The 112,974-nt window shown below is 51.1% G+C and overlaps 1 long non-coding RNA gene and 1 pseudogene across 1 annotated transcript; both read right to left on the bottom strand.

The window, feature by feature from the left end:
• Positions 1–38,927: 38,927 nt before the first annotated feature.
• LOC147119023 (uncharacterized) lies at positions 38,928–92,288 on the bottom strand (annotated as a pseudogene).
• On the bottom strand, positions 75,287–79,782 carry LOC147119024 (uncharacterized). The gene is made up of 2 exons (XR_015077979.1): positions 79,560–79,782; positions 75,287–76,647 (listed from the first exon to the last, which is right to left on the bottom strand). It is a non-coding gene; the product is annotated as an uncharacterized LOC147119024 (long non-coding RNA).
• Positions 92,289–112,974: the final 20,686 nt, after the last annotated feature.

The raw sequence follows: 112,974 nt of genomic DNA on the forward strand, positions 1-112,974 counted from the left end.
ACAATACAACATAGCTGATTACCTGACCATGGTAAAGGACAGCAAACTGAGAAAAATCCTGACCATGTACAGCCTTAGTGAACATAGCCTGGCGATCGAATAAGGTAGACACAGGCAGACCCGGCTACCAAGAGAGGACAGAATATGCTCTCACTGCAGTCAGGGAATGGTGGAGACAGAGATGCACTTCCTCACAGCTTGTAGAAAATATCAGGGCATAAGGGAGAATTTCTACCCAAAATTTAGAAAAATATGCCCGGAATTCAGAAAATTGAATGACGACCAAAAACTCCCATACCTACTAGGAGAAGAGAGAAGTTGCATAACACTAGCGGCACACTATGTTACAGCTTGCCGTAAACAGAGGGACAACCACTAAAGATAAGATAAGAGTATATATAAATTATATGAAAGTATATTTATACACTCAGGGATATATCTGTTTATACACTGTATGGATAGATCTGTATTTTTGTGAACAAACATGAATGTTTTCCGATGTTTTGGCAACATAAGATGTAACTTGTCATGCCAATAAAGCGATTTGAATTGAATTGAATTGAAAGAGGAGTTGGGGTGAGGGGGGTTGGAGAGTAGGGGTGAAAGAGGAGTTGGGGTGAGGGGGGTTGGAGAGTAGGGGTGAAAGAGGAGTTGGGGTGAGGGGGGTTGGAGAGTAGGGGTGAAAGAGGAGTTGGGGTGAGGGGGGTTGGAGAGTAGGGGTGAAAGAGGAGTTGGGGTGAGGGAGTTGGAGAGTAGGGGTGAAAGAGGAGTTCGGGTGAGGGGGGTTGGAGAGTAGGGGTGAAAGAGGAGTTGGGGTGAGGGGGTTGGAGAGTAGGGGTGAAAGAGGAGTTGGGGTGAGCGGGGTTGGAGAGTAGGGGTGAAAGAGGAGTTGGGGTGAAGGGGGTTGGAGAGTACGGGTGAAAGAGGAGTTGGGTGAGGGGGGTTTGGAGAGTAGGGGTGAAAGAGGAGTTGGGGTGAGGGGTTTGGGGAGTAGGGGTGAAAGACGAGTTGAGGTGAGGGGTGTTGGAGAGTAGGGGTGAAAGAGGAGTTGGGGTAAGGGGGGTTGGAGAGTAGGGGTGAAAGGGGAGTTCGGTGAGGGGGGTTGGAGAGCAGGTGTGAAAAAGGAGTTGGGGTGAGGGGGTTGGAGTGCAGGAGTGAAAGGAGTTGGGGCGGGGTGAGTTGGAGAGTAGGGGTGAAAGAGCAGTTGGGTTGAGGGGGTTTGGAGAGTAGGGGTGAAAGAGGTGTTGGGGTGAGGGGGTTGGAGAGTAGGGGTGAAAGAGGAGTTGGGGTGAGGGGGGTTGGAGAGTAGGGGTGAAAGAGGAGTTGGGGTGAGGGGGTTGGAGAGTAGGGGTGAAAGAGGAGTTGGGGTGAGGGGGGTTGGAGAGTAGGGGTGAAAGAGGAGTTGGGGTGAGGGGGTTGGAGAGTAGCGGTGAAAGAGGAGTTGGGGTGAGGGGGGTTGGAGAGTAGGGGTGAAAGAGGAGTTGGGGTGAGGGGGGTTGGTGAATAGGGGTGAAAGAGGAGTTGGGGTGAGGGGGGTTGGTGAATAGGGGTGAAAGAGGAGTTGGGGTGAGGGGGGTTGGAGAGTAGGGGTGAAAGAGGAGTTGGAGTGAGGGTGGTTGGAGAGTAGTGGTGAAATAGGATTTGGTGTGAGGGGGGTTAGAGTGTAGGGATGAAAGAGGAGTTGGGGTGAGGGGAGTTGGAGAGCAGGGGTGAAAGAGGAGTTGGGGTGAGGGGGGTTGGAGAGTAGGGGTGAAAGAGGAGTTGGCGTGAAGGGGGTTGGAGAGTAGGGGTGAAAGAGGAGTTGGGGTGAGGGGGGTTGGAGAGTAGGGGTGAAAGAGGAGTTGGGGTGAGGGGTTTGGAGAGTAGGGGTGACAGGAGTTGGGATGAGGGGGGTTGGAGAGTAGGGTTGAAAGAGGAGTTGGGGTGAAAGAGGAGTTGGGGTGAGGGTGGTTTGAGAGTTGGGGTGAAAGAGGAGTTGGGGTGAGGGTGGTTTGAGAGTTGGTGTGAAAGAGGAGTTGGGGTGAGGGGGTTTTGAGAGTAGGGTTGAAAGAGGAGTTGGGGTGAAAGAGGAGTTGGGGTGAGGGTGGTTTTGAGAGTAGGAGTGAAAGAGGAGCTGGGGTGAGGGGTTTGGGGAGTAGGGGTGAAAGAGGAGTTGGGGTGAGGTGGTTGGACAGTAAGGGTGAAAGAGGAGTTGGGGTGAGGGGGGTTGGAGAGTTGGGGTGAAAGAGGAGTTGGGTGAGGGTGGTTGGAGAGTAGGGGTGAAAGAGGAGTTGGGGTGAGGGGTTTTGAGAGTAGGGGTGAAAGAGGAGTTGGGGTGAGTGGGGTTGGAGAGTAGGGTTGAAAGAGGAGTTGGGGTGAGGGTGGTTGGAGAGTAGGGGTGAAAGAGGAGTTGGGGTGAGGGGGTTTTGAGAGTAGGGGTGAAAGAGGAGTTGGGGTGAGGGGGTTGGAGAGTAGGGTTGAAAGAGGAGTTGGGGTGAGGGGGTTGGAGAGGGGGTGAAACATTAGTTGGGGTGAGGGGTTTGGACAGTAGGGGTGAAAGAGGAGTTGGGGTGAGGGGGTTGTGAGATTAGGGGTGAAAGGGGAGTTGGGGTGAGGGGGTTGGAGGGGGTGAAAGATTAGTTGTGGTGAGGGGAGTTGGAGAGTAGGGGTGACAGGAGTTGGGACGAGGGGTGTTGGAGTGTCGGAGTGAAAGAGGAGTTGGGGTGAGGGGGGTTGGAGAGTAGGGGTGAAAGAGGAGTTGGGGTGAAACAGGAGTTGGGGTGAGGAGGGTTGGAGAATGGGGGTGAAAGAGGAGTTGGGGTGAGTGGGGTTGGAGAGTAGGGTTGAAAGAGGAGTTGGGGTGAAACAGGAGTTGGGGTGAGGGGAGTTGGAGAGTAGGGATGAAAGAGGAGTTGGGGTGAGGGGGGTTGGAGAGTAGGGGTGAAAGAGGAGTTGGGGTGAGGGGGTTGGAGTGTAGGGGTGAAGGAGGAGTTGGGGTGAGGGGGGTTGGAGAGTAGGGGTGAAAGAGGAGTTGGGGTGAGGGGGTTGGAGAGTAGGGGTGAAAGAGGAGTTGGGGTGAGGGGAGTTGGAGTGTCGGAGTGAAAGAGGAGTTGGGGTGAGGGGAGTTGGATTGTAGTGGTGAAAGGGGAGTTGGGGTGAGGGGGGTTGGGGAGTAGGGGTGAAAGAGGAGTTGGGGTGGGGGGAGTTGGAGAGTGGGGTGAAATATGAGTTGGGGTGAGGGGGTTGGAGTGTAGGGGTGAAAGAGGAGTTGGGGTGGGGGGAGTTGGAGAGTAGGGGTGAAAGAGGAGTTGGGGTGAGGGGGTTGGAGTGCAGGGGTGAAAGAGGAGTTGGGGTGGGGGGAGTTGGAGAGTAGGGGTGGAAGTGGAGTTGGGGTGAGGGGGTTTAGAGAGTAGGAGTGAAAGAGGAGTTGGGGTGGGGGGAGTTGGAGAGTAGGGGTGAAAGAGGAGCTGGGGTGAGGGGGGTTGGAGAGTAGGGGTGAAAGAGGAGTTGGGGTGAGGGGGGTGGAGTATAGGGGTGAAAGAGGAGTTGGGGTGAGCGGGGTTGGAGAGTAGGGGAGAAAGAGGAGTTGGGGTGAGGGGGGTTTGGAGAGTAGGGGTGAAAGAGGAGTTGGGGTGAGGGGTTTGGGGAGTAGGGGTGAAAGAGGAGCTGGGGTGAGGGGTTTGGAGAGTAGGGGTGAAAGAGGAGTTGGGGTGAGGGGGTTTTGAGAGTCCGCGGGAAAGAGCAGTTGGGGTGAGGTGGTTGGAGAGTAGGGGTGAAAGACGAGTTGAGGTGAGGGGTGTTGGAGAGTAGGGGTGAAAGGGGAGTTCGGTGAGGGGGGTTGGAGAGCAGGTGTGAAAAAGGAGTTGGGGTGAGGGGGTTTGGAGAGTAGGGGTGAAAGAGGTGTTGGGGTGAGGGGGTTGGAGAGTAGGGGTGAAAGAGGAGTTGGGGTGAGGGGGGTTGGAGAGTAGGGGTGAAAGAGGAGTTGGAGTGAGGGCGGTTGGAGAGTAGGGGTGAAATAGGATTTGGTGTGAGGGGGGTTAGAGTGCAGGGATGAAAGAGGAGTTGGGGTGAGGGGAGTTGGAGAGCAGGGGTGAAAGAGGAGTTGGGGTGAGGGGGGTTGGAGAGTAGGGGTGAAAGAGGAGTTGGGGTGAGGGGGGTTGGAGAGTAGGGGTGAAAGAGGAGTTGGGGTGAGGGGGGTTGGAGAGGAGGGGTGAAAGAGGAGTTGGGGTGAGGGGGGTTGGAGAGTTGGGGTGACAGGAGTTGGGATGAGGGGGGTTGGAGAGTAGGGTTGAAAGAGGAGTTGGGGTGAGGGTGGTTTTGAGAGTAGGAGTGAAAGAGGAGCTGGGGTGAGGGGTTTGGGGAGTAGGGGTGAAAGAGGAGTTGGGGTGAGGGTGGTTTGAGAGTTGGTGTGAAAGAGGAGTTGGGGTGAGGGGGTTTTGAGAGTAGGGGTGAAAGACCAGTTGGGGTGAGGGTGGTTTGAGAGTTGGTGTGAAAGAGGAGTTGGGGTCAGGGGGGTTGCAGTGTAGGGGTGAAAGAGGAGTTGGGGTAAGAGGGGTTGGAGAGTAGGAGTGAAAGAGGAGTTCGGTGAGGGGAGTTGGAGCGCAGGTGTGAAAGAGGAGTTGTGGTGAGGGTGTTGGAGAGTAGGGGTGACAGGAGCTGGGATGAGGGGGTTTGGTGAGTAGGGGTGATGGAGGAGTTGGGGTGAGGGGTTGGAGAGTAGGGGTGAAAGAGGAGTTGGGGTGAGAGGGTTGGAGAGTAGGGGTGAAAGAGGAGTTGGGGTGAGGGTGTTTTGAGAGTAGGGGTGAAAGAGGAGTTGGGTAGAGGTGGTTGGAGTGTAGGGGTGAAAGAGGAGTTGGGGTGAGGTGGGTTGGAGAGTAGGGGTGAAAGATGAGTTGGGGTGAGCGGGGTTGGAGAGTAGGGGAGAAAGAGTATGGGTGAAAGACCAGTTGGGGTGAGGGTGGTTTGAGAGTTGGTGTGAAAGAGGAGTTGGGGTCAGGGGGGTTGCAGTGTAGGGGTGAAAGAGGGGTTGGAGAGTAGGAGTGAAAGAGGAGTTCGGTGAGGGGAGTTGGAGCGCAGGTGTGAAAGAGGAGTTGTGGTGAGGGTGTTGGAGAGTAGGGGTGACAGGAGCTGGGATGAGGGGGTTTGGTGAGTAGGGGTGATAGAGGAGTTGGGGTGAGGGGTTGGAGAGTAGGGGTGAAAGAGGAGTTGGGGTGAGAGGGTTGGAGAGTAGGGGTGAAAGAGGAGTTGGGGTGAGGGTGTTTTGAGAGTAGGGGTGAAAGAGGAGTTGGGTAGAGGTGGTTGGAGTGTAGGGGTGAAAGAGGAGTTGGGGTGAGGTGGGTTGGAGAGTAGGGGTGAAAGATGAGTTGGGGTGAGCGGGGTTGGAGAGTAGGGGAGAAAGAGGAGTTGGGGTGAGGGGTTTGGGGAGTAGGGGTGAAAGAGGAGCTGGGGTGAGGGGTTTGGAGAGTCGGGGTGAAAGAGGAGTTGGGGTGAGGGGGTTTTGAGAGTCCGCGGGAAAGAGCAGTTGGGGTGAGGGGTTTGGGGAGTAGGGGTGAAAGACGAGTTGAGGTGAGGGGTGTTGGAGAGTAGGGGTGAAAGAGGAGTTGGGGTAAGGGGGGTTGGAGAGTAGGGGTGAAAGGGGAGTTCGGTGAGGGGGGTTGGAGAGCAGGTGTGAAAAAGGAGTTGGGGTGAGGGGGTTGTGGAGTAGGAGTGAAAGAGGAGTTGGGGTGAGGGGAGTTGGAATGTCGGGGTGAAAGAGGAGTTGGGGCGGGGTGAGTTGGAGAGTAGGGGTGAAAGAGGAGTTGGGGTGAGGGGGTTGGAGAGTAGGGGTGAAAGAGGAGTTGGGGTGAGGGGGGTTGGAGAGTAGGGGTGAAAGAGGAGTTGGGGTGAGGGGGTTGGAGAGTAGCGGTGAAAGAGGAGTTGGGATGAGGGGGGTTGGAGAGTAGGGGTGAAACAGGAGTTGGGGTGAGGGGGTTGGAGAGTAGGGGTGAAAGAGGAGTTGGGTGAGGGGGGTTGGAGACTAGGGGTGACAGAGGAGTTGGAGTGAGGGTGGTTGGAGAGTAGGGGTGAAATAGGATTTGGTGTGAGGGGGTTAGAGTGTAGGGATGAAAGAGGAGTTGGGGTGAGGGGAGTTGGAGAGTAGGGGTGAAAGAGGAGTTGGGGTGAGGGGGGTTGGAGAGTTGGGGTGAAAGAGGAGTTGGGGTGAGGGGTTTGGGGAGTAGGGGTGAAAGAGGAGTTGGGGTGAGGGTGGTTTGAGAGTTGGGGTGAAAGAGGAGTTGGGGTGAGGGGTTTGGGGAGTAGGGGTGAAAGAGGAGTTGGGGTGAGGGTGGTTTGAGAGTTGGTGTGAAAGAGGAGTTGGGGTGAGGGGGTTTTGAGAGTAGGGGTGAAAGACCAGTTGGGGTAAGAGGGGTTGGAGAGTAGGGGTGAAAGAGGAGTTGTGGTAAGGGTGTTGGAGAGTAGGGGTGACAGGAGTTGGGGTGACGGGGGTTGGAGAGTAGGGGTGAAAGAGGAGTTGGGGTGAGGGGATTTTGAGAGTCGGTGTGAAAGAGGAGTTGGTGTGAGGTGGTTGGAGAGTAGGGGTGCAAGAGGAGTTGGGGTGAGGGGGGTTGGAGAGTAGGGGTGAAAGATGAGTTGGGGTGAGGGGAGTTGGAGAGTAGGGGTGAAAGCGGAGTTGGGGTGAGGGGGGTTGGAGATTAGTGGAGAAAGGAGTTGGTGTGAGTGGTTGGAGAGTACAGGTGAAAGAGGAGTTGGGGCGTGGGGGTTGGAGTGTAGGGGTGAAAGAGGAGTTGGGGTGCAAGAGGAGTTGGGGTGAGGGGGGTTGGAGAGTTGGGGTGAAAGGAGTTGGGGTGAGGGGGGTTGGAGAGTAGGGGTGAAAGAGAAGTTGGGGTGAGGGGGGTTGGAGAGTCGGGGTGAAAGAGGAGTTGGGGTGAAGGGGGTTGGAGAGTAGGGGTGAAAGAGGAGTTGGGGTGAGGGGGGTTGGAGAGTAGGGGTGAAAGAGGAATTGGGGTGAGGGGGGTTGGAGAGTAGTGGTGAAAGAGGAGTTGGGGTGAGGGGGGATGGAGAGTAGGGGTGAAAGAGGATTTGGGTGAGGGGGGTTGGAGAGTAGGGGTGAAAGAGGAGTTGGGGTGAAAGAGGAGTTGGGGTGAGGGGGTTTTGAGAGTAGGGATGGAAGAGGAGTTGGGGTGAGGGGTGTTGGAGAGTAGGGGTGAAAGAGGAGTTGGGGTGAGGGGGGTTGGAGAGTAGGGGTGAAAGAGGAGTTGGGGTGAGGGGGGTTGGAGAGTAGGGGTGAAAGAGGGGTTGGGGTGCGGGGGGTTGGAGAGTAGGGGTGAAAGAGGAGTTGGGGTGAGGGGGTTGGAGAGTAGGGGTGAAAGCGGAGTTGGGATGAGGGGGTTGGAGAGTAGGGGTGAAAGAGGAGTTGGGGTGAGGGGGTTGGAGAGCAGGGGTGAAGGAGGAGTTGGGGTGAGGGGGTTGGAGAGTAGGGGTGAAAGAGGAGTTGGGGTGAGGGGGGTTGGAGAGTAGGGGTGAAAGAGGAGTTGGGGTGAGGGGGTTTTGAGAGTCGGGGTGAAAGAGGAGTTGGGGTGAGGGGGTTGGAGAGTAGGGGTGAAAGAGGAGATGGGGTGAGGGGGGTTGGAGAGTAGTGGTGAAAGAGGAGTTGGGGTGAGGGGGGTTGGAGTGTAGGGGTGAAAGAGGAGTTGGGGTGAGGGCGGTTGGAGAGTAGGGGTGAAAGAGGAGTTGGGGTGAGGGCGTTTTGAGAGTCAGGGTGAAAGAGCAGTTGGGGTGAGGGGGGTTTGGAGAGTAGGGGTGAAAGAGGAGTTGGGGTGCGGGGGGTTGGAGAGTAGGGGTGAAAGAGGAGTTGGGGTGAGGGGGTTGGAGAGCAGGGGTGGAAGAGCAGTTGGGGTGAGGGGGGTTGGAGAGCAGGGGTGAAAGAGGAGTTGGGGTGAGGGGGGTTGGAGAGTAGGGCTGAAAGAGGAGTTGGGGTGAGGGGGGTTGGAGAGCAGGGGTGAAAGAGGAGTTGGGGCGAGGGGGGTTGGAGAGTAGGGGTGAAAGAGGAGTTGGGGTCAGGGGGGTTGGAGAGTAGGGGTGAAAGAGGAGTTGGGTGAGGGGGTTGGAGTGTTGGGGTGAAAGAGGAGTTGGGGTGAGGGGAGTTGGAGAGTAGGGGTGAAAGAGGAGTTGGGGTGAGGGGGGTTGGAGAGTAGGGGTGAAAGAGGAGTTGGGGTGAAGGGGGTTGGAGAGTAGGGGTGAAAGAGGAGTTGGGGTGAGGGGTTTGGGGAGAAGGGTTGAAAGAGGAGCTGGGGTGAGGGGTTTGGAGAGTAGGGGTGAAAGAGGAGTTGGGGTGAGGGGGTTTTGAGAGTCAGGGTGAAAGAGCAGTTGGGGTGCGGGGGGTTGGAGAGTAGGGGTGAAAGAGGAGTTGGGGTGAGGGGGTTGGAGAGTTGGGGTGAAAGCGGAGTTGGGATGAGGGGGTTGGAGACTAGGGGTGAAAGAGGAGTTGGGGTGCGGGGGGTTGGAGAGTAGGGGTGAAAGAGGAGTTGGGGTGAGGGAGGTTGGAGAGTAGGGGTGAAAGGAGTTGGGGTGAGGGGGGTTGGAGAGTAGGGGTGAAGGAGGAGTTGGGGTGGGGGGGGTTGGAGAGTCGGGGTGAAGGTGGAGTTGGGGTGAGGGGGGTTGGAGAGTAGGGGTGAAAGAGGAGTTGATGTGAGGGGTTTTGAGAGGAAGGGTGAAAGAGGAATTGGGGTAAGGGGGGTTGGTGAGTAGGGGTGAAAGTGGAGTTCGGTGAGGGGGGTTGGAGAGCAGGTGTGAAAAAGGAGTTGGGGTGAGGGGGGTTGGAGAGTAGGGATGAAAGAGGAGTTGGGGTGAGGGGTGTTGGAGAGTAGGGGTGAAAGAGGAGTTGGGGTGAGGGGGGTTGGAGAGTAGGGGTGAAAGAGGAGTTGGGTTGAGGGGGTTGGTCAGTAGGGGTGAAAGAGGAGTTGGGGTGAGGGGGTTTTGAGAGTAGGGATGAAAGAGGAGTTGGGGTGAGGGGTTTTGGAGAGTAGGGGTGAAAGAGGAGTTGGGGTGAGGGGGGTTGGAGAGTAGGGGTGAAAGAGGAGTTGGGGTGCGGGGGGTTGGAGAGTAGGGGTGAAAGAGGAGTTGGGGTGAGGGGGTTGGAGAGTAGGGGTGAAAGCGGAGTTGGGATGAGGGGGTTGGAGAGTAGGGGTGAAAGAGGAGTTGGGGTGAGGGGGTTGGAGAGCAGGGGTGAAGGAGGAGTTGGGGTGAGGGGGTTGGAGAGTAGGGGTGAAAGAGGAGTTGGGGTGAGGGTGTTTTGAGAGTTGGGTTGAAAGAGGAGTTGGGGTGAGGGGGGTTGGAGAGTAGGGGTGAAAGAGGAGTTGGGGTGAGGGGGTTTTGAGAGTCGGGGTGAAAGAGGAGTTGGGGTGAGGGGGTTGGAGAGTAGGTGTGAAAGAGGAGTTGGGGTGAGGGGGTTTGGAGAGTAGGGGTGAAAGAGGAGTTGGGGTGCGGGGGGTTGGAGAGTAGGGGTGAAAGAGGAGTTGGGGTGAGGGGGTTAGAGAGCAGGGGTGAAAGAGCAGTTGGGGTGAGGGGGGTTGGAGAGCAGGGGTGAAAGAGGAGTTGGGGTGAGGGGGGTTGGAGAGTAGGGCTGAAAGAGGAGTTGGGGTGAGGGGGGTTGGAGAGCAGGGGTGAAAGAGGAGTTGGGGCGAGGGGGGTTGGAGAGTAGGGCTGAAAGAGGAGTTGGGGTGAGGGGGGTTGGAGAGCAGGGGTGAAAGAGGAGTTGGGGTGAGGGGGGTTGGAGAGTAGGGGTGAAAGAGGAGTTGGGGTCAGGGGGGTTGGAGAGTAGGGGTGAAAGAGGTGTTGGGTGAGGGGGGGTTGGAGAGTAGGGGTGAAAGAGGAGTTGGGTGAGGGGGTTGGAGAGTAGGGGTGAAAGATGAGTTGGGGTGAGGGGGGTTGGAGAGTCGGGGTGAAAGAGGAGTTGGAGTGAAGGGGGTTGGAGAGTAGGGGTGAAAGAGGAGTTGGGGTGAGGGGGGTTGGAGAGGGGGGGGGGAAAGAGGAGTTGGGGTGAGGGGGGTTGGAGAGTAGGGGTGAAAGTGTAGATGGGTGATGGGGGTTCGGAGAGTAGGGGTGAAAGAGGAGTTGGGGTGAGGGGTTTGGGGAGAAGGGTTGAAAGAGGAGCTGGGGTGAGGGGTTTGGAGAGTAGGGGTGAAAGAGGAGTTGGGGTGAGGGGGTTCTGAGAGTCAGGGTGAAAGAGCAGTTGGGGTGCGGGGGGTTGGAGAGTCGGGGTGAAAGAGGAGTTGGGGTGAGGGGGTTGGAGAGTAGGGGTGAAAGCGGAGTTGGGATGAGGGGGTTGGAGAGTAGGGGTGAAAGAGGAGTTGGGGTGCGGGGGGTTGGAGAGTAGGGGTGAAATAGGAGTTGGGGTGAGGGGGTTGGAGAGCAGGGGTGAAAGCGGAGTTGGGGTGTGGGGGTTGGAGAGTAGGGGTGAAAGAGGAGTTGGGGTGAGGTTGTTGGAGAGTAGGGGTGAAAGAGGAGTTGGGGTGAGGGGGGTTGGAGAGTAGGGGTGAAAGAGGAGTTGGGGTCAGGGGGGGTTGGAGAGTTGGGGTGAAAGAGGAGTTGGGTGACGGGGAGTTGGAGAGTAGGGGTGAAAGAGGAGTTGGGGTGAGGGGGGTTGGAGAGTAGGGGTGAAAGAGGAGTTGGGGTGAAGGGGGTTGGAGAGTAGGGGTGAAAGAGGAGTTGGGGTGAGGGGTTTGGGGAGAAGGGTTGAAAGAGGAGCTGGGGTGAGGGGGTTGGAGTGTAGGAGTGAAAGAGGAGTTGGGGTGAGGGGAGTTGGAGTGTAGGGGTGAAAGAGGAGTTGGGTTGAGGGGGTTTGGAGAGTAGGGGTGAAAGCGGAGTTGGGATGAGGGGGTTGGAGAGTAGGGGTGAAAGAGGAGTTGGGGGTGAGGGGAGTTGGAGAGTAGGGGTGAAAGAGGAGTTGGGGTGAGGGGGCTTGGAGAGTAGGGGTGAAAGCGGAGTTGGAGAGAGGGTGGCTGGAGAGTAGGGGTGAAAGAGGAGTTGGGGTGAGGGGGGTTGGAGAGTAGGGGTGAAAGAGGAGTTGGGGTGAGCGGGGTTGGAGAGTAGGGGTGAAAGAGGAGTTGAGGTGAGGGGGGTTGGAGAGTAGGGGTGAAAGAGGAGTTGTGGTGAGGGGGGATGGAGAGTAGGGGTGAAAGAGGATTTGGGTGAGGGGGGTTGGAGAGTAGGGGTGAAAGAGGAGTTGGGGTGAGGGGGTTGGAGAGTAGGGGTGACAGGAGTTGGGTTGAGGGGGTTGGACAGTAGGGGTGAAAGAGGAGTTGGGGTGAGGCGGTTTTGAGAGTCGGGGTGAAAGAGGAGTTGGGGTGAGGGGGTTGGAGAGTAGGGGTGAAAGAGGAGTTGGGGTGAGGGGGTTGGAGAGTAGGGGTGAAAGAGGAGATGGGGTGAGGGGGGTTGGAGAGTAGTGGTGAAAGAGGAGTTGGGGTGAGGGGTTGGAGTGCAGGGGTGAAAGAGTAGTTGGGGTGAGGGCGGTTGGAGAGTAGGGGTGAAAGAGGAGTTGGGGTGAGGGGGTTTTGAGAGTCAGGGTGAAAGAGCAGTTGGGGTGAGGGGGGTTGGAGAGTAGGGGTGAAAGAGGAGTTGGGGTGCGGGGGGTTGGAGAGTAGGGGTGAAAGCGGAGTTGGGGTGAGGGGGTTGGAGAGTAGGGGTGAAAGCGGAGTTGGGATGAGGGGGTTGGAGAGTAGGGGTGAAAGAGGAGTTGGGGTGCGGGGGGTTGGAGAGTAGGGGTGAAATAGGAGTTGGGGTGAGGGGGTTGGAGAGCAGGGGTGAAAGCGGAGTTGGGGTGAGGGGGTTGGAGAGTAGGGGTGAAAGAGGAGTTGGGGTGAGGGGGTTGGAGAGTAGGGGTGAAAGAGGAGTTGGGATGAGGTTGTTGGAGAGTAGGGGTGAAAGAGGAGTTTGGGTGAGGGGGGTTGGAGAGTAGGGGTGAAAGAGGAGTTGGGGTCAGGGGGGTTGGAGAGTTGGGGTGAAAGAGGAGTTGGGTGAGGGGGGTTGGAGAGTAGGGGTGAAAGAGGAGTTGGGTAGTAGGGGTGAAAGAGGAGTTGGGGTGAGGGGGGTTGGAGAGTAGGGGTGAAAGAGGAGTTGGGGTGAAGGGGGTTGGAGAGTAGGGGGTGAAAGAGGAGTTGGGGTGAGGGGGGTTGGAGAGTAGGGGGTGAAAGAGGAGTTGGGGTGAGGGGGGGTTGGAGAGTAGGGGTGAAAGAGGAGTTGGGGTGAAGGGGGTTGGAGAGTAGGGGTGAAAGAGGAGTTGGGGTGAGGGGGGTTGGAGAGTAGGAGTGAAAGAGTAGTTGGGTGAGGGGGGTTTGGAGAGCAGGGGTGAAAGAGGAGTTGGGGGTGAGGGGGTTGGGGAGAAGGGTTGAAAGAGGAGCTGGGGTGAGGGGGTTGGAGTGTAGGAGTGAAAGAGAGAGTTGGGGTGAGGGGAGTTGGAGTGTAGGGGTGAAAGAGGAGTTGGGGCGGGGGGAGTTGGAGAGTAGGGGGTGAAAGAGGAGTTGGGTTGAGGGGGTTGGAGAGTAGGGGTGAAAGAGGTGTTGGGGTGAGGGGGGTTGGAGAGTAGGGGTGAAAGGAGTTGGGGTGAGGGGAGTTGGAGTGTAGGGGTGACAGAGGAGTTGGGGTGAGGGGGGTTGGAGAGTAGGGGTGACAGAGGAGTTGGGGGTGAGGGGGGTTGGAGAGTAGCGGTGAAAGAGGAGTTGGGTGTGAGGGGGGTTGGTGAATAGGGGTGAAAGAGGAGTTGGGGTGAGGGGGTATTGAGAGTCGGGGTGAAAGAGCAGTTGGGGTGAAGGGGTTGGAGAGTCGAGGTGAAAGAGGAGTTGGGGTAAGGGGGTTTTGAGAGTCGGGGTGAAAGAGCAGTTGGGGTGAGGGGGGTTGGAGAGTAGGGGTGAAAGAGGAGTTGGGGTGAGGGGGTTTGGAGAGTAGGGGTGAAAGAGGAGTTGGGGTGCGGGGGGTTGGAGAGTAGGTGTGAAAGAGGAGTTGGGGTGAGGGGGGGGTTGGAGAGTAGGTGTGAAAGAGGAGTTGGGGTGAGGGGGGTTGGAGAGTAGGGGTGAAAGAGGAGTTGGGGTGAGGGGGGTTGGAGAGTAGGGGTGAAAGAGGAGTTGGGGTGAGGGGGGTTGGAGAGTACGGGTGAAAGAGGAGTTGGGGTGAGGGGGGTTGGAGAGTAGGGGTGAAAGAGGAGTTGGGGTGAGGGGGGTTGGAGAGTACGGGTGAAAGAGGAGTTGGGGTGAGGGGGTTGGATAGTAGGTGTGAAAGAGGAGTTGGGTGAGGGGGTATTGAGAGTTGGGGTGAAAGAGGAGTTGGGGTGAGGGGGGTTGGAGAGTAGGGCTGAAAGAGGAGTTGGGGTGAGGGGGGTTGGAGAGCAGGTGTGAAAGAGGAGTTGGGGTGAGGGGGTTGGAGAGTAGGGGTGAGGGGGGTTGGAGAGTAGGGGTGAAAGAGGCGTTGGGTTGAGGGGAGTTGGAGAGTAGGGGTGAAAGAGGAGTTGGAGTGAAGGGGGTTGGAGAGTACGGGTGAAAGAGGAGTTGGGGTGAGGGGGGTTGGATAGTAGGTGTGAAAGAGGAGTTGGGTGAGGGGGTTTTGAGAGTAGGGGTGAAAGAGGAGTTGGGGTGAGGGGGGTTGGAGAGTAGGGCTGAAAGAGGAGTTGGGGTGAGGGGGGTTGGAGAGCAGGGGTGAAAGAGGAGTTGGGGTGAGGGGGTTGGAGAGTAGGGGTGAAAGAGGAGTTGGGGTGAGGGGGGTTGGAGAGTAGAGGTGAAAGAGAAGTTGGGGTGAGGGGGGTTGGAGAGTAGGGGTGAAAGAGGAGTTGGGGTGAGAGGGGTTGGAGAGTAGGGGTGAAAGTGTAGATGGGTGAGGGGTGTTCGGAGAGTAGGGGTGAAAGAGGAGTTGGGGTGCGGGGGGTTGGAGAGAAGGGTTGAAAGAGGAGCTGGGGTGAGGGGGTTGGAGAGCAGGGGTGAAGGAGGAGTTGGGGTGAGGGGGTTGGAGAGTAGGGGTGAAAGAGGAGTTGGGGTGAGGGTGTTTTGAGAGTTGGGTTGAAAGAGGAGTTGGGGTGAGGGGGGTTGGAGAGTAGGGGTGAAAGAGGAGTTGGGGTGAGGGGGTTTTGAGAGTCGGGGTGAAAGAGGAGTTGGGGTGAGGGGGTTGGAGAGTAGGGGTGAAAGAGGAGTTGGGGTGAGGGGGTTTGGAGAGTAGGGGTGAAAGAGGAGTTGGGGTGCGGGGGGTTGGAGAGTAGGGGTGAAAGAGGAGTTGGGGTGAGGGGGTTGGAGAGCAGGGGTGAAAGAGCAGTTGGGGTGAGGGGGGTTGGAGAGCAGGGGTGAAAGAGGAGTTGGGGTGAGGGGGGTTGGAGAGTAGGGCTGAAAGAGGAGTTGGGGTGAGGGGGGTTGGAGAGCAGGGGTGAAAGAGGAGTTGGGGCGAGGGGGGTTGGAGAGTAGGGCTGAAAGAGGAGTTGGGGTGAGGGGGGTTGGAGAGCAGGGGTGAAAGAGGAGTTGGGGTGAGGGGGGTTGGAGAGTAGGGGTGAAAGAGGAGTTGGGGTCAGGGGGGTTGGAGAGTAGGGGTGAAAGAGGTGTTGGGTGAGGGGGGGTTGGAGAGTAGGGGTGAAAGAGGAGTTGGGTGAGGGGGTTGGAGTGTTGGGGTGAAAGAGGAGTTGGGGTGAGGGGAGTTGGAGAGTAGGGGTGAAAGATGAGTTGGGGTGAGGGGGGTTGGAGAGTCGGGGTGAAAGAGGAGTTGGAGTGAAGGGGGTTGGAGAGTAGGGGTGAAAGAGGAGTTGGGGTGAGGGGGGTTGGAGAGGGGGGGGGAAAGAGGAGTTGGGGTGAGGGGGGTTGGAGAGTAGGGGTGAAAGTGTAGATGGGTGATGGGGGTTCGGAGAGTAGGGGTGAAAGAGGAGTTGGGGTGAGGGGTTTGGGGAGAAGGGTTGAAAGAGGAGCTGGGGTGAGGGGTTTGGAGAGTAGGGGTGAAAGAGGAGTTGGGGTGAGGGGGTTCTGAGAGTCAGGGTGAAAGAGCAGTTGGGGTGCGGGGGGTTGGAGAGTCGGGGTGAAAGCGGAGTTGGGATGAGGGGGTTGGAGAGTAGGGGTGAAAGAGGAGTTGGGGTGCGGGGGGTTGGAGAGTAGGGGTGAAATAGGAGTTGGGGTGAGGGGGTTGGAGAGCAGGGGTGAAAGCGGAGTTGGGGTGTGGGGGTTGGAGAGTAGGGGTGAAAGAGGAGTTGGGGTGAGGTTGGAGAGTAGGGGTGAAAGAGGAGTTGGGGTGAGGGGGGTTGGAGAGTAGGGGTGAAAGAGGAGTTGGGGTCAGGGGGGGTTGGAGAGTTGGGGTGAAAGAGGAGTTGGGTGACGGGGAGTTGGAGAGTAGGGGTGAAAGAGGAGTTGGGGTGAGGGGGGTTGGAGAGTAGGGGTGAAAGAGGAGTTGGGGTGAGGGGTTTGGGGAGAAGGGTTGAAAGAGGAGCTGGGGTGAGGGGGTTGGAGTGTAGGAGTGAAAGAGGGGTTGGGGTGAGGGGAGTTGGAGTGTAGGGGTGAAAGAGGAGTTGGGTTGAGGGGGTTTGGAGAGTAGGGGTGAAAGCGGAGTTGGGATGAGGGGGTTGGAGAGTAGGGGTGAAAGAGGAGTTGGGGTGAGGGGAGTTGGAGAGTAGGGTTGAAAGAGGAGTTGGGGTGAGGGGGCTTGGAGAGTAGGGGTGAAAGCGGAGTTGGAGAGAGGGTGGCTGGAGAGTAGGGGTGAAAGAGGAGTTGGGGTGAGGGGGGTTGGAGAGTAGGGGTGAAAGAGGAGTTGGGGTGAGCGGGGTTGGAGAGTAGGGGTGAAAGAGGAGTTGAGGTGAGGGGGGTTGGAGAGTAGGGGTGAAAGAGGAGTTGTGGTGAGGGGGGATGGAGAGTAGGGGTGAAAGAGGATTTGGGTGAGGGGGGTTGGAGAGTAGGGGTGAAAGAGGAGTTGGGGTGAGGGGGTTGGAGAGTAGGGGTGACAGGAGTTGGGTTGAGGGGGTTGGACAGTAGGGGTGAAAGAGGAGTTGGGGTGAGGCGGTTTTGAGAGTCGGGGTGAAAGAGGAGTTGGGGTGAGGGGGTTGGAGAGTAGGGGTGAAAGAGGAGTTGGGGTGAGGGGGTTGGAGAGTAGGGGTGAAAGAGGAGATGGGGTGAGGGGGGTTGGAGAGTAGTGGTGAAAGAGGAGTTGGGGTGAGGGGTTGGAGTGCAGGGGTGAAAGAGTAGTTGGGGTGAGGGCGGTTGGAGAGTAGGGGTGAAAGAGGAGTTGGGGTGAGGGGGGTTGGAGAGTAGTGGTGAAAGAGGAGTTGGGGTGAGGGGTTGGAGTGCAGGGGTGAAAGAGCAGTTGGGGTGAGGGCGGTTGGAGAGTAGGGGTGAAAGAGGAGATGGGGTGAGGGGGGTTGGAGAGTAGTGGTGAAAGAGGAGTTGGGGTGAGGGGTTGGAGTGCAGGGGTGAAAGAGCAGTTGGGGTGAGGGGGGTTGGAGAGTAGGGGTGAAAGAGGAGTTGGGGTGCGGGGGGTTGGAGAGTAGGGGTGAAAGCGGAGTTGGGGTGAGGGGGTTGGAGAGTAGGGGTGAAAGCGGAGTTGGGATGAGGGGGTTGGAGAGTAGGGGTGAAAGAGGAGTTGGGGTGCGGGGGGTTGGAGAGTAGGGGTGAAATAGGAGTTGGGGTGAGGGGGTTGGAGAGCAGGGGTGAAAGCGGAGTTGGGGTGAGGGGGTTGGAGAGTAGGGGTGAAAGAGGAGTTGGGGTGAGGGGGGTTGGAGAGTAGGGGTGAAAGAGGAGTTGGGGTGAGGTTGTTGGAGAGTAGGGGTGAAAGAGGAGTTTGGGTGAGGGGGGTTGGAGAGTAGGGGTGAAAGAGGAGTTGGGGTCAGGGGGGTTGGAGAGTTGGGGTGAAAGAGGAGTTGGGTGAGGGGGGTTGGAGAGTAGGGGTGAAAGAGGAGTTGGGTAGTAGGGGTGAAAGAGGAGTTGGGGTGAGGGGGGTTGGAGAGTAGGGGTGAAAGAGGAGTTGGGGTGAAGGGGGTTGGAGAGTAGGGGTGAAAGAGGAGTTGGGGTGAGGGGGGTTGGAGAGTAGGGGTGAAAGAGGAGTTGGGGTGAGGGGGTTGGGGAGAAGGGTTGAAAGAGGAGCTGGGGTGAGGGGGTTGGAGTGTAGGAGTGAAAGAGGAGTTGGGGTGAGGGGAGTTGGAGTGTAGGGGTGAAAGAGGAGTTGGGGCGGGGGGAGTTGGAGAGTAGGGGTGAAAGAGGAGTTGGGTTGAGGGGGTTTGGAGAGTAGGGGTGAAAGAGGTGTTGGGGTGAGGGGGTTGGAGAGTAGGGGTGAAAGGAGTTGGGGTGAGGGGAGTTGGAGTGTAGGGGTGAAAGAGGTGTTGGGGTGAGGGGGTTGGAGAGTAGGGGTGAAAGAGGAGTTGGGGTGAGGGGGGTTGGAGAGTAGGGGTGACAGAGGAGTTGGGGTGAGGGGGGTTGGCGAGTAGCGGTGAAAGAGGAGTTGGGGTGAGGGGGGTTGGTGAATAGGGGTGAAAGAGGAGTTGGGGTGAGGGGGTATTGAGAGTCGGGGTGAAAGAGCAGTTGGGGTGAAGGGGTTGGAGAGTCGAGGTGAAAGAGGAGTTGGGGTGAGGGGGTTTTGAGAGTCGGGGTGAAAGAGCAGTTGGGGTGAGGGGGGTTGGAGAGTAGGGGTGAAAGAGGAGTTGGGGTGAGGGGGTTTGGAGAGTAGGGGTGAAAGAGGAGTTGGGGTGCGGGGGGTTGGAGAGTAGGTGTGAAAGAGGAGTTGGGGTGAGGGGGGTTGGAGAGTAGGGGTGAAAGAGGAGTTGGGGTCAGGGGGGTTGGAGAGTAGGGGTGAAAGAGGAGTTGGGGTGAGGGGGGTTGGAGAGTACGGGTGAAAGAGGAGTTGGGGTGAGGGGTGTTGGAGAATAGGGGTGAAAGAGGAGTTGGGGTGAGGGGGGTTGGAGAGTATGGGTGAAAGAGGAGTTGGGGTGAGGGGGGTTGGATAGTAGGTGTGAAAGAGGAGTTGGGTGAGGGGGTATTGAGAGTTGGGGTGAAAGAGGAGTTGGGGTGAGGGGGGTTGGAGAGTAGGGCTGAAAGAGGAGTTGGGGTGAGGGGGGTTGGAGAGCAGGGGTGAAAGAGGAGTTGGGGTGAGGGGGTTGGAGAGTAGGGGTGAAAGAGGAGTTGGGGTGAGGGGGGTTGGAGAGTAGGGGTGAAAGAGGAGTTGGGGTGAGGGGGGTTGGATAGTAGGTGTGAAAGAGGAGTTGGGTGAGGGGGTTTTGAGAGTAGGGGTGAAAGAGGAGTTGGGGTGAGGGGGGTTGGAGAGTAGGGCTGAAAGAGGAGTTGGGGTGAGGGGGGGTTGGAGAGCAGGGGTGAAAGAGGAGTTGGGGTGAGGGGGTTGGAGAGTAGGGGTGAAAGAGGAGTTGGGGTGAGGGGGGTTGGAGAGTAGAGGTGAAAGAGAAGTTGGGGTGAGGGGGGTAGAGGAGTTGGGGTGAAGGGTGTTGGAGAGTAGGGGTGAAAGAGGAGTTGGGGTGAGGGGGGTTGGAGAGTAGGGGTGAAAGTGTAGATGGGTGAGGGGTGTTCGGAGAGTAGGGGTGAAAGAGGAGTTGGGGTGAGGGGTTTGGGGAGAAGGGTTGAAAGAGGAGCTGGGGTGAGGGGTTTGGAGAGTAGGGGTGAAAGAGGAGTTGGGGTGAGGGGGTTTTGAGAGTCAGGGTGAAAGAGCAGTTGGGGTGAGGGGTTTGGAGAGTAGGGGTGAAAGAGGAGTTGGGGTGAGGGGGTTTTGAGAGTCAGGGTGAAAGAGCAGTCGGGGTGAGGCGGGTTGGAGAGTAGGGGTGAAAGAGGAGTTGGGGTGCGGGGGGTTGGAGAGTAGGGGTGAAAGAGGAGTTGGGGTGCGGGGGGTTGGAGAGAAGGGTTGAAAGAGGAGCTGGGGTGAGGGGGTTGGAGTGTAGGAGTGAAAGAGGAGTTGGGGTGATGGGAGTTGGAGTGTAGGGGTGAAAGAGGAGTTGGGGCGGGGGGAGTTGGAGAGTAGGGGTGAAAGAGGAGTTGGGTTGAGGGGGTTTGGAGAGTAGGGGTGAAAGAGGTGTTGGGGTGAGGGGAGTTGGAGTGTAGGGGTGAAAGAGGAGTTGGGGCGGGGGGAGTTGGAGAGTAGGGGTGAAAGAGGAGTTGGGTGAGGGGGGTTGGAGAGTAGGGGTGAAAGACGAGTTGGGGTGAGGGGGTTGGAGAGTAGGGGTGAAAGAGGAGTTGGGGTGAGGGGGGTTGGAGAGTAGGGGTGAAAGCGGAGTTGGGGTGAGGGGGTTGGAGAGTAGGGGTGAAAGAGGAGTTGGGGGTGAAAGAGGAGTTGGGGTGAGGGTGGTTTGGAGAGTCGTCGTGAAAGAGGAGTTGGGGTGAGGGGGTTTTGAGAGTAGGGGTGAAAGAGGAGTTGGGGTGAGGGGGTTGGAGGGTAGGGGGGAAAGAGGAGTTGGGGTGAGGGGTTGGAGAGTAGGGGTGAAAGAGGAGTTGGAGTGAGGCGGTTGGAGAGTAGGGGTGAAAGAGGATTTTGGGTGAGGGGGGATGGAGAGTAGGGGTGAAAGAGGAGTTGGGGTGAGGGGGGTTGGAGAGTAGGGGTGAAAGAGGATTTGGGGTGAGGGGGGATGGAGAGTAGGGGTGAAAGAGGATTTGGGGTGAGGGGGGTTGGAGAGTAGCGGTGAAAGAGGAGTTGTGGTGAGGGGGGTGGGAGAGTAGGGGTGAAAGAGGAGTTGGGGTGAGGGGGCTTGGAGAGTAGGGGTGAAAGAGGAGTTGGGGTGAGGGGGTTGGAGAGTAGGGGTGAAAGAGGAGTTGGGGTGAGGGGGGTTGGAGAGTAGGGGTGAAAGAGGATTTGGGGTGAGGGGGGTTGGAGAGTAGGGGTGAAAGAGTAGTTGGGGGAGGGGTTTGGAGAGCAGGTGTGAAAGAGGAGTTGGAGTGAGGGGGTTGGAGAGTAGGGGTAAAAGAGGAGTTGGGGTGTGGGGGTTGGAGAGTAGGGGTGAAAGAGGAGTTGGGGTGAGGGGTTGGAGAGTAGGGGTGAAAGAGGAGTTGGGGTGAGGGGGGTTGGAGAGTGGGGGTGAAAGAGGAGCTGAGGTGAGGGGATTTGGAGAGTATGGGTGAAAGAGGAGTTGGGGTGAGGGCTTTGGAGAGTAGGGGTGAAAGGGGAGTTGGGGTTAAGGGGGTTGGAGAGTAGGGGTGAAAGAGGAGATGGGGTGAGGGGGTTGGAGAGTAGGGGTAAAAGAGGAGTTGGTGTGAGGGGGGTTGGAGAGCAGGGGTGAAAGAGGAGTTGGGGTGAGGGGGTTGGAGAGTAGGGGTGAAAGAGGAGATGGGGCGAGGGGGTTTTGAGAGTAGGGGTGAAAGAGGAGTTGGGGTGAGGAGGGTTGGAGAGCAGGGGTGAAAGAGGAGCTGGGGTGAGGGGTTGGAGAGGAGGGGTGAAAGAAAAGTTGGGGTGAGGGGGTTGGAGTGTAGGGGTGAAAGAGGAGTTGGGGTGAGGGGGGTTGGAGAGTAGGGTTGAAGGAGGAGTTGGGGTGAGGGGGGTTGGAGATTAGGGGGTGAAAGAGGAGTTGGGGTGAGGGGGGTTGGAGAGTAGGGGTGAAAGAGGAGTTGGGGTGAGGGAGGTTGGAGAGTAGGGGTGAAAGAGGAGTTGGGGTGAGGGGTTTGGAGAGTAGGGGTGAAAGAGGAGTTGGGGTGAGGGGTTTGGAGAGTAGGGGTGAAAGAGGAGTTGGGGTGAGGGGGTGGAGAGTAGGGGTGAAAGAGGAGTTGGGGTGAGGGGGTTGGAGAGTAGGGGTGAAAGAGGAGTTGGGGTGAGGGGGTTGGAGAGTAGGGGTGAAAGAGGATTTGGGGTGAGGGGGTTGGAGAGTAGGGGTGAAAGACAAGTTGGGGTCAGGGGGGTTGGAGAGCAGGGGTGAAAGAGGATTTGGGGTGAGGGGGGTTGGAGAGTAGGGGTGAAAGAGGATTTGGGGTGAGGGGGGATGGAGAGTAGGGGTGAAAGAGGATTTGGGGTGAGGGGGGTTGGAGAGTAGGGGTGAAAGAGGATTTGGGGTGAGGGGGGTTGGAGAGCAGGGGTGAAAGTGGAGTTGGGGTGAGGGGGGTTGGAGAGTAGGGGTGAAAGAGGAGTTGGGGTGAGGGGGGTTGGAGAGTAGGGGTGAAAGAGGAGTTGGGGTGAGGGGGGTTGGAGAGTAGGGGTGAAAGAGGAGTTGGGGTGAGGGGGGTTGGAGAGTAGGGGTGAAAGAGGAGTTGGGGTGAGGGGGTTGGAGAGTAGGGGTGAAAGAGGAGTTGGGGTGAGGGGGTTGGTGAATAGGGGTGAAAGAAGAGTTGGGGTGATGGTTGGAGAGTAGGTGTGAAAGAGGAGTTGGGGTGAGGGGTTGGAGAGTAGGGGTGAAAGAGGAGTTGGGGTGAGGGGGTTGGAGAGTAGAGGTGAAAGAGGAGTTGGGGTGAGGGGGTTGGAGAGTAGGGGTGAAAGAGCAGTTGGGGTGAGGGGGTTGGAGAGTAGGGGTGAAAGAGCAGTTGGGGTGAGGGGGTTGGAGCGTAGGGGTGAAAGAGGAGTTGGGGTGAGGGGGTTGGAGAGTAGGGGTGAAAGAGGAGTTGGGGTGAGGGGGGTTGGAGAGTAGGGGTGATAGAGGAGTTGGGGTGAGGGGGTTGGAGAGTAGGGGTGAAAGGGGAGTTGGGGTGAGGGGGTTGGTGAATAGGGGTGAAAGAGGAGTTGGGGTGAGGGGGTTGGAGAGTAGGGGTGAAAGGGGAGTTGGGGTGAGGGGGTTGGTGAATAGGGGTGAAAGAGGAGTTGGTGGTGAGGGGGTTGGAGAGTAGGGGGTGAAAGGGGAGTTGGGGTGAGGGGGTTGGTGAATAGGGGTGAAAGAGGAGTTGGGGTGAGGGGGTTGGAGAGTAGGGGTGAAAGGGGAGTTGGGGTGAGGGGGTTGGTGAATAGGGGTGAAAGAGGAGTTGGGGTGAGGGGGTTGGAGAGTAGGGGTGAAAGAGGAGTTGGGGTGAGGGGGTTGGTGAACAGGGGTGAAAGAAGAGTTGGGGTGATGGTTGGAGAGTAGGTGTGAAAGAGGAGTTGGGGTGAGGGGTTGGAGAGTAGGGGTGAAAGAGGAGTTGGGGTGAGGGGGTTGGAGAGTAGAGGTGAAAGAGGAGTTGGGGTGAGGGGGTTGGAGAGTAGGGGTGAAAGAGCAGTTGGGGTGAGGGGGTTGGAGAGTAGGGGTGAAAGAGCAGTTGGGGTGAGGGGGTTGGAGAGTAGGGGTGAAAGAGCAGTTGGGGTGAGGGTTGGAGTGTAGGGTGTAAGGGGAGTTGGGGTGAGGGAGTTGGAGAGTAGGGGTGAAAGAGGAGTTGAGGTGAGCACTGAGCCCCTCACACCCCGCTCGTGCTCGCTGATCCTCCAATCACAGCCTGACTCTTTCCCCGTGGGGTTTGAGTGCTCAGTTTCTGTGGTGACAAGTGATCCTCATGTTTTTATCCAGGACAGGCCTCAGCCCAGTCACTTGCTCCAAATGTTGGTGCAATGGTTCAAGCCGAGAGGTGCCAGGGATCGGGAGCAGCAGCAGCAGCTGTAAATAAAATGTAACTGTAAATAATCACCGATATAGTTTATCTTCATTTATTCCTGTTTTAATAATAACTTATGCTGAATGTGGCCCACAACAAGTGCCAGGATGTCGGATCAGACCCGCCATAGAAAATGAGTTTGACACCCGAGGTCGACAATGTCAACCGGATTCCCCTCATCCACCAACCGAGTGTCAGGGTCCCAGCTGCACATTTCTCTGCTGGCCACCAGAGGGCGGTTTAGGATGCCTCAGTACACTGCTGCCATGTCTCTGTACCTCTCTCCTCACCTGTGTCTCATTAGAGTAATTGTCTCACCAGAGTAATCAGGCCTGTTATTTAAGCTGACTATTTCCAGCCCCAGTCACTCAGTCTTGAGTTCTCATGCCTGCAAGTCACAGGTTAGTTTATAGTCCTTGCCCTGCGTTTGGTATACTCGTTTTTGTTTCTTTGAATTGTTACTTTGATCTTTTGTTTGAAGAATTCTCTGTACGTCCTGTATTTGAAGAGCCTTCTTGTAAAGCAGCTTTTGAGTTTTACTCCATCTCAAGTCTCTGGCTGTCTGTCTGCATTTGGCTCCACTACCACACCTGTAACACCGGCCAACTTCTTCACAAAACTCCATCTAGTTTGTAGATGTGACCTTGTTTACCGGAAGCCGTGTTGAATCTCTCTAATGGCCCCTTCCCTTTCCCTGGTGATCATAAACAGCATCTCTCAGGATCCCTTCAAGCATCTTCCCTGTAATCGAGGTCGCACTGATGGGCCTTTAGTTCCCCGGCTCTGATCTCTCCCCGATTTGGAAAATGGGAGCGAGGTGAGCTACCTTCCAATCTCAGGGAACAATCCCTGACTCTATGGAGCTGTTGATGATACGGGCAAGGGGCTCAGAGAGCACCGTCCCATCTCATTAAACACCCTTCAGAAGGGTCAGTGGTGGAGTTCCGAAGTTGGAGTGATCCCAGAGTAACTGTTGGGATCGCACCCCCATGGATGTTCCGGGTCGTGTATTTTTAGTTATCCCGGTGTCTAACACACACACATCAATAAAACCGGGAATTCCTGGAAACACGCTGCAGGTTTATCTGGAGTTCAAATGCCTGTTGTATGATTGTACCAGCAGTTAACAGGCTCCTGTGAACTCCTCCATCTGCTATTTCAATACAGACTTTAACCTACTTACTTTAATCGAGTTGATGCCTGCCTTAAAATGGTAGACTCAGGACTGTCAGATAAACACTTTAAACCTTCACAGAATAATTCCATATTTAGACTGGAAACTTAAACCTGCTGTTTCTCTTTCAGTCAGGAGCAGATCGCAGTTTTACACCACTCTCTGATTTGACAACACGTTTCCAGCATTCACCGTTGTTCTTCCTGACTCTAAACATAGTTGTAAAGGAGCTTTCTGTTCAGTGTCTGGGAGCTCTGAACCATGGAAGAGCGCGGTTGGGACACATTTCTTACATACCTCAAGATTAACCTACATGGAGACTTTGCTGTCAGTGAAGAGAGACGAGAAAGACCAAAGTGCCGTTTGCCCCTCTCAGTGTGGCCCTGAAGGACTGTGTCCAGTGTTTGGTTCACTGCCACTTCTCTTCCAGGAATGCCCACCTTGAAGAAGTTCTGCTCTTCTCTTCGACGGGATTTCCATTTGTCTCTTCAACCTTGTTCATCTTCATTGCTTTCAGTTTCCCTTCTCGCGTTTGATCAGGTATCTGCCAAGACTCGGTTTCACAGCCACATCTCTTTCCTCAGCAACTGTCTCCGGTTCCGACTTATTCCACGTGGATTCCAACTAAACTTCCACCCTTCGTGTTTCGGATCCACCCAGGATTACAAATATCTCAAAAGATATTAATCGTTCCTCGAACTACTGCTCTCGCCGCATCTTGAGATCCACCCTCAACGCCATGCGGTGCCACATGAACACTCTCGACCTCTCTCTTCAGCAGCACCCACGCACTCTATCTCAAAGCTGTCCGGGTCCACAGTTCCATTTCGTTCTTCTAATCATCTGACGCTTCAGCAAAAACTTTTTTTCTTCCTTTCTGATGTCAAGGATCGCAAGCTTCATCAACTCTTGAACACCAATGCCCCTCCGGAACCTTCTTCCCGTTCACGTTCCTCTGACCCCCCCTTCTCCCAATCTCACCCCCTGCTGTGTTTTCACTATCCCCTCTGACCTTCCCCTCTCTGACCCCGAACGATCAGTCCTCAGCAAAGGCCTGAGCTTCATCCCCTTACGCCCCCACCTCAATGAATTTTGAGCTCGGCACGATGCTGAACTCTTTTTTCACTGCCTTCATCTCCATGCCCACTTCTTTGGCCAGGAGTCTTCCCCCCGCACGGCTGACCCTTTCTCCCACTTTCAGAATTCTCGTTCTACCTGGACCCCTCCCCCTGGCCTCTTACCCTCTCTAGATCTTTTCATCGCTGCGACATCAGCCGTCTCCATTTCTCTGCTCCCCTCACTCACTCCAACCTACCTCCCTCTGAACTTGCAGCACTCCATTCTCTCAGATCCAACCCCAACATTGTCAGTAAACCTGCTGACAAGGGTGGTGCTGTTGTTGTTTGGCGAACCGACCTCTACCTAGCGGAAGCTGAACGTCAACTCTCCGACACCTCCTCCTACCTTCACCTGGACCATGACCCCACTACCGAACATCAAGCCACCATTTCCAAGACTGTCACTGACCAGGGGGCAAGCAACCTTAGATCTGGTCCTGTGTAATGAGTCAGGATTAATTAATAATGTCCTAGTAAAGGATCCCCTTGGAATGAGTGACCATAACATGGTTGAATTCCATATTCAATTAGAGGGTGAGAAGGTTGGATCTCAAACAAGTGTACTGAGCTTGAATAAAGGAGACTATGAAGGTATGAGAGCGGAATTGATTAGACTGGACTGGGAAAATAGATTAAAGGGTAAGACGGTACATGAGCAGTGGTGTACATTTAAGGAGTTATTTTACAACATTCAAAAAATATATATTCCACTGAGGAAAAAAGGGTGTAAAAGAAATGACAGCCATCCGTGGCTAAGTAAAGTAATTAAGGATAGTATCCGACTAAAAACAAGGGCATATAAGGTAGCCAAATCTAGTGGGAGGATAGAAGATTGGGAAGTCTTCAAAAGACAGCAAAAGATACCTAAAAGATTGATTAAGAAAGGGAAGATAGATTATGAAAGTAAATTAGCAAAAAATATAAAAACAGATAGCAAGAGTTTCTATAGTTATATAAAAAGAAAAAGGGTGGCTAAAGTAAATGTTGGTCCCTTAGAGGATGAGACCGGGAAATTAATGGTGGGAAACATGGAGATGGCAAAAACGCTGAACAAATATTTTGTTTCAGTCTTTACGGTAGAGGACACTAAGAATATCCCAACACTGGACAAACAGGGGGCTCTAGGGGGGGAGGAGCTAAATACGATTAAAATCACTAAGGAATTGGTACTCGGTAAAATAATGGGACTCAAGGCGGATAAATCCCCTGGACCTGATGGCTTACATCCTAGGGTCTTGAGGGAAGTGGCAGTAGGGATTGTGGATGCATTGGTAATTTTCCAAAACTCCCTGGACTCAGCAAAGGTCCCGGCAGATTGGAAAACTGCTAATGTAACACCCTTATTTAAAAAGGGTAGTAGGCAGAAGGCTGGAAACTATAGACCAGTTAGCCTAACATCTGTGGTTGGTAAAATTTTGGAGTCCATTATTAAGGAGACAGTAACAGGACATTTAGATAAACATAATTCAATAGGACAAAGTCAGCATGGTTTTATGAAGGGGAAGTCATGTTTGACAAATTTGCTTGAGTTCTTTGAGGACGTAACATACAGGGTGGATAAAGGGGAACCAGTGGATGTAGTGTATTTAGACTTCCAAAAGGCATTTGACAAGGTGCCACACAAAAGATTATTGCTCAAGATAAAAAATCACAGGATTGGGGGTAATATTCTGGCATGGGTGGAGGATTGGCTCTCTAACAGAAAGCAGAGAGCTGGGATAAATGGTTCATTCTCAGACTGGCAATCAGTAACTAGTGTTCCGCAGGGGTCAGTGCTGGGTCCCCAACTCTTTACAATCTATATTAACGATTTGGAGGAGGGGACCAAGTGTAACATATCAAAGTTTGCAGATTATACAAAGGTGGGAGGGAAAGTAGTGAGTGAGGAGGACATAAAAAACCTGCACATAGACAGGCTAAGTAAGTGGGCAGAGATTTGGCAGATGCAATACAATACTGGAAAGTGTGAGGTTATGCACTTTGGCAGGAAAAATCATAGAGCAAGTTATTATCTTAATGACAAGAAACTGGAAAGTACTGCAGTACAAAGGGATCTTGGGGTCCTGGTGCACGAAACTCAAAAAGTTAGTATGCAGGTGCAGCAGGTGATCAAGAAGGCCAATGGAATGTTGGCTTTTATTGCTAGGGGGGTAGAATATAAAAACAGGGAGGTATTGCTGCAGTTATACAAGGTATTGGTGAGACCACACCTAGAATACTGCGTACAGTTTTGGTGTCCATACTTAAGAAAAGACATACTTGCTCTCGAGTCAGTACAAAGAAGGTTCACTCGGTTAATCCCGGGGATGAGGGGGTGGTCATATGAGGAAAGGTTGAGTAGATTGGGACTCTACTCATTGGAGTTCAGAAGAATGAGAGGCGATCTTATTGAAACATATAAGATTGTGAAGGGGCTTGATCGGGTGGATGCGGTGAGGATGTTCCCAATGATGGGTGAAACTAGAACTAGGGGGCCTAATCTTAGAATAAGGGGCTGCTCTTTCAAAACTGAGATGAGGAGAAACTTCTTCACTCAGAGGGCAGTAGGTCTGTGGAACTTGCTGCCCCAGAGCTGTGGAAGCTGCATCATTAAATAAATTTAAAACAGAAATAGACAGTTTCCTAGAAGTAAAGGGAATTAGGGGTTACGGGCAGGAAATTGGACATGAGTCTAGGTTCGGAATGGTCATGGCCCTGTGGGTGGCGGAGCGGGCCCAGGGGCTGTGTAGCCTGGTCCTGCTTCTACTTCTTGTGTTCTAATTCTGTTAGATTTTAGGAGATGGCTCTATTCACAGGGATTAGTGGAGACCTCGGGAACAGGCTGCCTGCTAGGAGTCCTTCGAGAGTAAATTGGGCCTGTTTCTGGCTGGGGTGGAGATCACCTTTTACAGAAGGTAAGTACTGCTGGAAATACAGGGACAGAGTGATCTCCTGGACGAGTTTCGATCGCCTAGATGGGTCGGAGAGGAATTTCTCAGATTTTTTCTCCCAAATTGGCCATTGGGTTTTTTATCTGGTTTTTTGCCTCTCCCGGGAGATCACATGGGTTCGGGTGGGATGGAGAGTGAAAGTAGATTTGAGGTTAGGATCAGATCAGCCATGATCTTATTGAATGGCGGAGCAGGCTCGAGGGGCCGATTGGCCAACTCCTGCTCCTATTTCTTACATTCTTATCTCCTCTGGAGATCTTCCCCCCCACGGCCGCCAACCTTATAGTTCCCCAACCCCGCACAGCCCGCTTCTACCTCCTTCCCCAGATCCACAAACAGGACTGCCCTGGTACACCCATCGTTTCAGCCTGTTCTTGCCCCACCGAACTTATCTCTTCCCATCTCGACTATTTTTTCCTCCCCTTGTCCAGTCTCTTCCCACCTACATCCGCGACTCTTCTGACGCCCTCCGCCACTTTAACAGTTTCCAGTTTCCTGGCCCCAAACGCCTCCTTTTCACCATGGACGCACAATCCCTCTACACCTCCATCCCCCACCAGGATGGCCTGAGGGCGCTCCGCTTCTTCCTTGAACAGAGGCCCGACCAGTCCCCATCCACCACCACCCTCCTCCGCCTGGCTGAACTTGTTCTCACATTGAACAACTTCTCTTTTGACTCCACTTATTTCCTCCAAATCAAAGGTGTTGCTATGTGTACCCGCATGGGCCCTAGCTATGCCTGCCTTTTCGTGGGATATGTGGAACACTCTTTGTTCCAGTCCTACTTGGGTCCCCTCCCTCACCTCTTTTTCCGGTACATTGATGACTGTATCAGTGCCGTTTCCTGCTCTCGCCCTGAACTAGGCAATTTCATTCAATTTGCCTCCAATTTCCACCCTTCCCTCACCTTCACATGGTTCATCTCCGACTCTTCCCTTCCCTTCCTCGACTTCTCTGTCTCCATCTCTGGGGATAGGTTATGGACCAACATTCACTACAAGCCCACTGACTCCCACAGCTACCTGGAGGACTACACTTCCTCCCACCCCGCCTCCTGTAAGGACTCTATTCCATTCTCCCAGTTTCTCCATCTCCGCCGCATCTGCTCCGACGATGCCAGCTTCCACACCAGTGCTTCCGACATGCCTTCCTTTTTCCTCAACCGAGGATTCCCCTCTACCGTGGTTGACATGGCCCTCGACCGGGTCCGTTCTATCTCCCGTACTTCTGCCCTCACCCCTGCCCCTCCCTCCCGGAACCACGATAAGGTTCCCATTGTCCTCACCTTTCACCCCACCAGCCTCCACATTCAACGGATCACCCTCTGCCATTTCCGCCACCTCCAACGTGATCCCCCACCAAACGCATCTTCCCCTCCCCTCTCCTTTCAGCATTCCGTAGGGACCGCTCCCTCCGAGACACCCTAGTCCACTCCTCTATCACCCCCAGCACCCCTTCCCATTGCCTGGCACCTTCCCGTGCAAGCGCAGGAGATGCAACACCTGCCCTTATACTTCCCCCCCTTCCCACTGTCCAGGGCCCCAAACACCCCTTCCAGGTGAAACAGCGATTTACTTGTACTTCTTGCAATCTAGTATACTGTATTCGCTGCTCACGATGCGGTCTCCCCTACATTGGAGAGACCAAATGCAGATTGGGTGACCGCTTTGCAGAACACCTCCGTTCAGTCCGTAAGGGTGACCCTGAGCTTCCGGTCACCTGTCATTTTAATTCACCGCCCCATTCCCACTCAAACCTCACCGCACTCGGGCTCTTGTATTGTTCCACAGAAGCTCACCGTAAGCTCGAGGAACAGCACCTCATCTTCCGATTAGGCACTTTATGGCCTTCCGGACTCAATATCGAGTTCAACAATTTCAGATCATAACCTCGGCCCCTATTACATTTACATATATTTTTTAACCTTCCTTTGTTTTGTGCCCTTCCGCCTTGTTCTCTCTCCCACATGGCAGCTGTCCCTCATTCTGCCAGCGCATTTCACACCTAATCTAGAGCCGTCTTTTGTCTCCACTAGTCCGATCACCATCTCGTCTCGGTTTGAATACCTCTTAATGTCTCTTCACTTCTCCTTTGTTCTTTCATCCCCATTTCCCAGCCCCCAAACTGGCCTTTTAATCGGTTTCATTTCCTGTGTTTTTTCAGTCCTGACGAAGGGTTTCGACCTGAAATCACAGAAATCACAGAAACCCCACAGTGCAGATAGAGGCCATTTCGGCCCATCGAGCCTGCACCGACACATATCCCACCCTATCCCCGTAACCCCTACATCAACACATATCCCACCCTATCCCCGTAACCCCACGTATTTAATCCCCCTAACACTAAGGATCAATTTATCATAGCCAATCAACCTAACCCGCACATCTTTGGACTGTGGGAGGAAACCGGAGCACCCGGAGAAAACCCACGCAAACACGGGGAGAATGTGCAAACTCCACACAGTCACCCGAGGCCGGATTCGAACCCGAAATGTTGACTCTCTTTCTCTCTCCACGGATGTTGCCTGGCCTGCTGAGTTTTTCCAGCATTTTCTGTTGTTTCTCCAGTCCCTTGTTCAGGGCCCGGGGCCAGGGGAGGCTGTGGGCCTTTATTCCCCTTATTGGACACAAGGCTCTTTGTCTCACAACACACTGGCTCAGGTTTTAATATAAGCTTTTAAAATTCATGAATAAAAGCAGATAAACCTGGATGCTTCTGTAGAACAAACTTTTTAATATGTGGGAGTAAAAGTACAAGTTTTTTTCCCTCTGAGGAATTTATTATTAGTTTCAGGAAACAACAACAACCACTTGTATTTATAAATCACCTTTAATGTTGTAAAACATCCCAAGGCTCTTCACAGGATCGTTACAAAACAAAATTTGACACCGAGCCACATAAGGAGATATTCGGGCAGATGGTCAAAGAGGTAGGTTTTAAGGAGCATCTTAAAGAAGGAGAGAGAGGTAGAGAGATGGAGAGGTTTAGGGAAGGAATTCCAGAGCTTAGGGCCCAGGCAACTGAAGGCACGGCCGCCAATGGTGGAGCGATTAAAATCGGGGATGCTCAAGAGGCCAGAATTAGAGAAGCGCTAATATCTCGGAAGGTTGTAGGGGCTGGAAGAGATTCCAGAGATAGGGAGGGGCGAGGCCACGGAGGGATTTGAAAACAAGGCTGAGAATTTTAAGAATGAGACACTTGAGGAAAAGCAGGGAGTGGGGGAAGGTCAAGCCCTTATGGGACAGGGTCGCTAATTCTGTTCTGCGACAGTGTGGTAAACCACTGTTTGTATTCCACTGTGTACATGCCTGGACATGCCACGGCTGACTCCTCCCACAAGTCCTAGTATAAAGGTGACTGCTCCCCAGCCCTTTGTATTTCTGGACCGGTCGACCACTCGAGGCAGACCTTCATTCTTTTGTTAATAAAAGCCTTTAGTTACTCTCTTAACTCTCAGTCTTTTATGAGTAATTGATAGCGCATCAATTTTATTAACAACATTTTTATAATGGAGAAGATCCTCACACCAGCATGCCTGGACTTAGATCATCGGGAGGCGGACTCATCCACCAAGTTTACTCACTGGCTTAAGTGTTTCGAAAAATTCCTGACCGCCTCCGCAGCAATCAAATCGGACGAGGACAAACTGGATGTCCTGACCTCCAAAGTGAACCACCGAGTGTACTCGGTCATCCAAGACGCGACCTCGTACGCGGACGCAATCAAGCTCCTCAAGGACCAGTACACGCGCCCAGTGAACGAAGTGTACGCCAGGCACCTTCTGGGGAGTCGTAAACAACAACCTGGGGAATCGACCGTGGAATACCTTCAGGCACTGTCTGTGCTTGGCCGGGCCTGTGGTTGTAAGGATGTAAAGGCCGCCGTGTACACAGAGGAACTTATCCGGGACGCTTTTGTAGCGGGCCACAGATCCAATTACACCCGACAGCGACTGTTGGAGCAGAGTGACCTCGACCTCAACAAGGCCTCTGAACTCGCACTATCATTGGATGCAGCCTACCGGGGCATGGATGCCTACTCCTCTGCATCGTGGACGCCGCGGGGAATGACAGCCTGGGACACGGTAGGACCGCCTCATAGCGCCGTGCCACCCCAGCCACACCCCAGCAACGGCCCAACTACCGCAGCAGTGTCCCAAGGCCAGACAGCAGTGCCCCAAGGCCAGAAATGCTACTTCTGTGGCCAGGCAAAACACCCCAGAGCGCGCTGCCCGGTGAAAAACGCGATCTGCTCGGGCTGTGGGAAGAAGGGACACTATGCTAACGTCTGCAGGGCCAAAGCCACCCCGAGCCCCAGCAGCGCCGCATGTGGGCCATGCGGGCCGCCATCTTGGGCCTCCCCGGCCATGTGCGAACCACCGGTACAGCAGCCATTTTGGACGCCTCCAGCCACATGGGGATCATGGACGCCGCCATCTTGGACGACAGCCGGAACGCAGCAGGCCCCCAACACCGCCTCATCTGATACCCGCAGTGACACACCGACCCCTACGCTGGCATCCGTTACACTGGACCAAGCGAGACCGCACCAGCTGGCCAGTTCCACAATGGACATTAAGGTAAATGGCCACGATACAATCTGCCTTTTTGACTCTGGGAGCACGGAGAGCTTCATCCACCCCGACACGGTGCGGCGTTGCTCTCTCCCAGTCCTGCCTGCGCACCAGCGGATTTCTATGGCCTCCGAGTCCCAGTCGGCGGACATCGGCGGCTACTGCGTAGTGACACTCGTAGTAGACGGGACCGTGTACGATCATTTTAAACTTCTGGTCCTGCCCGACCTCTGCGCTGCCGTCCTGCTGGGGTTAGATTTTCAGTGCCACCTTAAAAGTGTTACGATGGCGTACGGTGGACCCCTACCCCCACTCACAGTCCGCAGCCAGCAGCTCCCAAATTGCCCGCCGCGCACCAGGTGCAACCTCTCCACACTCAGAGTCACCCCCCCCCCCCCCACTGTTTGCTAACCTCACCCCCGACTGTAAGCCCATCGCCACAAAGAGCAGGCGATACAGTGCCGGGGACAGGGTTTTCATTAAAACCGAAGTGGAGCGGCTCCTGAAGGAAGGGATTATTGAGGGCAGCACCAGCCCCTGGCGAGCCCAGGTTGTGGTCGTTAAGACCGGCGAGATGCAGCGCCTGGTCATCGACTACAGCCAGACAATAAATCGCTACACCCCGCTGGACGCCTACCCACTCCCCGGCATAGCTGATATGGTCAACCAGATCGCGCAGTACCACGTCTTCTCGACCATTGACCTGAAATCAGCGTACCACCAGCTCCCTATCCGCCCTGAGGACCGCCAGTATACTGCCTTTGAGGCAAACGGCCGCCTCTACCACTTCCTTTGGGTTCCCTTTGGCGTCACCAACGGGGTCTCCGTCTTCCAAAGGGAGATGGACCGGATGGTAGATCAAAATGCGTTGCAGGCCACTTTCCCATATCTGGACAATGTGACCATCTGTGGCCGTGACTTGCAGGACCATGACGCAAACCTCGAAAAATTCCTCCGCACCGCCCAACTCCTGAACCTGACATATAACAAGGAGAAGTGCATATTCCGCACAAACTGCCTCGCCATCCTTGGCTGTGTTGTGGAACACGGAGTCATCGGCCCCGACCCCGACCGCATGCGTCCCCTTATGGAACTCCCACTGCCCCACTGCCTCAAGGCCCTGAAGAGGTGCCTAGGGTTTTTCTCCTATTATGCCCAGTAGGTCCCCTACTATGCGGACAAGGCCCATCCGCTGATCAAGTCCACCTCTTTTCCCTTGACGGCAGAGGCCCGCTTAGCCTTCCACCGTATCAAGGAAGACATTGCCAAAGCCACCATGCACGCAGTGGACAAATCCATCCCCTTCCAGGTGGAAAGCGACGCGTCCGACTTTGCCCTGACCGCTACCCTCAATCAGGCGGGGAGACCCGTGGCCTTCTTTTCACGAACCCTCCAAGGCCCGGAGACCAGACACTCCGCTGTTGAGAAGGAGGCCCAGGCGATTGTGGAGGCTGTGCGTCATTGGAGGCACTACCTGGCTGGAAAACGATTTACCCTGCTCACTGACCAACGTTCAGTTGCTTTCATGTTTAACAACAAGCAGAGGGGCAAAATCAAAAATGACAAGATCTTGAGGTGGAGAATCGAACTTTCCACCTACAATTACGAGATCTTGTACCGGCCCGGGAAGCTCAATGAACCCCCGGATGCGCTATCGCGTGGCACCTGCGCCAGCGCGCAGATCGATAGACTGCGGGCCCTCCACAATGACCTCTGCCACCCGGGGGTCACCAGGTTCTTCCACTTCATCAAGGCCCTCAACCTGCCTTACTCTATTGAGGAGGTCAGGACCATGACCAGGAACTGCCAAGTCTGCGCTGAGTGCAAACCGCACTTTTATAGACCAGACAGGGCCCACCTGATAAAAGCCACTCGCCCCTTCGAGCGCCCGAGCGTTGATTTTAAAGGGCCTCTCCCCTCCTCCGACCGCAATGTGTACTTCCTCAATATTATTGATGAGTACTCCCGTTTCCCATTCGCCATCCCCTGCCCGGACATGACCAGTGCCACGGTCATTAAATGTCTGAACGACCTCTTCACCCTGTTCGGTTTCCCCAGCTATATCCATAGCGACTGGGGCTCATCGTTTATGAGCGACGAACTCCGTCAGTACCTGCTAACTAGGGGTATTGCCACAAGCAGGACCACCAGTTACAACCCCCGGGGGAACGGACAGGTGGAAAGAGAAAATGCGACAGTTTGGAAGGCCGCCCTGCTAGCCTTAAAGTCTAGGGGCCTTCCAACCTCCCGCTGGCAGGATGTGCTCCCCGATGCGCTCCACTCTATTCGATCACTGCTCTGCACTGCCACTAACGCCACCCCTCATGAGAAAATGTTTGTCTTCCCAAGGAAGTCCACATCGGGGACATCGCTACCGCTCTGGCTGACGTCCCCAGGGCCGGTCCTACTGAGAAGGCACGTGAGGACCCATAAAACGGACCCCCTGGTCGAGAGGGTCGACCTCCTCCACGCCAACCCCCAGTATGCTTACATTGCATACCCGGACGGGCGGGAGGACACAGTCTCCATAAGAGACCTTGCACCCTCGGGGGCCGCAGTAACCCACTACTCACTACCACCCCCCCCCCACGATCCGATATCCAGCCCCAGCAGACGGCAGGCCTGGGCCCCGCGACCCGCTCGACATCTACGAGGACGACACGCCTGTGCCACAGCCTACGCAGGACTCGACGCCGGAAGCTCCACTACCCCTGCCGTCGCCACGCCGATCACAGCGGCAGACAAGACCTCCGGAGAGACTCCAATACACTAACTTTTAATACACTTCACCCCGCCGGACTCAATTTTAAACAAGGGGTGAATGTGGTAAACCACTGTTTGTATTCCACTGTGTACATGCCTCGGCTGACTCCTCCCACAATTCCTAGTATAAAGGTGACTGCTCCCCAGCCCTTTGTATTTCTGGACCGGTCGACCACTCGAGGCAGACCTTCATTCTTTTGTTAATAAAAGCCTTGAGTTACTCTCTTAACTCTCAGTCTTTTATGAGTAATTAAAATCGGGGATGCTCAAGAGGCCATCCGGGATGCTCAAGAGGCCAGAATTAGAGAAGTGCAAATATCTCGGAAGGTTGTAGGGGCTGGAAGAGATTCCAGAGATAGGGAGGGGCGAGGCCACGGAGGGATTTGAAAACAAGGCTGAGAATTTTAAGAATGAGACACTTGAGGAAAAGCAGGGAGTGGGGGAAGGTCAAGCCCTTATGGGACAGGGTCGCTAATTCTGTTCTGCGACAGTTACTGGGACAGACTGTATCTCCCCCTCTCCTCCACAGGGATTTGTGGTAGTTAAAGGGACAGCGACTCTCCTTGTTCCGTGAGATTGTAATTAAAGGGACACTACTCTGAGATGGCTGCGAACTTTTAGTGCCGCCAGCCTTTCTAAAACATCTTCCTTTGAGGATCTGTGTGAACTCGCTGGTGACTCAGTAGGTTGGATGAACTCTGAAACCTCTTTACACAGTCAGAACATTTAAAGGGTCTGTCACTGGTTCTGGGGCAGGAGGGATCTGGTTAACAGTGATCACAATATCATTAGGTTTAAAGTAGTTGAGGAAAGGGACAAAGAAAAATCAACGGTGAAAATACCCAGCTGGAAGAGAGCCAATTTCAGTGATTTGAGAAGGGATCGAGCACAGGTGGACTGGAAACAAAGATTGTCCAGGAAAACAGTGAATGACCAATGGCAGGCCTTCAAGGCTGAGATAGTTCGGGTAAACATAGAAGATAGGAGCAGGAGTAGGCCATTCGGCCCCTCGAGCCTGCTCCGCCATTCAATGAGATCATGGCTGATCATCCAAACTCAGTACCCTGTCCCTGCCTTCTCCATATATCCCTTGATCCCTTTAGCCTTAAGAAATATATCCAACTCCTTCTTGAATATATTTAATGAATTGGCCTCTACTGCCTTCTGTGGTAGAGAATTCCACAGGTTCACCACTCTCTGGGTGAAGAAATTCCTCCTCATCTCTGTCCTAAATGGCTTACCCCTTATCCTTAGGCTGTGACCCCTGGTTCTGGACTCCCCGACCATCAGGAACATCCGATGGTGTTCAATCCAAGCATATTCCCATAAGGAGGAAAGATGGGGCATCCAAAGCTAGAGCTCCCTGGATGAGAAAGGATATTGATGTTAGAATAAAACAGAAAAAGGTTTACGACAAATGTCAGGTACAGAATACAGTCAAAAACCAGGCAGGATACAGAGAGTGCGGGGGAAATTGAAACAGGATATAAGAAGGGTAAAGAGACAATATGAGAAAAGATTAGCGGGTAACATAAAAGAGAACCCAAAAATCTTCTATAAATATATGAAAAGTAAAAGGATAGTTAAAGGAATGGTGGGGCCGATTAGGGACCAAATAGGAGCTCATCATACGGAGGCAGAGGGTGTGGCTGAGGTACTGAATGAGTACTTAGCATCTGTCTCCACAAAACAGGATGAAGTTAATGTCGCAGTAGAGGAGGGGGGAGTAGAGAAATTGGAAAGAAATAGATGGAAACGAGGTGCTAAATAGGTTGTTATCACTCAACGTTAACAAGTCACCCGGTCCAGATGCGATGCATCCTAGATTGCTGAGGGAAGCTAGGGTGGAGACAGCAGAAGCTCCGACCACAATCTTTCAATCTCCCTCAGATATATGGGAGTGGTGCCAGAAGACTGGAGGATTGCAAATGTTACACCCTGTTTAAAAAAGGGGAGAGGGATAAACCTGGTAACTACAGGCCAATCAGTCTAATGTCAGTGATGGGTAAACGACTAGAGACCATTGTCAAGGACAAAATGAATTCTCACTTGGAGAAGCATGGGTTAATAAGGGGCAGCCAGTATGGATTTGTTAAAAGTAAATCATGTCTGACTAACCTGATTGAGTTCTTTGATGAAGTAACAGAGGATTGATGAAGGTAGTGCAGTAGATGTTGTATATATGGACTTTTAAAAGGCATTTGATAAAGTACCACACAAGAGACTTACTCGGGGAATAGAAGCAGAGGGAATTAAAGGGCTGATGGTAATTTGGGTATAATTGGCTAAGGGATAGGAGACAGTGAGCAGTGCTGAGCGATGTTTTTCTGACTGGAGGGAAGTATGCAGTGGGTTCCCCCAGGGGTCGGGATTAGGACCATTGTTTTTCTTGTTATATATAACTGACCTGGACTTGGGTATAGGTGTACAATTTCGAAATTTACGGATGAGACAAAACTTGGCAACGTAGTAAATAGTGAGCATAGTAGTAGCAGACTTCAGGAGGACAGAGACAGACTGTGAAATGAGCAGACACAAGGCAGATGAAATTAAATGAGGATAAGGGTGAAGTGATGCACTTTGGGAGGAACACCAGGGAGAGGCCGTATAATCTAAATGGGACTATTTTGAGGGGGTGCAAGAGCAGAGGGACCTGGGGGTCCATATTCACAAATCCTTGAAAGTGCCACGGCAAGTTGGTGAGGCAGTTCAGAAAGTGTATGGGATACTTGGCTTTGTAAATAGGGCCATTGAATACAAAAACAAGGAAGTTACACTAAACCTTTACAAATCACTAGTTAGGAACATAGGAACAGGAGGAGGCCATTCAGCCCCTCGAGCCTGTTCCGCCATTCAATGAGATCATGGCTGATCTGTGACCTAACTCCACACACCCGCCTTTGGCCCATATCCCTTAATACCTTTGGGTAACAAAAACCTATCAATCTCAGATTTAAAATTAACAACTGATCTCGCATCAATTGCCGTTTGCGGAAGAGAGTTCCAAACTTCTACCACCCTTTGTGTGTAGAAGTGTTTCCTAATTTCACTCCTGAAAGGTCTGGCTCTAATTTTTAGACTATGTCCCCAGTTCTAGAAACCCCAACCAGCGGAAATAGTTTCTCTCTGTCTACCCTATCTGTTCCCCTTAATATCCTGAAAACTTCGATCAGATCACACCTTAACCTTCTAAATTCCAGGGAATACAACCCTAATTTGTGTAATCCCTCCCTGTAACTTAACCCTTGGAGTCCGGGTATCATTCTGGTAAACCTACGCTGCACTCCCTCCAAGGCCAATATATCCTTCCTAAGGTGTGGTGCCCAGAACTGCTCACAGTACTCCAGGTGTGGTCTAACCAGGGTTTTGTACAGCTGCAGGGTTTTGGCCTCAGCTGGAGTCTTGTGTACAGTTCTGGGCACCACACTTTAGGAAGGATGTTAAGGCCTTGGAGAGGGTACAGAGGAGGTTGACCAGGATGGTACCAGGGATGAGGGACTTCAGTTATGTGGAGAGATTGGAGAAGCTGGGATTGTTCCCCTTAGAGCAGAGAAGGTTAAGAGGAGACCTAATAGAGGTGTTCAAAATGATGAGGGGTTTTGATCGAGCAAGTAGGGAGAAACTGTTCACCCTGGCAAGTGGTTCGGTAACCAAAGGTCACAGATTTACAATAGTTGCTAAAAGAACTAGAGGGGAAATGAGGAGAATTGTTTTCACACAGAGGGTTGTTAAGATCTGGAACGCACCATCTGAAAGGATGCTGGAATCAGGTTCCACAGGAACTTTCAAACAGTAATTGGTCGTACCTGAAGAGGACTAGTTTGCACAGTTCTGGGGATAAAGTTGGGGTTTGGGACTAAATTGGGCAGCTCTTTCAAAGAGCCGGCACAGACACGATGGGCCGAATCACCTCCTTCTGTGCTGTTAGATTCTATGATCAGTGTGAACACGCTGGTGTCCCTTAAGGTTCTTAGAGCTTTTAAAGCTGTTCCCACAGTTAGGACACTGAAATGGTCTCTCGTTAGTGTGAACAAGCTGGTGTCCCTTCAGTTCCTGGGCGCTTTTAAAGCTCTTCCCACAGTCAGAACACTGAAATGGTCTCTCATCAGTGTGAACAAGCTGGTGTACCTTCAGTTCCCCGGGGCTTTTAAAGCTTTTCCCACAGTTAGGACACTGAAATGGTCTCTCATCAGTGTGAACAAGCTGGTGTACCTTCAGTTCCCCGGGGCTTTTAAAGCTCTTCCCACAATTAGGACACTGAAATGGTCTCTCGTTAGTGTGAACAAGCTGGTGTTCCTTCAGTTTCCTGGTGCTTTTAACGCTCTTCCCACAGTCAGAACATTTAAAGGGTCTCTCGTCAGTGTGAACTCGCTGATGTGCCAGCAGGTTGGAGGACTGAGTGAATCCCTTCCCACACAAGGAGCAGGTGAACGGCCTCTCCCCAGTGTGAACTCGCTGGTGTTGCTTGAGCTCCCAGGGGATTTTAAAGCTCTTCCCACACTCAGAACATTTATAGGGTCTCTCGTTAGTGTGAAATCGCTGGTGTCCCTTCAGCTCCCCGGAGCTTTTAAAGCTCTTACCACAGTCAGGACATTTAAACGGCCTCTCATCAGTGTGAGCTCGCTGGTGTTGCGTCAGATACTGGGGGCTTTTAAAGCTCTTCCCACAGTCAGAACATTGAAATGGTCTCTCCCCAGTGTGAACAAGCTGGTGTCCCTTCAGTTCCTGGGGGCTTTTAAAGCTCTTCCCACACTCAGAACATTTAAATGGTCTCTTGTTAGTGTGAACTCGCTGGTGTCCCTTCAGCTCCCCGGAGCTTTTAAAGCTCTTCCCACAGTCAGAACAGTTAAATGGTCTCTCATCAGTGTGAACAAGCTGGTGTCGCTTCAGCTCCCCGGGGCTTTTAAAGCTCTTCCCACAGTCAGAACACTGAAATGGTCTCTCGTCAGTGTGAGCTCGCTGGTGTTGCTTCAGATCCTGGGGGCTTTTAAAGCATTTCCCACAGTCAGAACAGTGAAATGGTCTCTTGTCAGTGTGAACTCGCTGGTGTGTTTCCAGGTGGGATGAACAAACAAATTCCTTTCCACACACGGAGCAGGTGAACGGACTGTCCCTGGTGCGACTGCGCTGTTGAATCTCTATTGCAGACGGGGAACTGAATCCCTTCCCGCCGTCCCCACCTTTACCCGGTTTCTCCCCGGTGTGATGGTGCACGTGTCTCACCAGGTCAGGCAATTGGCTGAATCTGCGTCCACACACTGAACACGTGTGCGGCTTGTAATCGCTGCGATCACTGCTTTCTCCTTCCATGTGCAAAAGCTGATGATATTCAGGTCCTGATGAATCGAGTGACTCTGTCAGATCTTGACGTGATGTTTGGTCTGAGCTTCCCGCCTGTAACTGATCCACTTCTATAACCCTGTAAATTGAGTTCAGAAAAGGATCAGAAGCAAATTGTTGTTTAATTATCCCCTTTCCGAACCTAGGGGCAGTGAAGTTGATTTTCAGGCTCCAGCTGCTGCACAGGTTGGTTGAAAGGATCAGCAGTAATGGCGGCTGTAATACCCACAAGCCCCCGCGCTGCAGACAGCGCTCTGTTGACTCTGAGTCCCGCCCATGTGCTCATGGCCCCCGCGCTCTCCCTCCTGCTCCACAATCGCCACAAAACTCCGCGGTTGGAACACCGGGCGCGCATGCGGAGCCACAACATCTGGTACGCATGCGCGGTTCAGGTGGGGGCGAGTCGGTGTTTTGCCTTAGCCGCCAGGGAGGTGCGCATGCGCAGGACGACCCAACATTCTGTACGGTCCGGTGCTGAGAGTGCTTTCCCTGCTTCGGGCGGCCAGCTCTTGCTGCTCGCTCCCGCAACCGGAGCGAGGTGCTCGGCGAGTCGGGCAGAGGCAGCGCAGCCACGTCGACCCAGTGGAGCACATCGGCCGGCAGCTCCTCGGCGGGAAGGAATTCCGACTGGGAGGAGGGGAGCCGAGCATGGTGGCCAGAGGCCGACCCGTGAGAGGGAGAAGCAGGCCCCGGGCCGTGGAGCGTGGAGCCGGCAACGGTGAGGAGGAGCCGCAGCGATTGGAGCATTCACATCCCGACGATGTGTTCGGCGAGTCGGGCGGAGGAGCGCAGCGCAACGAGCAGCAGCAGCAGACTCGACGACACGCTGCAGCATGTCGGCCAGCAGCTCCATGGCGGGTAACTCGCCGTCCGGCTGGGGGGAGGGGAGCCGGGCATGGCGGCCAGAGGTCAGATCATGAGCGGGAGAAGCAGGCCACCACACGTGGAGCCGGCAACAGTGAGGAGGAGCCCGTGGTGAAGAGGAGGACGGAGCGGCTGAGTGACATCGTGCTCCCACTGCCACTGTATTGACTCTGAACGTGGCGCTGTATGAATAGCTGACGTGTCCCTACGGGGAATAAGCATTCCATTGTACTTGTACTTGTACTGGTTACATATATGGCAAATAAAGCTGAACTGAACTGAACAATCATTCCCTCGTTTCTTTAATAAAAACAGAAAATGCTGGAAATACTCAGCAGGTCAGGCAGTGGAGAGAGAAACAGAGTTAACGTTTCAGGTCGATGACCTTTCGTCAGAACTGCTTGTTCTTTCCTGTCAGCCAGTGACTCAGTGGGTAGCACTCTCGCCTCTGAGTCAGAAAGTTGTGGGTTCAAGTTCCACTCCAGAGACTTGAGCACAAAAATCCAGACTGACGCTCCAGTGCAGTGCTGAGGGAGTGCTGCACTGTTGGAGGTGCCCTTTTTTGGATGAGATGTTAAACTGAGGCCCTGTCTGCTCTCTCAGGTGGATGTAAAAGATCCTATGACACTATTTCGAGAAAGATAGGCTTGCATTTATATAGCGCCTTTCATGACCAGCAGACATCTTGAAGTGCTTTACAACCAACGAGGTACTTTTGGAGTGTAGTCACTGTTATAATGTGGGAAAGAGCAGGGGAGTTAACCCTGGTGTCCTAGCCAATGTGTATCCCTCAATTATCATAACAGAAAGATAGATTATCTGGTCATTATCACATTGCTGTTTGTGGGAACTTGCTGTGCGATTATTGACTTCTGCGTTTCCTACATTGCAACAGTGACTACATTTCAAGAGTACTTCATTGGCCGTAAAGCGGTTTGGGACGTCCGGTGGTGGTGAAAGGCGCTATATAAATGCAAGTCTTTCTTTCTTCACTGGTCTCACCAGCGACCTCTTCTGGCTGTTGGTTGATTGACAGCCAAGAGCCCGCGCATGCGCACGCGGGACGGCAGTTTGGGCCGAGTCCGGCACTGCGCCCCCTCCCGGTCACCAAGGGTAATAACCGCGCATGCCCAGAGGAGACCAACCCCCCTGCCCCACTCGGACTGCGCCTGCGCACTCGGATTCTGCCGGACGGAGTCGGCGCGGGACATTCCGGGCAAGGCCTTGGTGTCGGTTACAGAGTTGCGATCGGTGACGCAAAGTGAGTTTTTTCCGCTCCGATTGGGTGGAGAATCGCGCGGGGTGGGGGGGGAGGGGTGGATCGGGAGAGAATAAAGAGAAATAGAAAAACCTGAGAGTCCGCGAGGCTCCGGACCGAGCGGCGTCAGTTGGACGGGGCACGTAATTTCCTCGGTGACACGTGACCCGCGGCCTGATTGACGGGAGGTTCGGACCAATAGGAAGCGAGCGGGGCGGGGCTGGAGGAGCGAACGGGACGGGTCCTCCAACCAATCGGGGAGCCCGAGGGGCGGGACTAGCGCCGGCTGATTGTCTGATCCGCAGGGCAGCGAGTTCCGGGGCCAGGGGAGACTGGGCCTTTATTTCCCTTATTGGACACAAGGCTCTTTGTCTCACAACACACTGGCTCAGGTTTTAATAGAGACTTTTTAAATTCATCAATAAAAGCAGATAAACCTCCTGGAACAAAATATTTAATATTTGGGAGTAAAAATACTGTTATTTTTCCTCTGTGCAATTTGTTAGTTTCAGACAATAACAACAACTTCTATTTATATAACATCTTTAATGTAGTAAAATGTCCCAACGCGCTTCACGGGAGCGTTATAAAACAACATTTGACACCAGGTACAAACCAAGCATATCCTCATAAGGAGGAAAGATGGGGCGTCCAAAACGCGAGCTCCCTGGATGACAAAGGACGTAGAGGTTAGAATAAAACAGAAAAAGGAGGTTTACGACAAATGCCAGGTACAGAATACAGTCAAAAACCAGGAGAATACAGAGAGTGCGGGGGATAATGAAACAGGATATATGAAAGAAAGACTTGCATTTATATAGTGCCTTTCACGACCACCAGACATCTCAAAGCTTTACAGCCAATGAAGTACTTTTGAAGTGGAGTCACTGTTGTAATGTGGGAAACACGGCAGCCAATTTGTGCTCAGCAAGCTCCCACCAACAGCACTGTGATAATAACCAGATTATCTGTTTTTGTTATGTTGGTTGAGGGATAAATATTGGCCAGCACACCGGGGATAACTCCCCTACTCTTCTTCAAAATAGTGGCATGGGATCTTTTACATCCACCTGAGAGAGCAGATGGGGCCTCAGTTTAAAGTCTCATCAGAAAGACGGCACCTCCGACAGTGCAGCACTCCCTCAGCACTGCACTGGAGTGTCAGCCTAGCTTTATGTGCTCAAGTCCCTGGAGTGGGACTAGAACCCACAACCTTCTGACTCAGAGGCAAGTGTGCTACCCACTTTTTTTTAAATTATACTTTATTGAACATTAAGAACATTTACAACATCGTGATCATTACATTGTATGATACAAATCAATTCCACCGCTCTGCACAGCCATTCCGCCACCACATTTTAACATCAAAACCTGAAGCTTAATTTGTCACCTGTAACATATATTAATCGATTGTACTTTAAAAATTGGTTGTAAAATACTGTCCTTAAATTCCTTTCTGAATAAAACATCCACAGAGCCTTATAATGATCTTTTAGCTTATATTTAAAATACTCTTTTAGATTGATTCTCCTCCCCTTAAAAAACAGCATTCCTTCTTTGCACAATCACGAATCTAGCCAAACTGAACATTAAATTAATTGCCGCTCCGCTAGACTCTGGCAGACTCTCCTGCAATCCCCATCTCAAAATTGAGTCCCACGGGATTCCCATTCTCGCTCTTCGGTCCCCACCCAGCAAAAAAGCTTCACACAACTGTCGAACATAGTACTTAAAGTCATTTAACTGCGGACATAAACCAGTAAATGGGACAGAGTCTCATCCTGTGTCCCACACATTGGGCAAGTTGCCGCCTCCACTCGTCCAATCTTGCACAAGACCGTCATGGTAAAAATCCGGTTATGAGCTAATTTGAAATCCAGTTCAATCCATTCTGGGCATTTAAAATTCGCCCACACTCCCTTCCAAATCCTGTTGAAGTCCAGCTGTGGGTATATACTCTGCCAAAACTCCTGACCAGCAGGTGTCTTGAATCTCCATTCTCTGAATACCTCATAGAAATCTCGAGTATTACAGTTGTCAAATTGGACCAACTCTCCCACTTTCTCCAGTACAAAGCTTGGAAAAGCGGGATGCATTTTACTTCCTTTGGAGAATTCCGCATTTATTTCTTCCATCCAATCCTGTGGCATTGCCCTCACAATCTTCTCATACATGACTCCTATTGCTTTTCCTTCTACCTCCTGATCCTCCTCCCACACCATGTCCCTCACTATCGCTTCCGGCAACCAACCTGGAATCACCTCGTATAATACATCTTTCACAGATATAATCCCAGCTTTTATAAAAGCTTGATTAAATAAAACCTCTCCTTCGATGTTGACCCACCTATTCAAAAATAAGGGCTGTTCTAAAAATTCCTCAGCCCCCTTGAGCATAAACTGCACACTGTAACGTCCGTGTGTAATTGAGACACGGACTGCAGAAGCTGGTTATAACAGGTGTTTACTGAATGGAGACAAAACTGGAACTACTATACAAAGTTACTGCACAGGCTTATATACAGGGGTGGTCACTACTGGTACTGCAGTATACAGGGGCTGCAGAATATAGTTTCTTCTTCAAGGTACATACACTACAATGCCTCCCCTTTTAGCTAAACAGTACATAACATTCGATTAATAATTAAATAACATATTTACAATTACAGTTGCTATATACATTAGCTGAAGTTAATCAATTATAAATTCAGTCTTTGAGGAGGCTTCCTGATTCTGTCCGGATAACGCCTCTTTGGGGTATCAGGTTCTTCTGGCAAAGTTGATTCGGGATCAACGTCGTTGTTTGGTTCGTCTGCTTCCAATATCACCGATTCTGAGGTAGATGCAATTGGTACTTCGGTTTCATCACCAGGTGTATAGGATCGTGGTGTAGATTTGACGTTTTCCAGTGACTCTAGAATCTGGTCAGCATGGCGTCTTACAATGCTCTCTCCAACGTCCACGGTATACATTAGAGGTCCTTGCCATGTTTAGATCGTTCCTGGCTGCCATTTCTCTGTGCGGTAGTCCCGGGCCAAAACTGGTTGACCTATCTTAAAACTCCTGGTTGGCCTTTCATTCATATTCTGAAACTGCCTGTTCTCCACATCTCTTCTGATGTCTGGCTTAACCAAATCCAAGCGGCATCTTAGTCTTCAATTGAAGAACATCATGGCTGGAGTTTGATTGGTAACCGCATGTGTCGCATTCCGGTAGGCAAACAAGAAGTTATCCACCTTGTGTTGTAGGGGTATGTCTTCATTACACATTGCCTTGATAGCCTTCTTGAATGTTTGAACGAACCTCTCAGCCAATCCATTGGTGGTTGGATGATATGGGGCAGATGTGTAATGCTTAACACCATTGTTCTTTAAGAACCTCCGGAACTCTTCAGACACAAACTGTGGTCCATTGTCGGAGCAAATCTGTTCAGGCAGCCCATTTCTGGCGAATATGGTTCGTAAGACTGTGATAGTTTTTTCTGTGGTGGTTGAGGACATTTTTATTACCTCTGGCCACTTTGAATGTGCATCCACCGCAATTAAAAACATCGAGTCCATAAATGGACCAGCAAAATCAATGTGCACCCTTTGCCATGGAGATGAGGGCCACTCCCATGGATGTAGAGGGGCTTGTGGTGGGGCGTTTTGGACTTTCTGGCATCCTGTACAGCTCTTGGTCATCTCTTCGATTTCTCTATCGATTCCCAGCCACCACACAAACGCTCTGGCTAAGTTCTTCATTTTTACCCCTCCCAGATGACCCTCATGAAGCTCATTGAGCACTCTATCCTTCAATTTGGGTGGAATTACTACTCTGGATCCACACATCAAGGTTCCTCGGCACACTGACAGCTGTTCTCTTCTCGGCGAGAATGCTGGCAACAGTGGTTCGCCATGTGCTGGCCATCCCTTCACCGTTAAATCATAGACCCTGGAGAGTGTCGGGTCATTTCGTGTTTCCTTTTCTATGTTTGCATTCGTCACAGGTAGACATTCGACTATGGTCGAGTGGAATATCTCCACAGGATCCACTGCAGGTGCTTCTTCCACCATCGGCAACGGTAGGCACAACAATCCATCAGCATTCCCATGCTGTTTAGTTCCTTTGTACTCGATGTCATATTGGTGTGCCCCTAGGAAAAGGGACCACCTCTGTAGCCGTTGTGCTGTCATTATCGGGACGCCCTTCTTAGGGTTGAAAATGGAGACAAGAGGTTGATGATCAGTTAGTAGAGTAAATTTCTGACCGTGCAGGTAGTGATTGAACTTCTTCACCCCCCACACCAGGCTGAGGGCCTCTCTGTCAATCTGGGCGTAGTTACGCTCGGCTGCAGTTAACGAGCGTGACGCAAAAGCTATCGGCCTCTCTGAACCATCAAGGGATTTATGTGACAGTACCGCTCCAACGCCGTAGGGAGACGCATCACACGCCAGTCTTATCGGTAGTGATGGTTTGTAGTGAGCCAATACTTCTCTTGAAGTGATTAGGCCTTTACACTCCTGAAAGGCCCGCTTACATTCATCGCTCCATTTCCATGCTACTCCAGTTTGTAGCAGGGCGTTCAGTGGGTGCAGAATTGTGGACAAATTCGGCAAAAACTTATAGTAGTAATTCACCAATCCGACGAATGACCTCAGTTGCGACACATCTTCAGGCGCTGGAGCCTTAACTACCGCTTCAGTTTTGTCAGGGGACTTATGTAACCCCTCTTCATCAATCACGTGGCCACAATACGATATTTGTTTCTTAAAAAACTTGCACTTGGGGCGATTGGCTCGTAGCCCATGTTCTCTTAGTCTAGCGAGCACCTGCTCTAGGTTGGCAAGGTGTTCACTGTCATTTTCACCCGTCACTAAGATGTCGTCCAAGTAACACTGAGTCCCCGGAATCCCTTGCAGGACTTGTTCCATCGCTCTTTGCCATATAGCCGGAGATGATGCAACTCCGAATACCAGTCGATTATACTGGTAAAGACCTTTGTGAGTGTTTATCGTGAGATATTTCCTAGAGGATTCTTCAACCTCCATCTGCAAATATGCTTGCGCTAGGTCAATTTTTGTAAAACATTTCCCTCCAGATAGTGAAGTGAAAATATCTTCTATCCTCGGAAGAGGATACTGTACTGTGTGAAGGACTGGGTTCACAGTCACCTTGAAGTCCCCACAGATGCGAACCTTCCTTGGCTCCTCAGACTTATTGTTTAACGTTTTCTTCATGACAGGAACGATGGGTGTCGCCCACTCGCTCCAGTCTACCTTAGTTAACATGCCTGCATTCTTCAGATTCTCCAGCTCTGCCTCGACGGCTGGGCGAATTGCATACGGTACCGGTCTTGCTTTGAAAAACTTGGGAATTGCATTCTCTTCTATTTTTATCGAGGCGGTTATGCCTTTAAGAGTTCCCAGTTCTTGTTGAAATACCTCTTTAACGTTAGCCAAGATTTTTGACAATCGTCCAGGTGTGACGTCGTCATCCTTTTTACCAGCCACCGTCAGTGCCTGAATGGAGTGCCAGTCTAAACTTATCTTTCTGATCCATTCACGTCCCAATAACGGTGGTCCACCATCTTGCAGTATGTACAGATACAATTTCTGTATTTCCTTGCCGTTGTATTCGACAGGCACCCTTATTTTCCCTCTGGGGTATACTTTCTGCCCCGTATATGTCTTCAAGACAATGGATGTGTCTTTCAAGGGTATGTGTGAGAATAGCCGCTCGTAGTCTCGTCGATTCATGACGGTCAGGGCTGATCCTGTATCCAATTCCATTTTGACTTGGGACCCTGCTATCGTGAGGGTGACCCAAATGGTTCGGTGATCCTCTTTTGTGATTACGTTGTGTAGTTTGAGACAGCTTAGTCTCTTGTTCCCGGATTCACTATCGCTCTTCTGGTCTTCGGAACTACTGTCTGTCATCTTTTGTACTTTCCTGTACTTTTCCTTAGTAGTCTTTTTGTTGTCGTTAGTCTTCTTCCCGGACTTGCAAACTCGTGCAATGTGTCCCATCTTTCCGCATTGCCTGCATGTTTTGTCCTTGGACCAGCAGTCCTTCTGGTCATGGGTTGTTCTGCCGCAGCGATAACATTTTTCAAACCCCCATGTCATTTCGTGGGTGCCGTATTCCTGTGGCTTTTGCTGTATTTCCGCAGCTCCCCTTGCTGCTGCTTCGTACGACACTGCCACGCTGAAAGCCTTATCTAGCGTCAGCTCTTTCTCTGAGAGTAACCTCTTCTGGGTTCCTTCACTCAGGAGTCCACAGACAAATTTGTCCCATAGGGTATCTGCCAGTCCTGCTCCGAACTGGCAGTGCTTTGATAGCTTGCGTAGTTCCGTAAGGTAATCAGCATTGCTCTCACCTTTATGCTGATTTCGCTTGTGGAATTTAAATCTTTCTGCGATCAGCAGCGGTGTAGGATTTAGGTGTTCCTGTAGGATATCAACAATTTCGTTAAAACTCTTCGCCATCGGTTTGACTGGAGTGATCAGGTTCCGCAATAGGCCGTACGTTCTTGTGCCCATTAAGTTTAGTAGTACCGATGCCTTTTTCTCATCGGCTACTTCATTTGCCTTGCAATATACTTCGACTCTTTCCACATACGTGGTCCAGTCTTCTATATCATTATCGAAGGCAGTGATATTGCCAGTCTTCGGCATCTTGGAGATCTAAGATGGCGCCTCCCGCGCTTTGCCTTCTTCCCCGATTGAACAAAATGGCGCCTCCTGCGCTTTGCCTTCTTCCCCGCTGGATTAAGATGGCGCCTCCCGCGCTTTCTGTCTTCTCCGCTGCTGCTAGCGCTGTTGCTGGCGTTTTTATGCCTTGATGGCGACGCCCTATGGTCTTCACGCACTTCCCCCCCCCCCCGCGTTGCTGCCAATGCCGCTCTCCGCGGTCCCCGTGGCAAACTGCAGCTCCTCGCGGCTTTCTGCGCTTCTAATTTCTTTTATTTTAATTACCGTTCCCGTCGTCAGAGCAGACCCTATGGGACACTTTCCTCCCTCTTCTCGGGTCTGTACGCTGCCCGGCTTCGTAGCACCGGCCGCGCCCTGTGTGCTCCACCCTCTCTCGCTCCTCTTCCCAACAACGCTGCTCGGCCCCGTTGAAAAGCCACCCGATCGAGCTCTAGCCCGCCGCAGCCCAGGAAGGATCAGTGTAGTACCTGCCACCAGCCCGATTAGCTGGAACACCATAGACTGGATAACCAAGCCCAGCTCTCGACAGCCTCTCCTGCAAATCTTCGAATTCGATGAATCAGAGGGCGGTTACCCACGGTCGACGCCCGTTTCTTCTGTTTGTTTTTTTTTTCTTTTTGGATTTCTTCCTTCTGGCCTCGACCTCTAACAACTTCGCTTCAGGGATGGATCCCCATGAGGTGGTGCAGAACTGTAGGTAAGTTCGGATCTGTTCATCGCCAGTGTAACGTCCGTGTGTAATTGAGACACGGACTGCAGGAGTTGGTTATAACAGGTGTTTACTGAATGGAGACAAAACTGGAACTACTATACAAAGTTACTGCACAGGCTTATATACAGGGGTGGTCACTGCTGGTACTGCAGTATACAGGGGCTGCAGAATATAGTTCCTTCTTCAAGGTACATACACTACACACACTTTTTAAAAATTGAGCCCAAGTCTCTACAACCCCCTTATAAAACCTAGGGAGAAGTTTAATCGATTTCAAAAACATATTATTGTATTCCATATACAATATCCCCTGCCCTCCTATCCCACTTCGTTTTAAAAAATGCTCAAAAGAACTTTTCCAAAAACTTGTATTTGACTTCTGAAGAAATCTCTTCACCCATTTGATTCTAAAGGATTTTTTCTTCAAATCAATATCTGGGAAATTGAGTCCTCCCTGATTTCTCCGTCCAATGATGGTATTGTAAGCCATCAAAGCTGGTTTCCCTTCCCATAAAAACCTCACACAAGCCTCTCGGATGGACTTTCCTGCCCACTCAGGAATATCCTCCACCGTCAATAAGTACCATAGCTTAGATAGCAGGAGAGCAGACACCACTGTCGCTCTTCCTTGCACTTTCAACCACCTTCTTGCCCATCTTCCCAAAATCTTTTTAATTTTCATAACCTTCGTTCCCAATTTAATCGATCCACTTCTTCCCTGTCTGTCTTGCACTCCATATGCACCCCCAGAACTTCCAAAACCTCCACCACCTTAAAGGGACATTCCCCCAACCATTCCCCCCTACCCCTCCCTGCAACCAGGCATTGGGACTTACTATAATTCACTCTGGCACCTGAAGCTCTACAATATTCCTCCACTACATCCATAGCTTTCCTCACTGACTCCCCATTTCTCAATGTTAAGGTTGTGTCATCTGCATATTGGTGTATCACCGACACCAGCCCAGAACAGGGTACCACAATCCCAACTACACCTTGTTTCTTTCACATCATGTAACCTAATGGTTCTGCTACCAATGTGTACAGCAATGGGGACAGGGGACAACCCTGTCTCACTGATCTCTGTATCGGAAAATACTTGGATAAAAAACCATTACATTTAACATGTTTGAATAAAAAATCCTTATCCACTGAATGAAATTTTCCTTGAAACCAAGTGCTTCCAAAACCTTCAATAAAAACTCATGAGAGACCCTATCAAAGGCTTTTTCTTGCTCTATCTTTAATACATAACCCTCCCTCCCACTCTCTTCCATGAGCTCTATCGCATCTCGGATTGAGACCACAGAGTCTGCGATGTCCCGGCCTATGACTCCATAGGACTGAGAGGGCCACATTACCTCCGGTAACACCTCCTTCAAACGATTTGCCATAACCCTCGCCAAGATCTTATAATCCACATTTAATAGTGTGATGGGCCTCCAATTCTTCAGATCCTGCCTATCCCCTTTATTTTTATATAAGCTAAGCTTATGATACCTTTCCTCATAGATGGGGCCAGGCTTCCCTCAATTTTAATTTCCTTAAAAACTTCTAAGAGCAATGGACTTAAAATCTCAAAAAATTCCTTATAAAATTCTGCACTTAGTCCATGGGACCCTGGGCTTTTCCCCCCCTTCATTCCACTTATTGCTACTTTTATTTCCGCTAATCCTACTTCTTTATCACACATGCTTCTCTCATCCTCCTTTAAACCCTCTTCAATAAAAGCAGTAACCTTCTCCATCTCCAAATTGGAAATGTCTTCTTTTGTATATAGCTCTTGATAGAAGCTGCTAGCCGCCTCCAAAATCTCCTCACTTTCATGAATGATCTTCTCCCCAACCTTCAACTCCTCAATTAACGATAATCTCTGTCATAGAAACATAGAAGATAGGAGCAGGAGTAGGCCATTCGGCCCTACGAGCCTGCTTCGCCATTCAATGAGATCATGGCTGATCATCCAAATTCAGTACCCTGTCCCTGCCTTCTCCCCATATCCCTTGATCCCTTTAGCCTTAAGAAATATATCCAACTCTTTCTTGAATATATTTAATGAACTGGCCTCCACCGCCCTCTGTGGCAGAGAATTCCACAGGTTCACCACTCTCTGGGTGAAGAAATTCCTCCTCATTTCAGTCCTAAATGGCTTACCCCTTATCCTTAGACTGTGACCCCTGGTTCTGGACTCCCCGGCCATCAGAAACATCCTTCCTGCATCTAGTCTGTCCAGGCCTGACAGAATTTTATAGGTTTTGATGAGATCCCCTCTCAATCTTCTAAACTCCAGTGAGTATAAGCCCAATCGACACAATCTCTCCTCATACGTCATTCCTGCCATCCCAGGTATCAGCCTGGTGCAGCTTCTCTTGCTCTAGAAAATATCTAGTGCATCTTTCGCCCTCCAATGCATCTCTAACCTTTGCACGGAGAATGGCCCCCTTACATTTTTCAGCTTGCAATAATTCCCACTCTTCCTTTAGCACCCGGAACTTAGTCTCAGCTCCCTTATCCCCTCTGTCAACTGCTTTACAGACATCCGTAAACCTTTTGTTTATATTCTCTTCTCAATGCCGGTTAGCTGCCACCCTCTTTTTCCCATAACAACCTCATATTTGAAATTGTCCCACCAAACTCTTCTTTCTTTCAAGAACAAAAGTTCCTTCCGAGCATTCTTTATTATATTTATAATCCCTTCTTTATAAGCAATTTCTTTCAGGTATTGATTGTTTAAAATCCACACCCCTGAACCGATCTTAACTCTGCTGTTCCTAATTCTAAGAACCAAAGCCGAGTGATCACTAAAAAATACTTTTTTATAATAAATCTCCATCACCTCCGAACTTAACCCTTCCTGCATTAACACAAAATCTATTCGGCTCTGTTTTAAAACATCACCCACCCAACCTGCTCTGGAGAACTCCCTTTTTATGGGGTTCCGGTCCCTCCATAAGTCTCTCAAATTTAAATTTGCCATCATTTTTACAGTCATCCCTCTGGAGTTATCATCTTTAAAGGTCATCTGGGCTGAAATGTCCATCCAAGATAAAAATACATTAAAATCCCCCACTATACAAGGATTTTCCACCTCTGCCGCTTCAGTGAATAACCCCTGAAAAAACTCGCGACGCTTGCAATGGTCGTTCGGTGCATAGATATTAAAGAGATCACAATTAAATCCCTCCATTTTTACCCTTAGCCATAAAAATCTCCCCTCAGGGTCCTTGTCCACCAAGGCAACGTTCTCTACTATGGACAGACTCACCAAAACAGCCACCCCTCTACGGTTATTGTTTGCACAACTTGCAAACACCTCTCCCTTCCAAACCTTCTGAACTCTTTCTAGAATATCCTCATCCCAAAAGGTTTCTTGCAAACACAACAAGTCCGTGCCTTTTAAACCCTGCAACAACTGCTGCAATTTCTGCTCACCCCTCAGTCCGTTCACATTAATCGAGACCAATGTAATCATGGCTCCAAAGAAGGGAAGTATGCCTGATAATCTCCCCATCATTTAATCTCTGGCTCTTCCCCACCCGCTCATGCTCCCTCTCAACTTTTTGGACAGCTGTTGCTTTTTCCTGCAGCCTCCGGCTCTTTTTCACCTCCTGTTTGACCCCTCCCTGCTGTTTCAGCCTCTTCCTTGCCTTAAGTTTGGACCCAGGAGCTGCCCTTTCTCCCTCCTTCTGCCCCTCACTAACCTTTCCCTTTCCCATCCCCGACTTCCATGTCTCTGTCCCCCTCTAATTCCTCACTCTCAAGCTCTTCTGCAACCCCCTGTGCCTGCTCCCCATCAGATACATAATCCTGCTCCCCGTCAGATGTGCTGCTCCCTTCGACCACATCACCTCTGACCCTTGCACCTTGTTCCCTCACTCCATGGGACAATGGCGCACCTAAGTTGTTCCCTTCTGACGTCTCTATCTCGCCGATCCCATTCTGCTGTCCCTTTAAGGCTCCTGCTTCTTGCACCCTCTGCCCGCCCTGTCCCCTCCCGCTCACCAAACTATCCGACTCCCCGCCTTTCCCCGGAGCTCTCACTTCCACCACACACCCCGCTCCTGCCTCCTCTCCCCCCGCAGACACCAGACTCCCCAGGGGGAGCCGAACTGCACGAAGGCTCGAGTCTGCACTTGACCCTTGCTGCCCGTTGCTGTCTTTGTTCTCCTCCATAGCACTCGCCGTGTTTTCCGCCATCTCCATCTCAATCTCCGCTCCGCCATCCTCTGCCTCTTCCTGTGCTCCTTTTTCCTTCATTTTACCAGCTGTGTCCTCTGACTGCACCGCACCTCCGGCCGTTCCACACTCCTCTCCTGCTCCTTCTCCCATCTCCTCATCACTCATTTCGCTCCCTTCTGCCACACACTCACAGCGGGTGGGGCCTTTGTGACACACCCCACAGCTCTCCGCCTTGCAGCTCCGCGCGATATGTCCCGACTCACCGCAATTGTAACAATACAAATCAGGACAGTTTCTTACGAGATGGTCATGTCCCAGACAATAGTAACACACCTTTACTTGGCTATTGAGCAGCACACGAAAGTACTGCACTCCTTCCAGTGTCTCGAACTTCATACTGTACGGCAAAGACCTCACCCCCTCTGGGAACCGCACCTTTACATACCGGTTTCCATCTGCTACCCGTGTTCCCGGATAGTACCTCCTCTTTATTTCAGAACAGATTTTAATGTCCCACGACTCCAACTTTTTGCTCAGCACTTCATCCTCGATGTACACAGGTAAGTTCAAAAATGAAACCACCACCTCCTCTGAATATAGCAGAGCCACCTCCAAAAATTTCTCCCCAACTTTCAGACTGAGCAGCAGTTTTTCCACCTCCTCGCGGCCATTGACCGTCACCTCAAATCCCACATTTGGTTTTGGTCGGCAGGCAAAACAGCTTCCTTCACCACAGTCCTCATGAACCGCCTGGATTATATCCCAGGCTCGAATCTTCTTATCTTCACATTGCACCACCACCACCGTATTTTCTTTATCAAACCTCCTGAGGTCCCGGCCCAAATCTTTGGGCCTTTTTTTTCCCTTTCCCACCACAGTTTCTTCCCTAATTAAATTCCTCTCGGGAATATTGTCCCCTGAGGGGCCCGGCACTCCGGACCCCTCAGCAGCCATCTGGCTGTTTTTTATGGGCCAAAAAGGCCCTAAAACCTGAAAACAACACAACAAAACCCTCCACCAACTTTTTACAAAACTCCCTCCAACACCCAGCTGCAATTAGGCAACCAGTCACACCTGGCTCACTCCTAGCCCCTCCCACCTAGAGAGTGCTGCCCACTGAGACACAGCTGACACAAGGGAGAGAATACGAGAACAGATTAGTGGGTAACGGAAAAGGGAACCCAAAAATCTTTTATAAACATATGAAAAGTAAAAGGATAGTTAAAGGAATGGTGGGGCCGATTAGGGACCAAATAGGAGCTCATCATACGGAGGCAGAGGGTGTGGCTGAGGTACTGAATGAGTACTTAGCATCTGTCTTCACAAAATAAGAGGGTGAAGTTAATGTCGCAGTAGAGGAGGGGGGAGTAGAGAAATTGGATAAAAATGGATAGAAAGGAGGTGCTAAATAGGTTGTCATCACTCAAAGTTAACAAGTCACCCGGTCCAGATGCGATGCATCCTAGATTGCTGAGGGAAGCTAGAGTGGAGATAGCAGAAGCTCCGACCACAATCTTTCAATCTCCCTCAGATATATGGGAGTGGTGTCAGAAGACTGAAGGATTGCAAATGTTACACCCTGTTAGAAAAGGGGAGAGGGAAACATTGTCAAGGACAAAATTAATTCTCACTTGGAGAAGCATGGGTTAATAAGGGGCAGCCAGTATGGATTTGTTAAAGGTAAATCGTGTCTGACTAACCTGATTGAGTTCTTTGATGAAGTAACAGAGGATTGATGAAGGTAGTGCAGTAGATGTTATATATGTGGACTTTCAAAAGGCATTTGATAAAGTACCACACAAGAGACTTACTCGGAAAATAGAAGCACAGGGAATTAAAGGGCTGATGGTAATTTGGGTATAATTGGCTAAGGGAGAGGAGGCAGTGAGCAGTGCTGAGGGATGTTTTTCTGACTGGAAGGAAGTATGCAGTGGGTTCCCCCAGGGGTCGGGATTAGGACCACTGCTTTTCTTGTTACAGGAAACTTTGTGCTATCCGGAGGTGAGCTATCCGGCAATCTGGAGCCACCGACAAAAATCAGCAGCCGTTTTTTATTCTTTTTGTTTGTTTTTTTTGCTTTGTTTGAACAGTCAAGCTGTGCAAGGTCTGTAGCTATAGCAACAGCTTCAGCTACAGAGCTTTAGGGCCACACCCGAGTGTTTAGAAGCTGTTGCTAAGCAACAGTGTTTGTTGTCAAATACGGAGATAAGAATCTCCGTATCTCTCAACATTAACTCTGGAGAGTACGGCACTTTTTAGGCAATGGCAGCAGCTCGGTCCCGTGGGTGCCGGATGGCACAAAGTTTCCTGTATATATAAATCACCTGGATTGGGTATAGGTGTACAAGTTTGAAGTTTACAGATGATACAAAACTTGGCAACGTTGTAAATAGTGAGCATAGTAGTAGCAGACTTCAGAAGGACAGAGACAGACTGTGAAATGAGCAGACACAAGGCAGATGAAATTAAATGAGGATAAGTGTGAAGTGATGCACTTTGGGAGAAACAACAGGGAGAGGCCGTATAATCTAAATGGGACTATTTTGAGAGGGTGCAAGAGCAGAGGGACCTGGGGGTCCATATTCACAAATCTTTGAAAGTGCCGTGGCAAGTTGGAGAGGCGGTTCAGAAAGCGTATGAGATATTTGGCTTTGTAAATAGGGCCATTGAATAAAAAAACAAGGAAGTTACACTAAACCTTTACAAATCACTAGTGAGGAACATAGGACAGGAGGAGACCAGGGAATACAACACAATTTGCGTAATCTCTCCCCGTAACTTAACCCTTGGAGCCCGGGTATCATTCTGGCAAACCTACGCTGCACTCCCTCCAAGGCCAATATACCCTTCCTAAGGTGTGGTGCCCAGAACTGTTCACAGTACTCCAGGTGTGGTCTAACCAGGGTTTTGTACAGCTGCAGGGTTTTGGCCTCAGCTGGAGTCTTGTGTACAGTTCTGGGCACCACACTTTAGGAAGGATGTCAAGGCCTTGGAGAGGGTGCAGAGGAGGTTGACCAGGATGGTACCATGGATGAGGGACTTCAGTTATGTGGAGAGATTGGAGAAGCTGGGATTGTTCCCCTTAGAGCAGAGAAGGTTAAGAGGAGACCTAATAGAGGTGTTGAAAATGATGAGGGGTTTTGATCGAGCAAGTAGGGAGAAACTGTTCACTCTGGCAAGTGGGTCAGTAACCAAAGGTCACAGATTTAAAATAGTTGCTAAAAGAACTAGAGGGAAATGAGGAGAATTGTTTTCACACAGAGGGTTGTTCAGATCTGGAACGCACCATCTGAAAGGATGCTGGAATCAGGTTCCACAGGAACTTTGAAACGGTAATTGGACATGTACTTGAAGAGGACTAGTTTGCAGAGTTCTGGGGATAAAGCTGGGGTTTGGGACTAAATTGGGCAGCTCTTTCAAAGAGCCGGCACAGACACGATGGGCCGAATCACCTCCTTCTGTGCTGTTAGATTCTATGATCAGTGTGAACACGCTGGTGTCTCTTAAGGATGTTACAGCTTTTAAAGCTCTTCCCACAGTCAGAACATTTAAAGGGTCTCTCGTCAGTGTGAACAAGCTGATGTTCCAGCAGGTGGGATGACTGAGTGAATCCCGTCCCACACACAGAGCAGGTGAACGGTCTCTCTCCAGTGTGTAGGTGTTGGTGTTTCTTCAGCTCCCCGGAGCTTTTAAATCTCTTCCCACAGTCAGAACATTTAAAGGGTCTCTCGTCAGTGTGAACTCGCTTATGTACCAGCAGGTTGGATGACTGAGTGAATGCCTTCCCACACATGGAGCAGGTGAATGGTCTCTCTCCAGTGTGAACTCGCTGATGTAACAGCAGGTGGGATGACAGAGTGAATCCCTTCCCACACACGGAGCAGGTGAATGCCCTCTCCCCAGTGTGAACTCGCTGGTGTTGCTTGAGCTCCCGGGGGCTTTTAAAACTCTTCCCACACTCAGAACATTTAAAGGGTCTCTCGTCAGTGTGAACAAGCTGGTGTGTCTGCAGGGTGGATGACTGAGTGAATCCCTTCCCACACATGGAGCAGGTGAACGGCCTTTCCCCAGTGTGAACTCGCTGGTGTTGCTTGAGCTCCCGGGGGCTTTTAAAACTCTTCCCACACTCAGAACTTTTAAAGGGTCTCTCGTCAGTGTGAACTCGCTGGTGTATCAGCAGGTTGGAGGGCTGAGCGAATCCCTTCCCACACACGGAGCAGGTGAACGGCCTCTCCCCAGTGTGTAGGTGTTGGTGTCGCTTCAGCTCCCCGGAGCTTTTAAAGCTCTTCCCACAGTCAGAACATTTAAAAGGTCTCTCGTCAGTGTGAACTCGCTGGTGTACCAGCAGGTTGGAGGGCCGAGTGAATCCCTTCCCACACACGGAGCAGATGAATGGCCTCCCCGCAGTGTGAACAAGCTGGTGTCCCTTCAGCTCCTGGGGGCTTTTAAAGCTCTTACCACAGTCAGGACAGTTAAAAGGCCTCTCATCAGTGTGAGCTCGTTGGTGTTCCTTCAGATCCCGGGGGCTTTTAAAGCTCTTCCCACAGTCAGGACAGTTAAACGGCCTCTCATCAGTGTGAACAAGCTGGTGTCGCTTCAGTTCCCCGGGGCTTTTAAAGCTCTTCCCACAGTTAGAACACTGAAATGGTCTCTCGTCAGTGTGAACTCGCTGGTGTGTTTGCAGGTGGGATGAACGAACAAACCCCTTTCCACACACGGAGCAGGTGAACGGAATGTCCCTGGTGTGACTGCGCCGTTGAACATCCAATGCAGACGGGGAACTGAATCCCTTCCCGCCGTCCCCACCTTTACCCGGTTTCTCCCCGGTGTGACGGTGCACGTGTCTCACCAGGTCAGGCAATCGGCTGAATCCTCGTCCACACACTGAACATGTGTGCGGTTTGTCATCGCTGCAATCGCTGCTTTCTCCTTCCATGTGCAAAGGCCGATGATATTCAGGTCCGGATGAATCTAGCGACTCTGTCAGATCTTGACGTGATGTTTGGTCTGAGCTTCCCGCCTGTAACTGCTCCACTTCTATAACCCTGTAAATTGAGATCAGAAAAGGATCAGAGGCAAACTGTTGTTTAATTTTCCTCTTTCCGAACCCAGGGGAAGTGAAGCTGATTTTCAGGCTCCAGCTGCTGCACAGGTTGGTTGAAAGGATCAGCAGTAATGGCGGCTGTAATACCCACAAGCCCCCGCGCTCCAGAAAGCGCTCTGTTGACGCTGAGTCCCGCGCATATGCTCATGGCCCCCGCGCTCTCCCTCCTGCTCCACAATCGCCCGTCCCAATCGGTCCACAATGCGCATGCTCAGCGCACAAACCCCGCGGTTGGAACATCGGGCGCGCATGCAGAGCCGCAACATCTGTGGAGACAGAAACAGAGTAAGTGTTTCAGGTCGATGGCCTTTCGTCAGAACTGCTTGTCCTTTAGTGTCAGCCAGTGACTCAGTTGGTAGCGCTCTCGCCTCTGAGTCAGAAAGTTGTGGGTTCAAGTCCCATTCCAGAGACTTGAGCACAAAAATCCAGGCTGACACTCCAGTGCAGTGCAGAGAGAGTGCGGCACTGTCGGAGGTGCCGTCTTTCGGATGGGACGTTAAACTGAGGCCCCGTCTGCTCTCTCAGGTGGATGTAAAAGATCCCATGGCACAATTTCAAGAAAGAAAGACTTGCATTTATACAGGTAGACTACCCTTTATCCGGACTTCCGAAAACCGAAACCCTCTAAAAACCGAAGGTTTTTTCGTTCAGCGTAAGTCGTGCGTACGACTTACGCTGGACGAAAAAAACGAAGGTTTTTAGAGGGTTCCGGTTGCGGAAGTTAGGATAAAGGGTAAGTCGTGCGCACGACCCCCCGCCGACCCCCCCGACAACCGCCGACCCCGCCAGCCCCGACAACCGCCGACCCCGCCAGCCGCCGACAACCGCCGACCCCCCCGCGGACCCCGCCGGCCCCGACAACCGCTGACCCCCCCGCGGCCCCCGCCAGCCGCCGACCCCCCCGCGGACCCGCCGACAACCGCCGACCCCGCCAGCCCCGACAACCGCCGACCCCCCCGCGGACCCCGCCGGCCCCGACAACCGCCGACCCCGCCAGCCCCGACAACCGCCGACCCCCCCGCGGACCCCGCCAGCCCCGACAACCGCCGACCCCCCCGCGGACCCCGCCGGCCCCGACAACCGCCGACCCCGCCAGCCCCGACAACCGCCGACCCCCCCGCGGACCCCGCCAGCCCCGACAACCGCCGACCCCCCCACGGACCCCGCCGGCCCCGACAACCGCCGACCCCCCCGCGGACCCCGCCAGCCCCGACAACCGCCGACCCCCCCACGGACCCCGCCGGCCCCGACAACCGCCGACCCCCCCGCCGGCCCCGACCTCCGCCGACCCCGACTGACTTACGCTGAGCGTCAGCGTAAGTCGTGCGCACGACCCCCCGCCGACCCCCCCCCCCGCGGACCCCCGCCGACCCACCTTCCGAAATCCGAAATTCTCCTTTATCCGAAACTCGGCTGGTCCCGAGGTTTTCGGATAAAGGATAGTCTACCTGTATAGTGCCTTTCATGACCACCAGATGTCTTGAAGTGCTTTACAGCCAATGAAGTACTACAATGAAGTAGTCACTGTTGTAATGTGGGAAAGAGCAGGGCAGTTATCCCCAGTCTCCGAGCCAATGTTTATCTCTCAATCAACATAAAAAGATAGATTATCTGGTCATTATCACATTGCTGTTTGTGGGAGCTTGCTGTGCGGTAATTGACTGCTGCGTTTCCTACATTATAACAGTGACTACACTTCAAAAGTACTTCATTGGCTGTAAAACACTTTGGGACGTCCGGTAGTGGTGAAAGGTGCTATAGAAATGCAACTCTTTCTTTCTTCACTGGTCTCACCAGCGACCTCTTCTAGCTGATGGTTGATTGACATTACAAGAGGATTTGAGTACAGGACAAAAGAAGGCTTACTCCAATTATATAGGGCCCTGGTGAGACCACACCTGGAGTACTGTGTACAATTTTGGTCTCCTTACCTAAGGAAGGATATACTTGCCATAGAGGGAGTGCAACAAAGGTTCACAAGATTGATTCCTGGGATGGCGGGACTGTCATAGGAGAAGAGATTGAGTAAACTAGGCCTGTACTCTCTTGAATTCAGAAGAATGAGAGGGGATCTCATTGAAGCATACAAAATTATTACAGGGCTTGATCGGGTGGATGCTGGGAGAATGTTTCCCTTGGCTGGGGAGTCTAGAACCAGGGGCCACAGCCTCAGGATAAAGGGTCGGCCATTCAGGACTGAGATGAGAAGACATTTCTTAACACAGAGGGTGGTGAATCTTTGGAATTCTCTACCCCAGAGGGCTGTGGAGGCTCAGTCATTGGGTATATTCACAACAGAAGTCGATAGATTTCTGACCAGTAAGGGCATCAAGGGATGTGGTGATAGGGCCGTTGAATGGAGTTGAGGTAGAAGATCAGCCATGATCTCATTGAATGGTGGAGCAGGCTCGAAGGGCCGAATGGCCACTCCTGCTCCTATTTCTTATGTTCTTATGCTCCTAAATGGAGAAAAATCCGAGCCTGCGATAAATGGGGATTTCAAACAGCGAGGATGATGCGATGAGAGAGTGTGTGGGACGAGGGTTTTATAGCTTAGGAGCGGCAAAAGAGGAAAGAATGTTCCAGGGAAACGAGTACTGTCTGTTCAGAATTTGGGACGTCCGGTGGTGGTGAAAGGCGCAATATATATGCAAGTGTTTCTTTCTTCACTGGTCTCACCAGCGATCCCTTCTGGCTGTTGGTTGATTGACAGCCGAGAGTCCGCGCATGCGCACACGGAATGGCGGTTTGGCCAAGTCCGGCACAGCGACCCCTCCCGGTCACCAAGGGTAACAACCGTGCATGCCCAGAGGACACCAACCCCCCTCCCCCACTCGGAGCTGCGCCTGCGCACTTGGATCCCGTCGGACGGAGTCAGCGCGGGGCATTCCGGGGAAAGGTCTTGGTGTCGGTTACAGAGTCGCGATCGGTGATGCAAAGTGAGTTTTCTCCACTCCGATTGGGTGGAGAATCGCGCGGGGTGGGGGGGAGGGGTGGATCGGGAGAGAATAAAGAGATATAAAAAAACCTGAGAGTCCACGAGGCTCTGGACCGAGCGCAGTCAGTTGTACGGAGCGCGTGATCTACTCGGGGACACGTGACCCGGGCCCACGGCCTGATTGACAGGAGCTTCCGACCAATAGGGAGCGAGCGGGGCGGGGCTGGAGGAGCGAGCCGGCGGCGGGTCCTCCAACCAATTGGGGAGCCCGAGGGGCGAGACTAGCGCTGGCTGATTGTCTGATCCGCAGGACAGCGAGTTTCTCCAGTCCCTTGTTCAGGGCCCGGGGCCAGGGGAGGCTGTGGGCCTTTATTCCCCTTATTGGACACAAGGCTCTTTGGCTCACAACACACTGGCTCAGGTTTTAATAGAGACTTTTTAAATTCATCAATAAAAGCAGATAAACCCTGTGCTTCTGTGGCACAAACTTTCTAATATTTTATAGAATCATAGAATGGTTACAGCACAGAAGGAGGCCATTCGGCCCATCGAGCCCGTGCCGGCTCTCTGCAAGATCACTTCAGCTAGTCCCACTCCCCGCCCTTTCCCTGTAACCCTGCAAATTTCTTTACTTCAGGAACTTATCCAATTTCCTTTTGAAAGCTGTGATTGAATCTGCCTCCACCACCCTTTCAGGCAGTGCATTCCAGATCCTAACCACTCGCTGCATAAAAAAGTTTTTCCTCATGTCGCCTTTGGTTCTTCTGCCAATCACCTTAAATCTGTGTCCTCTGGTTCTCGACCCTTCCGCCAATGGGAACAGTTTCTCTCTATCTGCTCTGTCCAGACCCCTCATGATTTTGAACACCTCTATCAAATCTCCTCTCAACCTTCTCTGCTCTAAGGAGAACCACCCCAGCTTCTCGAGTCTATCCACGTAACTGAAGTCCCTCATCCCTTATCCCTGGAACCATTCTTGTAAATCTTTTCTGCACCATCTCTAAGGCCTTGACATCCTTCATAAAGTGCGGTGCCCAGAATTGGACACAATACTCCAGTTGAGGCCGAACCAGTGTTTTATAAAGGTTCATCATAACTTCCTTGCTTTTGGACTCTATGCCTCTATTTATAAAGCCCAGGATCCGGTATGCTTTTTTAACCACTTTCTCAACCTGCCCTGCCACCTTCAACGATTTGTGCACACATACCCCCAGGTCTCTCTGTTCATGCACCCACTTTAGGATTGTACCCTTTAGTTTATATTGCCTCTCCTTGTTCTTCCTAACGAAATGTATCACTTCGCACTTTTCTGCGTTAAATTTGGCTTACAAGGGGAAGGCAGCAGCAGCCAACTTCCTGGCACAGGACGGGAGGAAAAAGAGGGGGAGAGCTATAGTGATAGGGGATTCTATTGTAAGCGGAATAGATAGGCGTCTCCGCGGCTGCAAACGAGGTTCCAGGATGGTACGTTGCCTCCCTGGTGCAATGGTCAAGGATGTCTCAGAGCGGCTGCGGAACATTTTGGAAGGGGAGGGTGAACAGCCAGTTGTCGTGGTACATATAGTTACCAATGATATAGGCAAAAACCGGGATGAGGTCCTAAAAGCTGAATATAGGGAGTTAGGAGGTAAATTAAAAAATAGGACCTCAAAGGTAGTAATCTCAGGATTGCTACCAGTGCCACGTGCTAGTCAGAGTAGAAATAGAAGGATATTTCAGATGAATACGTGGCTAGAGGAATGGTGCAAGGGGGAGGGATTCAAATTCCTGGGACATTGGAACCGGTTCTGGGGGAGGTGGGACCAGTACAAAACAGACGGTTTGCACCTGGGCAGGGCCGGGACCGATGTCCTAGGGGGAGTGTTTGCTAATGCTCTGGGGGAGGGTTTAAACTTAAATGGCAGGGGGTTGGGAACCTGAGCGGGGAGACAGAGGAAAGGGAAACAAGGATAAAAGAAAAAGACAGGAAGGAGAAAAACAAAAGTGGCAGGCAGAGAAATCAAGGGTTTAAATCAAACATGGCCACAGTAAATAATAATTCTAAAAGATCTAAGAGCATTAAAAAAACAAGCCTCAAGGCTTTGTGTCTTAATGCGAGGAGCATTCGTAATAAGGTGGATGAATTAGCTGCACAAATAGAGGTAAACGAATATGATATGATTGGGATTACGGAAACATGGCTCCAGGGTGGCCAAGGCTGGGAACTCAACATCCAGGGGTATTCAATATTCAGGAAAGATAGGCAAAAATGAAAAGGAGGTGGGGTAGCATTGCTGGTTAAAGAGGGGATTAACACAATTGAAAGGAAGGATATTAGCTCTGATGATGTGGAATCTGTATGGGTAGAACTGAGAAATACCAAGGGGCAGAAAACATTAGTGGGCGTGGAATATAGACCTCCAAACAATAATGCGGAGGTCGGGGATGGTATTAAACGGGAAGTTAGAGAAGCGTGCAATAAGGGCACAGCAGTTATCATGGGTGACTTTACTCTACATATAGATTGGGCTAACCAAATTAGTAATAATACTATGGAGGAGGAATTCCTGGAGTGTATACGGGATGGTTTCCTGGACCAATATGTCGAGGAACCAACCAGATAGCAGGCCATCTTAGACTGGGTATTATGTAATGAGAAAGGATTAATTAGCAATCTTGTTGTGCGAGGCCCCTTGGGTCGGAGCGATCATAATATGATAGAATTCTTCATTAAGATGGAGAGTGAAATAGTTGACTCAGAGACTAGGGTCCTGAATTTAAATAAAGGAGACTACGATGGTATGAGGTGCGAGTTGGGTAGGATTGATGGGGGAATGTCACTCAAAGGGTTGACGGTGGATGGGCAATGGCAACCATTCAAAGATCGCATGGATGAACTACAGAATTTGTTCATCCCAGTTTGGCATAAAAGTAAAACAAAAAAGTGACTCAACCGTGGCTAACAAGGGAAATTAGGCATAGCATAAGATCCCAGGAGAGGACATATAAATTGGCCAGAAAAAGCAGTAAACCTGAGGATTGGGAGCAGTTTAGGATTCAACAAAGGAGGACAAAGGGATTAATTAAGAAAGGGAAAATTGAGTATGAGAGTAAGCTTGCAGGGAACATAAAAACTGATTGTAAAAGCTTTTATAGATATGTGAAGAGAAAAAGATTGGTGAAGTCAAGCGTAGGTCCCTTGCAGTCAGAATCAGGGGAATTTATAATGGGGAACAAAGAAATGGCAGGCCAATTAAATACATACTTTGGTTCTGCCTTCACAAAGGAGGACACAAATAGCCTCCCAAAGATGTCGGGGAACATAGGGTCAAATGAAAGGGAGGAACTGATAGAAATCAGTATTTGTAGGGAAATGGTGTTAGGGAAATTGATGGTATTGAGGGCCGATAAATCCCCAGGGCCTGATAATCTACATCCTAGGGTACTTAAGGAAGTGGCCCTAGAAATAGTAGATGCATTGCTGGTCATCTTCCAAAATTCGATAGACTCTGCAACAGTACCCATGGATTGGCGGGTAGCTAATGTTACCCCACTGTTCAAAAAGGGTGGTAGAGAGAAAACAGGGAATTACAGACCGGTAAGCCTGACATCGGTAGTGGGGAAAATGCTAGAGTCCATTATAAAGGATGTAATAGCAGAGCACTTGGAAAAAAGTGACAGGATCGGACAAAGTCAACATGGATTTACAAAAGGTAAATCGTGCTTTACTAATCTACTGGAATTTTTTGAGGATGTAACTGGTAGAATAGAGAAGGGAGAACCAGTGGATGTGGTGTATTTGGACTTTCAAAAGGCTTTCGATAAGGTCCCGCATAAGAGATTAGTGTGTAAAATTAAGGCACATGGGATTGGGGGCAAGGTATTGGCTTGGATAGAGAACTGGTTGGCAGACAGAAAGCAAAGAGTTGGAATAAACGGCTCTTTTTCTGAGTGACAGGCAGTGACTAGTGGGGTACCGCAGTGATCGGTCCTTGGACCCCAGCTATTCACAATATATATTAATGATCTGGACGAGGGAACTAGATGTAATATCTCCAAGTTTGCAGATGACACAAAGCAGGGTGGACGTGTGTGCTGTGAGGAGGATGCCGAGAAACTCCAGAATGATTTGGACAGGTTGGGTGATTGGGCAGAAGCATGGCAGATGCAATATAACGTGGATAAATGCGAGGTTATCCACTTTAGTGTCAAAAACAGGAAGGCAGATTATTATCTGAATGGCAATAGATTGGGCGAAGGTGAAGTGCAACGAGACCTGGGTGTCCTTGTGCACCAGTCACTGAAAGTAATATATTCCACTGAGAAGAAAAGGGTGTAAAAGAAAAGGCAGCCATCCGTGGCGAAGTAAAGAAATTAAGGATAGTATTCGACTAAAAACAAGGGCATATAAGGTAGCCAAATCTAGTGGGAGGATAGAGGATTGGGAAAACTTTAAAAGACAGCAAAAAATAACAAAAGATTGATTAAGAAAGGGAAGATAGATTATGAAAGTAAATTTGCAAAAAATATAAAAACAGATAGTAAGAGTTTTTATAGTTATATAAAAAGAAAAAGGGTGGCTAAAGTAAATGTTGGTCCCTTAGAGGATGAGACCGGGAAATTAATGGTGGGAAATATGAAGATGGCAAAAACACTGAATGAATATTTTATATCAGTCTTTACAGGAGAAGACACTAAGGCCTAGAAATTGAGTGCCCTTAGCGCCGATTTTGCGGCGCTAGAGGGCCTAGCGCTGCATTTGGCGCCGGCGCCGAAATTGCCTGGGGCCCTTACGCCGCGGTAGACCGGTAGCGCTGCGCCGGCACCGATGACGTCATCGGTGTGCGCAGCGTCCCGGTTGCCATGCCGACGGGCCCCAGCGCCGAAATTCAGTTGCGGCCGCCTCGCCCGTGACAGCCGCAACTAAGACTCTGGCAACAGAGTCTTACGAATCTTTGCGCCGGCGCATTAAAGGCCCCGCGGCGGCCGGCCGCTTTCCCGCCGGCCGCCTGGCCGCAGCTCCCTCCCCGGACTTCCCCCCCCCCCCCCCGGAACAGAAGCAAGCCCGGCACTTGTCCGAGGTGCCGGGCTCATTTTTTAAAAGATTTTCGCGGGCCGCGATCGGGTGCAGGCAGCTCCTCCTTAAGGGAAGGAGGAGGCCTGCACTTCCCGAGCCTGCCGCACCGCATCGGGTGCCGCAGCGCCGGAATTGCGGCGCGAAACGGCAGTTAGCGCCGATTTACCGCCGCAAAGACCCTTCAGTAGCGCCGGCAGCCGTTTGGGCGCGGCCCTGCTGAATTTTTGGCGCGCGCAGGGGGACTTAGCGCCGGCACTAACTTCCGGCGCTAAAGCCCTGGCTAAGCCAAAACTCAATTTCTAGGCCTAAGAATATCCCAACACTGGACAAACAGGGGGCTAAAGGGGGGGAGGAGCTAAACACGATCAAAATCACTAAGGAAGTGGTACTCGGTAAAATAATGGGACTCAAGGCGGATAAATCACCTGGACCTGATGCCTTACATCCTAGGGTCTTGAGGGAAGTGGCGGTAGGGATTGTGGATGCATTGGTAATAATTTTCCAAAACTCCCTGGACTCGGCAATGGTCCCGGCAGACTGGAAAACTGCTAATGTAACACCCTTATTTAAAAAGGGCAGTAGACAGAAGGCTGGAAACTATAGACCGGTTAGCCTAACATCTGTGGTAGGTAAAATTTTGGAGTCCATTATTAAGGAGACAGTAACAGGACATTTGGATAATCATAATTTAATAGGACAAAGTCAGCATGGTTTTATGAAGGGGAAGTCATGTTTGACAAATTTGCTGGAGTTCTTTGAGGAAGTAACATATAGGGTGGATAAAGGGGAACCAGTGGACGTAGTGTATTTAGACTTCCAAAAGGCATTTGACAAGGTGCCACACAAAAGATTATTGCTTAAGATAAAAAATCACGGGATTGGGGGTAATATTCTGGCATGGATAGAGGATTGGCTATCTAACAGAAGGCAGAGAGTTGGGATAAATGGTTCATTCTCAGACTGGCAATCAGTAACTAGTGGTGTTCCGCAGGGGTCAGTGCTGGGTCCCCAACTCTTTACAATCTATATTAACGATTTGGAGGAGGGGACCGAGTGTAACATATCAAAGTTTGCAGATGATACTAAGATGGGAGGGAAAGTAGTGAGTGAGGAGGGCATAAAAAACCTGCAAGGGGACATAGACAGGCTAAGTAAGTGGGCAGAGATTTGGCAGATGGAATACAATACTGGAAAGTGTGAGGTTATGCACTTTGGCAGGAAGAATCGTAGAGCAAGTTATTATCTTAATGGCAAGAAACTGGAAAGTACTGAAGTACAAAGGGATCTGGGGGTCCTGGTGCACGAAACTCAAAAGGTTAGTATGCAGGCGCAGCAAGTGATTAAGAAGGCCAATGGAATGTTGGCTTTCATTGCTAGGGGGATAGAATATAAAAATAGGGAGGTATTGCTTCAGTTGTACAAGGTATTGGTGAGACCGCACCTGGAATACTGCGTACAGTTTTGGTGTCCATACTTAAGAAAGGACATACTTGCTCTCGAGTCAGTACAAAGAAGGTTCACTCGGTTAATCCCGGGGATGAGGGGATGGACATATGAGGAGAGGTTGAGTAGATTGGGACTCTACTCATTGGAGTTCAGAAGAATGAGAGGCGATCTTATTGAAACATATAAGATTGTGAAGGGGTTGGATCGGGTGGATGCAGGGAAGATGTTCCCGATGATGGGTGAAACTAGAACTAGGGGGCATAGTCTTAGAATAAGGGGCTGCTCTTTCAAAACTGAGATGAGCAGGAACTACTTCACTCAGAGGGTGGTAGGTCCATGGAATATGCTGCCCCAAAAAGCTGTAGAAGCTACATCATTACATAAATTTAAAACAGAAATAGACAGTTTCCTAGAGGTAAAGGGAATTAAGGGTTACGGGGAGCGGGCAGAAATTTGGACATGAGTCTAGGTTCGGATCGGTCATGGCCCTGTGGGTAGCGGAGTGGGCCCAGGGGTCGTGTAGCCTGATCCTGCTCCTATTTCGTGTGTCTAATTCTGTTAGATTCAGGAGATGGTTCTGTGATAGTGGATTGGCAGTTAGGATCAGATCAACCATGATCTTATTGAATGGCGGAGCAGGCTCGAGGGGCCGATTGGCCTACTCCTGCTCCTATTTCTTATGTTCTTATGTTAAGCATGCAGTTGCAGCAGGCGGTTAAGATGGCAAATGGTATGTTGGCCTTCATAGCGAGAGTGTTTGAGTACAGGAGCAAGGATGTCTTGCTGCAGTTGTACAGGGCCTTGGTGAGACCACATCTTGATTATTGTGTGCAGTGTTGGTCACCTTATCTGAGGTAGAATGTTCTTGCCATGGAAGGAGTGCAGTGAAGATTCACCAGGCTGATACCTGGGATGGCAGGAATGGCGTATGAGGAGAGATTGGGTCGATTGGGCTTGTACTCGCTGGAGTTTAGAAGAATGAGAGGGGATCTCATCGAAACTTATAAAATTCTAACATGACTAGACACACTAGATGCTGGAAGGACGGTCCCGATGGTCGGGGAGTCCAGAACCAGAGGTCACAGTCTAAGGATAAAGGGTAAGCCATTTAGGACAGAGATGAGGAGAAATTTCTTTACCCAGAGAGTGGTGAACCTGTGGAATTCTCTACCAAAGAAGGCAGTTGAAGCCAATTCATTAAATATTTTCAAGAAGGAGTTGAATATATTTCTTAAGGCTAAAGGGATCAAGGGATATGGAGAGAAGGCAGGAACAGGGTACTGAATTTGGATGATCAGCTATGATCTCATTGAATGGTGGTGCAGGCTCGAGGAGCCGAATGGCCTACTCCTGCTCCTATCTTCTATGTTTCTATATGCAGCCTTTACCTGTGGTGTGACCAACTCATTAAACGTGCTTTCCACGATGTCCTCAGCATCGCGAATGCTCCAGTATGTATCCATTCGCAGCTCCAGCACCGCAATGCGGTCTGCCAGTAGCTGCAGCTGGATACACTTCCCGCACACATGGTCGTCAGGGACACATGAAGTGTCCCTGATTTCCCACATAGTGTAGGAGGAGCATACCACGGCGCCGAGCTGTACTGCCATGACTTACCCTTTAATTAATTCAAATTAAATTAAATCAAATCAATCCCACCAATTACTCTATAATTAAATGATATACTCAAGGGCCCTTGTTTACAAGCAGTCCCAGCTACACAACAGAGACCTTAGAAACTATAATCCAAAAAATTTAAGTTTGGAAAAAAGCAAGAAAGAGAGAAATACTCACCAACCAATCACTTACCTGCTTTCTGGTGATGTCACACTTAGATTACTTTTTACTTCTCTCTCTCCTCTCGCAGGTCCGCCTCTCCCGCTCTCGGAGCTCGGTTTAATTCAGCCTCTCCCGCCTCTCCTCTCGCAGGTCCGCCTCTCCCGCTCTCGGAGCTCGGTTTAAATCTTGGGATGTGGGCGTCGTTCGCAAGAGCACCATATATTGCCAATCCCCAGTTTCCCGTTGAGAAGGGGGCGGTGAGTCGCCTTCTTGAACTGCTGCAGTCCATGTGGTGAAGGTACTCCCACAATGTTGTTCGGTAAGGAGTTCCAGGATTTTGACCCAGCAACAATGAATATGTCTCAGTCAGGATGGTGTGTGACTTGGAGGGGAACTTGGAGATGATGGTGCTCCCATGCACCTTCTGCCCTTGTCCTTCTAGGTGGTGGAGGTTGCGAGTTTTGGAGGTTCTGTCAAAGTTCTGGTCGAGTTGCAGATGTATAAAGTTCCTTTCCTTCGACCCCTCCCACTCCCACCTCTCTCTCACTCCTCCCATTGAGGCCAGAGTCGTGTGTAGGCCCAGACCAGGTGGCGAATTCCCTTCCCTGAGGGACATTAGTGAACCAGTTGGATTTTTATGACAATCCAGCAGCTTTCATGGCCACTTTTTTTTCATGCCGGCCCCACAAATGACCAGGTTCATTGAGCTCAATTTCACAACCTCCCTTTGTTTTCTTGTGGGTTCTCTCTCATGCTCCCTATTTTAAATTAATTTTACAGGGCATTAGAAGGGGAGGATTTACAGACTGTAAGCTCAAACCAAACATCACATCAAGATCTGACAGAGTCACTCGACTCATCGGATCTGAATATCACCGGCCTCAGAACATGGAAGCAAAAAGCACCATTCGCAGCAGAGAGAAACTGTACACGTGTTCTGTGTGTGGACGAGGCTTCAGCCGATCCTCTGGCCTATCGAGACACAAGCACAGTCACACCGGGGAGAGGCCGTTCACCTGCTCTGAGTGTGGGAAGGGTTTCGCTTATTCATCTCACCTACTGAAACACCAGCGAGTTCACACTGGAGAGCGGCCGTTCACCTGATCGTGTGTGGGAAGGGATTCACTCAGTCATCCACCCTGCTGAAACACCAGCGAGTTCACACTGTGGCGAGTCCATTCACCTGCTCTGAGCTTGGTAAGGGATTCACTCAGTCATCCGACCTTCAGACACACCAGCGAGTTCACACTGGGGAGAGGCCGTTCACCTGCTCTGGGTGTGGGATTGGATTCAGTCGTTCATCCAACCTGCTGACACACCAACTTGTTCACACTGATAAGAGACCTTTTAAATGTTCTGACTGTGAGAAGAGATTTAAAAGCAAAACGCATCTGCTGAGACACCAGCGAGTTCACACTGGGGAGAGATCGTTCTCCTGCCCTGTGTGTGGGAAGAGATTCACTCAGTCATCCAACCTGCTGAATCACCAGCGAGTTCACCCTGATGAGAGACCTTTTAAATGCTCGGACTGTTAGAAGTGCTATAAAAGTTCTGGGGAACTGACATGCCATCAACGTGTTCACACTGACGAGAGACCGTTCAGATGCTCTCACTGCGGGACTGGGTTCAGGCGATCATCTGAACTCACTGTACACCAGCGAGTTCACACTGGGGAGAGGTCGTTCACCTGCTCCATGTGTGGGAAGGGATTCACTCAGTCATCCCACCTGCTGAAACACCAGCGAGTTCACAAGTGACTGCAGGGGTTGGATTCTGCTGTTACTGCTGCTGTTAATCATATCTAGGACTGAACCATGTTCATTCTGACAGTTGGGGTTTGTTTCTGCTGATGTTAATAGCTCCTGTAACTGGGCTGGAGTTTAATATTCTGGATAGATGTCAAATAAACCAGCTTTGCTTTAAACACATTGTTGTAGATTTATGTCTTTCCCACCTGAGTGTTTAGCATCACCTGGCTGGAGCTCAGGAAGGACAATCTGGGGGAGGATCGTACGGCGGGAACAGAACTTCAGCCTGGACACAGTCCTTCAGGGCCACACTGAGAGGGGCAAACGGCACTTTGGTCTTTCTCGTCTCTCTTCACTGACAGCAAAGTCGCCGTGTGGGTTAATATCGAGGCGTGTGAGAAATGTGTCCCAGCCGCTCTCTGCCATGGTTCAGAGCTATGTATGGAACAGAAGGCTCCTTTAAGAATGTACCCCAGTGCTTTTTTTTAATGGCCTTATTAATGTGTGTCGCTACTTTTAGTGATTTGTGTATCTGTATCCCGGGATCTCTCTGCTCCTCCAGCCCATTTAGACTCGGGGAAAATTTCAGTGATGCCCCCTTTGGGTTGCTAACGTCGCCGGGCTAATTTTAGCGCCCCAAAAAAGTCCGCCCCTGTGCATTAAATTCAGTGATAGCGCCCCAAGCAGGGAATAGATAGGCATTTCTGCGGCCGCAAACGAGACTCCAGGATGGTATGTTGCCTCCTTGGTGCAAGGGTCAAGGATGTCTCAGAGCAGCTGCAGAACATTTTGGAAGGGGAGGGTGTACAGCCAGTTGTCGTGGTGCATATAGGTACCAACGATATAGGTAAAAACCGGGATGCTGCCAAGGTCCGCGCATGCTCAGCTCACCTTCCATTGTTAAAGGTCAGGCCCCGCCCCTCACACACTCCGATTGCTTGGAGGACCCGCCGCCCGCTCGCTGCTCCAGCCCCGCCCCGCTCTTCCTATTGGTCCGGAGCTCCCACCAATCACCCGGACAGATAGTGAGCTGAGCATGCGCGGACCTTGGCAGCAGCTGGTGACACATCAGGTGAGAGAGCTCAGGGAGCGGGTTAATGAACCCCAGGGGAGGCTGCGAGATTCTCAGGAGCTCAGCTCTGCTCGGTGCTGTGTGAACGGGCTGCTCCACACCCCGGCTGCTCACGGGGAATGCCAGTGTGGAGGGCCCAGTGCAGAAGGCCCAGGGTGGAAGACCCAGAGGAGAGTGTCCTAGGCGGGAGGCCCAGCACGGAGGACCCCAGGCGGGGGGCCTAGGGCGGAGCGGCTGGTCGACAGAGGCGGAGTCGGGAGATGCTGTGGGTGAGCATGCTGCATGGTTTCTAAAGTTGAAGAACGGTCTCCGACCTGAATGAGTTCCAGCGGCCCCGTCTGTGCTCCGTTTCGTGGCAGCTGTGAGGCTTTTTCTCGGTGAAGGGGGCCGGTTTGTGCACTGCCATTTTGGTGGAGGAAAGACAGACTGTTCCTATCTATAGTATGGTGCTTGAGCGGCCATAAGATGCAAAAAGAGAACGGAATAATAGTAAAAAAGGAAAAAAGGAAAATAAAAGGACGACAAAAGGCAAAACAAAGTAGTATCGGCAAGGAATAATGAATGTCTGGATGGCTGGGTCCTGTGAGTGATAACAGCAAGAAGAAGGAAATTTGAGTAGTGGTTTTCTTCTTTTACGGGATTTGAGAAAGTGGTCGGCTTCTTTTCTGTGGAAAGGTTGAAGATCCTGGACAAGGATCATGACATTATATGGTTGGATAATATTAAGTGAAAGCGAGGAGTTATTAGAGTGCCAATAGGACTGGCGTAGAACTGGTATTGACTTGTTTTGTTGAAGAAGTTTCAGGTTCTGGTTAAAAGTATTTACTTGAAGTTTTAATTGATTTCTGATATGGTTATGGGACTTTGTATATTGTGGTGTTATTTAGTGTTAAAGCCTTCCACAATGTACGAATGAACGAACGCTCTCGTGAATGCACGCATGCGGACACAAATAATATGCAAGCACACACGCATACACAATGGAACTTACGTTCGACCGAATGACGTGCCCTCGCTCCCCAGGATGAAGGCCGGCTTGGTGAGCGTGAGGCCTGCCAGGACGGATGGACGAACGCACGCATGCACGCAGGTAGACAAATGACACGCACGCACGCAGACATGCACAATGGAATTTACGCTTGAGCGAACGAACGAACGAACGGAGGAATGAATGACTGAATGATTGAGCGATGCCAGTAGGACTGGCGTATACGGGTTCTTTCATTTCTTGGTTTATTAAATAGTGGCAGTTTGTACTGTAAACATTATTGATTTACCTGTAAAAATGTATTATTGTATTTATATTGTTGACCATAAAGCTGTTTTTGAGGTTTTTTTATGTGGTCAATGAATGTAATGGATTTATTATGTAATTGATGAGTTGTAACAAGTACTACCATATTTAAATAAATATGTTTGACTCAAAAAAAAAACCCCGGGGGGGACGCGGGCTACACACACACCGAGTGCGGCCCCAGGCCCCATTATTAAAACACTCAACATTACCCGCCTCCCCACAACTACCCGCCAGTTTAAGACACAAACTCCGGGACAACCAGGAAATGCTGGGAAATCCCCAGCGAGTCAGGGAGCGTCTGTAAATGGAGGAGAAATGGTGATTGGTCAGGGAGTGTCTGTAAATGGAGGAGAAATGCTGACTGGTCAGGGAGCGTCAGTAAATGGAGGAGAAATGCTGACTGGTCAGGGAGCGCCTGTAAATGCAGGAGAAATGGTGACAAGTCAGGGAGCGTCTGTAAATGGAGGAGAAATGGAGACAGGTCAGGGAGCATCTGTAAATAAAGGAGAAATTATTCATTATTTTGGGGTTTGGTTTGTGTGAATAAATATATCACTAGTTTCAATTAGATTCTTTTCTGTGTCCAGCTCCTGTAAATACTGGCTGGAAAGGGGCCGGACTCTCAGGAGGCTCCACACCGCTGGCTGCTTGTGTGTCAGTGATCTCCCATCAGATTAATGTGCTTCTGTTGTGTGTGTGTTTAATAAAGTGCCCGAAGCAGTTCATAAGGTGGGGAACCAGTGAGTGTAAGCGAGGAAAATCTGGATGGTAAAACAGAACCAGCAGACTCAGGCGTTAATCCCAGATCAATAGTTTATTACGAGTGCACACAGGAGAACCACCTCAGCCAACCCCAGCTGGAGGCTCCGTTCTCAGAGGAAAAGTGACAATACAGATTAGTTTATACAGTTTATTAGACAACACCCACTTATTACTAATGGGAATATTGATACTTCATTGGTTTACATGGTTAATCAATCAACTACTAAGCCTGTCCTTCGAACTCGAGTACCCCCTGAATACGTCAGTAAGAAGCTTGTCGACTGTAGGAGGCTTCATATTCATGAGCTATCTCTTTTGTTATCAGTATGGGAAAGTATTTTCCAGCAGAGACATGGCTAGCTGGATACAAAGCCACATTGAATTATGCAGCTGGCTGACTACTTCTTCAAGGCCTTATTTGCTGCTGCTTCTTAATCGTGCCTTTGTATTCTTATCTCTTCCAAGAAGAGGCTCTTTCTAAACAGTTACCAGGTTGTAATTACAAGCAACATTTCAGAATGTCAGCTAATTTCTATTTATGTTAGTTTAAAAGGGTTAATATAGCCAAGTATCCCATGGTGCTTTGCGTTTGTTTTCCAGCTAACAAGACTAAATGGTGCCTTTCAGATAGTTTTATACCGGTCGAATATTGAGGACCCCTTTATATCCCTTAAACCAAATTTTATCCTAACAATCCCCCCTTTTGGCTCTTGGCTAAGCCATATCCGTCACCTATATGCAGGATGCTGTACCTCATCTTAACCAGGTTCCCTTCGGGGTGGCCACCAGTCCGGGTGGAAGAGAGGCAGAACATCTGATAGTCCTATCAAACTATGATTGTCTCCCCTTTTATATGCACCTTACCCCGGTATATACTACTCCCGGTACCTCTCAGACGTGTCCTTTGTTGAGGTCAAAGAGGCACTGGGGACATTCTCACCCAGTCTCTGCTTTACTGCCTTAGCCAACTTTTTCATCCTCTGCCTACGACATTTATTACAGGCCATGAAAATCAAGAAGCACATTACAACAAACTGCACTACTACTAATATATGTGAAATTAATCTAATCCAAGAATGGATCTGTATATTCAATCCCCAACTCCAAAGGTCATCCCACCAAGTGGTGACTTTAATTTGATCAATGTCATGCTTAATGTTTTTATTGTTCTGTTGTAGGTTATAATAAACCTTCTGGGAGAGGCATATCTCCATTTGCAATACTTTCAAGTGTTCAGGCAACGGGGGTATCGGATACCCAAACGTTTCCTGATAGTCTTTTAAGTCTTTCCTGATATCTTCAGAAACTTGTAAGGTGGTGAAGTTATGCTGGTGTATCTCCACCAATTCCTCGTGTCCAATCCGTACCGGGATTTCAGGAGTGAAGCAGAACTCTGAACTTGGAATATCACAAGTTAGATTGGCATATTTAAAAATTTTCAAATTAGTTGTAACACAATATTCACCCTTTCCGGCGTATGCCACTTGAGTGGGTTTTAAATCCGCCTCTAGGGCTTCCATGGTACAATTAATATCCTGATTGGTACCAGGAGTGGGGTAATATTAACTTAACATTAAGAAACTTAAATTTAATAATGTCCAGTATCTTCAAATTTCATACTAAAGTTGTTGCTTGGTGAACGTAAACAGCTGTCAGTGGAAAGGGTTAACTCCTTTGCAGGCTTTTGAAGGTGGAGCAAAACATTATCAGCCTTGCGCAATTGCATCACTTCACGTAAATAAAAAAAAAACATTCCCGATCGAAAAAGACAGTTCTGTTTTCACACTTTAAATAAACACAAACACTTGGGCTTCATTGGTCAGATTCCCTTTCTCAGCTGCCCGCTTGGCTGCCTCGTCTGCCCATGCATTGCCCTGTTTCTTGGATTGCTTTAATTCATGGTCGGGGCCCCAGTCCACCAGCTCCTGGGATGGTTTCCCCCCTTTGATCAGCTAGCTTTCCCCTTGGTCCTAGTGCTTCTCACATCTGTCTTTGGGCATTTGTCTCTTCCCTTGTGTTATTATGTATCCTAGGTAGATTTCTTCGCCCTTCCCTACCTGTACCTTTCTAGGGTTTAACTTTAGTCTCACGTTTTGTAGGGCTCCCAGTACCATAGTCAATCAAATATTGTAGAGGGACCTGCCACTATCGGATGTTCTCACGGAGCGGAGTTATCTTATTCAATTCGGACTACACCAATCCACACCCCGTGGCCACAATGAAAGTCCAGCTTCAATAGGTTAACCCACCTCACAACTCCAATTCAATCCAAACCAATCCCCCTTTCAACCGATCAGTATCACTTGGAAAAGAAAGAAGGAAGCCATTTCAACAAAGAAACAATCACTCATGCCCTGCAAACATTCACATTCAAATTCATTTTCTTCCAGGCACACCGGCAACTGTAACGTCAAGGCCGAAGCCCATCCTCTGCATCAACAATGAACAGACAAAACAAAACAAAATAGCACATTCTTGCAGAAAACAGTAAATTATGTCATATTTCTTATTGTCCTTTCTTCAGATGTCTTTCCAAAATACTATAAAATCATTGAATATAACTGGAGAAAAATTAGTTTTTCAACATTTACACAAATCAAATCAAACTGCTTTGGAAGATTTCACCATAGCAACCACAACTCCAAGATTAAATCTTAGACTGGAACTTAATCTTTTGTCAAACAAATTGTTTTTGTTCTTCTCAGTTTTTTACACACCAGCTTAACTTAAATTAGTTCAAAGTTTTTTTTTTCAATTCTGGGGGCACAATCTTATTCGCACATTCTTAAAACTTCCAAAATCCAAGACAAGACAAAAGGGTTAAATGCTTTTAACACAGAGAAGTGGGAGGAGCTAAAACACACAACAGACATTTTTCTTTTTTTTTAAGGACAGATTTTTAGACAAAGGAATATTGTAACTTCTTAAACATTCACAGCCAGGAAAACGTTCACACTCCAACACACACCTTCACACACACTGAAATTCCAGCATATTCTCAAGGTTCCTTTCACTCAGCAAATCCTGTATCTCATTTGCCCCGGCACAGACGTCAATAACCTCCATGTCGGCAAAACCCTAAAAAAAAAAATTTTTTAATCGGTGACTCAGCAGCTTTGCCTGGCTTTCCAAATATCTGGTTTTTTTCTTGCTGAGTTTTCAAATTGGTTAGCCTGCAAATGAGATCTTTTCCCTTCTTTATCTCTGCATCCTTTTTAGGCATTCTATATAACTTCTGACTTACTTCTCAATAGTTCTTATGTTACCCTATCATTCACTCACACACACTTATTTTGCGCACACTCACTCGTCACGGGATCGCGATTCTGGTTCTTATGTTACCCTATCATTCACTCACACACACTTATTTTGCGCACACTCACTCGTCACGGGATCACGATCCTGTGGTGTTTAGTTCCCTACACCTACTTGATCCTGGCCGTCACGTGGGACTACATCCTCTTAATTCAGGCTCAGGCTAGGTGTTTGAGATAGTGCACCACCCTTGTCCGTGTCGATCACCCCGTGACTCTCAAGGATCCAATCTTATGTTTCATCGGAACGACGACACAAAACTTATACTCTGGACAGACAAACACTTATGCTCTAAGCAGACAAACACTTATACTCTGGACAGACAAACACTTATGCTCTAAGCAGACAAACACTTATACTCTGGACAGACAAACACTTATGCTCTAAGCAGACAAACACTTATACTCTGGACAGACAAGCACTTATGCTCTAAGCAGACAAACACTTATACTCTAGACAGACAAGCACTTATGCTCTAAGCAGACAAACACTTATACTCTAGACAGACAAGCACTTATGCTCTAAGCAGACAAACACTTATACTCTAGACAGACAAACACTTATGCTCTAAGCAGACAAACACTTATGCTCTAACTACCCTTTAATCCCGCCAGATCATCACCCGGTATTTAGTGTCGCGAGGACTCTCTATCCACAGAGAAACACCCTTTAAGCTCTTCTCCCCCGGCCCCTCCTGACTGTCGGCGATTTTTAACCTAGCGCTTCCCCCCCCCCGGCACTTTTCCCACCCAGCGCTTTCCCAACTACCGCTTTTCCCCTTAGCGCTCTTCCTGGCGCTTTTCCCCTTAGCACTCTTCCCGGCGCTTTCCAACCCGAGAGTTTCTAAACTCCTCGGGTCTGTTTGTACCCTAAAACGCGTCCTATTGATCCACACCTGGAGCCTGTTGCTCCTTCACTCGCTGTTCTTTGTACCACCGCTACCCCGATCCGCCTCGCGGTCTTCCACGTTAAGGGTGAATCTTATTGCTACTCACCCCTCCGTGTAGGTCATTGTGGAGGATTGATCAGCAGTCCGGTGGTATCCCACTTCTGACACCAAGCTGTAAGCGAGGAAAATCTGGATGGTAAAACAGAACTAACAGACTCAAGTGTTAATCCCAGATCAATAGTTTATTACGAGTGCACACAGGAGAACCACCTCAGCCAACCCCAGCTGGAGGCTCCATTCTCAGAGGAAAAGTGACAATACAGCTTAGTTTATACAGTTTATTAGACAACACCAACTTCTTACTAATGGGGTGTATACATGGGAATATTGATACTTCATTGGTTTACATGGTTAATCAATCAACTACTAAGCCTGTCCTTCGAACTCGAGTACCCCCTGAATACGTCAGTAAGAAGCTTGTCGACTGTAGGAGGCTTCATATTCATGAGCTATCTCTTACTCTTGTTATCGGTGTGGGAAAGTATTTTCCAGCAGAGACATGGCTAGCTGGATACAAAGCCACATTGAATTATGCAGCCGGCTGACTACTTCTTCAAGGCCTTATTTGCTGCTGCTTCTTAATCGTGCCTTTGTATTCTTATCTCTTCCAAGAACAGGCTCTTTCTAAACAGTTACCAGGTTGTAATTACAAGCAACATTTCAGAATGCCTTTGGTCAGCTAATTTCTATTTATGTTAGTCTAAAAGGGTTAATATAGCCAAGTATCCCATGGTGCTTTGCATTTGTTTTCCAGCTAACAAGACCAAATGGTACCTTTCAGATAGTTTTATACCGGTCGAATATTGAGGACCCCTTTACATCCCTTAAACCAAATTTTATCCTAACAGTGAGTGTAGAACTGAACCCATTCAGATTTAGCACCTTCAGGGGAGAGAGGGAGGGGAACCAGTGATTGTAGAATTGAAACCAGCCAGAGTCAGCACCTTCAGGGGAGGGGAGAGAGGGGAACCAGTGAGTGTAGAACTGAACCCAGCCAGAGTCAGCACCTTCAGGGGAGGAGAGGGAGGGGAACCAGTGAGTGTAGAACTGAACCCAGCCAGAGTCAGCACCTTCAGGGGAGTAGAGGGAGGGGAACCAGTGAGTGTAGAACTGAACCCAGCCAGAGTCAGCACCTTCAGGGGAGGAGAGAGAGGGGAACCAGTGAGTGTAGAACTGAACCCAGCCAGAGTCAGCACCTTCAGGGGAGGAGAGGGAGGGGAACCAGTGAGTGTAGAACTGAACCCAGCCAGAGTCAGCACCTTCAGGGGAGGAGAGGGAGGGAAACCAGTGAGTGTAGAACTGAACCCAGCCAGAGTCAGCACCTTCAGGGGAGGAAGAAAACTGGGAGCAGAGGAAAACATTTGGAGATTGTGCGATGGGTTTGGATTTCAACAGAGGGAGGAGGGAGAGTGTGTTGGACGGGGATTTACAGCTTTCGGGGAACAAGAAAGGAAAGAATGTTCCATAGAAACTAGAATTGTCTGTTCTGAATTTCTATCCTGCACTTACAGTGATGACTTTTGTAAACTCATTTTACAGGGTGTTAGAAGGGGAGGATTTGCAGATGGGAAACTCAAACCAAACATCATGTCAAGATCTGACAGAGTCACTCAATTCATCGGGACCCGAATATCATCGGCCTTTGAATGTGGAAAGAGAAATGTTTGTCTGTTCTGTCTGTGGGAAAAGATTTCAAACATCAGTGTGACTGGAAAAGCACCGAGACACACACACCCGAGTGAGAGTGATCCAGTGCACTGACTGTGGAAAGAGCTTTAACCAGTTACACAGCCTGAAAAAACATCACACCATTCACAGCGAGGAGAAACTGTACGCGTGTTGTGTGTGTGGACGAGGCTTCAACCGATCGTCCAACCTGAAGAGACACAAGGACACCCGCACCACAGAGAAACCGTGGAAATGTGGGGACTGTGGGAAGGGATTCAATTACCCATCCCAGCTGGAAACTCATTGACACAGTCACACCGGGGAGAGACTGTTCACCCTCTCCGTGTGTGAAAAGGAATTCACTCACTCATCTGCCCTCTGATCACACCAGCGAGTTCACAGTGATGAGAGACCTTTTAAATGCGCTGATTGTGGGAACTGCTTTAAAAGTTATGAGGGACTAATTCAACATCAGCGAGTTCACACTGACGAGAGACCGTTCAGTTGCTCTCTCTGTGGGAAGAGGTTCAGGCATTCATGCAACCTCATTGTACACCAGTGAGTTCACACTGGGGAGAGGCCGTTCACCTGCTCCGTGCGTGGGAGGGGATTCATTTGTTCTTCCCAACTTCTGAGACACCAGCAAGTTCACACTGGGGAGAGGCCATTCACCTGCTCTGTGTGTGGAAAGGGATTCACTCAGTCATCCCACCTCACTGAACACAAGCGAGTTCACACTGGAGAGGGCTCGTTCACCTGCTCCATGTGTGGGAAGGGATTCCCTAGGTCATCCAACCTGCTGACACACCAGCGAATTCACGATCAACTGCAGGGGTTGGATGCTGCTGTTATTGCTGCTGTTAATATCATCCAGGACTGAACCATGTTCATTCTCACAGTTCGGGTTTGTTTCTGCTGATGTTAATAACCCCTATAACTGGGCTGGAGTTTAATATTTTGATATGTCAAATAAATCAGCTTTGTATCAAACACACAGTGTATCAAGTCCTTCATTTCTCCAAGTTAAGAGGAGACTAATAGAGGTCCTGTTACATTTTTGGGCCTTTTCTCCTTTCTAACTCATTTCAGTTCTCATACCTTTGGTTATTCACATGGACAAGTCCCAGCTCGCCATACATTCCAGAGTGCCTCTCCTAGCCTTGGTATCCAGGGAAGGTATCGGTAACACACCCGGGATCACTAAATACAAAACCCAGTCTGTTAATCACTTTCAGCTACTGGGCTTAGCGTGTGTCCCACAGCATCTCTCTCACCTTCGATGTGTGAATAGAGCATCACGCCTCAGAACCTGGTTTTAAATTTGAATCCACTCAGCAAATGTATGTAACAAGTAAACACGTCACATCAGATAATGGACAAAAAGCCAGAGGGGAGATGAGACATTTTTCACTCAGTGAGTTGTTGTGATCTGGAATGCACTGTCTGAAAGGGGGTGGACGCAGATTCAATAGTAACTTTCAAAAGGGAATTGGATCTACTTAAAGGAAAAGTTTGTGGGGCTGTGGGGAAAGGGCCGGGGAATGGGATTAATTGGCAGCTCTTTCAAAGATGATCACGGCCCTATAAGGCAGGTCGATATTCACAGGAGAAAGGCTGATATCTAACTCCCCGAGAACAGAGAAAGATCCCAACTCTCTGGAAACACCTTGAATTCTTTCTAAAAGCCTTTCAAATGCTGACAGATTCCTTCCTTCTTTTGAAATTCCACTTCCGTGCGCCAGGGGGTGCAGGCAGTGCTGGGCACAGAGGGAGCAGCAAACCGGGTTCAGAGAGGTTTACCCTGAGATTTCTGATTGAACAGGTTAATAAGGCCGTTAAAAAAACAATCCAAGCGCTGGGCTTCATTTCTAGAGGGATAGAATTGAACAGCGGAGAAGTTCTGTTAAACTTGTATCGAACCTTGGTTAGACCACACTTGGAGCACTCTGCACAGTTCTGGTCTCCATGTTATCAAAGGATACAGAGGCACTGGATAGGGTGCAAAAAAGATTCACAGGGATGATTCCAGAACTGAGGGGATATACTTATCAGGAAAAACTGATCAGTCTGGGGCTGCTTTCTTGAGACCTAAGTAGCATGGATAGAGGATTGGTTAACGTGCAGAAAACAGAGGGTAGGGATAAACGGACCTTTTTCAGGTTGGCAGGCTGTAACTAGTGGGGTGCCGCAAGGATCAGTGTTGGGGCCTCAGCTATTTACAATCTACATTAATGACCCAGATGAAGGGACCGAGTGTAGTATCCAAGTTTGCTGATGATACAAAGCTAGGTGGGACAGTAAGCTGTGAGGAGAACACAGAGTCTGCAAAGGGAGATAGATAGACTAAGTGAGTGGGCAGTAAGGTGGCAGATGGAGTATAATGTGGGGAAATGTGAGGTTATTCACTTTGGTAGGAGGAATAGAAAAACTGAATACTTTTTAAATGGTGAGAAACTTTCAGATGTTGGTGTCCAGAGAGATTTGGGTGTCCTCGTGCAAGAAACACAGAAAGCTAGCATGCAGGTACAGCAAGCAATAAGGAAGGCAAATGGCATGTTGGCCTTTATTGCAAGGGGGTTGGAGTATAAGAGTAAGGAGGTCTTGCTCCAATTGTACAGGGCCTTGGTGAGACCACACCTGGAGTACTGTGCACAGTTTTGGTCTCCTTATCTAAGGAAGGATATACTTGCCTTGGAGGCGGTGCAACAAAGGTTCACTAGATTGATTCCTGGGATGAGAGGGCTGTCCTATGATGAGAGATTGTGTAGAATGGGCCGATACTCTCTGGAGTTTAGAAGAGTGAGAGGTGATCTCATTGAAACATACAAGATTCTGAGGGGGATTGACAGGGTAGATGCTGAGAGGTTGTTTCCCCTGGCTGGAGAGTCTAGAACTGGGGGCATAGTCTGAGGATAAGGGGTCGGCCATTTAGGACTGAGATGAGGAGGAATTTCTTCACTCAGAGGGTTGTGAATCTTTGGAATTCTCTGCCCCAGAGGGCTGTGAATGCTGAGTCTTTGAGTATATTCAAGGCTGAGATCGATAGATTGTTGGACTCGAGGGGAATCGAGGGATATGGAGATCAGGCGGGAAAGTGGAGTTGAGGTCAAAGATCAGCCATGATCTTATTGAATGGTGGAGCAGGCTCGAGGGGCCGTATGGCCCACTCCTGCTCCTATTTCTTATGTTTCTTATGATAGAGGTCTTTAAAATTATGAAGAGGTTTGATAGGGTGGTCGTAGAGCTGTTTCCTTCCGAGGGGGTGTCCAAAACTAGGGGCCATAAATATAAGAGAGTCACCAATAAATCCAATGTGGAATTCTTTACCCAGAGAGTGGTGAGAATGTGGGACTTGCTACCACATGGAGTGGTTGAGGTGAATAGCACGGATACATTTCAGGGGAAGCTCGGTCAGTACACGAGGGAGAAAGGAATAGAAGGATCTGCTGATAGGTTTGGATGAAGAGGAGAACATAAGAACATAAGAAATAGGAGCAGGAGTAGGCCAATCGGCCCCTCGAGCCTGCTCCACCATTGAATAAGATCATGGCTGATCTGATCCTAACCTCCAATCTACTATCACTCTACATCCCTCCCGAACCCATGTGATCTCCCGGGAGAGGAGCAGGAGGAGGCTCATGTGGAGCAGAAACACCGGCACGGACCAGTTGGGCCGAATGGCCTGTTTCTGTGCTGCAGACTCTCTGTAACTCTGTGAATTCCTCATCCCTGTGGGAGCTGATATTAGTCAAAAACTGCTTCTTGGGTATTTCTGACAGTCAATATTAGTGGAGACTGAACCAATCACACAGCTTGGTGTCAGATTGAATGATTCCTCTCTCCAGCCTGAAACCGATGAAACTTGTAACACTGAGGCTGAAATTCCACTGCCGTGTGCCGGGGGTGCAGGCAGTGCTGGGCACAGAGGGAGCAGCAAACCGGGTTCAGAGAGGGCGCGCTGGCTTTGCCCTTGACCTGGGCTTTCATTTGAGCATGTGTTGGGGCCCAGTGGGATTTCACTGCTCCGGGGCATTTCTGAGTGTGTCACAGGAACATTAGGAACAGGAGGAGGCCATTCAGCCCCTCGAGCCTGCTCCACCATTCAATTAGATCAGGGCTGATCCGTATCTTAACTCCATTTACCCGCCTTTATTCCATATCCCTTGGAACAATTACCTCACAAAAATCGATCATCTCAGTCTTGAAAGCTCCAATCGACCCCCTGCATCCACAGCCTTTTGGGGGAGAGAGTTCCACATTTCTACTACCCTGTGTGTGAAAAAGTGCTGCCTCATTTCACCCCTGAATGGCCGAGCTCTAATTTTAAGATTCTGGCCTCTTGTTCTTGATTCCAGCACCAGAGGAATCCTCCATGGCCTCCCCTCTCCTTATCTCTGTAAACTCCTCCAGCCCTACAACCTCTGAGATCTCTGCCCTCCTCCAATTCTGGCCTCTTGCACATCCCCGATTTTAATCGCTCCACCATTGGCGGCCGTGCCTTCAGCTGTCGAGGCGCCAAGCTCTGGAATTCCCTCCCTAAACCTCTCTGCCTCTCGTTCCTCCCTTAAGACATTCCTTAAAACCTACCTCTTTGAACAAGCTTTTGGTCATCTGCCCGAATATCTCCTCATGTGGCTCAGAGTCAAATTTGGTTGCTAACGTTACAGTGAAGCACCTTGGGATGTTTTACTGCGTTAAAGGCGTTATCTAAATGCAAGTTGTTGTTGTTACTCTCCAACCCCCTCACCCCAACTCCTCTTTCACCCCTACTCTCCAACCCCCCTCACCCCAACTCCTCTTTCACCCCTACTCTCCAACCCCCCTCACCCCAACTCCTCTTTCACCCCTACTCTCCAACCCCCCTCGCCCCAACTCCTCTTTCACCCCTACTCTCCAACCCCCCTCGCCCCAACTCCTCTTTCACCCCTACTCTCCAACCCCCCTCGCCCCAACTCCTCTTTCACCCCTACTCTCCAACCCCCCTCGCCCCAACTCCTCTTTCACCCCTACTCTCCAACCCCCCTCCCCCCAACTCCTCTTTCACCCCTACTCTCCAACCCCCCTCACCCCAACTCCTCTTTCACCCCTACTCTCCAACCCCCCTCGCCCCAACTCCTCTTTCGCCCCTACTCTCCAACCCCCCTCGCCCCAACTCCTCTTTCGCCCCTACTCTCCAACCCCCCTCACCCCAACTCCTCTTTCACCCCTACTCTCCAACCCCCTCACCCCAACTCCTCTTTCACCCCTACCCTCCAACCCCCCTCACCTCAACTCCTCTTTCACCCCTACTCTCCAACCCCCCTCACCTCAACTCCTCTTTCACCCCTACTCTCCAACCCCCTCACCCCAACTCCTCTTTCACCCCTACCCTCCAACCCCCCTCACCTCAACTCCTCTTTCACCCCTACTCTCCAACCCCCCTCACCTCAACTCCTCTTTCACCCCTACTCTCCAACCCCCTCACCCCAACTCCTCTTTCACCCCTACTCTCCAACCCCCCTCACCCCAACTCCTCTTTCACCCCTACTCTCCAACCCCCCTCACCCCAACTCCTCTTTCACCCCTACTCTCCAACCCCCTCACCCCAACTCCACTTTCACCCCTACTCTCCAACCCCCTCACCCCAACTCCTCTTTCACCCCTACTCTCCAACACCCCCTCACCCCAACTCCTCTTTCACCCCTACTCTCCAACACCCCTCACCCCAACTCCTCTTTCACCCCTACTCTCCAACCCGCCTCACCCCAACTCCTCTTTCACCCCTACTCTCCAACACCCCCTCACCCCAACTCCTCTTTCACCCCTACTCTCCATCCCCCTCACCCCAACTCCTCTTTCACCCCTACTCTCCAACCCGCCTCACCCCAACTCCTCTTTCACCCCTCCTCTCCAACCCCCCTCACCCCAACTCCTCTTTCACCCCTACTCTCCAACCCCCCTCACCCCAACTCCTCTTTCACCCCTACTCTCCAACCCCCCTCACCCCAACTCCTCTTTCACCCCTTCTCTCCAACCCCCCTCACCCCAACTCCTCTTTCACCCCTCCTCTCCAACCCCCCTCACCCCAACTCCTCTTTCAGCCCTACTCTCCAACCCCCCTCACCCCAACTCCTTTCACCCCTACTCTCCAACCCCCCTCACCCCAACTCCTCTTTCACCCCTACTCTCCAACCCCCCTCACCCCAACTCCTCTTTCACCCCTACTCTCCAACCCCCCTCACCCCAACGCCTCTTTCACCCCTACTCTCCAACCCCCCTCACCCCAACTCCTCTTTCACCCCTACTCTCCAACCCCCCTCGCCCCAACTCCTCTTTCACCCCTACTCTCCAACCCCCCTCACCCCAACTCCTCTTTCACCCCTACTCTCCAACCCCCTCACCCCAACGCCTCTTTCACCCCTACTCTCCAACCCCCCTCACCCCAACGCCTCTTTCACCCCTACTCTCCAACCCCCCTCACCCCAACTCCTCTTTCACCCCTACTCTCCAACCCCCCTCGCCCCAACTCCTCTTTCGCCCCTACTCTCCAACCCCCCTCACCCCAACGCCTCTTTCACCCCTACTCTCCAACCCCCTCACCCCAACTCCTCTTTCACCCCTACTCTCCAACCCCCCTCGCCCCAACTCCTCTTTCGCCCCTACTCTCCAACCCCCCTCACCCCAACTCCTCTTTCACCCCTACTCTCCAACCCCCTCACCCCAACTCCTCTTTCACCCCTACCCTCCAACCCCCCTCACCTCAACTCCTCTTTCACCCTACTCTCCAACCCCCCTCACCTCAACTCCTCTTTCACCCCTACTCTCCAACCCCCTCACCCCAACTCCTCTTTCACCCCTACCCTCCAACCCCCCTCACCTCAACTCCTCTTTCACCCCTACTCTCCAACCCCCCTCACCTCAACTCCTCTTTCACCCCTACTCTCCAACCCCCTCACCCCAACTCCTCTTTCACCCCTACCCTCCAACCCCCCTCACCTCAACTCCTCTTTCACCCCTACTCTCCAACCCCCCTCACCTCAACTCCTCTTTCACCCCTACTCTCCAACCCCCTCACCCCAACTCCTCTTTCACCCCTACTCTCCAACCCCCCTCACCCCAACTCCTCTTTCACCCCTACTCTCCAACCCCCCTCACCCCAACTCCTCTTTCACCCCTACTCTCCAACCCCCTCACCCCAACTCCACTTTCACCCCTACTCTCCAACCCCCTCACCCCAACTCCTCTTTCACCCCTACTCTCCAACACCCCCTCACCCCAACTCCTCTTTCACCCCTACTCTCCAACACCCCTCACCCCAACTCCTCTTTCACCCCTACTCTCCAACCCGCCTCACCCCAACTCCTCTTTCACCCCTACTCTCCAACACCCCCTCACCCCAACTCCTCTTTCACCCCTACTCTCCATCCCCCTCACCCCAACTCCTCTTTCACCCCTACTCTCCAACCCGCCTCACCCCAACTCCTCTTTCACCCCTCCTCTCCAACCCCCCTCACCCCAACTCCTCTTTCACCCCTACTCTCCAACCCCCCTCACCCCAACTCCTCTTTCACCCCTACTCTCCAACCCCCCTCACCCCAACTCCTCTTTCACCCCTTCTCTCCAACCCCCCTCACCCCAACTCCTCTTTCACCCCTCCTCTCCAACCCCCCTCACCCCAACTCCTCTTTCAGCCCTACTCTCCAACCCCCTCACCCCAACTCCTCCTTCACCCCTACTCTCCAACCCCCCTCACCCCAACTCCTCTTTCACCCCTACTCTCCAACCCACTCACCCCAACTCCTCTTTCACGCCTACTCTCCAACCCCCCTCACCCCAACTCCTCTTTCAGCCCTACTCTCCAACCCCCTCACCCCAACTCCTCTTTCACCCCTACTCTCCAACCCCCTCACCCCAACTCCTCTTTCACCCCTACTCTCCAACCCACTCACCCCAACTCCTCTTTCACCCCTACTCTCCAACCCACCTCACCCCAACTCCTCTTTCACCCCTACTCTCCAACCCCCCTCACCCCAACACCTCTTTCGTCACTACTCTCCAACTTCCCTCACCCCAACTCCTCTTTCACCCCTACTCTCCAACACCCTCACCCCAACTCCTTTCACCCCTACTCTCCAACCCCCCTCACCCCATATGCTCTTTCACCCCTACTCTCCAACCCCCTCACCCCAACTCCTTTCACCCCTACTCTCCAACCCCCCTCACCCCAACTCCTCTTTCACCCCTACTCTCCAACCCCCTCACCCCAACTCCTTTCACCCTGCTCTCCAACCCCCCTCACCCCAACTCCTCTGTCACCCCTACTCTCCAACCCCCCTCACCCGAACTCCTCTTGCACCCCTACTCTCCAACTCCCCTCACCCCAACTCCTCTTTCACCCCTACTCTCCAATCCCCCTCACCCCAACTCCTCTTTCACCCCTACTCTATAACCCCCTCACCCCAACTCCTCTTTCACTCCTACTCTCCAATCCCCTCAACCCAACTCCTCTTTCACCCTACTCTCCAACCCCCTGATCCCAACTCCTCTTTCACCACTACTCTCCAACCCCCTCACCCCAACTCCTTTCACCCCTACACTTCCACCCCCTCACCCCAACTCCTCTTTCACCCCTACACTCCAACCCCCTCACCCCAACTCCTCTTTCACCCCTGCTCCCCAGCCCCTGTCTCATCTTCCATTGACATCAATGGAACATACAATGACAATTGATCTGTCAGAATTTGACAGATATTTACAATGATTCTAGAGGCTTTCTTTATTCTCTCCACTCGAGGAGTGTGATAACAGACTTTCTCCTGTTAATATAGAGCTGGAGTATTGGGCAGTGATGTGTTTACTTATTCATCTTGTTGACTCTAAAGATTGAGTCTTGTGGTTTCAGACACCTGATAATCAAGCTCATAACAACAGATCGTCTTTCACTGACTTTATTAACAGCACTGCAAAAATACAGACAGAGTATAGTTACCCGATCCGGAGAACAGAGATAATACAGTGGATTCAGAGCTCTCTTCTCCCCAGGTCTGTTCTAACAAGCTGCGACTACACTGGCGATATTTATATTTAACTTGTTTACTACATTATTGACCTGGCCCTGCCCAAACCATAACCACAAGGATATCTGTCATTGTTCTGACTGTGACCACAAGGCTGTGTCACTAACACACACACACCCCGTTTCCTTGTTTCACATCTCCATACACAGACCATCTCTTTACACATCCCCTTTCTACACAATTGCAGCCGACATGAGCAAGGACGTGAGGCTCATTAAAAGACACACTCATTTCATGACAGCAAAGGTTACACTGGGACAAATCTTCAGTTATTTTCCATTACAGACAAAATGCAGAGCAGTCCAGCAGCACATGGCACCTTAACAGAGTCTCATCGGCCTACAATATAGAGCTGGAGGATTGGGCCCTGATCTGTTTACTTGTTCATCTCTTGTTCAATACATTTGCTGAGTGCATTTAAATTGAAAACCAGGTTCTGAGGCATGATTCTCTATTCACACATCGAAGGAGAGAGAGATGCTGTGGGTCACACACTAAGTCCAGTAGCTGAAAGTGATTAACAGACTGGGTTTTGTGTTTAGTGATCCCGGGCGTGTTACCGATACCTTCCCTGGATACCAAGGCTAGGAGAGGCACTCTGGAATGTATGGGGAGCTGGGACTTGTCCATGAGAGTAACCGAAGTTATGAGAACTTAAATAATCTATATTTAGACAGGAGAAAAGGCCCAAAAATGGAGCAGTCAGTATCAGGATATCAATTAATCTCTTATCTTGGAGGAAACAAATACTCGACACACTGTGTGTTTGAAACAAAGCCAACTTATTTGGCATTGATCCAGAATATTAATCTCCAGCCCAGTTATAGGGGTCATTAACATCAACAGAAACAAACCCCAACTGTCAAAATGAACAGGGTTCAGTCCTGGATGTGATTATCAGCAGCAATAACAGCAGAATCCAATTTTGGCAGTAACGTGTGAACTCGCTGGTGTGTCCACAGGTTGGATGCCTGAATGAATCCCTTCCCACACACTGAGCAGGTGAACGGCATCTCCCCGGTGTGAACTCACTGGTGTCTCTTTAGGTTGGATGAATCGCTGAATCTCTTCCGACACACAGAGCAGGTGAATGGCCTTGCCCCAGTGTGAACTCGCTGATGTCTCAGTAGGTGGGATGAACAAGTGAATCCCTTCTGATACACAGAGCAGTTGAACGGATTCTCCGCAGTGTGAGTGCGTTGGTGTGTCAGCAGATCATTGCTGCTTTTAAAGGTCTTCTCACAGTCAGAACATTTAAAAGGTCTCTTATCAGAGTGAAATTGCTGGTGTCTCAGCGGGGTTGATGACAGAGCGAATCTCTTCCCACACACGGAGCAGGTGAACATAATCTCACCAGTGTGAACTCACTGGTGCATAGTGAGGTTGAATGAACAAGTGAATCCCTTCCCACACACGGAGCAGGTGAATGGCTTCTCACCGGTGTGAACTCGCTAGTGTACCAAAAGTTGGGATGAACGAAGTAAACTCTTCCCACACACAGAGCAGGTGAATGGCCTCTCCCCAGTGTGAACTCGCTGGTGTTTAGTGAGGCCGGATGACTGAGTGTATCCCTTCCCACACTCTGAGCAGGTGAACGGCCTCTCCCCAGTATGAACTCGCTGGTGCGTAGTGAGGTTGGATGAACAAATGAATCCCTTCCCACACTCGGAGCAGGTGAATGGTCTCTCCCCAGTATGAACTCGCTGGTGCGTAGTGAGGTGGGATGACGCAGTGAATCCCTTCCCACACTCGGAGCAGGTGAATGGCCTCGCCCCAGTGTGAGTGCGCTGGTGTCTCAGTAGGTGGAATGATTCAGTGAATCTCTTGCCACACACAGTGCAGATGAATGGCCTCTCCCTGGTGTGAACTCGCTGGTGTCTCAGCAGGTAGAATGAATTAGTGAATCCCCTCTGACACATGGAGCAGATGAACAGATTCTCCCCAGTGAGAGTGCGTTGGTGTGTCAGCAGATCATTTCTTCTTTTAAAGCTCTTCTCACAGTCAGAACATTTAAAAGGTCTCTTATCAGAGTGAAGTTGCTGGTGTGTCATCAGGGTTGATGACTGAGCCAATCTCTTCCCACACACGGAGCAGGTAAATGGCCTCTCCCCTGTGTGAATTCGCTGGTGTACCAAGAGGTGGGATGAACGAGGGAACATAAGAACATAAGAACATAAGAAATAGGAGCAGGAGTAGGCCAATCGGCCCCTCGAGCCTGCTCCGCCATTCAATAAGATCATGGCTGATCTGATCCTAACCGCCAATCTACTATCACAGAACCATCTCCTGAATCTAACAGAATTAGACACACAAAATAGGAGCAGGATCAGGCTTCACGGCCCCTGGGCCCGCTCCGCTACCCACAGGGCCATGACCGATCCGAACCTAGACTCATGTCCAAATTCCTGCCCGCTCCCCGTAACCCTTAATTCCCTTTACTTCTAGGAAACTGTCTAATTCTGTTTTAAATTTATGTAATGATGTAGCTTCTACAGCTTTTTGGGGCAGCATATTCCATGGACCTACCACCCTCTGAGTGAAGTAGTTCCTCCTCATCTCAGTTTTGAAAGAGCAGCCCCTTATTCTAAGACTATGCCCCCTAGTTCTAGTTTCACCCATCATCGGGAGCATCTTCCCCACATCCACCTGATCCAACCCCTTCACAATCTTATATGTTTCAATAAGATCGCCTCTCATTCTTCTGAACTCCAATGAGTAGAGTCCCAATCTACTCAACCTCTCCTCATATGTCCATCCCCTCACCCCCGGGATTAACCGAGTGAACCTTCTTTGTACTGACTCGAGAGCAAGTATGTCTTTTCTTAAGTATGGACACCAAAACTGTATGCAGTATTCCAGGTGCGGTCTCACCAATACCTTGCACAACTGAAGCAATACCTCCCTATTTTTATATTCTATCCCCCTAGCAATGAAAGCCAACATTCCATTGGCCTTCTTAATCACCTGCTGCACCTGCATACTAGACTTTTGAGTTTCGTGCACCAGGACCCCCAGATCCCTTTGTACTTCAGTACTTTCCAGTTTCTTGCCATTAAGATAATAACTTGCTCTACGATTTTTCCTGCCAAAGTGCATAATCTCACACTTTCCAGTATTGTATTCCATCTGCCAAATCTCTGCCCACTTACTTAGCCTGTCTATGTCCCCTTGCAGGTTTTTTATGTCCTCCTCACTCACTACTTTCCCTCCCATCTTAGTATCATCTGCAAACTTTGATATGTTACACTCGGTCCCCTCCTCCAAATCGTTAATATAGATTGTAAAGAGTTGGGGACCCAGCACTGACCCCTGCGGAACACCACTAGTTACTGATTGCCAGTCTGAGAATGAACCATTTATCCCAACTCTCTGCCTTCTGTTAGATAGCCAATCCTCTATCCATGCCAGAATATTACCCCCAATCCCATGATTTTTTATCTTAAGCAATAATCTTTTGTGTGGCACCTTGTCAAATGCCTTTTGGAAGTCTAAATACACTACGTCCACTTGTTCCCCTTTATCCACCCTATATGTTACTTCCTCAAAGAACTCCAGCAAATTTGTCAAACATGACTTCCCCTTCATAAAACCATGCTGACTTTGTCCTATTAAATTATGATTATCCAAATGTCCTGTTACTGTCTCCTTAATAATGGACTCCAAAATTTTACCTACCACAGATGTTAGGCTAACCGGTCTATAGTTTCCAGCCTTCTGTCTACTGCCCTTTTTAAATAAGGGTGTTACATTAGCAGTTTTCCAGTCTGCCGGGACCTTTGCTGAGTCCAGGGAGTTTTAGAAAATTATTACCAATGCATCCACAATCCCTACCGCCACTTCCCTCAAGACCCTAAGATGTAAGCCATCAGGTCCAGGTGATTTATCCGCCTTGAGTCCCATTATTTTACCGAGTACCACTTCCTTAGTGATTTTGATCGTGTTTAGCTCCTCCTCCCCTATAGCCCCCTGTTTGTCCAGTGTTGGGATATTCTTAGTGTCCTCTACTGTAAAGACTGATACAAAATATTCATTCAGTGTTTTGCCATCTCCATATTTCCCACCATTAATTTCCCGGTCTCATCCTCTAAGGGACCAACATTTACTTTAGCCACCCTTTTTCTTTTTATATAAGTATAAAAACTCTTTCTATCTGTTTTTATATTTTTTGCTAATTTACTTTCATAATCTATCTTCCCTTTCTTAATCAATCTTTTTGTTATTTTTTGCTGTCTTTTAAAGTTTTCCCAATCCTCTATCCTCCCACTAGATTTGGCTACCTTATATGCCCTTGTTTTTAGTCGAATACTATCCTTAATTTCTTTACTTAGCCACGGATGGCTGTCTTTTCTTTTACACCCTTTTCTTCTCAGTGGAATATATATTTTTTGGAAGTTGTAAAATAACTCCTTAAATGTACACCACTGATCATGTATTGTCTTACCCTTTAATCTATTTTCCCAATCCACTCGACTCAATTCCACTCTCATACCTTCATAGTCTCCTTTATTCAAGCTTAGAATGCTTGTTTGAGATCCAACCTTCTCACCCTCTAATTGAATATGAATTCAACCATGTTATGGTCACTCATTCCAAGGGGATCCTTTACTAGGACATTTTTAATTAATCCTGTCTCGTTACTCAGGACCAGATCTAAGGTTGCTTGCCCACTGGTCGGTTCAGTTACATACTGCTCAAGAAACCCATCCCTAATACACTCAATGAACTCATCCTCAAGGCAGCCCTGCCCAATTTGATTTGTCCAATTAATATGATAGTTAAAATCCCCCATAATTATAGATGTTCCCTTATTACAAGCCTCAACTATTTCCTGATTGATACTCCGTCCAACAGAGTTGCAACTGTTCAGAGGCCTATAGACTATGCACACTAGTGTTTTTTTCCCCTTATTATTCCTTACCTCCACCCAAACTGTTTCATTATCCTGATCTTTTGACCCAATATCATTTCTCTGTATTACAGTGATTCCTTCCTTTATTAACATAGCCACCCCACCTCCCCTTCCTTCCTGCCTGTCCTTCCTGATCGTTAAATAACCTGGTATGTTTAATTCCCAGGCATTGTCACCCTGCAGCCATGTTTCTGTAATGGCCACAAGATCATACCCAAATGTAGTTATTTGTGCCATTAACTCGTCTATTTTGTTACGAATGCTACGTGCATTCAGATAGAGAACTTTCAAATATGTTTTGTGACACTTAGTTCCTGCTCTTCCCACACACGGAGCAGGTAAATGGCCTCTCCCCTGTGTGAATTCGCTGGTGCATCAAAAGGTGGGATGAATAAGGGAAACTCTTCCCACACATGGAGCAGTTGAACAGTCTCTCCTTGGTGTGAACCTGCTGGTATTCAGCGAGTTGCAATGACTGGCTGAACTTCTCCCACAGTGAGAGCAACTGAATGGACTATCAGAGTGTGAAGGAGCTGGTGTTCAGCCAGACGGAATGACTGCCGGAACCTCTTCACGCAGTGAGAGCAACAGAACGGTCTCTCATCAGTGTGAACTCGCTGGTGTTCAATCAGCTCCTCGGAGGTTTTAAAGCTGTTCCCACAGTCAGAGCATTTAAAAGGTCTCTCAACAGCGTGATCAAGTTGGTGTGCAGTGAGGTGGGATGAACAAGTGAATCCCTTCCCACACACGGAGCAGAACGGCCTCTCCCTATTGTGAGCTCGCTGGTGTGTCAGCATGCTAGACAATTGAGTAAATCACTTCCGAGAGAGAGCAGGTGAACGGTCTATTACCGGTCTCCAGCTGGGACAGTTAATTGACTCCCTTCCCACAGTCACCACATTTTCATGGTTTCTCCATGGTGCGGGTGTCCTTGTGTCTCTCCAGATTGGACGATCAGTTGAAGTCTCGTCCACACACCGAACACGTGTACGGTTTCTCCCCGCTGTGAACGGTGCGATGTTTTTTCAGGCTGTGTAACTGGTTAAAGCTCTTTCCACAGTCAGTGCACTTGAACACTCTCACTCGGGTGTATGCGTCTCGGTGCTTTTCCAGTCACACTGATGTTTGAAATCTTTTCCCACACACAGAACAAACATTTCTCCTTCCACATTCAAAGCACGATGATATTCAGATCTTGATGAATTGAATGAATCTGTCATCTCTTCACATGATGTTTGGTTTGAGTTTCTCGTTTGCATATTTTCCCCTTCTAATACCATGTAAAAGGAATTTACAAAAGTCATCAGTGTAAGTACAGGATTGAAATTCAGAACAGACAATTCTAGTTTCTATGGAACATTCTCTCCTCTCTTGCTCCCCAAAAGCTGTAAATCCCCGTCCCACACACTCTCCCTCCTCCCTCACACTCTCCCTCCTCCCTGTGCTGAAATCCAAACCCATCGCACCATCTCCAATATTTCTTTCCTCCACTCCCAGTTTTCCCCCTCCCTCTACTCTGGTTGGGTTCAGTTCTACACCCGCTGTTTGCAGGGTGAGAATAAAATCAATGAACTGCTGATTTTCTCTGCGGGTCACTGGGCCTTTTTGGATGGACCAATAGGGTGAGACTGGGTTGGCCCAGGATCACATGTGTTCGGCCGGGAGGTTCCGCTCGGCGATGCAGATAGCTCTGTGGATGGAGAAGAATGTCGGTCAGAGTCTGCTGGATCTGCACAAACTCAACACTGGGAGCGCCGACCCTCATTTGTTTGAATTCCTGGAGACCCGCTATCTGGATGAACAAGTGAAGATGATCAAGAAGCTTGGAGATCACATCATCAACTTGAAGAGACTGGGACCCCTGCCTTGCAGGGAATGATGGCTTGTGACTTTGTGCAAAGAGCCGAGACCTGAGCTCTGTAATGTCATTAACTGTAAATAAAATGTTCAGACTTAAATAAAAAAAAGATTATTTAAAAAAAACAAGAATCAGCCAAATTCAGGGGCCACTAATATGGGAGATACATGTGGACCAATCAAACTGCCCGAGACCCTGAAGCCCCGCCCACTCTTTGTTCCAGCCCAAAGTACCGCGCATGCGCCGTGAGACCCACATTTCCAAGATGGCGGCCAGTGACCCGGATCACACGGGCGGTTACTGACCGGGCCTGTAACCGGGGAAACACGGGGCCTGTGGCTCTTATTCGCGGCCTCAGGCCTACACCAGGTATTTATAAAGCTTTTAAACTCACCCGTGGGTCGAAACGATCCCCTGCAACAACAATCTCCTTCCGGATCCCGGACGCTGACCCACCTGTTCTGTTCAGATCATCACCACCACTCGCACTGCGCATGCCCAGAGCAAATACACACTGCGCCGGCGCACTCGGCTCCTGTCGTCATTGATAGGGCTCCTTCCACCGCGCGGGGGATTCTGGGTTAATGCACCGCCATTGTTGTCATCGACGTAAACACCATGTCTCCCCTCTACACTGTCCCATCAAACGCTCCCAGGGCAGGTACAGCACAGGTTAGATACAGAATAAAGCTCAAAGCACCCTCTACAATGTCCCATAGAAACATAGAAGATAGGAGGAGGAGTAGGCCATTCGGCCCCTCGAGCCTGCTCCGCCATTCAATGTGATCATGGCTGATCATCCAAATTCAGTATCCGGTCCCTGCTTTCTCCCCATACCTCTTGATCCCTTTAGCCTTAAGAAATATATCCAACGCCTTCTTGAATATATTTAATGAATTGGCTTCTACTGCCTTCTGTGGCAGAGAATTCCACAGGTTCACCACTCTCTGGGTGAAGAAATTCCTCCTCATCTCTGTCCTAAATAGCTTACCCCTTATCCTTAGACTATGACCCCTGGTTCTGGACTCCCCGGCCATCCGAAACATCCTTCCTGCATCTAGTCTGTCCAGTCCTGTCAGAATTTTATAAGTTTCAATGAGATCCCCTCTCATTCTTTGAAACTCCAGTGAGTACAAGCCCAATCGACCCAACCTCTCCTCATATGTCATTCCTGCCATCCCAGGTATCAGCCTGGTGAATCTTCGCTGTACTCCTTCCATGGCAAGAATATCCTTCCTCAGATAAGGCGACCAAAACTGCACACAATACTCAAGATGTGGTCTCACCAAGGCCCTGTACAACTGCAGCAAGACGTCCTTGTTCCTGTACTCAAAGCCTCTCGCTACGAAGGCCAACATACCATTTGCCTTCCTAACCACCTGCTGCACCTGCATGCTTACCTTCAGCGACTGGTGTACAAGGACACCCAGGTCTCGTTGCAGTTCCCCTTCGCCCAATCTATTGCCATTCAGATAATAATCTGTCTTCCTGTTTTTGCCACCTCACATTTATCCACGTTATATTGCATCTGCCATGCTTCTGCCCAATCACCCAACCTGTCCAAATCATCCTGGAGTTTCTCGGCATCCTCCTCACAGCACACACACCCACCCAGCTTTATGTCGTCTGCAAATTTGGAGATATTACATCTAGTTCCCTTGTCTAGATCATTAATATATATTGTGAATAGCTGGGGTCCAAGGACTGATCCCTGCGGTACCCCACTAGTCACTGCCTGCCACTCGGAAAAAGACCCATTTATTCCAACTCTTTGCTTTCTGTCTGCCAACCAGTTTTCTATCCAAGTCAATACCTTGCCCCCAATCCCATGTGCCTTAACTTTACACGCTAATCTCTTATGCGGGACCTTATCGAAAGTCTTCTGAAAGTCCAAATATACCACATCCACTGGTTCTCCCTTATCTATTTTACCAGTTACATCCTCAAAAAGTTCCAGTAGATTAGTCAAGCACGATTTACCTTTTGTAAATCCATGTTGACTTTGTCCGATCCTGTCACTGCTTTCCAAGTGCTCTGCTATTACATCTTTTATAATGGACTCTAGCATTTTCCCCACTACTGATGTCAGGCTTACCGGTCTGTAATTCCCCGCTTTCTCCCTACCACCTTTTTTGAATAGTGGGGCAATATTAGCTATCCTCCAATCCATGGGCACTGTTCCAGATTCCATCGAATGTTGGAAGATGATCAGCAATGCACCTACTATTTCTAGGGCCACTTCCTTAATTACCCTAGGATGTAGATTATCAGGCCCTGGGGATTTCTCGGCCTTCAGTCCCATCAATTTCCTTAACACCATTTCCTTAGAAATACTGATTTCTTTCAGTTCCTCCCCTTCATCAGACCCTATGATCCCCGACATCTCTGGGAGGTTATTTGTGTCCACCTTTGTGAAGACAGACCAAAATATGTATTTAATTGGTCTGCCATTTCTTTCTTCCCCATTATAAATTCCCCATATTCTGACTGCAAGGGACCTACACTTGACTTCACCAATCTTTTTCTCTTCGCATATCCATAAAAGCTTCTACAGTCAGTTTTTATGTTCCCTGAAAGCTTACTCTCATATTCTATTTTCCCCTTCTTAATTAATCCCTTTGTCCTCCTTTGTTGAATCCTAAACTGCTCCCAATCTTCAGGTTTACTGCTTTTTCTGGCCAATTTATATGTCCTCTCCTTGGATCTTATGCTATCCCTAATTTCCCTTGTTAGCCACGGTAGAGTCACCTTTTTTGTTTTATTTTTATGCCAAACTGGGATGAACAAATTCTGTAGTTCATCCATGCGATCTTTGAATGTTTGCCATTGCCTATCCAACGTCAACCCTTTGAGTGACATTCCCCAATCAATCCTACCCAACTTGCGCCTCAGACCATCATAGTTTCCTTTATTTAAATTGAGGACCCTAGTCTCTGAGTCAACTACTTCATTCTCCATCTTAATGAAGAATTCTGTCATATTCTGATTGCTCTGACCCAAGGGGCCTTGTACAACAAGATAGCTAATTAATTCTTTCTCATTACATAACACCCAGTCTAAGATGGCCTGATCTCTGGTTGGTTCCTCGACATATTGGTCCAGGAAACCATCCCGTAAACACTCCAGGAATTCCTCCTCCATAGTATTGTTACTGATTTGGTTAGCCCAATCTGTCACCCCTGATCCTCTCTAACTTTTACCGCTGCACGATAGAGAGCATCCTGACAAACTGTATCACAGTATGGTATGGCAGCTGTACCGGAAAGCCCTGCAGCGGGTAGTCAAAACTGCCCAACGCATTACCGGCACCCGGCTACCGACCATAGAGCACGTATACCAGAAACGCTGTCTACGGAGGTCACGGTCCATCATCAAAGACCCTACCCACCCCAGCCACAGTCTGTTCGCCCTCCTGCCATCTGGGAGACGCTACAGATGCATTCACACCCGTACGACCAGATTTAGGAACAGCTTCTTTCCCAGGGCTGTCATCCTACTGAACTCCACAAATAAACTCTAAAGCCTGCACATCTGCCAATGCACTTTATTATGGTTATATTTATGTTAATATTCTACAAGCCAAATGTATGTTGAGTGTTTAAATGTCTTCATCCAAATGTACACTCTCGGGAGCCGCAAGCCTACATTTCCTTGTACTGCACTTGTGCACTAACAATGACAATAAAAGTTGATTTGATTTGATATAGATTAAAGTCACCCATGATGACTGCTGTGTCCTTATTGCACGCTTCTCTAATTTCCCTTTTAATGCCATCCCCAACCTCTGCATTACTGTTTGGAGGTCTATATACCACTCCCACTAACGTTTTCTGCCCCTTAGTATTTCTCAATTCTACCCATACAGATTCCACATCATCAGAGCTAATATCCTTCCTTACAAGTGTGTTAATCCCTTCTTTAACCAGCAATGCTACCCCACCTCCCTTTCCTTTTTGCCTATCTTTCCTGAATATTGAATACCCTGGATGTTGAGTTCCCAGCCTTGGCCACCCTGGAGCCACGTTTCTGTAATCCCAATCAAATCATATTCGTTTACCTCTATTTGTGCAGCTAATTCATCCACCTTATTACGAATGCTCCTCGCATTAAGACACAAAGTCTTCAGGCTTGTTTTTTTAATGCTCTTAGACCTATTAGAATTATTATTTACTGTGGCCATGTTTGATTTAAACCGTTGATTTCTCTGACTGCCACTTTTGTTTTTCTCCTTCCTATCTTTTGCTTTTATCCTTGTTTCCCTTTCCTCTGTCCTCCTGTTCAGGTTCCCAACCCCCTGCCATTTTAGTTTAAACCCTCCTCCAGAGCACTAGCAAACACTCCCCCTAGGACATTGGTCCCGGCCCTGCCCAGGTGCAAACCGTCCGGTTTGAACTGGTCCCACCTCCCCCAGAACCGGTTCCAATGCCCCAGGAATTTGAATCCCTCCTGCCCGCACCATTCCTCTAGCCACATATTCATCTGAAAGATCCTTCTATTTCTACTCTGACTAGCACGTGGCACTGGTAGCAATCCTGAGATTACTACCTTTGAGGTCCTAATTTTTAATTTACCTCCTAACTCCCTATATTCAGCTTTTAGGACCTCATACTGTTTTTTACCTATATCGTTAGTGCCTATATGCACCACGACAACTGGCTGTTCACCCTCCCCCTCGAGTTAGATACAGAACATAAGAACATAAGAAATAGGAGCAGGAGTACGCCAATCGGCCCCTCGAGCCTGCTCCGCCACTTAATAAGATCATGGCTGATCTGATCCTAACCGCCAATCTACTATCACAGAACCATCTCCTGAATCTAACAGAATTAGACAACGAAATAGGAGCAGGATCAGGCTACACGGCCCCTGGGCCCGCTCCGCTACCCACAGGGCCAGGACCGATCCGAACCTAGACTCATGTCCAAATTCCTGCCCACTCCCCATAACCCTTAATTCCCTTTACTTCTAGGAAACTGTCTATTTCTGTTTTAAATTTATGTAATGATGAAGCTTCTACAGCTTTTTGGGGCAGCATATTCCATGGACCTACCACCCTCTGAGTGAAGTAGTTCCTCCTCATCTCAGTTTTGAAAGAGCAGTCTCTTATTCTAAGACTATGCCCCCTAGTTCTAGTTTCACCCATCATCGGGAACATCCTCCCCACATCCACCTGATCCAACCCCTTCACAATCTTATATGTTTCAATAAGATCGCCTCTCATTCTTCTGAACTCCAATGAGTAGAGTCCCAATCTACTCAACCTCTCCTCATATGTCCATCCCCTCATCCCCGGGATTAACCGAGTGAACCTTCTTTGTACTGACTTGAGAGCAAGTATGTCCTTTCTTAATTATGGACACCAAAATTGTACGCAGTATTCCAGGTGCGGTCCCACCAATACCTTGTACAACTGAAGCAATACCTCCCTATTTTTATATTCTATCCCCCTAGCAATGAAAGCCAACATTCCATTGGCCTTCTTAATCACTTGCTACACCTGCATACTAACCTTTTGAGTTTCGTGCACCAGGACCCCCAGATCCCTTTGTACTTCAGTACTTTCCAGTTTCTTGCCATTAAGATAATAACTTGCTCTACGATTTTTCCTGCCAAAGTGCATAACCTCACACTTTCCAGTATTGTATTCCATCTGCCAAATCTCTGCCCACTTACTTAGCCTGTCTATGTCCCCTTGCAGGTTTTTTATGTCCTCCTCACTCACTACTTTCCCTCCCATCTTAGCATCATCTGCAAACTTTGATATGTTACACTCGGTCCCCTCCTCCAAATCATTAATATAGATTGTAAAGAGTTGGGGACCCAGCACTGACCCCTGCGGAACACCACTAGTTACTGATTGCCAGTCTGAGAATGAACCATTTATCCCAACTCTCTGCCTTCTGTTAGATAGCCAATCCTCTATCCATGCCAGAATACTACCCCGAATCCCATGATTTTTTATCTTAAGCAATAATCTTCTGTGTGGCACCTTGTCAAATGCCTTTTGGAAGTCTAAATACACTACGTCCACTGGTTCCCCTTTATCCACCCTATATGTTACTTCCTCAAAGAACGCCAGCAAATTTGTCAAACATGACTTCCCCTTCATAAAACCATGCTGACTTTGTCCTATTAAATTATGATTATCCAAATGTCCTGTTACTGTCTCCTTAATAATGGACTCCAAAATTTTACATACCACAGATGTTAGGCTAACCGGTCTATAGTTTCCAGCCTTCTGTCTACTGCCCTTTTTAAATAAGGGTGTTACATTAGCAGTTTTCCAGTCTGCCGGGACCTTTGCCGAGTCCAGGGAGTTTTGGAAAATTATCACCAATGCATCCACAACCCCTACCGCCACTTCCCTCAAGACCCTAGGATGTAAGCCATCAGGTCCAGGTGATTTATCCGCCTTGAGTCCCATTATTTTACCGAGTACCACTTCCTTCGTGATTTTGATCATGTTTAGCTCCTCCCCCCCCCTTTAGCCCCCTGTTTGTCCAGTGTTGGGATATTCTTAGTGTCTTCTACTGTAAAGACTGATACAAAATATTCATTCAGTGTTTTTGCCATCTCCATATTTCCCACCATTAATTTCCCGGTCTCATCCTCTAAGGGACCAACATTTACTTTAGCCACCCTTTTTCTTTTTATATAACTATAAAAACTCTTACTATCTGTTTTTATATTTTTTGCTAATTTACTTTCATAATCTATCTTCCCTTTCTTAATCAATCTTTTTTTTATTTTTTGCTGTCTTTTAAAGTTTTCCCAATCCTCTATCCTCCCACTAGATTTGGCTACCTTATATGCCCTTGTTTTCAGTCGATTTTAGAAGAAAGTAATTTCTTTACTTAGCCATGGATGGCTGTCTTTTCTTTTACACCCTTTTCTTCTCAGTGGAATATATATTTTTTGGAAGTTGTAAAATAACTCCTTAAATGTACACCACTGATCATGTATCGTCTTACCCTTTAATCTATTTTCCCAATCCACTCTACTCAATTCCGCTCTCATACCTTCATAGTCTCCTTTATTCAAGCTTAGCACGCTTGTTTGACATTCAACCTTCTCACCCTCTAATTGAATATGAATTCAACCATGTTATGGTCACTCATTCCAAGGGGATCCTTTACGAGGACATTTTTAATTAATCCTGTGATTACACAGGACCAGATCTAAGGTTGCTTGCCCCCTGGTCGGTTCAGTTACATCCTGCTCAAGAAACCCATCCCTAATACACTCAATGAACTCATCCTCAAGGCAGCCCTGCCCAATTTGATTTGTCCAATTAATATGATAGTTAAAATCCCACATAATTGTAGATGTTCCCTGATTACAAGCCTCAACTATTTCCTGATTGATACTCCGCCCAACAGTGTTGCCACTGTTCGGAGGCCTATAGACTACGCCCACTAGTGTTTTTTCCCCCTTATTATTCCTTACCTCCACCCAAGCTGTTTCATTATCCTGATCTTTTGGCCCAATATCATTTCTCTCTTTACAGTGATTCCTTCCTTTATTAACATAGTCACCCCACCTCCCCTTCCTTCCTGCCTGTCCTTCCTGATCGTTAAATAACCTGGTATGTTTAATTCCCAGGCATTGTCACCCTGCAGCCATGTTTCTGTAATGGTCACAAGATCATACCCATATGTAGTTATTTGTGTCATTAACTCGTCTATTTTGTTATGAATGCTACGTGCATTCAGATAGAGAACTTTCAAAGATGTTTTGTGACACTTAGTTCCTGCTTTTGCCCTTTTTATTACTTTCCCGTTTACTCCATACCTTCTGCCCCTTCCTGACACGCTCTGGTTTTCAATTTCTCCACTGCTACCCTAAGTCTATGACCTTCTATGTTGTCATTTTTATTACTTGCTCTCTCGGAACCTCCCCCCCACTAGTTAGTTTAAAGACCTCTCTACAGCCCGAAGTCGAGGATAGAAGGCACTAGTCCTCACTCAAGAATCCTCCTCCGCACACGCAAGACTCCCTACACACACAAGACTACACATCACTCCCGTCCCTCACACACACACTCCCCCCTCCCTCACACACTCACTCCCTCCCAACTCAGCACACTCCCTCACTCACACACGCCCCTCCCTCACACACACACTCACACACACCCTCCCTCCTCACACACACACTCCCCCCTCTCCCTCACACACACACTCCCCCCCTCACACACACTCACACACACACTCCCACCCCACTCCCTCACACACACACTCCCCCTCCTCACACACACACACTCCCCCTCACACACACACTCCCCTCCCTCACACACACACTCTCACTCACACACTCCCTCACACACACACTCACCCTCCCTCCCTCACACACACACACTCCCCCCTCACACACACACTCCCCCCTCTCCTCACACACACTCCCCCTCCTCACACACACACTCCCCCCTACTCTCACACACACTCACTGCACACACTCCCCCTCCCTCACACACACTCCCCTCTCACACACACTCCCCTCCTCACACACACACTCCCCCTCCCTCACACACACACACACTCCCCCCTCCCTCACACACACACACCCACCCTCACACACACTCCCCCTCACACACACACTCCCACACACCTCACACACACACTCCTCCTCCCTCACACACACACTCACCCTCCCTCACACACACACTCCCCCCTCCCTCACACACACTCACCCCCTCCCTCACACACACACTCCCTCACCACACACACACTCCCCCCCTCCCTCACACACACACTCCCCCCTCCCTCACACACACACTCCCCCCTCCCTCACACACACACTCCCCCCTCCCTCACACACACTCCCCCCTCCCTCACACACACACTCCCCCCTCCCTCACACACACACTCCCCCCCTCCCTCACACACACACTCCCCCCTCCCTCACACACACACTCCCCCCTCCCTCACACACACTCCCCCTCCCTCACACACACACTCCCCCCTCCCTCACACACACTCCCCCTCCCTCACACACACACTCCCCCCTCCCTCACACACACACTCCCCCCTCCCTCACACACACACTCCCCCCCTCCCTCACACACACACTCCCCCCTCCTCACACACACACTCCCCCCTCCCTCACACACACACTCCCCCCTCCCTCACACACACACCCCCCCTCCCACACACTCCACCTCCCCCACTCACACTCCCCCCTCCCTCACACACACACTCCCCACCCTCACACACACACTCCCCCTCCCACACACACACTCCCCCCTCCCTCACCACACACTCCCCCCTCCCTCACACACACACTCCCCTCCTCACCCACTCCCTCACACACACACTCCCCCTCCCTCACACACACACTCCCCCCTCCCTCACACACACACTCCCCCCTCCCTCACACACACACTCCCCCCTCCCTCACACACACACTCCCCCCTCCCTCACACACACACACTCCCCCCTCCCTCACACACACACTCCCCCCTCCCTCACACACACACTCCCCCCCTCACACACACACTCCCCCCTCCCTCACACACACACTCCCCCCTCCCTCACACACACACACTCCCCCCTCCCTCACACACACACTCCCCCCTCCCTCACACACACTCCCCCCCTCCCTCACACACACACTCCCCCCTCCCTCACACACACTCCCCCCCTCCCCCCTCACACACCACCACTCCCCCCTCCCTCACACAACACCTCCCCCCTCACACACACACTCCCCCCTCCCTCACACACACACTCCCCCCTCCCTCACACACACACTCCCCCCCTCCCTCACACACACTCCCCCCTCCCTCACACACACACTCCCCCCTCCCTCACACACACACTCCCCCCTCCCTCACACACACACTCCCCCCTCCCTCACACACACACTCCCCCCTCCCTCACACACACACTCCTCTCCCCCCTCCCTCACACACACACTCCCCCCTCCCTCACACACACACTCCCCCCTCCCTCACACACACACTCCCCCCCCTCACACACACACTCCCCCTCCCTCACACACACACTCCCCCCTCCCTCACACACACACTCCCCCCTCCCTCACACACACACTCCCCCCTCCCTCACACACACACTCCCCCCTCCCTCACACACACACTCCCCCTCCCTCACACACACACTCCCCCCTCCCTCACACACACACTCCCCCCTCCCTCACACACACACTCCCCCCCTCCCTCACACACACACTCCCCCCCTCCCTCACACACACACTCCCCCCTCCCTCACACACACACTCCCCCCTCCCTCACACACACACTCCCCCTCCCTCACACACACACTCCCCCCTCCCTCACACACACACTCCCCCCTCCCTCACACACACACTCCCCCCTCCCTCACACACACACTCCCCCCTCCCTCACACACACTCCCCCCTCCCTCACACACACACTCCCCCTCCCTCACACACACACTCCCCCCCTCCCTCACACACACACTCCCCCCTCCCTCACACACACACTCCCCCCTCCCTCACACACACACTCCCCCTCCCTCACACACACACTCCCCCCTCCCTCACACACACACTCCCCCCTCCCTCACACACACACTCCCCCTCCCTCACACACACACTCCCCCCTCCCTCACACACACACTCCCCCTCCCTCACACACACACTCCCCCCTCCCTCACACACACACTCCCCCCTCCCTCACACACACACTCCCCCCTCCCTCACACACACACTCCCCCCTCCCTCACACACACACTCCCCCCTCCCTCACACACACACTCCCCCCTCCCTCACACACACACTCCCCCCTCCCTCACACACACACTCCCCCCCTCCCTCACACACACACTCCCCCCTCCCTCACACACACACTCCCCCTCCCTCACACACACTCCCCCCTCCCTCACACACACACTCCCCCTCCCTCACACACACACTCCCCCCTCCCTCACACACACACTCCCCCCTCCCTCACACACACACTCCCCCCTCCCTCACACACACACTCCCCCCCTCCCTCACACACACACTCCCCCCTCCCTCACACACACACTCCCCCCTCCCTCACACACACACTCCCCCCTCCCTCACACACACACTCCCCCCTCCCTCACACACACACTCCCCCCTCCCTCTCACACACACTCCCCCCTCCCTCACACACACACTCCCCCCTCCCTCACACACACACTCCCCCCTCCCTCACACACACACTCCCCCCTCCCTCACACACACACTCCCCCCTCCCTCACACACACACTCCCCCCTCCCTCACACACACACTCCCCCCTCCCTCACACACACACTCCCCCCTCCCTCACACACACACTCCCCCCTCCCTCACACACACACTCCCCCCTCCCTCACACACACACTCCCCCCTCCCTCACACACACACTCCCCCCTCCCTCACACACACACTCCCCCCTCCCTCACACACACACTCCCCCCTCCCTCACACACACACTCCCCCCTCCCTCACACACACACTCCCCCCTCCCTCACACACACACTCCCCCCTCCCTCACACACACACTCCCCCCCTCCCTCACACACACACTCCCCCCTCCCTCACACACACACTCCCCCCCTCCCTCACACACACACACTCCCCCCTCCCTCACACACACACTCCCCCCTCCCTCACACACACACTCCCCCCTCCCTCACACACACACTCCCCCCTCCCTCACACACACACTCCCCCCTCCCTCACACACACACTCCCCCCTCCCTCACACACACACTCCCCCCTCCCTCACACACACACTCCCCCTCCCTCACACACACACTCCCCCCTCCCTCACACACACACTCCCCCCTCCCTCACACACACACTCCCCCCTCCCTCACACACACACTCCCCCCTCCCTCACACACACACTCCCCCCTCCCTCACACACACACTCCCCCCTCCCTCACACACACACTCCCCCCTCCCTCACACACACACTCCCCCTCCCTCACACACACACTCCCCCCTCCCTCACACACACACTCCCCCCTCCCTCACACACACACTCCCCCTCCCTCACACACACACTCCCCCCCTCCCTCACACACACACTCCCCCCTCCCTCACACACACACTCCCCCCTCCCTCACACACACACTCCCCCCTCCCTCACACACACACTCCCCCTCCTCCTCACACACACTCCCCCCTCCCTCACACACACACTCCCCCCTCCCTCACACACACACTCCCCCCTCCCTCACACACACACTCCCCCCTCCCTCACACACACACTCCCCCTCTCCCTCACACACACTCCCCCCTCCCTCACACACACACACTCCCCCCTCTCCCTCACACACACACTCCCCCCTCCCTCACACACACACTCCACACCCTCAACCTCCCTCACACACACACTCCCCCTCCTCACACACACACTCCCTCACACACACACTCCCCCCTCCCTCACACACACACTCCCCCCTCCCTCACACACACACACACTCCCCCCTCCCTCACACACACACTCCCCCCTCCCTCACACACACACTCCCCCTCCCTCACACACACACTCCCCCCTCCCTCACACACACACACTCCCCCTCCCTCACACACACACTCCCCTCCCTCCCTCACACACACACTCCCCCCTCCCTCACACACACACTCCCCCCTCCCTCACACACACACTCCCCCCCTCCCTCACACACACACACTCCCCCCTCCCTCACACACACTCCCCTCTCACACACACACTCCCCCTCCCTCACACACACACTCCCCCTCCCTCACACACACACTCCCCCTCCCTCACACACACTCACACACACACTCACACCACTCCCCCTCCCTCACACACACACTCCCCCCTCCCTCACACACACACTCCCCCTCCCTCACACACACACTCCCCCCTCCCTCACACACACTCCCCCTCCCTCACACACACCCCCCTCCCTCACACACACACTCCCCCTCCCTCACACAACACACTCCCCCCTCCCTCACACACACACTCCCCCCTCCCTCACACACACACTCCCCTCCCTCACACACACACTCCCCCCTCCCTCACACACACACTCCCCCCTCCCTCCACACACACTCACTCCCCTCACACACACACTCCCCCCTCCCTCACACACACACTCCCCCCTCCCTCACACACACACTCCCCCCTCCCTCACACACACACTCCCCCCTCTCCCTCACACACACTCCCCCCTCCCTCACACACACACTCCCCCCCTCCCTCACACACACACTCCCTCACACTCACCTCCCTCCTCACACACACACTCCCCCCCTCCCTCACACACACACTCCCCCTCCCTCACACACACACTCCCCCCTCCCTCACACACACACTCCCCCCTCCCTCACACACACACTCCCCCCTCCCTCACACACACACTCCCCCTCCCTCACACACACACTCCCCCCTCCCTCACACACACACTCCCCCCTCCCTCACACACACACTCCCCCCTCCCTCACACACACACTCCCCCCCTCCCTCACACACACACTCCCCCCTCCCTCACACACACACTCCCCCCTCCCTCACACACACACTCCCCCCCTCCCTCACACACACACTCCCCCCTCCCTCACACACACACTCCCCCCCTCCCTCACACACACACTCCCCCCTCCCTCACACACACACTCCCCCCTCCCTCACACACACACTCCCCCCTCCCTCACACACACACTCCCCTCCCTCACACACACTCCCCCCCTCACACACACACACTCCCCCCCTCCCTCACACACACACTCCCCCCTCCCTCACACACACACTCCCCCCTCCCTCACACACACACTCCCCCCTCCCTCACACACACACTCCCCCCTCCCTCACACACACACTCCCCCCTCCCTCACACACACACTCCCCCCTCCCTCACACACACACTCCCCCCTCCCTCACACACACACTCCCCCCCTCCCTCACACACACACTCCCCCCTCCCTCACACACACACTCCCCCCTCCCTCACACACACACTCCCCCCTCCCTCACACACACACTCCCCCCTCCCTCACACACACACTCCCCCCTCCCTCACACCACACACTCCCCCCCTCCCTCACACACACACTCCCCCCTCCCTCACACACACACTCCCCCCTCCCTCACACACACACTCCCCCCTCCCTCACACACACACTCCCCCCTCCCTCACACACACACTCCCCTCCCCTCACACACACACTCCCCCCTCCCTCACACACACACTCCCCCCTCCCTCACACACACACTCCCCCCTCCCTCACACACACTCCCCCCTCCCTCACACACACACTCCCCCCTCCCTCACACACACACTCCCCCCCTCCCTCACACACACACTCCCCCCTCCCTCACACACACTCCCCCCTCCTCACACACACACTCCCCCTCCCTCACACACACACTCCCCCCTCCCTCACACACACACTCCCCCCTCCCTCACACACACACTCCCCCTCCCTCACACACACACTCCCCCTCCCTCACACACACACTCCCCCCTCCCTCACACACACACTCCCCCCTCCCTCACACACACACTCCCCTCCTCACACACACACTCCCCCCTCCCTCACACACACTCCCCCCTCCCTCACACACACACTCCCCCTCCCTCACACACACACTCCCCCCTCCCTCACACACACACTCCCCCTCCCTCACACACACACTCCCCCCTCCCTCACACACACACTCCCCCCTCCCTCACACACACACTCCCCCCTCCCTCACACACACACTCCCCCCTCCCTCACACACACACTCCCCCCTCCTCACACACACACTCCCCCCTCCCTCACACACACACTCCCCCCTCCCTCACACACACACTCCCCCCTCCCTCACACACACTCCCCCCTCCCTACACACACACTCCCCCCTCCCTCACACACACACTCCCCCTCCCTCACACACACTCCCCCCTCCCTCACACACACACTCCCCCCTCCCTCACACACACACTCCCCCCTCCCTCACACACACACTCCCCCCTCCCTCACACACACACTCCCCCCTCCCTCACACACACACTCCCCCCTCCCTCACACACACACTCCCCCCTCCCTCACACACACACTCCCCCCTCCCTCACACACACACTCCCCCCTCCCTCACACACACACTCCCCCCCTCCCTCACACACACACTCCCCCCTCCCTCACACACACACTCCCCCCCTCCCTCACACACACACACTCCCCCCTCCCTCACACACACACTCCCCCCTCCCTCACACACACACTCCCCCTCCCTCACACACACTCCCCCTCCACACACACACTCCCCCTCCCTCACACACACACTCCCCCCTCCCTCACACACACACTCCCCCCTCCCTCACACACACACTCCCCCCTCCCTCACACACACACTCCCCCCTCCCTCACACACACACTCCCCCCTCCCTCACACACACACTCCCCCCTCCCTCACACACACACTCCCCCCTCCCTCACACACACACTCCCCCCTCCCTCACACACACACTCCCCCCTCCCTCACACACACACTCCCCCCTCCCTCACACACACACTCCCCCCTCCCTCACACACACACTCCCCCCTCCCTCACACACACACTCCCCCCTCCCTCACACACACACTCCCCCCCTCCCTCACACACACACTCCCCCCTCCCTCACACACACACTCCCCCCCTCCCTCACACACACTCCCCCCTCCCTCACACACACACTCCCCCCTCCCTCACACACACACTCCCCCCTCCCTCACACACACACTCCCCCCTCCCTCACACACACACTCCCCCCTCCCTCACACACACACTCCTCCCCTCCCTCACACACACACTCCCCCCCTCCCTCACACACACACTCCCCCCTCCCTCACACACACACTCCCCCCTCCCTCACACACACACTCCCCCCTCCCTCACACACACACTCCCCCCCTCCCTCACACACACACTCCCCCCCTCCCTCACACACACTCCCCCCTCCCTCACACACACACTCCCCCCCTCCCTCACACACACACTCCCCCCTCCCTCACACACACACTCCCCCCCTCCCTCACACACAC

Source organism: Somniosus microcephalus, chromosome 4 (genome assembly GCF_052327205.1).
Source record: "Somniosus microcephalus isolate GS21.2 chromosome 4, FLI_Smic_1.0, whole genome shotgun sequence".
NCBI classification, from domain to species: domain Eukaryota; kingdom Metazoa; phylum Chordata; class Chondrichthyes; order Squaliformes; family Somniosidae; genus Somniosus; species Somniosus microcephalus.